Source organism: Apus apus, chromosome 1, assembly GCF_020740795.1.
Source record: "Apus apus isolate bApuApu2 chromosome 1, bApuApu2.pri.cur, whole genome shotgun sequence".
NCBI classification, from domain to species: Eukaryota; Metazoa; Chordata; class Aves; order Apodiformes; family Apodidae; genus Apus; species Apus apus.
In genome coordinates this window covers 70,935,903-71,065,062 of record NC_067282.1, presented here as the reverse complement: position 1 = coordinate 71,065,062, position 129,160 = coordinate 70,935,903, and the positions used below count along the sequence as shown (strand labels likewise).

The window sequence follows — 129,160 nt, the reverse complement described above, 5'->3', positions numbered from 1 at the left end:
GCTCACCTCACTGTCATGAACACAGGCTGCTTTCCCTGCAGGCTGAGGGAAGTTTCCAACTTCTGCATCAGACTGAGTTTTTGGCATTGACCTCAACATGTAAGATGAAACCACTCCAATAAAACATCTGAGGAATGTTTGGATCATGATGGCACCTAGAGGCCATGTGAAAATTCAAGTCCAAATTAAAATATTTTCCTCACACTTCAACAATTCCAGAGCCCCCTATACCAGCTAACCTGAGCAGAAAATACCAGTGATCATGTAAGTATAACCAGAGAAGGCATCTTTGCAGGCACAAGGTTCAGTTAGGCCTGGTTTTGATTTGGCTTTTTTTTTTTTTTTTTTAAATCAGGGCCCATTTGCAGGGGTGAAATGGAATGCTCCTATACTGTCAGGGAACCAGTGTCAAAAATAAAAATCTTTATCTTTGTAATTCTTGTCTCCCACTCACAGGAATCACAGCACTAGCAGAAATGCTAGTCACATACAGCACATCAATGTGCAAGCTCACTCTTCCAAATCTGGTGCAGTAATTTCAGAAAAATTCATTGCAATAAACAAATACATGGTTTAGGTTTGTATTTTATTAGGGAAAACAAAAATTAACTTTTTGAGAGCAGTGACGCAGGCTCCTAAAGTTATTAAAAATGTATCACACAACTTGCCTACTACTCGATGAGGACAAACTACATAGTCAGATAAACACCAGGAAGATACACCTAGCAGTTTCCACAATTTAAAAGGATCCTCTGTATGCAGCACAAAGGAGCATACTGGTTGAGTTTAGGACTCCCTCTATGTATCCAGCTGTGTTAGATATCAAGTTCCTGCAGTTTTGCACTTCCCATAATTTTTAAAGATGCAAGACAACGAGCGAGCAATTAAGATTTATTCTCATGAAGGAGAAATGCCAGCACACAATACATCTTCATTTATTTATATCTCCCATGAAAAGCACTGCAGTTCCAGGAACTTAAAATACACTGAATGGTCTCTCATATTTACCTTCTTGAATAAGCTTCTCTTTACGATCCTGTGGAAGGAAGAGAACATTGATCATTATCCTGTCAGAGAAGAAGGTTCAGTCAGTCCGGGTTAAGAGAAAAGCTGTTCTAGTATTTCAGCATAAGCTGTAGGAAGATAGCACCACAATCCATCTTAAGGGTCTTTTCCAACCAAAATTCTGTAAGCATAAACCTATGATTCTACAAGCACAAAATCTGGTAACAGCCGGTGTGTTCAAAAAAGAGCAACACATCTAAGACGTGCTCAGACTGTGCATCTTACCTACTCTCACAGGCCAGCATAGACCTGGGTAGGGCCAGCACAGTTCCTGTGATGCATTTTTCACCAAACTAGTTGCATCAGTTAATTTACACATTTAGTTTCTGCCTCCTCCTTCTGGCTGAATAATCCAGTTTAGAGATCTAATTATGGAGAAACTTCTTAATAACTTGCCTAAAGGTGCCTGTGTTCACTTTCAGCCCATTTGTATCTCGCCGTGCAGCCATGTACCTTTCTGACAGATAATGTTACAGTACACAGACACTGCAGACACTGCCCAGATTCCTTCTTGTCCCCACACTTCTGCTGGATAAAACCAGAAGCCTTGCTCAAGACCTAGCAAAAGTCCTCAGAGCAAAGAGGGTAACAGTTATTGTGCTTTATATACTACCAGAGAACAAAAGCAAAATCCCCAAACATCAGTAAGCGAACGGAAACAATGAAAACAAGTTTTCCTGGACGCTACATTAAAGACTTCAGCTTAAATACTCTCAGGCAAGTATGCTCAGATTTCACTTACACTGGTTTATTTTCAAGCACTCACATGGCTAAGCCACAGTTGGTGGCTAAGCCCAAGTGTGGTTTCATGTACCAAACCAGCATGACAAAACACTGCAGAGATGCTGAATTCTCAGAGGCATTTATATTAACATGCTCAGCACATTTTCTAATTATTTTTTTAAAATTCGTCTTAGTAAACAGAATTCCCTACAAATAGTAAGTAATGTTTGTGCTTCCTAGTTTATTACTTGATCTAAAAATGCCACTTTTGTGCAAGAGGGAAATAAGTGTTTTAAAATAGCCACAAATTCATTAGTAAAAAAAGCCACTGTCTGCCAGTCACCTATCATTTTCTTAAGTATGGGTACAGCTGTGTATTTCCAGAGTGCACTACCATTGCTCAGATTCTGACACCTTTCAGGAGTTTTAACACAAGCAGGACAAACCTTCCAAAATCTTAAAAATCCAGCTGAGATCAGGTGTTTTAATCAGTAGAAGTACTCCTCCCCCTTTGCTTGTGAGATCAGAGTAAAGGTCGAGCAGTTCAGAGATGTTACTAGGTTTGTCATCCACAAGCTCCCCATTTATTTATTTATTTTAGAAAGCACCACTACTGCATGTCAACAGCTGAAAGCCACAGTGTCTTATAATTAATTCACACTGTTGGTGCTACAGAGGTTCAAGATAGCAAGCTATCTTGACCATGGAATCCATGGCTGGCCATACCCAAGGGTGCAATACAGGGCTCTTGGCACAACAGGACTTTGCATTCAGCTATGAGGCTTTGAGATAGCAGCTTGGTGTCAAGTCTTCCTTCCTTCAGGACTTTAACGGTATTATTACTCATTCCCAGGGGCAAGAGGATCTCACCAAACAGACCTCCAGGCAGATCTACATTCTACAACGCGGGGTCCCCCCGACGCAGTGCTGCCAACCAACTCACCCTGTCAAACTTGAAGAGCGCAGCCCAGAAGAGGAGTGGGCCTATGGCAAAAGCAGCTCCTAGAAAGGACGTCTTGGGCGTCGGGCGGAAAGTAGGGTAAACGTTGTGCGTCCTAGCGTAGGCCCAGCGAACTAAGGCCGGATCTTCCTGGGTTGGAAAGAAAACCGCAGTGAGGAGACGGGGACCCCGCCGCGGAGCCGGGGGCCAAGAAATCCCCCGGCGAAGGGCGCCGAGGTCATGGGGCCGGCAGCGCCCTGCCCGCCCGGCCGCGGGCCCGGCCCCCGCCGCGGGGAGCCGGGAGGTGCGGGAGGCCCCGCAGAGCACCCCGAGCACCCCCCGCAGCGCAGCGCATCCCCCCGCGCCCCCTTATCCCCCACTCACGATGATGGCGGGCGGGTTGGGGTTGTTGAGCTGCAGCTGGTACTGCCGCTTGAGCCGGGCGCGGATGGCCAGGCGCTCGGCCTCAGCACGCCGCTTCTCCGGCGAGGTGTCGTAGGTGTCGGGGTCGAGCTCGGCCGGCAGCGAGACGTAGCGGTTGGGCCGGTAGGCCTGGGCGGCGGTGGGACCCGGGCCCGCCGCCATCTTCTGCCAGCCGCCAGCGCGCATGCGCGGGGGGGGGGGGGGGGGCCGGCTTCCCGCCACGGCGCCCCCCGGCGGCTGAGTCGGGGACGGGGGGGGGGGGGGGGGGCGGGGAGCGGTGCCGCGCTCGCGCCTCGCGCCTCCCGCGGCCGCGCGCGCGGTTTGAAACCCAACGGTCCGCAGCGTTGTGTCGGGGGGCGGGGAGGCAGGGCCGGGGGGGGTTGTGGCGGCTGCCGGCCGTTAAGGCGGTTAACGTCTGCGTGAGCGAAGTCGCCGCGGCAAACCCGGGGGCCGGTCTGCGTGCCAGCTCTCGGGAGAACGCGGAGGTGTCGGGGCTAGGGGAAGGGCGTTTTGGGTTCGTGAGGGACAAGCAGTGGGTATCTAAGCAAGTCTTTTAAAATCAAGATGCTTAGTAAAAAGACTTTTAGATCTGTTACGGGGGAAAGCCAGCCGGTCTGCGTACGGTGGCAGAGAAAAGCTGGAGTGAGAGATGATGTCTGAGGTGGGGGCTTCAGACACTAAGATGCTTGAGAAATCTGTTAGCAAGAGAGACTTCGCAGGGAAGATTAGGTCCTCAGCTCTTCCGACCCAAACCACTCCATGGTTCCGTTATTATTACGGCCTCGTTTACACGGGGGTAACTCCACGCACAGGCAGTGCTGGATGAGGGGTTGCAGTTTGCTCTGGAGCACACACACAGCGCTGTCGCTGACTTCATCTAAGAGGCTTTGGCATCACAGGAACCGAGCAGAAGCACTGCCTGTTGTCTTACAATTTCATTCTTTTGCCTAAGCATTTGGAAAGTGGTTGATCTCTTTTGGGTCTGACCAGCTAGCTAATTAGGGGTTGAGGCTTTGTGATTTGATCTCAGCAGGACAAAATATGAGTTGGATATTCCTGCAGTTCGTGTACCTTGAACACATCAGCACGGCGGGAAGCACTTTTCCCTCTCACAAGTACAAGCCTGCAGTCCCCTCAGAAACTCTTCCAGTGTTTCTCTGGGTTTTTCACCCTCGTTTTCTGCACAAACATGCAACTGCAAATCCAAGTGAAAACCTCAGCTGCTTCATCTGCAGTCAGCCCCCAAGGAAGTACCTCTCATAATGCCCGGTTGCTTTCCTTCCCAGGGCTCTCAGCTTGGGACGGCATCTCCTGTTGCATGGAACAGTTTGCTCCTTTTACATTCCCATTTCGTGACCATCAGATGTAGTGAGCTCTGTGACTCAACAGCTCCGGGATTGCCTCTCACCATACTAATACCAGCAGCACTGCCATGTGGCACTCGGGTGGTACTTTCATCTCTGAGGGTTCCCGAGCACTTGGCAGCCTGTGTTTCCTTGCCCATGCACAGACTGTTTCTTTAATAGCTTTTCCTTCCTGCTCTCTCTTATTTCTTAATAAATGACACATGCATCCTTGAAATGGAGAAATTCCCAGCAGGAGCCAGGGGGGCAGGTTGGATTAGCACACTGGGAAGGGTTAGCTGCTCAGTAGGAAATGGTTAGTGTTTTCCCCTTGCTGCATGACGGAGTGGAACAGAAAACTACTGATCCCGCACATCTCCCAAAGGACTTTGAAACAGCCAGATATTTTTGACCCAGTCTGCTGGCTCCTGAGGTCTGTTTTAAATGGTGTGGGACAGTTCCTGTGGGCAGGAGCAAAGATGGTCTTGTGGTGAAATCACTTGGCAAGGGCAGCATGTTCAGGTCCCGGCCCTGTTGCACTGTCTGATCTTCTCTGTGCAGGTCCGAGCTGTGCCTTCTCCCTCTCCTTGGAGCTCACAGCTGTGAGTGTGCATGCTTGGCATGCAAACAGTGCTAAAAATAAATCTACTGGGAGAAGAACAGAAGGTGAAAAGCTACATTTTCATTAACAACATAATGTACTGTTTTAGAAAATTGAGCAACCAGGTGCTAGTCTGAAAACACCTTTGCATTTCATCTCTAATCACTAACTCATCCTCCCTCCCAAAGGATCAAGTTCCCCACAGGGAGTCTTTTCTGAGAGATGTCACTTGTTTCATGGGGTAAGAAAATAACTAAATCCCATCCAGAGATGTGTAGTCTCTGACACTCAAGCCTGTGCATTGCCATTTGTTGCTTTTACTCATTCAGAGTTGATTTTGTGCATTTTCTTCATGTCACAGTAGCCATGTCTCAACTTTAAAACACCACCCTTCAGCAAAAGCCATAGGTACAAATAGTAAGTGTCTAAACTTTGCATAAAGCAATGCAGGACAAAGACAGAAATACTGCAGTCAAAGCACTTGACAGAAATCAGTGATTGGTTTTGGTTTTTGTTGTTTGTTTGTTGTTTTTTTTTCCCCTGCTGTCACGAACTGCTGTGGGCTGTGAGAAATACTGCAGTGACAAGCTGGACTCCTGTGCAGATCTCCTGCCTCATCCTCTCCTTCTGGGCCACCCTTGGCAGACTCTGACACAACCTGGCTGCTGACTGCAAATGACCTTTGATGCAAAATATTTTGTGAGAATGAATGAGATCCTTTTTGTTGCTGCTTTTGCCAACCTGATCATGAAGCTCGTTTGACTTTCCTTCTGATTGCTAGTGCTGACCTAAGACAAGCAGCAGGAATATAAAATAGGCCCTTGTGAGAGAGGGGCCACTCTCAATAGTGTGACACAGGCTTGAACTTGAATATAGTAATCAGAAAACTACATCCTTGTGGGCTCAAATGCCAAGACTTTAAAGGTAAGACCCTAAGTGTTTTTGTTCTTTTTAATCAGGACTGACGATAATTGGCTGTTTGAGGTTGGCAATATTGAACCAAATTGACAATTCTCATCTGAAAATGCCTTTGAAGTTTACATCGTCTGTTTTCTTTGTGCTCAATGGTAACTAAAATGGAGAGAATCAGTCAGGAAAATTAATACTTGTCCAGAACCCAGTGGTGGGTTGACCTTGACTGGTTGCCAGATGCTCACCCAGCCATTCTCTCACTCTCTTTCCTCTATAGGACTGGGGGAGAAAATGAGATGGAAAAGCTCATGGGTTGAAATAAATATAATTATTAAGAACAGCAAAAGCTGCACACTGAAGCAAAGCAAAGAAGAGGAATTAATCACTACTTTTCATGAGCAGGCAGATGTCCAGCCACATCCTGGGAAGTAGGGCCGCATTACATGAAGTGGTTGCTTGGGGAAACAAATTACATAACCAAGAATGTCCCCCAGTCCTCCCGCTTTCCCACAGCTTTTATTGCTGAGCATGATGTCAAATAGTATGGAATATTCTTTTGATAAGTCTGGGTCAGCTATCCCAGCTACGTCCCCTCCCAAACTCTTGACCATCTCCAGCCTACAGACCTTTTGATTTTGGTGATGGGGCATTGGAGAGAAGGCCTTGGTGCTGTGCACGTGCTGCTCAGCAATAGCCAAATCATAGCTTTTCTCTTTTGCAATGCTTTTTTAGCCACCAGTGAGAGGCACAGCACCATACAGGCTGCTTTTGAAAAACATTAACTGCAGAGACACCAAGCTTCTGGAGCCTGTCCAAAGAAGGGCAATGAAGCTAGTATAGAGTTTGGACAAAAAGTCTTATGAGAAGTGTTTGAGAGAACTGAGGTGGTGTAGTCTGGAGAAAAGGAGGCTGAGGGGAGACCTTATTGATCTCTACAACTACCTGAAAGGAGGTTGTGGCAAGGTGGGGTTGATCTCTTCTCCCTAGTAACAAGTGATAGAATAAGAGGAAATGGCCAGGGGAGGTTTAGACAGGATATTACGGAAAAAAATTCTTTACTGAAAAGGTTATCAAGCCCTGGAACAGGCTGCCCATGGAAGTGTTGGAGTGACTATCCCTGGAGATATTTAAAAGATGTGTAGATATGGTGCTCAGGGACACGGTTTAGTGCTGAACTTGGCAGTGTTAGGCTAACAGTTAGACTTGATCATCTTAAAGTTGTTTCCGAAACCAAATGTATATATGATTCTATTATTCTATCCCAGCCAGACCCAGTAAAAAGCAATCTTGAATACTGTCTCACATGGTTTGATTTCTGAGAGCATTCTCTTTCGAATCAGAAGTCAGAAGTCAGCCATGTTTCTATGCCAGTCTCTTTGTTTGAAGCTGCAAATAAATTCCAGCTTGAGTTTGAAGTAACCTTGAAGATACTGACCTTCAGCTTAGAGCTCTGTGATGTTGTCGGTGACTTCTCAGTCATGCTCTAAGCTATACACAGTCTGAATTTCTTTGACTGTAGACACAAAGTCACATATTTTCAGAGTGGCCAGGCTAAGTGGCTCTGTGCTTCAAGTAAATGGAAAGAAAACTAACCTAAATCATAGATCTGTCTACCTATCTATGAGGTGATTGTGCATGATGCTTTCAAAAGAGACAGGTTAAATGTGCTGTCATCTTGAAAAATAGTTGTGTCTGTCAAACCTGTGCTGAGCACTTGTGTTTCTCTGTTTCCATCAGTTGCCAGGTTGGGCCAACCTGTTGCTGGGCTCTGATTTGAATTCTCTCTGACCTTTTGCAAAGAAAGCAAGCTGGAAGCCAGGGCAGAAGCTGATGAGATCACTTATATCACAAGAAGGTTCCTGAACAGAGGTCACTTAGTTTCCATGCGTTACGGGCAAGAAAGGTCTTTTTGTTCGTGTTCCCGTTCCATACACGTGAATGAATACAGATGCTGTTGCTGGTGACCTTCTTTTGAGGGTATCAGGCATCCATCTGCATGGATAAATCTATGGTAAAAAGCATAGCAGACACAGAAGGGAAGCAATGTAAAAGATACTAGGACACAGCATGGTTTATCTAGGCTCAGGACAAGTGTGTCTAATTGCAGCACATGTCTATGCTAATAAATTGTCCAGATAAATGTAATTCATTCTTCGATAAGAACTGGAGTCCCCAGTATCTGTATCTTACAGTTGTTTAAAGGAAAACTGACACACAGAAGAAAGAGTTAACATGGTTAGGGGAATTATGAATAGTTCAATCGTTATTACAGCCAACAGGCCACCCATAAATGTGTATCAAATGTTGAGCTCAGCAGGAGTTAGTTACAAAACTAGGACACTTAATGAGTCATATAATGCCAGGAATAATGAGGGATGGCTTTAAACAAACCATTTCTGCCTCTCCTGGCCTTGTCTAGAGACGATGACAAGAAGCCTTCTGCTGTTTCAGCTTTTCCTGCTGAAATAAAAATGTTTTACTCATGCTGAATTATAGCTGTGGCTGAGCTGCTTACCAGGGAGCCAGTGCTGGCTGGGAGGCTCTGGTGCGAGAAGGAGAAGCTGGCAGTGAGCATCTCTGCTCCACTCCTTTGCAGGGCATCGATTATGGCATTTTTCAGCTCTCCTGCTTCCAGCTCCTTGCAGGAGAGGCTATTAATAGTAACAGAGCGGGAGAGAAGGAGGTCTTAGAATAAAGTATGTAGCAGTTAAAATACTGAAGTCTGAGAATAAAGTCCTGCTGTTGCCTAAGGTTTAGAAATGCTAAACCAACCAAAGGGTAATGTTATTTCTAGGTTTCGCCTTGCAGTAGCTGTCATTAGTAAGTTGTCCCCTCACTAGTGAATTGTCACAAGCACTGCCCCCTACCAGCCCCCTCTGGACCCTCCATCACCCACTGGTACAGGAGTGGCATTGAAACTTGGTCCCTTGGCCTTACGTCTTGCCTGAGCTCTCTCAAGTGTGTTGCATCTAACCTTGAACCTCCAAAAGTTCCCAGCTTGATCTCAGACCTTCCTTGTCACTTTGGCCTAGCCTGCACATCCCTGGACTAAGGCTGATCATGGTTATTGCCACTGGACCTGCTCTGATCACCTTGTTTGTCTCCCAGCTCACCTTCCCCCTGTGGGTATCCCAGTCTTGCCATCCTTGGTGCTCACTGTCACTCACAGAGCAGTGCTCAGCTTCATGATTGTAGGGAGTGTGTGTGGCACCAAGGGTGGACTCATAATGGCACCAGTAAAAATTCCAAAAGTGGTTGCAGTAAGACTCAGAGAGAGGAAACTCAAGTGTTGCAGGAAATATCTCACGTAGAGTAAGGGGAGGCATCTTTTCTGGCCTGCTGCTCCTAACACAGATCACTGCCAGCAGCTGACATCTCTTTTGTCCCAGTTCTCCTCAGGTGTTTTGCTCTGTCCACAAAAGATAGATATGCCTTGTTTAGTCTGAGTATCAGAAAAGTAGCAATGCCCACTGTGAACTCTGCCTGAATCTCACTGACACAATGGAGGAAGCTCCAGATGGTGAGTCCTCCTACTCTGAGACATGCCTGAGAGGCTATGAGCCAACGCCTGGAGATCCTATGTTTCCCTGAGGGCTGTGGAAAGAGTCTAGTTTAGCCCAGCTACTTCCCACTGCCAGGAGCACCCCATGTGTGTCAGAATGCCAAATGTTACACAGCTTCTATTGTACCTCGAGGATGTTTCTGTAAGTTCTGCCCAGACCCATGGGTGAAACCCTGAACTTGCTGACAGCAAAGGAGAGCCCTGCAAAAAATGGCTCTGGCCCACAATGCTGTCACATTCCCTGCAACACCTTACTTGAAGCTGCATGGGTTTAACTGGATTTCCTTTCACAAACAAAATCAGAGTGTGAGGAGAGGCAGTTCCATTGTACGGCTATGTAGAAAAAGGTACTCACTTTATTTTGCTTTATATATATTTTTTATAAGTCTGGAGCTTAAATTTTGAAGTAAGTCTTTAGAAACACACTGTGAAGAAGACCATCAGTATGAATAAAATATGTTAGGAGGAACATGTTGAATTTAGTGTGACTGTTTCACAATCTCTGTATCGCAGTGGGGAAGTACTTAGTTGTGGCAATGCAGAGTGGGCTGTTTTTTTCTCAAGTAAAAGATGGAATACAAATGAGGCTGTTGCTGCAGAATGCCAGCTAGTGGGAAAGATATACGGTGTCCAGCCTGGGTATTTCAATGTTTAAAAAAACATCATGGCAATACTAAAAGCTTAAACTTCTGACCTATAGAGGCGGAATTGCAGAAGCAGCGCTTTCCTTGGGCTCTTGTTATCATTGTGCAAATCAGGAACAATAACTAAACAAGAAGTATCCCTTAGCATTGCAGAACTCTGTATCCATCAGGTTTCTTCTGTCTTGTTGGGAAGACTGGGTAAGGCAGCTGCCAAGGTTAAAATTTGCCTCCTAAATGGATGTTTCCATGCTTCTCTAGATAACCTCTTAGCAGAGAGGTTTTCTTTTTGGGTAAGCCACTTCTGTTTACAGTGGCATGCCTTCCTTATCCAGCCAATGTAAGTGTGATTTGCAACTCCTCTAGGAAAGGTTTCTGCCCCTGATGTGACCCCTGCAGGGCCCTTTAGACAGTACCTTCCCCTCTCTCCTACATCTCCTCATTCCATCCCCTTAAATGCATCTGCTTCCCCCCTACTCACCTGCAGATGTTTTTCCTCTACCCGACCCTCTCCTCCCACACTCCCACCACTGCAGAGGGGCTCTGTATTCTTTGAGCATACTTGGACTTCCTCTGCTGCATTCACTTGCTGCTCAGTCTTCTCTCTGCTATCCACTATCTCACTCACTCTCTTCCAAGCGTCTTCACAAGAAGCTCCAGTCATGGTGGCAACCACTTGCAAAATGCTTAGCAAACAGTGATAGCCAACCTTGTGGGACTCTGCTCTCTGTTCCCTATTGACATCTATGTCAAGCAACCTACACACAACACATTTGGAGAAGAGTGTTCGTGTTCCTCCTACTTTGCTTTAATTTACTTTAGAGTCTTCTTGTGGCCTGAAGCTGAGGGAAGTGCAAGCAGCTATCATAGTATTTACTGATTCTCCTCAGCTCACGAGGGCTGATGGAACTCAGTTTCTGCAACTAGCCTTTTAGTTTACAGACCAGTGACATGGTGAAGGCTATGGGGAAGAACCCATCCATCTCTGTTCAAATGCCTTGCATGGTTAATTCTTCCTTTCTTCATGTGTCGTTGTACTGTCAGGAGCGAGTTTGTCTTTGCTCAGGCACAGGCATGGTATCTCCACCTTTTGTTGCTGTGTTGGTCTTGCTGCAAGCTGCTGCAGGGTGTACATGACATGGTCCACTGGTCACTGCAGTGACCAGAGCTGACCACAGCACACAGTCACAAACTGAATGAGGCCAAGGGAAATGGCAAAGCCAAGTGCTGTTATGTCTGTATCAGTCTTCCACAGCTGGCTTCCACATCTTCTGTTGGATCCATTAATATGGAGGTTGCATTTCTCCATTATTTCCCTGGGGACTGAACACACCCATCAGCACAAGGAACAAGGTTACTGACTCAATGCTTAACCTGCCTAATTCTTTTCAGCATAATTTACCCCACCAAAGAGTGAGAATGTCTGGGACATACCCACAGGAGAAGCTAATATGCCAAAATCCATTTGTCTCAAATCCAAATGAAAATTTGAAATATGATCACTCACTCTGCACAACAGTCACCAAAGTACTTTTTCTTTACAGTTGTATAACTCCTCCCCAACAAAGAGCAAGACCCCATTTCCCATCTCTTTGCTTTGCCTTGTGGGACTACATCAACTCCTTGAATGTTCCTTGTTTCACTTTCCTGTAGAAAGAGCTTGGACAAAGCAGAACTGAGCTCCTAATCATAAAAATCTGCATATGTTTTAAAATCTGTGAAACTATGAACCTGAAACCTTTGATTACCTTGTTTTCAGACAGTTTTTGCAGATGGGTCACAAAAGTGAGATCTGTTCCTGACAGCAATGCTGTCCTTTTGTCAGGCATGATGGAAACAGTCCTTTGGGCCTGCAAAGCTGTCTCAGAGCAGAGTTATCTCTGGCTGTGCCCTTCCACCTCTATTAGTACTCAAGCAAATACCTTCACTTGACAGCTGATGGATTTTTATTGTATTTTCTCACAGCACAACCTCTTCCAAATACCAACATCTCTGTCTTGTCAGAGTGGACCTGTATTACATCTGGCACCAGCTTTATCAAGCACTGAGTGAACCTGTCCAGCTACATCTAGATATGTGAAAAGATTTGGGACAAATTCTTCTGCCCTGCTGATCATGTAGCAGCAAACTTCTCATACAGACTTTATAGGTGCCTTGTGCATGACGCACAGGTACACAAAATGCAAGATGTGATACTCCCTGGGCCCTTTTGGAGGGAGAAGCTGTCACAGTGCATGATCTTGATCTTGCTCAGTACCAAACGTGTAGAAGTATTTCTTGGTCCTGGAGTCTATGCAGCCACAGCTTTGATCAGTAATGAGTTTCCCACAGAGGGTACTGGCCTTTGCCCATGGTCCTAAGAAGACCATGGGGCATGGCATGCAGTGCAGCGTCCCACAGTGGGATGACCCTAGCAGTTTAGGGCTGACAATGCTGTTAGCATTGGTTTGTCCTTGGCTGATACTTTGTTCTTGGGGGAGAGGAAAAGTCAGGGATTGGTTGAGATCTCCCATAGTAAGAACATCAGAGCATAGATATTTCAAGGTGACTTCTGGCAAATAATTAATTTCTTGCTTATGAGTTGCTTGTTGGTTGTGGTCTGTGGCAGTGATGATCAAGATGTGATGCAGAAAAGGTGAAAGCATAGTGAGTTAATGATGATGGTGATAAAAATACTAATAAAAATAGTCTGACAAAATTTACCGCAACAACCACTTTCACAGTTCTTCTGTTTTGATGCAACATTTCTTTTTTGTTTGGCAGAAGCAGAAGGACCGTCTCTCCCTCCTATTAAAAGAAATAAAATTCTTTGTTTATTTTTCATCTCCTTTTCTCTTTATACCAGTTGCTAAGTAAAACAGGAATAAACAAGAGGGGAAAGTGAGAGGGGTAGAGGAGAAAAACACAATTCAGGTTTTTTTATTCTGAATACGTTTTTTCATCAAACCCAGAAATACCATTGTGATAAAAATAAGAGAAAATTCCTTTCAGTTAAAGCTGTCAATTCTCCAGGCTTCCTTGAATCAATTCCTGCTGCACTGTGTCCCTGAGGATAATGAAGGTAGAGTAGCATGAGGCATCCAGAAAATGTTGGGTCCCAACAACATCCCCAGTTCAGTTTTTGAACAACAGAAAAGCAATGGCAAAAAACAAATCATTCGTAGCTGATGCTTCACTTAACAAAGTAACTAGGTTGCTCCTTCTTGCACTAATCATCAAAGCGTCCGGAGACTCTTCATAGGCTGGTCTGGTGGGTGTGCTGCAGCCTGATTATATTTGTTGGAGCATGCTGGAGTCCTGCTTCAGAGTCTTATTATTGATATGAAACTCCAGCTGCATTTCCCGAAAAGAAATCTGTGAGACTCTGTAGAAAGCAGGAGGTGAATAGCAGTGATGCAGCAAAACTGTTTTCTGGAAAAGGAGATCTTTCTGTAGGGGTTGACACTGCCCTGCAGAGACCAAAAAGAGAGTTAGAATGAACTCTGTTCTCCTGTAGGTGATACCAAACATCTTGTAGCAAAACTGTTGTTCTTTATTAAGCTCTAGAATAATTTTGGATTAGGTAGTCAACAATTATACATGGCTGAATGGGGAAGGGGGTTTGAGCAATGCAGTCTCAAACTAGTAAAATAGTGGAAGGGTTGAAAAAGGAAGAGATCTCTGGTGTAATTCAAAACTTAATATATGTTTGCAAGACATGTCTTGGCTGCAGCAGGAAAAGTAATAAGGATCAATAGTAATTCTGTCTAGTATGCTGTGTTTCAGCCCAAAGAAAAATTCCTAGAGGGAAAAAATGAAGGTTTTAATAGAAGCACTGGCCAGACTGCAGCTGTGATCAGTAATGCTTCTACACTTTCATTCTTAATCCTGTATACACCTTCATTCTTGATCCTGAGACACTTTCTGCAGGTGAAAATAGGTGCTGCCACAAAACCAATTACTTTGGTAGAAGAAGTACTTTACTTTAAAGAAGCTACAGTGCCATCACTCCCAGATGAGCTTCCTATTGCTTCTGTGTGCAGTGTTAATATAAGCATCTTGTATGGGGGTTGCAATAGAGTTCTTTCAGCCACTGTTTAACTCTCCCAAAGAAAACAATGTAGGGAAAAAAATGAAAAGAGCCTTACTAAGACAAAGCCTTCTCTCTACTGTAGGTGACACTGAATACATAAGATCTCAAGCTGAGCTGAGATAGAGCTCTGGCAATTCATCCAGAGGGGTCCTGGCCAGAGGACTCCGATGAGTGTCAGTGGCAAAGGGAGGCTGGTGTCACATGAGGAGTGCAGTGAAGCTGAAGACTCCTCCCCGGAAAGGACAAGCTGGTGCATTAGCCTACCAAAAAGGCATAAAGGAAGAAGGACAAAAGCAACCTCTCTCTCCTTGGTTTGGTAGCCAAGGCAAGGGAGGGCTGGAAAGATAAGAAAATACACTGCCAGTCCTCAGTCTTGGTGGTTTATTAAACGTCAAAACACCTTTGCCATCTGATGATGAGGTCAAAAGTCTTTCTTAGGGCTGCTTTGAAAGGCACATCCTCAACACACCATGCCACGAAAGGATGAGTAGGAGTTCTTTACCATTTCTTCAAGGCAGAAGAGTTCTCAATAGGGCAGAGCTGTGCAGCCTGGCTGCAGGCTGGGGAATGGCAAGAGGCGTGAGGGATTTACCATCAACCTGCACGATGGGCTTTGCCTGTGATATGTGGTCCAGCCCATGGCCCCCATTGCCATAATCAGTGGGACAATCAGGCTCAGAGATGTCTGTAGTTCTTATCCATTAAGGAGTCATTTATCCTTCACCACTACCAGCTGCAGCCTGGTAGGTTGTTTCTAGCAGCACGGAGTAAGAGGCCTGATTTTACTCTTCATCCTTGACTGACCTTGACAAATCTCTTCTACTGCCTCTACAGTGGTAATAATATTTTTAATCCATTTTTATTGGTGGTTTGGAATTATAAGTGAACCACATTGCATATGCTGGTACTTGTTAATGGAGATGGCAGGTCTGGTTTCCTGAGGAATCTAGCAGTATGTCTGGAGCATCATGGTTGCTACATAATCATCTTGAGGCTTGACCCTGCTGTCATAAGGGGGGCATAACCTAATGTCTAAGAGCTGAAGCAAAAATATATCCATGGGAAGCTCAGCAAAGGATCCCCTATGGTCACAGCAAAAGGACCATTAGAGCAGATGAGGCTACAATTCTGGGCAGAAAGATGATTTGGCATCTGAGTTATCTAGGTCCTTAGTGCACAAGGTCAGGAAGCAGTCCAGCTTTTTCTGAGATCCCAATTCAAAAGTTTTGCCCAGGGATGTTTCAGATTACTCACATTGTCTAATATTTGGAAATACAAATAGAGGCTTTTATAGCACTAGACATTTTCATCCAAGATCAGTGCAGTGGAACCACAGTGCTGCCAGAACAAAATTCTCTAGTACTATCTCTATTGTGCTGTTGGCAGAGAAGACTAAGAGTCAATTTGCAACTAGAGGATATAGGGCCTAGACTGGTTGGAGCATGTCCAGAGCAGGGCCATGAAGATGATCAGTGGGCTGGAGCACCTCTCCTATGAAGACAGGCTGAGAGAGTTGGGGCTGTTCATCTTGGAGAAGAGAAGGCTCTGGGGAGACCTTACTGCAGCATTTCCATGCTTAAAGGTGGCTTATAAGAAAGAAGGGGACAAACATTTTAGCAGGTAGTGAAAGAACAAGGAGTAATGATTTCAAACTGAAAGAGGGGAGATTTAGGTTAGATATTAGGAAGAAATTACTTAGTGTGAGAGTGGTGAGACACTGGAACAGGTTGCCAGAGGAAGTTAAGGCTGACCCCTTTCTGAAAGTGTTCAAGGCCAGGTTGGATGGGACTTGATGGATCTAGTGGGAGGTGTCCCTGCCCATGGCAGGATGGCTGGAACTAGACCATCTTTAAGGTCCCTTCCAACCCAAACCATTCTACGATTCTATGAATACTTTTTCACACAACACACTTGTCTATGATTCTATATAGGTTTAGAAGGGGACAGAGTGAATGTTTTTATTTGCCTCGTGTTGGGCAGGAGATACCAAAAGAAATAATGAGTAACATCACAGGGGTTTTACTGTGGTGATATGATGGGTTTCCACTGCTACTCTTTCTGATGGTGGAACTACAGCTCCCAGGCTAAAGATTGAAATGAAAGACTAGTAGTGGCTGTATTGCACTCTGGGCATCTGCCCTCATGTCCTCAGGGCCCTGCCTGGTTCTTTTGCAGCACATAATTTTAGTTCCCAAATTTTGTGCATCCTTTGGGAGGAACTCCACAAACTGGGGGGGGAAGGGCACCGCTCAGTCATGTTGTGCTCCTTTTTGCTGGTGGTAATTGCCTTTCCCTTTCTGAGTCTCCAGGGTTGGTTGCCTGGCAGCTCCACAGCCTTGGAGGCATTGTGTGCATGTAGAGAGACAACTTGTCAGGGAGAGAGGATGAAAATGGATGTTTGAGACACCCATAAAAGACCTGCCAATGCCTGATGGTGAACCTTCATGAAATGATGATTTCTATAAATTTCTGCTTAGATAAAGCAGATCCTTTCCATCACCATTCATTTTCTATTTTTATTAGCCTGATCATTTGCATGGGAATACAATCTTGGTTGCTTAGGAAAACTGTATGTCCTAGCGCCACTGCTTGCAGGCTCCTAAACTTTTCCAGCTCTGATACCAGGCACTTGGACATGGCAACATCTTAGAGTGCCTTTTTTATTTGTTTTTACCACTGAATTGCTAAATTCCAATTCATATCCATTGTATCTGTAAAAATTGAAAATAATGTTTACTATTTGTCTTCCTTATTATTGAATGACTGCTTTGGTAAGATCATGTTTCCCTGTTTTGCTTTTGTTCATATAGATGGAAAATATTTCATATTTGCATCTGAACAATTTTGTTCATCACGATCAAAATTAGTAGTAGCTAAGGATAAAGAAAATCTTTGTTCATCAAACTAAACCAAATAAGTTGATCTAATTCAGTTTCTGCTTCTTTCTATTTCTAATGTTTAAAAAGAAAGTTTTGTTACTCTAATCAGCAAGCCAAAAAACTGATGATGCCACTCTTGGACACCAGTCATGTGTCCTACCAGGAACAGTGAACAATTTGCCAGCGCCTCCCAACCTGAAATGCGTTTGCATAAATTCTTGGATGAACACACATCAGTGAGAAATACATCTGGGAAATTAGTCTCGAGTCCTCATACAGGATCAAAAAGCCCATGCTGGTTTGGAAATGCATTTGTCAGAGAAAAAGTCGCCAGTTTTGCTGCAAGCTAACATTTTTTTGCTTCCCAATGGCTGTTGGAAAGCCTCACTGTAAATTGAATAGGACTGAGCCTCAGGCTAGTGCAAATTACCATGCACACAGTATTTCTTCTTTGTTTTACTGTCAGCATTCCTGAATTCACCTTTCTCTGACTTCCCCAAGGCATTGGTAACATCCTGTATTGTAGCCTATATTTTATTTATGGTAAAAAATTGAGTGAGACAAAAATGGTTCAATCCGTGTTTGCTCTGTTTGGATTTCTGCTGTCACTTCAAAGCAGAGGATATGCTGGTTGTCACACTGTGCTGGCAGCAGCTGCTGAAGAAGAAATAACATAAAATGTTCAGTTTACTAAATGGTCTTTGCAGCAAAAGGTCACTGTCCTATTACTCCTTGCCCTCCATGTTGCAGCTCTGACATGGCCATGCTCACCCTGAAGGATGAATAAGCATCTGGTTCAGTACTCAACTTGCTTCCCACAGGTCAAGAGCTGCAGCAAGCCTCACCTACCTGTGCCCCGGTCTTAGCCTGACAGTGGGGTGTTTGGGGTGTTTGTCCTGGAGCATGAGGCAGAGGGTTATGACTTCCAGCAGAAAATAAGCTGCAAGGTGCCCAGTGTTGCCTTCTAATTACAAGCCCATATCCAAGAACTCTGGGTGAGAAAGCAGGGGATCTACTGGCTGGGATTTTCTTCATTCTTTATCCTGCTATAACAAATCTTTTCAGACATAGGGTGGCATCTCTCCTTTGCCTCAGAGAGGGACAGTTCCTGACATTGTAAACAGAGCAGTACAGGCCAGGAAGCATCACTGACTCCAAGTCAGGGCTCTGGTTGCTGCACAAACCTCCAGCATGGTGCAAATGGTGTAGAGCTGAAGCAGGAGATAAGCATGTTGGTGGATCTACTCCTAAATGGGGTCCACAAAGAATGGAGCCATATCTGATGCTCTCCCAAAACCAAATGAAGGGACAGCTGGCTGCCTTCCCTTTCAGATCGGCTAAAGTTCTCAGGTATGTTCTTCTTCTCAGACAGGGCTTTAGGTCCAGTCAAGAGGCTGAAAAGCAGATACAGAGGTGGGAGAAAAAGACATCAAAATTCTCTAGCAGGCAAACCCCTTGCCCTTGTCGGCTAATGTTTCCCCTGGCAGGGAAGGAAGCCGTGCCCTCTGGTGGCAGAACAGGGCAAAACCTTTCCACATCTCCGGTTCATGGGCACCAAGGCAGGATCTGCACACCCTGACCCTCGCCACAGTGTTTGGCCTCCGGTTAGGTTTGTACTGCCTTTGAAATGCAAGCATCTCCCGTGTTAGTTGGGCTGACTGCTGTAGTCAGGCTTTCCCTTGGCACAGCCAGAGCCTCGTCTCTCCTCGGATGTACCATCATCCAGCCAGGAGAGCAGATTTTGAAGGAGTCCTCTAGCAACTTGTTGAGAGCATATCCAGATGCCCAGCTCAACTATTGCAACTCCTAAGTGCACAGCCAGGGTTATCAGCATTTGCATGCTTCGATACCGGCTCTTTATCTCAGAGTTTTGTAACAAGCCCATCACAGGGCACAGTTAGGAGGCTTTTCATAGTTCATGATGAAAGATTAAGTCAATTCAGATTCTGAGGAAGGTGGAAAGCAAAAGAAGAGTTTTGCTGCTTGCAGGGAAAGCCCAGACCAAATGGATTTTGGTAACAACACCTGTTACTTCCTCATGGAGAGGGTGATTAGACATTGGAATGGACTTCCCAGGGAAGTGGTGGAGGCACCATCCCTGGATGTGTTCAAGGAAAGGCTGGATGTGGCACTTAGTGCCATGGTCTAGCTGATGTGGTGGTGTTGGGTCATAGGCTGGACTTGATGATCTTAAAAGTCTTTTCTAGCCTTGGTGATTCTGTGGTTCCGTGATCTGAAAGGTTTGCACATCCCCATGGTTGCTAAGGTATCTCATCAAGTGGAGCTGTTTGTGCTTGGATATTGTATTTCTGTGGTCAGTAGGATGTTCTGTTGTGGAGAGCCCAGGAAAACTTAGGTATGTGTGTATATAGCAATCTTTGAAATAATTAAAACAGCTAGTGTGAGAAGACTATATGGTCAGTCACACCTAAATAATTGCCAGCAAAGGCTGGTCCAATGGTCTGTTGGCTGAGAAATTATTCCTCTAGCTCCATGCATGGCAGGCTGCTCAGTTCATTAAATCCATTGGACCTGGGAAGATTAGCTTGAAATTATAAAATAATAGATTGAGATTTATTTTATAGGTGTCCCACAAACAGGAAGAGAGTGCACAATCATGAGCTTTTTCTTTCTTCCCAAAACATGTTAAGAGCCTAAAACTTTGGGTTGTTGTTTTATTTTTTTTTCTGCTTAATTTTTGTTTCCAAGTGGGAATGCAAAGCTTAATATTTCATTAACTTTGTAGAGGTTTTGCTGAAGCTTCATCAGAGAAATATGAATGTTGTCAGATCTGAACTGAAAGGCTAGAAGCTGTATCTATTCCCCTAATTGTTTGTCTTCCATTTGAGATAAACTTTTTTCACATAAAGCAAACAAAAATAATTTTAACAGATTAATAGCAATAGAAATAACTTCTATTTTTTAAAAATGAATTTTGTGCTTAATATCGTATTATCTATTGTCTATCTATTATTTGTGATAATAACGCTAATTTTTCTGTTGCCTGTAGAAAATTCAAGAAAACCAAAAGTGGGAAATTCATAATTCATCATGTAAACAACCAGAAGGACAAAAAAAACCAGTTGTTATTTGCAAGAGGGTTTTCAGGTTCTTCTTTTGCACAAGAAACAGAAACAATTCTTTCCATTTGGAAGCAATTTTTAAGGATTCTGAGTTATTAGAAAGGAGTACTGCCAATTTCCATTCTGCCCTTCAGGTTTGCATAGATATTTTTTCATGTTTTGGGATTGGTTTTTTTGCACATGCACTCAGTATATTAATCCATTCAATTATTTATATACTTCATGGTAGATTTAGAGCCAGCCTTTTCCACCCAAACACATATCTGGCCTACGTAGTTTCAACTTGCAAAGGCATTTTTTATAACTAGGTATTAAAACACTGTCTCAGTTCACTGGTCCCCATAGAATCAAAACATGTGGAAAGTCTGTGTGTCTTTGCAACTGATGGAGAAACAGGGTTTTGTAGAAGATGCTTCTTCTTTTTTTATGCAGTGGAGGAGGGCAGGCAGCAGCCTGCTGCTGGGAGGCTTTTTCTGTCTGAAACATGGCTGGTGTTTCTGGCCTTTTGGAATTTGTTTACTTGTAATATCTCCTTCAGCCACACAAAAAACACCCCTTATAGTGCCAGACCAGTGACTGGTGGGCAGTCTGTTGTATATAAGGTATTAGAAGGTGGCTTAGTAAACAATAGCAGTCCTCAAGGGAAGACTCCTGTATTTTCTGTAGTGTCCTATACTTAATTCATCCACATTACCTACAGCCAGATGGCAAGAAAAAAAATGCACAAGTCTTCATCTCGGACAGTTTTAAATCCATGTTATTTAAAAGAGATTTCAATGTTGTATCATCTTCTCACTCTTAAAGAACAACCTCAACTTTTGAAAGAAACTTCACATTCCTTTTTGGCCATTTTCACTTGCTTTAGCTGTGAAAAGATAAAGATTGAACTGGAAACATCAGGTTCAGTCCCTTGCCCTACTGTAAATTCCTTTTGTCATCCTTGGGAAATCATTTGCTCTTGCTGTGACTTCGTTGCTGATCTGTAATAGAGAAACAGCATATTACTGACCAGTCTCCCAGCATGTGGGGACTAAAACTATGTGGTTCAGTTACTATAGCAATAAGACCATGAATTCAGGTGTTTTTTCATATGCACAGTGCTAGACATCCAGAGCAGTCCTCAGTGGTTTGCACAGCCTCTGCTGCTGCCTTTTGCATCTCCCCAGACTCATCTCACCCCTCTTTTTTTGGCAGATGTGTGTGCAGTGCAGCCAGCTGTGTTTGGAGCATGTCATGTCCTGCAAGGTGGCCACGGTCTGGCCAAGCTCTTGCTTCCTGGTTGTGCAGGACAGGATGGGACAGAAGGAAGGAGATGGCAGGGAATGACTGGTCTGTGGGATAAAAAGAAGGGCTTGTTCAGTTATTGTGTTTTTTAGCAAAACGCTAAAATGAGAGAGAAGAGGAGATCAGAGGACAATAAGTTAATATAAAGAAATGTACTAAAGGTTTATTTTTAAAGCAAAGCCAGGCTGCCCCACAAACCCAGGTATTGATTTCCATGGCATCCTGTGCTGTGGTAGGGATGCCTCCAGGCTTCTGCAAGAGCGGTTGGCAGCAGAAAGTCCCCATTGGACTTGTGTATGAGCTTTGTATTAGCTACCAGGCAAACCCTAGGAGGGGAAGAGGACCCACCTTGGCTTTCTGTCACTTGCATCCTAAACATTTCCCTTCTTTGCCTTGTGCCGGCTCCAGCATAGGGACCTTGTGGGAGCCAGCTGGATTGTCTCTAAGAGTAAAGCAACTCATCTTCTAAGGCTCTCCTTGGCAATGTAACAGGATGGTGGTGAGAGATGTGCCTCCATTGCCCAGACCACTCAGCTGGAGGAAAGGTAAAAGATGTGGCTGTTCTGTTGGTGTGAGTCTCAGCAGTACCAGCGTGCTCCTACCTCACATCTGCCTCTGCACTGGAGGGGTGGGGTTAATGGAGATAAGAGATGAAGTGCATCAGCAGAGGTTGGTGAAGGAGTCTGCAAAAGGTCTACCTCTTCTGTGCCTCTGCATGAGCAGCTTGCCACCTCCCTGAGAGGAGAAGTGCTCCCCAGGATGACAGAAGCACTTCTTTTGTTTCAACAACCTGCACTGACTGGGAGGGATACAATTTGATAGGATAAGGATAGGATAAAAAAAGATAAAATTTGAAGGAAAAAGAAATGTTATTGGAGCTGTTCCTTACTTTAGATGTGCCAGCTTGCTTCTAGTCTTAAACAATCCCTTTGTTCACAAGACTGGGACGTTTCTCTTGGCCTGGAGGGAGCTGAAAAACTTCAATTTGCAGCTAGCACTTGGCATACGATTTTGCTATTACACAAGAAGAATAAATGAAATGAGCTTTGGGCTTCCAGGAGATCTCATGGCACCACACCCGGGAATATTTATTATGCCTTCCCTGTGCAAAGTGTTCCTGGTTGGCATGCACGCAGCCCTATGTTTTAGGTTTTAAGACAAGTTAGTTTTCTTTTAAATATGTTGCAAGAAAAATAAATCTGTTTGCTTTCAAGCACATGGTTTGCGCCTGGCTGATTGCACTGCCCAGCATTCAGTTAGGCCCCCTGCAGAAGTGCCCCAGGATTGGCCAGCTGTGTTACCGGAGGCTTCGCCTATACTAGTCAATCTAAATATCTGTATGGCTTAATAATTAGCATGCTCCTTGACCATGTTTTGCCCTGCGCCAACCAGCTCCACCCCAGAAAAGACCTGGACACTGTTTAATAAGAGCTTGTAACGCTCTTAATATATATATATAATATAATATAATATAATATATAATTAATATATAATATATAATATATAATATAATATAATATAATATAATATAATATAATATAATATATATAATTAATATATTAATAAATAATATATAGCGATAACTTATAACTATAACTTATAACTAACTATAAATGACTATAACTGATTAACCATGAGTCTGGTCTCAGTTTCTGTTCACATCAGAGATCCCATGACAGCTCTGGGATAAAGTCAAGGATTCAGTTTTAAGGCTCTGAAGAATGTAATGTATGAACATAGGCAGCACCTTTCCTGGTGTTTAACAGCATCTCTAGATCTATAGACATATCAACAGGCAAGAGTGGTTTGAACACAGCCACACTGTTTTAGTGGAGAACTCAGGTGGCTTGACGTGACTCATGCCATGCCCCTCAGCCCTTGAAGCTCTCATCCTGTTTTATTTAATAGCATAGATGCAACCAGGCATGGAGTGGGCCATTACTTGGCTAGAGCAGTGGTGAGGACAACAGCTCCCAGGCAGTCCTGCTGCTGCCAGAGGCACAACCTTCCCATGCACAGAGGGATGGTGACAGCCTTTGTCCACTGAAACAGGGGCAGTGCTGGGGCCAATGCAGGAAACTGCCTACCACGCAGCATTTCAGCAAGTCTGATTTCACATGCCTACAACAGGCATTACTGGCTGCTTCTCTCACATCCTGCCCATGGCAGGGTCCAGTGATCTGATCTCCACCTACACAATAGAAACTCAGATGCACATATCTTTGCCATGAGTTTCATGGTTGTAGCTACAACCACAATGTTCTCTCCCATGCCTCCAGCAGCTCCAGGCTGTCAGGATCAGATGTGGTGTCCTCCATAGGAGCGTGGCACTCTGCCCACCCATACCTCCAGATGGCTCCTCAATCAAGCTAAGCATCACCTTAAAATCTGGGTGTCCCAAGACAGCAATTATCTGCCTGTTATTTCAGCAAGCTTTTGAAGAGCTGCTTTGTTTTCATTTTACAAGGCTACCTGTGCCAATCTGCTCCTAGTATGAGCCTTCTGGGATTTCAGTGCAAAACCTGTATTCCTCTCCTTCTGGATGCCTTTAGAGGTTAAAAAATGTATCCGTTCTTAGTCATATTTTGCCTCATTTTTATTTTGTAGCTGGATATTGGCTTACCTTCCTTTTTGTTGAAATCTTTCTTACATTGAAAATGCTTGATTCTGCTAAATGCCCACACTTCTTCTGACACACCTCCTAAAGTCTTACTGTTTCTGTGACAGTGGCATCTATTGCAGATGAAGCCTTCAGATAAGTGACAAACACTCCTCTGTTACTCACTCAATGCATAGTAGATGAGCAAATTTCCCACACTCTCCTATTCCCTTTGTGGAGGCAAGGTCAGATGAAAGATAACATTTCTTTGGGGACAAACAGATGCTTCCCAGAAGATCAGGCTGGTGTAGCTAGGCTGTGCAGTTCTTGTATGGTACACAGCCTATGGCACAGTCTTGGAGCTCATGCTCTGAAAGACAAGGAAGGCATCTCTGCCTGACTCCTGGTGTAGACCCACTGTCAACACTTGTCCACACTCTTACACTCAGCCCTAAGTGAGAGATCCTTGCTGCCATCCCAGCCAGCGTCTGCAGTGCAGGGTCTGTACAGCAACAGTTCCCCTTTGCCCCCGTGGCTGCTAAAGCCCCAATGTCTTTTGTCAGTTCCTCTGGGGTGGATGTGGTGGGCTGCTGGCTGTCCTGCCTCCACTCTGGACAGCTTCATATACTGGCAGGAGATTTACACCCTTCTGCTCTACATGCATGGACGTCTAAGAAATGTATCTCTCAATGGGCCGGCTTGTTTTCCTAGTTAGGAGTAACTACCATTCCTGGAATTACTAGTAGGCAGATGTTGTATTCTCTAACATAAACCTAGACAAAATAGTTCATCACAGACTTGCTATGCCTTTGCCACAACCTACTGCAAGAACATTCCACCTCCTAGATTCTTTAAGTGTCTTTTCTAAGGATTCCTGTAGTTCCTCCAAGCTAGGAATGAGGACTGAATTTAAGCAAGTAGACCATGTAATCTCACAAAAAAGCCTTTGCTTATGAACTGTATTGGATGTACAACACGCTAGCCAGCCTTCACAACCCACATACTTCTCAGCTAGCTATTTGGCTTCCTTTGGCTAACAAATGAATGTACTGAAGCAGATGAGATTTACACTGGTAGGAATGAAAACATCTTGCCTGGGATTTTGAGATTACTAAAGTGACTGCATTTTCCTGTCAGTCTGCCAGAGAGTGATAGGTGGAGTGGAGAGAAGGCAAATTTCATACTGGGATGTCATTACACAAATCAACCATGCTCAGTTTATAAAAGCAAAGCAATAGAAAGGATTGGGGAGGGAGAGAAAAGGTAAGTCATCTCTTTGCTCTGTCTACAGACTTTTATTGATGTGGTATTCAAGAGAAGTGCTATTCTTCATCTTCCTTTGCAATGTCCTTTGCACAAAACCTTAAGGAAAAATTGCTTTGCCTCTGTCAATGTGGAAATGTTGAAACGAAAATGCTGCTACTTTTGGTTAGCTTAAGCTCTGGTGGCATTGGGCACTCCAGGTTTCTTGCCCCACATCTGTCCAGTCACACTGCATGTGCTGGCTGTCTGGGTCGGTGATTCCTATTGATACATAGCGGGAGACCTGCACAGATACCCATGATGAAGACATGTAGGTGATGAAGACATGTAGGTGATCATAGATTAACCTTTTGCTATCGTGGTCCTGCTATGGAAAAAACTTGTCAGTAGACAAACAGGAGGCCATGAGCTGGTGGCACAGGTATGTAGCCCTTGTCTGCTGGGTTAGGCTGGAAACTTTTCTCATGGCAGCCTTTGAATGCCAGCTCCATCTAGCTGTTTTGCTCCCTCCTGGGGCACAAGACTGTCAGCAGGATTGCTTTGGCCCATACAGGTCATGCTGTTTCCCCAAAGGAAGCACAGCTCTCCTGCCAAAAGAATTTTCTGGCCAGCATAATCACATTTACATGAAGGCTTTTGCCAGCTTTGCTATATTGGTCAGGGGCAGAGAGCAGGCTGAGGGTAAATGACACTCTCAGAGATAGAGTTTTGCCAGAAAAACTTTTAGTGTGGCTTAGTCTTAACAGCTGCCATTCTGATGCTGTATCTTTGGTTATTTTTAGTTTGCTTTTGCCATAGACAGACCTGTACCTTTCTCGTGTGTAACGTGAAATTTGCCAAGTTCAGAGAGCACATTTTAATTAACTCAGTGTTGCTCAAAAGAAAATGATATTGCCGCACTTTCATTTAATAATTCAAGTAATACTCACTGGGTGTTCACTCCTGACCTGCAAGCCCTCGTATTTAAAACAAGACAGGGAGTGGTGGGGGAAGAAAGGCATTTTTTTGGCAAGGAAACTGCTGCCCTCAGGCTATTAATTCATCTTAATCCTGAAAAGAAAATGAAATCACTTTGGGCAGGTGCCAAGCAATACAATAACTTTCCTCTGATTTTAGGGAGTTCTTCTTGAACAGCCCTTTCCTCATGAAGAAAGAGCAATACTCCTAGGGCTTTGTTCTGCTCTCACTTTACACTTATTTTATACATCTACCAAGGCAGTGTCCCAGCAGTTTCCCCTGATGAACAAGAGAAAAGCAGACCTCATTGGTGCAGTTATTTATTCTTTGTATTAAGGCTCAGGGCCTGTATTTACTGTTGCTGACACTGGACTTCATGCTTGCAGAGCCAGAGGGCACATTTTTTCTTCTAATTGTGCTTCTGAGCATAATTACCTCTAAAATACATCATTTGCTGGTCCTCTGATAGCGTTACTCAAAAAGAGGGATGTCTGAACCTCTCTCTGCAAGGCAGAAGATCTGTGATAGTCATCAGACTGCTAAAAAGAGCCAAATAGCATTCCCTTTTTCCTGCTTGGTCTCAGGAATGCCGTGTGTGGTCCTGCTTAGCTCCTCCTCTACTCCCCTGGGGGCTTCTGGCCACTCCTTATTCCCCTGCATGGACCTGCAACAAGAGAATGCAGGGTGAATCGGATAGTCTTCCTTATTCAGCTGGTTATTAAACCTAGGAAAATGTCTGCAGGGTGGGTGGCTGCCCAGTTGTGCAATGCTGGGGAGAGATGCAGGAGCAGGATGGCTCTGGTCACTGGCAACCCTCAGTTAAACATCCCCAAAGTATTATTGGGTAAAGTGTTGACTGCTTCCTTGACATGGGCAGAAATGTGGGCATCGTTTAACAGGAGAGTGGGAGGTGAGGGGAAGGATCAGAGGGGAGCAGAGCAGGGCATGGGAAATTTCTGGAAAGACAGCAAAAGAGATGGGCTGGAGCTGAACTTTTTGTTAGGTGGTGGGCACTAGTGAGGAACTCAAGGGGAATGGAACAGAGATGCAGAGGGGAATGTCTGCTACTGCCCTCAGACCCCATCCTGACTTGCTGACTCCCTTTCCTGGCTGCTCTTGCTTATCCCTGCATGGAGTGAACAAAGCTGGAACGGAGCAGAGCTTGGATGCTTCTGAAGATGGGAAAGCACAAACAGAGAGTGTCTGCAAGGTTGAGAGCAGAGTCCTGAGGGGAGCAGAGTGTGACCAGGGGTCAGTGGAGGGGAACAGTGCACATATGGAAGTTCTCTTACGGAAAATGTTTCCAAATGAGAAACATTCTAGAAGAAGATGTTTCCTTATGTAGAAACATATATATTGCTATATAAGGAAAACTCTGCTTTGACAGACAGGAATGGTGTGCTGAAGGAGATCTTAACAGGTTAAATCAGAAAATGGCACAAAGAAAATTAGTGATTAAGAGTCATTTAGCACTTGAACAGAGGGGGCTCAGACAGCACAGGCATCCAGAAGAACAAAGAGTGGTGTTGCCTCCTAAAACAGAGAGCCAAGGACAGCAGAGTGCCATAGGCATTGCTGAGAGAGGAGGGAGGACGCAGAGCACATGAGGGATGTCCAGCATTTGAAGCAAATCAGGCAAAAGAGGCACGTCAGCAGGACATCAGCATGATGCATTGCAGTGTGCAAAGCAACAAGCAGACCTGGCTCTCAGGAGTCCAGGTGAGAGCTTGTCATTTGAGCAGATGGAAAAGTACCTGTCCCTCCTCACTCATGTAGCTGCAGAGCACCTCTGAGGACAGCAATTCAGCAGCAGAGGCACTGCACTCTTCCTGACACAGCACAGAGCAGGAGAAAAAGTGGTGGGGCATCTCTGACTCTGGAAGTGGGGCTTAGGAGACATGCTGGTGACACTGGATCTGCTCATAGGCCACCCATCACCCTAGGGTGGTGTAAAGGAGAAGCACAGCCTGAGTCACCCCATGAACACCACCATGAGAGTGGCAGGATGCGGAGACCTGCATTTGGCACAGCAGAGAAATGCAGTGTTTCACACTGATCTACATCAGTGTCAAATGTCTCCAGTTCTATGCTAGAGAAATGTCAGCAAAGCTGGTCTTTGGACCAAAAGCCTTCAGTCGCTGAAATCTGATTTAAAAAAATCTTAAAGCCTGCCTCAGAGTAGAGAAAATTAAATGCTTTCTTGGTTTTTGAAGGCATGGGATGCAGTGACAAACACACTTCTCGTGAAGAGTTTGTCAGGGCCCTGAGCACACCCTCCCCCTTTTCAGGATTTTGCCTGGCAGCCCTGGACCAGCTGGCGGGTCAGAGCCGGTAAGGAAAAAGGAGTTGGAAGAGACTTTGTGGATAATCCCCTGCATAGGTCTGCTGAGACACTTTTGTGGGGACTTCCCTCTCCTTAGCCCAGGAACTGCTTTTAAGTCATGTCTCTCTCACACTTGGTCCCTGCCTGAGCTGCGCTGCAGCCGTGTCCACGCCAGGCTGGTACCCTGCTGGTAGGAGCCCTTTGCCCTGCCTTGGGTGCTTCGGTTCCCTGGCTGAACCCTAGGCTTGCCTCACCCGTTTGGGCACTGCTGCTCCCTGCTGTTCTTTTATTGCGGTTGCCAGGCAGGGGCGGGACCACTGGTCCAGCAGTGAATAGGCAGGAACTGAGGATGACCTCCCAGGCTCCCTCACCAGCACAACCCCTCCCTGCAAGAGAGCAGTGGGTGCCTAAAATTATGAACCCAGTGGCACACACACGGTGGCATCCACCACCAGCAAGACTTGGGAAGGACCAAGGAGCAGAGGCTGCACTGCAGCTAAAAGACAATTGAGTGAATGGAGGAAGAACTGGAAGGATTTTTCACAATAATCACAGGGAAAGAGAGAAACATCACTAGAATTTGTAGCTGCATAGACTATTGAGACACAAAGAAAGCTGGAAGAAAAAAAGTTGTTTTTTACACACCCAAGATGAGATCACCTATCTGCTCTCTATAGCAAATACGCTCCATGTACTAAGTGCTTAATCTGGACTCCAGCAGTCCAGGCTGGGCCAAGAAATCAGGATATTAATGACTTTAAGAAGACAGAATTTCAAGTGGCTGCTTCTTAAAAAACTGCCTATCCTGGAGATATGCCCCAAAAGATTAATGAAATAGCACAAAGCCGGTGAAGAGCTGGATTTACTCTTGATGACAATCTTATGCATGATGGGCCCAGAGGAAAACATGACCAAAAAACCTAATAACATTAGCTACAAGCAGTTGAGAGTGCAGCCTGAAATTGAGTCACAGCAAAATGCAAATCCACATGGAGGAACTAAATTATTTTGTCCACGCTGCAGAAAGTGGAGGCAACAGATTTGATTCAAAATAAAGAAAGCAGCTAATGAACAGCAACTTCCCTCTAGAAGTCAGCAACCACACAAGGAATATTGATGTACCTATCGAGATTTATACCATTAGCAGCATAAATGCACAGCTTACAAATGCGAAGAGTATAAATGAGGAAGACTAAGAAGGGTAGTGGTGAGGAAACCTTGAATAATGACTCCAAAGCAGTTGCTTTGAAATCAGGCTAAATCAGCAAAAGCAAGGAAAACATCACTTCAGGCAGTTAAAGTAGGAGCTCTGGTAGCATATGCAGCCAATGCTGCAAAACTAAATTCCTAGAAAAGCAGTTGGCTGCCATTGTTTGTATATCAGAGTTTTCTCTGGCACATACTGGACCACAGTTTAACAGTGCAAGCTATTCATAGTGCCCTAAGAGATGTTCTTCACAAGCCTCATGCTCCTGTACCACTGAGTCATTAGCGCATCATTCTAAAACTAGAAAGCTTCAAATTGAAAGGGAAAAAATAATCAGGGGAAGAAAAGTTATTCTAGAATGCCTTCTGTCTTTAAATTTCTTACAGAATAGGAGAAAAAGGGGAAGAAGAGTTTGTGGAAGGGTTACACAGTGATAAACCAACACTTAACAGTGTCTACAAATAAGTTATCAGAAATAGCAAGAGAAGCAGAGTGTGGGATGTGCTGGGTTTTAAAAAGAAGCAAAGAAAGCAGAGTGACCTGCACAAGAATAACAAGCTCCCTTAGCTACCAGACACTTTTGTAATGAGAAAAACATTCATCTGCAGGGAAAAGACTGAAGCTGAAAGGTAAGGAGAAGCAGTGATTCCTGTCAAAATGGATACAGAGAAAAGACGGGTAAAAGGCATTTTGCTATAGTGCTTTATAGACAAAAAGTAACAGAAAACATAATTTTTGGACATGGTGTGAAAGCATGGGTAGAAGGAAATATAGGACATTGTTGCTCAAACAGAAACAGTACTGCAGGGGTGAATCATGGTTAGTGTTCTTGGCAGCAACTGGCAACTAATGCCCTCAGTAGAAGAGATACCATAGGCTGCTTATTGTGAATTACTGCTAGAAGGTAGGTTTTGTTTAGCTATTCCATTAGCAAATTTTACAGCACTGTGTCAAATCCCATGAAAGCAGTGTTCACTCAGTGTACAAAGATGCCTCCAGTTCTTCAAACAAGGCCAGTGGGGTGATATGGTTCCAGATAAGTCCCTGGGATGTCAAGTGCTGTCTGTGTGATTAATGTATTGTGTTTGGGTGCTATGAAGAGCTGGGATGGAGCTACCAACAGAGACATGCACAGAGTTGTTGCACCATTAATACTTGTTATCACCTACAACTTCTGAGCTGGCCTTAGAAATGTTGCCACCAGCAGAGAGACCATTTACACCACAAGGGATGTGCTCACTATATGACACAGCAGACTTTAAATGCAATGGCAAGGCCTTGCTCTTCTGTCCACTGCCTCTGCCAGCTGTGCCTTATTTGAATCAAATGGCAGCATATGTCATGTTCTGAGCTTCTTTCTGTTTGTAGATGGGTTGTAAGAATGGGGAGGTGAGTTTTAAAACTCTTAAGAGAGACTTAGGAAATTATTCTGGGATCCTGTTTCTTCTTGAGCATGCACATGTTTGTGTGTGGAGATGAACTGAGCCACTGGGCAAATGTCTTAATTCAATGCTGATCACTGTTTACTAAGGTCAATTACAGTTGAGACAATGCAAGTCTTTTCATGTTTGATATGATACCAAAAGTGTGGTTTCAGACCAAAAAATGGAAAATGTGGCCTAGCTAGAACCAAAGACTAGGAGACGAGCTCTTCTGTTTCTTTGAAAGCTGAACATGAAGCTCCCAAATTTCCCACACCTCCACAAAGGGACAAACAAGTGCTGAAACGAGAAAAGTTCTTCATCTGCAACAGGAGCCAGAAGTAAGAGTTTTTTCTTCCCACTGAACACCAAATGGTATTTTGTATTGATTCTGACTGTGATCTAATTTTCAGCCTATCTCTCTCTCTCCCTCTCTCTCTATCTCTTCCTATCTATCTATCTATCTATCTATCTATCTATCTATCTATCTATCTATCTATCTATCTATATCTCTCTCTCACTCTCTCTCTCTCGCTCTTTCTCTCTCTTGAGAGAAATGCAAACACTTTGCAAAGGGAGGAAGATGGCCAGCAGGACTGTTTGATTCTAGATCTCCAACCTGAGCATACGGGAAAAGAGAGCTTATTTTAAAGGCAGGCTAACCTCCAACACATCCAATAAGCATTTGCAAAAGACACGTGGGTTCTGGCCTATCCCGCAGTGCCAGGCTCACCAAAAACATCACTGTCTCAAGGGGCTTTTGTTGATTTCAAAGGTCTGTAATTTGAGTATTTTAGGACCTTGAGGAATGTGAGCTGTTTAGAGAGATTAAGGGATACCTTTGTGAAACTTATGTTGCTTTCAGTCCCACTGCACTGTCTTTGAATGGTTTAGCCAACAGATATCTACCGGCTGAGCTCCCAGACAGTGGGGTTACTTAACTGGGAAGGCTCAGATATAGTAGTTCTAGGGGACTGAATTGGTGGTCCACATCCCCAGAATCATAGAATGGTTAGGATTTGAAGGGGTCTTTAAAGGTCATCTAGTCCAACCCACTTGCTGTGAGGAGGGACATCTTTAACAAGATCAGGTTGCTCAAAGCACCATCCAACCTGACATGGAATGTTTCCAGGGATGTGGCTTCTACCACCTCTCTGTTTCATCACCCTTGTAAAAAATGTCTTCCTTACATCTAGTCTAAATCTACCTTCTTTTACTTTAAAACCATCAGTCCTTTTCATATTGCTACAGACTCTACTAAAAAATCTGTTCCCATCTTTCTTACAAGCCTCCTTTAAGTATTGAAAGGCAGCAATAATTGAGCCTTCTCTTCTCCAGGCTGAACAACCCCAACTCCCTCAGCCTGTCTTCATAGGAGAGGTGCTGCAGCCTTCAGATCGTTTTTGTGGCCCTCCTCTGGACCAGTGTCACACAAGGGGAATGAGTCTGGGAATATGCACTTACCACCCCAGGTTATACACCATGAAGTGCCTCTGTTCGTCTCCCTTCAGGCAAGCTTTGTTGTGAGACCCAGTGACCAAGTTCGCTCACAGCAGGGTAGTTCAGCACTGGCCCAGGACACAGCACGAAGTAGAAGCAGAATGAATGAAAGCTCTGTATTTACTTTCTGCAAATCAAGGTGCTTTAATCAAGTACAAGCTGAAAGCTGAAGACAGCGGGAGCTGAGTAAAGTTTTGTGGCTTTGAGTTATGGGTCAGCCAACTGTAGTCATATGCCAGTGCCACACTCTGGCCAAACCTCAGCTATGAAACTCTGGCTGTTTAAGCAAATCTCAGTTCTGTTGTTTGAGAGGTCCAACAGTTGCATGTATTCAGTCAGAGAACAATGTGGGTGGGAGGAGACCTCTGAAGGTCTCTAATCTAATCCCCCACTCCCAGCTGGGCTAATTATAAAGATAGATAAGGTTGCTTGGGTCCAGATGAGTCCTAAAATCTCCAAGGGAGGACATTTTCCGGGCTCTCTAGGAACCTACTCCAGTGTTGAACCACCTTGCCCTGCCAAAAAAATTTCCTTGGGATTTTTTTTTGTTAGGTATACTTGGAATTTCCTTTGCTGCAACTCATACCCATCGCCTCTCAGCCTTTCAGCCTGGACCTCTATGAAGACCCTGACTGCCTCATTACCCTCCCATTCTGCCTCATTATCTCCCCCCAAACCTTATCTTACCCAGAATGAACAAACCCAGGCCCCTCAGCTTCTCCCTGTACATTGTGTTTCAGGTCCCTGATCTTCTTGGTGGATCCCATTTAGTATATCAATATCAGTCATGCCCTGGGAAGACTAAAACTGGAAACAGTGCCCTAGATGCAGCCTCATTAATGTTGAATGAAGGGAAAGAATCCCTTCCTTTAGGTTGCTCTTTTGCTTCTGCAGTCCAGTGTGCATTTGGCCTACATGGCTGCTGAGGTGCACTTCTGAGTCTTGTTCATCTAGTAGTCTTCTGGGAGCTTAAGGACTTATTCTGCAAAGCTGTTTTCTAGACAGTCAGCAGCCAGCCTGCACTGGGAATGGGAGCTTTGCAGGTAGTGCAAAACTGTACATTTGTCTTTGCTGAACTTCACAAGGTTTCTGCCAGCCCAGGTCTGCAGCTTATTTAGGTCCTTCTGAATGTCAGCGCTGCCCTCCAGCTCTGCCCTCTGCTTCTCAGAGTTTGCTATCATCTGTGAACTCCCTAAGGTGTTCTCTGCCTCCTTTTCCTCCTCTAGATGAGGATGTTAAATGGTATAAGTCCCAGAATTCATCCCTTGAGGAATGTTAATTGTAACTGGCTTCCTATAAGACTTTGAAATGCTGACCTCTACACTTGGATCTCACCTGTCCAGCCTGTTTTTCACCTCTTTTGTAGTCCACCCATCCAGTCCCCACCTCCCTGTGCTGGCTGCAAGGATACTATGGACCAATGTTCTAGTAACCTAACACTTCCTTTAAGTAGGGGAGAAACACACATGCACCTGGACAGCAGCCGTCCAAGAGATTTCCTGTATCACATTTGGCCACATCTTCTCTGCTGGCAATAGATCAGCTGGACCAAAGCTCTCTGGAAAGTGGTAGAGTGGGACACGGGGCCCGTACTTGCACATGGCAGTAAAACTGTCAGGGAGCTGTGGCAAGCGGCCAGAACCACAAGCTGTGTTATGCCAGTCACAGATGGGAAATGGAAATTTGTGACATTTTGTACTCCAACCCAAATCTGAACAGATTTTCATGAGACCACATTTAAAAAAAAAGGTTGTCTTTCTCTGTCTTATGTACCCTGCCAAATGTCATAGTCTTGCTGCAACACTACAAGTCTGGAAAGAAAAAGAGAAAGTCAGAAAAGGATGGGGGAGGAGCTTCTTTCTTTTATCTTAAAGAATGTACCAGACTGCCAAGATTTAGGAGTGTGAACTCTTCTGTAAAATCAAGGCAATCAAGATCCACAGTTTTCAGCCAAGGTCCACTAGTTATTTCTACCAGTTAGCCACAGCAACTAGTTAGCTGTCGCACCAGAAGACTGGTATTTGTGCTGATAAATCCAAACGGTTTCCTGAGGGGTCTGGCATGGTCAGCTGAGAATGTGAAAGGAAAAAAATTAAGCAGAAGTCTCCTCTCTCTAATCTAAAGTCCTTCCTTCAGCTGCCTGGATTTCTATTCCTTTGTGGAATGGTTGGAAAAACAAGTCTGCACTGTTAAAACTATTCTTTTCCCAAGCCCCTTTTCAGAAAGTAAGGATGCTATTTCTGTAAGAACTTAAAAGGAAATATATGTCTGAGACAGAGAGCAAGAATGGAAAATCTCAGTGCAAACAAACGGTGATGTTTGGCAGCTGGAAGCTGCTGTAAAAGAGGGGTTGTCTTGTTGGCTCTACCAACAGTCAGATTTCTAAGGAAAGAAAAAAATGTGCCTGTTGGAATGTTTTTTTCTTTTACGGAATATGCTCCAAAAGGCTGTTATGGTGGAGAACTAGCAGTTATTTCTCAGATGGAGTCCAGTATGTTCCCCCAAAGTACCTGTCCCCTCCTTCTCTTCTTTTCCTTTGTTCCAGTCTGGGCCAAAAATTTTAGCCACAACTTTTTTTCTTCCGCCTGCTGTACTCCTCCTTCCCCTTCTAGTCTACTTCTTTCTGCCTTTATTTTACTGTGATCAGCCTTGCCAGCAGTATGGGATGGGAAACAAATGGCTTTAGTTTGTGTTTTATGCACTCTACAGGGATGTGAAATGATGAGAAGCTTTGGTGCAAACTCATCTGTCCATCAGGAAGGTCATTTGATGTTAAGTACTGTCATTAGGAACACAAGACTGCAGCCACCAGGTTTCACAGCCTTTCTCATTTCCCATCAGGAAATGACTCAAGAATGTACATTTCTTCACAGATAATCTATTGCTTTTCCCAAGGATACAATGCTGGCTGTCTTGAGAGGGCATTGTTTTGTTACGTTTCCACACATAAATGAGGTCATCAGCCATGAGAAAGTAAAATGGAGCTGTGTCTGAAGAGAAAGGGAATGTCCATATCTCCATGTCATCACATTGATTGAAGTCCATTGAGATGAGCTGCACACTTCTGCACCGTGGGTGGTTGTATGGTTACCAGTTCTGTTCTTCATAGGTTGGGTGAAGGTAGCAGCAAGAGCCTCTTCATAGGGTAGACAAGTTTACCTGTTGGACTCAGAGCTGAAGGCAAAGAGCCTGCTATTCCTGTGCCCTGATGATGCTTTTGCCAGTTGGTCAAGCAGCTTGGAGAAGGAAGGGCATTTACCTGCAATGCAGAATTGAGTGGTGAGGATGAGATGGGAAAAAAAGAGTTGTACTGGGACAAGCCCACTGGGGCTGAAATAGGGAGAAGGCAGTGACAGTGGGTGGGAAATGGTGGCCAGGGGTATGTTGACAGAAATAGTAGGATCTGGATGACTGGAGGAAATCAGACTGGGAGAGGCGAGATAACAGAAGCAGCTGAGGTGAAGAGACTCTGGAGAGCCTGAGGAAAGAGACTAGCAAGGGAGGGCGACTGGATAAGAAGCCAGAGGAGGGAGACTGGAAGTGGGAGATGGATGTTTGGGAGAATGCTGGGGAGAAGAGGAGGGAGACTGAGCCTCAAAGCTGGAGGTAGGCTGGTGCTTTGTGGGCTGAGTGGAGAAAGTGAGCAGATTCTGAGGAGTGGAGGCAGTGGCTGGAGAGAAACCAGGACAGGGATGAGAAACCATTCCTGGATACATGAAGGACTTGAGCAAGGTAGGAATGAAGGAATCAGATCTGAGAAGACAAGCCTGGATCACTCTGGCACCATGAATGGCTGAGCAGCAACCACTCATCTGCTGCCCATGTGCCAGGTGCAATGTGCTGCCAGCACACAGGCAGCGTCCTCTCCTCCTGCTGGTCTGTTTGCAGAGGCCATCACTCCCTGTTGGTAAAGGCTCCAGCGCCACTGTTGTTTTTGGTGAGTATCCATCTGATACCATGGCATGGGTGTTTGTTGTTGCTGTTAGTTTTGAGGGGGGTTGTATTGTTTTGGAAGATGGGACAGATGAGAGTCTTGCCAAGTTGAAATGCTTTTAACTGTCAGGACATGGAAGGTTATTTCAGATTGTCCCCTTGCATTGCAGTGAAACTCCAAGTGACCCCTTCACATCAGTTGCTCTTCAGGAGTTCCATACCTGGTCTCTGCCCTTCCATATGCTGTCACCTCAGCTAGGACATGCCCACTCCCCATTTCCCTTTCTCTTCCCTCCCCTTTTTTGTGGGTTGATATGTGGGAAGACGACAGAGTCATCTTCTTCCCTGAACAGTAGGTACATGAGGAAACATCTGTGCATACTTACTGTGGGGTCTAACCACAGGCTGCTCCCCGGCCAACACATACCTGCAGTGATTGCAGTGTGCCCTCTGCTGTCTTGCTAGCCACGTAGTCCAATGTTCCTCAGGTTTACAGAAGCTGAGCCTCTGCCCAGAAGCAAATCTTTGACCTCCCCTGCCCTGGTATCACCTTAGCAATGTGCTGTCAGAGGTGTCCTTCCAAAATGAGGGAGGCTGTTTCTAGCTTGGAGCTGCCACGGAAGGTGCTCTGCAAACAGCTTTACAAGGGCTGTACCTCCAGGCTATGCCTTACAGAGCTCAGGGGGTCTCAGTGTTGCTCCTCTGCATGTGCACTGTGCAACCTCAAAAGACAGCAAGACTCCAGCCCTGAAATTTTGTAGACAGAAAGACGTAAAAATGTAAACAAATACATTTTTTTAAAAAATAAATGGATCCCATGCAGGTGGGTCAAGTGTGATCTAGTGCTGTTAACTACCCTCTGCCTTCACTAGATATCACCCTGTAACTGAAGCACAGATAATTATTTTTTTCTTTCCTTTCCATGGCTTTTACCATCTGTCCTGTCTTCGCAGTCTCTGATGCTTCCCTCCAGATCTGAATTCTCCCAGTTTATCTGCCTCAGTTCTGTCATGTTGCATTTTTTCACACATCATTCTTTTGTTTTTTTCTCTTTTTTCCCTATTCTCTGTTCTTTCTTCTTGGTTGCAAAAGCTGGTATCTCTCCTTAAACACGTATGAACTGACAAATGATCTATTGCCTCCTTACCAGACTCTCTCATCTGTTTGAAACAGATCTCACTTGGGCAGCGTTTCCTGGCAGCCAAGGAAAAATTGCCATTGCTTTGGGGAAAATGTCTGATCTTTGCTCTGACTGGACAATAGAAGAAAGTTGTTCTTAATTTTGTTTGCCTTACCATTGCACTATTATGTTTGCAAGAAAGGAAGAACCAAGATACAACCCCCGCAGGGGAGAGTGAATCAGCTAGGTGAAGCAGTACACCATTAGTCTTACCTAAATTTGCCAGGTTTTCCTACTGTTGCTGTACCTGTGCTAAAAAAAACCCAGAGAAACAACAAAACCAACCAACCAAACAAAAAAGTCTTTAACCAACCTTATGCCTGATCAGACCAGATAAACAGGAGCAGGAGGTGGCTCTGTGCAGTCAAATGCCTATTTACCCACAATTAATAAAAGAAATTCAAGTGGAGACATTTGTAGAAAAGAGTTCATGTAGTTAGTTATGTATTTCCAGTCAGCATTTGTGGTTATTTGTAGGTTTGTAGCGAGTTGCCCCTACTCATGTCTGAATACAAAACTATATAATGATCGTAACTCCTAATTTGGAGCTATAACCTAAATTCAAGGTAATTCCTGCTCTTGGGTATACTGACATGTCAGTCTCTGGCAGTGACTTGGGTTGTCTGCAGCCAAGATCCATCCAGGTCCAGGAGGTTTCTCAGATCATTGACAGCCCCATTTAATTTCACTGTTCTCCTACAAGTGCAGACCCCTCCTCCCCTCCAGCATGGCGGGAGCTGCAGCATCCTCCAAGGTCCTGTGCTGTGCCGAGTATGCTGGGGTCCCTACAGGCACCAGCAAGGGCCAAGTCAAGCTGAACTGAGGGCCAGAACTATGACATGAGTTGGACTTGGTGTTGCAGCTGTTGCATTTGCAGGTCATTATGCTTTCCACCCTTGGAAACCACTGGAGTAGGCAATTACAGAGACAGCAAAGAGGATTTCAACTTGGAGTCTTTCATCATACTATAAAGGAGGATTTGTATGAAAATGAGCAGGTGAGAAGCTAGTCTTATATTAGGTGTAAGTCCATCTGCTGGCAAGGCCAAAATCAGAATGGCCCATAGAAGAATCATGATTTTGAATCACCCAAATAAAGGTGGATCACCTTCTTTAGCAACAAAAATAATTGAAGCAAAAGACTTGTTGGAACCTAGTGCCAAAAGCTGAAGTCTGAAGCCTTGGGTCATAGGAGATTGAGCAGATACAGTGTGCAAAAGCTTTCATATATGTACTTGCTCTGTACAGTTTCTTAACCCTGCATTGACTGTTCCTATTTATTGTCATAATTAAAATTTTAAGATTATTTAAAAGCAAACTGAAATCTTTTTAAGTTGTGTAAAGTTGTGTGCACTTATGTTCCTGTGAGTAGCAGGGTGTTTGACTCGTTAATACTTATGAGTCCCTTCCAACTCAAGATACTCTGATTCTATGAGATGTTGAGGGAGCCCATGCCTGGGGTCATAAGAAAGGCACACCAGGTAAGCAGTGAAGGCTTCACTGGAACACTGATGTGGCACTGGAACAGGTGCCCAGGGAGGGGATGGAGTCCCCATCTGCAGAGATTTTCAAGACATGGCTAGACAGAGGCGTGGTCAACCAAATCATAGAAACATAGAATCATAGATTGGCTAGGGTTGGGAGGGACCTTAAAGATCATCTAGTTCCAACCCCCCTGCATGGGCAGGGACACCTTTCACTAGACCAGGTTTCTCAAAGCTCCATCCAACCTGGCCTTGAACACTTCCAGGGATGGGGCAGCCACAACTTCCCTGGGCAACCTGTGCCGGTGTCTCACCACTCTCACACTTAATAATTTCTTCCTAATATCTAATCTAAATCTCCTCTCTTTGCGCTTAAAACCATTACCTCTCATCCTATCACTACACACCCTGGTAAAAAGTCTCTCCCCAGCTTTCCTGCAGGCCCCCTTCAGGTGCTACAAGGCTGCTATTAGGTCTCCTCGGAGCCTTCTCTGCTCCAGGCTGAACGGCCCCAGCTCTCTCAGCCTTTATTCGTAGGAGAGGTGCTCCAGCCCTCTGATCATCATGGCCCTCCTCTGGACTTGCTCCAATAGCTCCAAGTCCTTCCTGTGTTGAGGGCTCCAGAACTGGACATAGCACTCCAGGTAGGGTCTCTTAAGGGTGGGGTAGAGGGGAGAATCACCTCCCTTGACCTGCTGGCCATTCTGCTTTTGATGCAGCCCAGGACACTATTGGCTTTCCGGGCTGCAAGCACACACTGCCAGCTCATGTTGAGCTTTTCATCAACCAACACCTCCAGGTTCTTCTCCTCAAGGCTGTTCTCAGTCCATTCTCTGCCCAATCTGTATTTGTGCTTGGGGTTGCTCCAATCCAGGTGCAGGACCTTGCACTTGGCCTTGTTGAACTCCATGAGGTTGGCATGGGCCCACCTCTCAAGCCTGTCAAAGTGCCTCTGGATGGCATGTGTGCTGGCAACAGTCCTGCTTCAGGGAGGAGGCTGAACTACACAGCCATTTCTGTGATTCTGAAGCACTGCCCAAATTCCCAGAGAGTCCCAGTCTGGCAGAGATCACATCTCCTTCACTTAGATGGTCCATTCAGCCCTGCAAACAACTGCCAAAGAAGCAGTTGCTGCCCATTTTTTGCCATCTAACCAGGTGCTTGGAGCATTTATCTGGAGTTGGTGAAATGAGCTGCTAAGCTTAGAGCAGTGAAAAGGGAGACACCAGGGATTTTCCAAAACTTCTGCTGAAATCATGGGGCTTGCAAGTGAGAATAAGTCAGACTCATCAAGCCAGTTGAAATGAGTTGTGGTCCAGAAGGTAGGGGTCATGAGCTCTGATCCTGGAAAACAAGCCTCCCTATGCCTTTTGCTTCCCTGAGCAGCCTGACAAAATGCAAAATATAGCATTAGGAACAGCATACCTCTGCCCAGACCTTCCTTGTCCCAGGGCAGCCCTTGCTCATGGAGCAACAGATTACCACTCCTTCCTCGCTAGGGTGCTGACAGAGGAGTCCTGCCAAATCTTCCAGTAGCAATATAAGATGTGGTTGTAAGTATCTGTTTTACATCTCTACTGTAGCTTTATTTCAGTTCCTAGAGCTGAGTTGGCTGGAAGAGGCCCTAAAAATATGCTGTAGGGAACCTAATTTTATTTCTGGATGGTTCTCCTCTAGTGGCTCCTTAATTTTCTTGCGAACATGAAATAAGGCATTGCAGACTTTCCTTCTCAAGGCAGATGAGATCATGATGGGAGAAACTTCAGCAGAACACTCCAAGGGCCAGAATGGCAGTTCTGTCAGGATGTGGAAAGGGGCTTTGTGGGTTCTTCAGGTGGGGTCTCCCAGCTCGGTGACCTCCTCTACAGCTAAGCTTGACAGGATGTGGAGTCTACAAAACAAAGCCTGATGCCATTCCAGTAGCTGGTTTCTGTTTGCAGGAAGGGAGCTGCTGCTTGGGTCTGTGCTGTAAGTAGGTGGTCCGGCTCCATGCGTGTGGTTTTCCCTAGCAGAGGATGATCCTTTGAGAAGAGGAAAGAAGCATCCAAAAAAGAAAGCCTCCCTTGGGTTTTCCTTCCTTTCCAGCAACCCACTTTGGTAGTTTTCTAACGCAGGGGCAATTTGACCCTCAGACGGGGGTCTCCCAAAATATGAGAAGGTCTCAAGGATGCAACACAAAGGCCCTCTGCTGTACACTGCAGAGTTAATAATCAGTCACAGTTGTCTACCACTGGTCTCTATAGCCAATTCCACACAGTGTGATCACACCTCATCACAGTTAATTTACTAAGCTGTTTAAAAGGCTGCACAGTACAGTGACCCTCCTCCCACTGCTAGCATCTTTTTCAGCTGCTCCCGTGCTGAGGATGCTTCAGGCTGGGTGGTCCCAGCAACACCCTGCAGCATTTTTCAGTCTTGTCAGCAGCCTGGAATAGGGTCTTTTCTTCTGAGCTCTTGGCTTTGTTTCCCAGCCTAAGTTACAGGAGTCCTGTGGAAAATGATTTGGAGGACAAGAGGCAGCTCTGATAATGGGAAACGTCTGCGAGGGATTGGAACATTGGCTTGTAATCCCTGGACAAAACTGCCTCATTCAGAAAAAGGGGGGGAAAAAGCATGCAGAACAAAGATCTTATTTCACTTCATGAAGCAAACACGTGATGTTTTCTCTGGAATGCCTCACTGACAAACAGGCCCAAATTTTCCAGGGACCATGGCTTTTATTTAGGCTCAGACAAGGCCATAAACGGCTGAAAAGTATGTAAATTCACAGCTTATGTTAATTTGTCATTTCCAAGCTCAACACTAACTCAGAGCCAGGCCATTGCCAGGTTTGCATTTCCTAGGGAATGGAATGGTGGGAGAGGCCTCTAACACCCCCACCCCAGAGTTTCTGGCCACATCTTGTGTACACCATGTACAGCTTTGCCTGGGGACGGAGTTACAAAGTGTGGCTCCATCCAGACCTGCCTGCATCATCTGTCTGTCAAGCTTCTTCCACCAAATTGGGATAGGTACCCACAGAAGCCAGAACAGCCAGAACAGAGTTTGTCTGGAGCAGATAACCTTTTACCTTGCTAAAGGGAGATAAATGCAAGCTTGTGAAAGATACTGGAGGTCTGGGTTCAGTGGGGAGATTTTATACAGCATTTTGGGCTCTACGAGAGCTATTGCTAAATGACTGCACCTCTTGCTGTGGGAACTCATGGACATAGACATTTAAATGGAGTCAAAGGTTCAGATCCAGTGAACAGATGCAGTTTCTAAAAGTGGGAGTGCTCTAGTGTTAAAATCAATGATCTTGTGAGTGTCGGTTGTCCAGCTGGGATTTGAGAAGGAGATGCCACACTTCCACCACCAATCTGTCCCCTCCCTCAGACTCCAGTGCTGGGCAGGCCCCTCTGAATCTGTGCTGTTCAGATGTAACCTGCCTGTCTCCCTTTCCAAGCCCTCTGATTGTGCTTTCATCCCTTCCCTTTGCTCATGGCTTGCCTTGCTAATCTCTTCCAGCCTGTAGTTCTGCCAGAAAGGTGTCTCTCAGCTCATTCACCTTGCCATCTGACATAGTTCAGTGATCTCTGCAGCACTGTACTGGCCCAGAGTAGTGAGTACAGTATCTGAGCTCACCAGCCCCGCTCTTCCTGATTCCATTCTCCTGGGACAATTCATTCAGTCTGCAATCACAGCTTCTTATCCACTTTGCCTCCTGTCACTAACATTTCCAGTCCACAAGCTTTCTCTCACACAGGTTGAAAATAGTGACCTTTTCCCTTGGATTGGCTTTGTTTACCGCTATTTATTCTCACATGGAAAAGGTCTGGCATAAATCCTGACCCACTGGAGCAGATTGGCTGCAGCAATTAAAGGCCAGCCTGTTCAAATATGGGTATCTAAGGTCAGACACTTTCTCCATACTTAGAACTTAATGCAACAGCCTGATTTGCAGGTGCTCAGCAACTGCACTTGCCAGCCTCTGTGGTGCTTAGCATCTCCTAGGGAATGATAGCTCTGGTTTAAGACAGGCATTGCACCTCTGTAGGGAGGAAAACTGAAATCCCTGGGTTTCCACTGCCTAGCCCAGGGCTGGGAGGGGAATATATGATTTCATAGCATTGCTAAAGAATGACAAGAGCTAGTCTCTAGAGTGAGCAGTATTTACTAACACATTGCACATTTGCTAGCTTGACAGCAACATTTCTCTTTTTATGAGTCCATGAGCTAATGTTTGTGTCCTAGATCAGCTGTCCTAACTTACATTGCCATCTCCCAAAGTTTCTCATATAGACCACCTTCTAATCATCCCAAATTTGTGTACAGAACCATCGCAAGAGTCTGTAGTTAAGTAAGGCTGTGTGAACCTCTCCTTCTGGTCTCACAGACCCCTAGTGACTCACAGAGCTGCTGTTCCACACCCAGCCCCCACTGACCCAGGCACAACTCACACAACTCAAGCACATTTTTGAGCAGCAAAATTCCTGAATGCCTTCTAGGATGCATCCTGCGCTCTGCCGAGGGCTGGGACAAATAGCTAAGTGTGTTTTGGGCATGTTCTATGCTAGTGGGTTGCCCATCTTTGGAGGATGAGAAATAGCTAGCAAAATTATTCAGAATGTGGGTAGAACAACTCAGGAGCTTCTGTCCTCTGAACCACATGCCTGACCTGCACAGTCCATAAGAGGTTTTTGTGTATATATATATATAGGAGTAGGTAGCTATGGGACATGAGTTTGAGATGCACTCCAACCGTCCTGTAACAGTGTTGAGAGCCAGGATCTGCTGTGGCAATTGTTTGAATGGATCGGTTGCATCTTGAGGGGCACTCAGCTTCCATTATCACACAGCTGTGGACAGATTATGCAGGTTAGGAGACATCCCCAGGCAGAGCTGTTCTGCAGAGGGTCACCTCAGAGGTCTCCTAGGTCCCATCTGTCACAGATGGACTGCATGGTGCAGAGGCGCACAGAAGCCTCAACATGAAATTCTCCCACATCTCATCAGACTCATTAGTTCTGTGTCCATGCCTTCCCTTCCCAAAAAAAGGGTCTGGCTCCACATACCCCAGCATCTCCCGTAATACTCATATTAATACACGTGCAACCCAGCCCTTTTGCCTCAGCTGTGGAAGGTCTGATAGACTTTTCTCACCAGCTTTCTTCGTTTGAAGAAGCTGATTTCCCTGACCAATCTGCACCCACCAGCTGGCACTTTTTCAACATGTCTCGAAGCATCCTCCTCCAGGGGCTCCTCCACAGCACCTCTTCTGCCCAGTGGTGGAACAACTCTTCAGCTTTGGCTGCAAGCAGTGTTTGGCAGCGGGTTCAAATGCTGCAGGGAGGAGAGAAGAGCACATCTAAGAGAGCCTGAGAAGGGGGCTAATCAACATATCCCCTCGAAACGCCCTCTGCCTCTTCTGGCGCTTGGCTCTCTGACTTGGTAGTCAAGAGCTCTGGGTCCCGAAGACAAGCCACAAGTGATGACCTTCGGTTGGTGAAGAAGAGAGTGGCTGCTGGTTTACAGCAGGATGGCAGGTGTTAGAAACCCTCTGGGAAATGTTGCTGGATATTTTGTACAAACACTAAGCTTGCCCCTGCGTGACAGCAGCAATTGAGAGGTGAGACAAGTGAGTGGCATGTGGAACACTTGTGTTTTGTTGAGATATAATTGATAGATTATAATGGCCTGTGCCTGAGCTCAAGACATCCTGGGTTGATTTCCTGCTACATTCATGAGCACAAACCCCCTACTGTTTCAGCTAATGGAGAAAGTGCTCCTAATTGTGTGAATCGGGATTTGCCCGTGGCGGGTAACCGCTCGCTCCGCAGCAATAGCGTGTTGGGGATGTGGTGCCTGGGTTCATCGCATGGAACGTGGCAGAGACAAGTACATCTTTGTAGCTCAATGATGCAGAAAGACAAAGTAGCTGAAATTTCATCCTGCCACAGAACATTTCTGGGTTTGACCCTATGCTCTGCCAGAGGCGACCTGAACAACTTCTCAGTGCATGTGTCTGCAAAATGAGGGGGATAATGGGGAAGGGAGAGGAAAGCAGTGATGTTTGTTTCCTCACTTCTGGAGAATAACGCCATATTTCACAGTCTAGGTTGTGAAGTGCATGTGGCATTAGCAGATGTGGAGACAAATTAGGACTCTGCCTTGAAGTGTATCTCCATGGCAGTATGTACATCTGTGCTGGTTTGCAACATAGCATTACACACTGGGAAACACATCTTATTCTTTACAAATCATACAGGCCTATTCATCTGCCTGTACGATGGGCAACTCACCTTATCTTGATGCCTGTCCCAAGGCTTATTTTCCAGACTCCTGCAATTGCCCATTCATTGCATTATCAGAACTCTGAGGGGCTTTCTGGGGCCAGACTCAAATCCATCAGGTTGTGGCAGTAGCACATAGGCTAGAACCCCACAAAATCACTGTGCGTACAGATGTCTTGCTAGTGACTGCCTCATCTGGATGGAGTAAGTTGCTAACTTGTCCAAGCAGAAAAGCCACCTCTCCTCTGCACCAGGGTAGATGTGCTGGGCAGTCTTTATGAGCTAATTTCTGACTAACCAGCATCTACACAGTGGTGAAGACACATCTGGCAGCTCTTATTCCACATGAGGGTGGCCTTGTAGGTGCCAGTAAGGGACACAGGACTGCCTGGGAACCCTGTTTCCTTCATGGCAGCTATTGCTCCAGGTGCATGAGCCATGTTCATTGTGTGTACAGACCATACTCCCAGAGCACTGCTAATGGATTTCTCAGCACTGAGTTGTTTGGTCAGGGGTCAGTAGCATCCCATGGGCCTCTTTAAGGGGATGGTACCAATCTGATCTGGCTGGGTAGGACTTGTGAAATTGCTTTTGGTTTGAAGGCTGTAGCAAACTTAAAAGACTGAACAAGGTCATTGGATAATTCAGGTAAGAAGGGAACTCAGGAAGTCTCTAGCCTGTCGTCCTGCTCCAAACAGGGTCTCTTCTCCAGGCTGAACAAGCCCTGTGCCCTCAGCAACTTTATAAAGGGCATGTGCAGTGGCAGTCAAAAGCAGCAGCATTTCACTTACCCGGGCTGCATCACGGCCTGGCAGCAACTGGAGTGAATTGGCACAAGGAGCAAGCTGAGACAGAAGCATGTTATGCTTTTCAGGATAGAGGGACTGTTTCCACACTGAGGTTTTGAGACAGATTTTCCTTTCATGCACCATGACTTGGATCTGAGTGTAGTTAGTCTACACGGCACTGTGAACGTCATGTTACCCTTGGCCATGCTGTGGCAAATGCAAAGTGGATATGGGTACAAAGGCTGGACATGGGTTCAGTTCTGTGCCCACTCCTGCTAAGCAAGGAGTACTGGTTTATCGCACCTGGGTGCTGGGACTGGATGAAGCCTATGAGGAAATGATGCCTTGGGAGCTTGTCTTAGTTTAGAAAACCTCACCTTGAGTAAGGGATACCAAGGGTAAAGTTTAAGGGCCAGGTTGTTAAAGGTATTTAGGCATTTTACTGCTCTAGCTAATAGAATATCCAAAAGCCCGTCAAATACATTAACCATTAGAGAATGCATTTTATGCAAACCACATAGCCTGCTAGTGCTAGACTTGTGTGCCCTTTGGTTAGCAATGTCCCCAGTAAAATCTTACAAATAAACACATCTGCTATGGGGTAAAAGGGGGAAGATACAGCAGGTCTGAAACAGAGCTTTAAACAACCATGGTTAGTACAAATGCTGCAGCTAAAATAGGAGCACAATGGATAAAATTACAAGAGCAAGGAAATGAAGCAAAAAGCAAAGCTAGAAGAATAGGGGGAAAAAAAATTAGCTGTATTTAATGAAGTGCAGGCTGGAAGGTGACCAAACTACAAGAGTGGGGTATGGACATGAGAAGTAACTGTGCTGTGAAAAAAAGGAGATTTAATTTATCTGTGTGTCATGTGTGTATCTTCACATCACACTTAACCACATTTACCTCTTACTTGAGTCTGAATTTTGGTTAGAACACTATCTCCCTGAGTTACTTTCCCTGAACCAGAGGAACCATAGACCTGAGTTAGTTCACCTGGCTGCATACATACTTTAGAGACCCATCCTAGCTCAACTGAAGAGTTTGGGTGGTGTGCTGCAGCTAGGAAGCTGGGATAATAAGAGTCATCCAGCAGCTTCTCAAAGTTCAGGGTAAGAAGTTGCCTTCTTTCTTACACACCACTCACCTACCACTGCACATTTGAGGGTGCACTGCTCCTACCAACCCACTACTCCCCACTCACAAGCTGAGACCAAGGTCCTGGTAAGGCTCCTTGGGACACAGCATGCTCTGAGTGATGTGAAGCAAGCACCACCACATCAGGGGGACACCTGGAGAAGGTTGCTGCAGGCCTGAGTTCTCACCCAAGCTGGTGAGGTGTCTCTGTGATCCACATGTTACAGCCCTGGGGACTCTCACACCAACCTCGTGGTCATCCCAGCATTCATTCAGGTCTGATGCCTGCACCTTTACAAGCATAAACCTGCTCTAGACTTCCCCATCACATCTCACAGTCCTGGCCTGTTTCTGCTTGGAAAAGCTCAGGTGTTCCATGGCCCTTCCTCAGGCACTGGTGCAAAGCTGCAGTCTAGCCTACACTGCTCACATTGTTCAAGATGACACAGGTGCCTCTGGTCCCATGTGAGCTGAGCCTTCTCAGCTACAACCTGATTCATCTGCTATTAAAAATAATACCCTGCTTCCTAATTCCACCAAACAATGCTGCTGCAAATTCCTTACTCTTCAGCAGGGTAGGCTACTGCTCCATCACAAAGGCCACTTGCCAAAATACTTGGTTTCTTGGAATTGTCACCTAAAATGCAGCGCAGGCAGGGCTGTCACTGACTTCAGTACAGCTTTGCAAGCACACCCCCATTCCTTAGGGTTGGTGTCTCATATTGCACAGGGGAAAATCAGGAGACATGAAATATGTGGGTGGTGGATGGGAGTGAGGTAATGTGGAGAAGGTGATATCATGGTATAGCCACAAGGGCTGTGTGAGGGCTTAAGAAGCAATTTACTGGCATGTGTTTAGCCTAGTTTCTCTAGGAAATGAGGCTTACAGCATCTGTGGGTGTATATGTGTGCATATGCTGTAATAAGGGAGAGGCTGCGGCTTCAGAAGAACCCTCATGAGACACCGGAGAGTCCAGGGGAGGGATGTTGACAGTGCCCCAGAAGTTTCAGTTGAAGCCTGAACTTTATTAAACACTGGAGAATGTATCCACCCATGAGATGCATGCTTGCATGAGTCCAGGCTTCATTTGCTCAGCTTCTGAAGCAACATCTTGTTATTGAATTTTGGTTGTGTGGCCGCCTGGGCATATGTGTGTGTGTATCTCAAAATTTGTGATCCTGTATGTATAACAAAATGTTTTAGAAGTCATGGTGACTGGAAAGCAAGCATCAGCAGAAATGAAATATTGATGTATGTAATAGAACATCATCTTCCCTGTAGAGCAATGATTCCCAGTTTCTTTGGCCCACCAGAGCATTGCAGCCTTCAAAATTTCAGGCAAGCATCATTCACCCTCGCAATAAAGCTTTTAGCTGAAAGTGTTTTTATGATACTACTTTGGTTGTGTAGCCACCAATGATGAATTACCATATCTATTATGGCCGCAGCTTGAAACCACAACTGTAAATGCATTTGCTTTCCCCTTATTCTAGTGCTTCTGATTTAAGCTCCCTGTTATGGGTCCATCACAAAAGAGTGAAGATTGGCAGCAGATTAATTTCTTATACACTTAGGTTAGTGCACACTGCTCCTTTGCAGTCTGCAGTTTTAAATTGTTAAAGGTTGGAGTAAAATGAACAGCTTGTCAGGTATCATCTCTCTGGTTATAAAATGTGTGCCTTGGTACACAGCATTAAGGCTCTGGTGTCTGTGCTGAGATGGTTTTGTGCTACAGAAGAGATAACACACCTCTTCTGTGCCTCGATAAGTTTCCTGACACAACAGACCTCCACACTCCCACGAGCATCTCCAGCTCTATCACCATCATCATCTCTCCAGCAAAGAGCTAAGAACTGTTCCCCCTTGGTCTACCAGAGATACTCAGGTCTCGTCTGTACACAAAAGTTTCATCACATTTAAGGGGGCAGCTGTACAAATGGCTCTCTCCCCTCATGGGTGCCTTTCCTCCTGTGGTAACTCTCTCTGATAGTAGCGTGAGAGATGCTTTTTGGTTTTCACCTCATTTCCACATCATAAAAACTAACCTGAGGAAGTGCTTTCATGTAACTGAATGCCAATGCAGAAGTCCTCTGATTACACAGAAAGAACCTCAGGCTCATGGTGACCTATCTAATCCAGCGCAGTGGCTAATCACACTTGCATGAGGTGACTGCCCATGGAATCAGGGAGGGTGCATGAGAGCGGAGAGACCCCTGGCTGTGCTCTGAGCCCAAGAGTGGTGTGAATCACCTTTACCCTCCGGAAATAGAGATTCTCCTTGTGTAGCACTGCTTGCACAGAGTCAGGTGTCAAGAGGCCGGAAATTGATTAAACTTCTAAAACATATTTATCATTTACCACTAAGTTTTTTTCTTACCTTGGCACTCAGATCAGGGTGACTCAGGGTGAGCCTGATCTTACAATGCTTACAATGCAAAGTAGAGGCTGGCTGAGTTCAGCCGTAACTCCATCTGTGCTGTGTCATCAGGCAACACAATCAATGAATATGAAGCCAAAAGGTACGTTGTGAAAGGTGAGGGTTTTTTTTTTTAAAGAAAAAAAAAAAAGACAATGAAAGCCACATCACTCAGCATCAGCAGTGAAATAATGAGACATCTCTTCAGGATAGATCTATAGTCTAGTACCACTGACAAGACAGAACCAGAACTCGGTAGGGAGAATACTTTAAATGCAAAATAAGTAACTCATCCTAAAACCAAAGCAGTGAGGAAGCAGAGCCTGAGGAAGCTCTGAAAAATGGCACAGCTGCTGTGAACAGACCAGATGCGGACTAATCCAGGATAACTCTTTCCCAGAGCTTGCTCCCTCCAGCAGGCTGCTGGAATAACCTTTGATCTTGGGGAACGACGAAGGGACACACGCCAGCACCTTCCACGGCTCCTGCTTGCACGGAAGGCACAGAATAAAGCAGGGCAAGGAGATGGATGGTTTATAGACATGCCTGCTTACGGAGCGAGTGAGGGTTTCAAAGCGTCATTTTTGGCTACAACCAACCTCAAAACTCGAGGAGAAGCCCGTGACAGCCCTGCCAGGGCTGCCCCCGCTCTTCCTGGCCGCCCACCCGGCGGGGCTCGGGGGGCCCCCCCGCACCCAGCTCTGGCGAGGCCGGGCGCGGTGGGGCAGAACCCCCCCCGTGCCCGCCCGCCGGGCCGAGCCCGTCCCCGGGACGCCCCTCAGCGTCTTTCCGAGGCCGCCGAAGCCCCCAGCAGGGCACCCAGGGGCCCCAGGGCAGGAGAGCCGGGGGCAGCGCCGAGACGCGGCCGGGGTCCGGGCGGGGCCGCCCCTCTCGGCGGGCCGGGGAGGAGCCGGCCCCGGGGCGGGAGGCGGCGGCGGGGGTCGGGCCGGGGGTGGAGCCGCGGGCTGGCGGGTCGGGGTGAGGGGGAGCCCTCCCCTCCCCTCCTTCCCTTCCCGATCGAGCCGGAGCCGGGGAAGGCGCCTCCGCAACTCCTGCCGCCCCGCCGGTGCCGCCAGCCGCCCGCAGGATGGTGAGCGGGGCCGCCCGGCGGGAAGTTCCGCGGCGCCGACCCCGGCTCCGCTCGGCCCGGCCCGGCCCGCGCTCACCGACCCCCTTCCCACACCCTTTCCCCGCTCCCTCTCTTGCAGATCTGGAAAACTCTCCCGCTGCTCTGCGCCCTGCTGGCCGCCGCCCGCCTGCGGGCCGAGGTAGGCGCGGGGCCCCGCTGGCGGGGCGGGGCGGGGCGGGGGGCTGGCGAGCGGGCTCCGCTTCGGGCGTCTTCCCAGCGCCTCTCCCTGCCGGGGCGAGGAGGGGGAGCCGCCGGGGCCGGGGAAAGTAGCGGCCGGGGCGGGAGGGAAGTTGCGGGGCCCGTCGCCGGACCCCGCGGTGGGCGCGATGGGGCCGCGTCCCCGCCCGGGCCGGGCCCCCCCAGCCTGCCCGGGCCGGGATCCCCTGGGCAGACCCTGCCTCTCCCTCCCGCCCTTTCTTTCTCTCTTTCTCTCTCTCAGTCTCTTTCTCCCCCCTCCCTCTCTCTCCTCTCTCCGTCTCTTTTTTCTTCCCTTCTTTTACTGCAATGACATTGAAAGCCCCCGGCTTGCAACCCCCCCCAGCTCTGTTGACAGAAAACAAAACGATGCCTGAAATTCCCGGTCGCGGCGGCCTCCGAAAAAAATAAAGAAAGAAAGAAAAAAAAAAAGAAAGAAAAAAAAAAGTGAAGTCAGAAACCAAATATTTGATAATTACTGCAGGGGAAATGTGGAAGTGATTTGAGGAGAATGAACTCAAGCTGGGCTGGGGAGGGCGGCCGAGCCCGCTTTCGGAGGGAAGCGGTCCCGCTCGGGGGCCGCTCGTCCTCCCCGCCTGCATTTTTTCTCCCCACATATTTCTCCCAGATGGCAGGCCCCACCCTAGAGCATCGCTTTTTCTCTCCGACACACACAGAAAAATAAAAAGCATAAACACATCTGATTTCCTACGAACAGCTCCCTCTCTTTCTGCCTCCCGCCCAGCCGGGTGCTGTGCCCCCCGGGTTACGGGGCAGAGAGGGTTTTGGGGTGAAGCCCATCACTGTTGCTCTTGTCCCCGTCAGCAAAGCTCTCCAGCAAACTCCCTGCAACTGGCAGCTGCTCGCTGAAGGGACGAGCAGTGCGAACTCCGGGTGAGGAGCAGAGGTGAGGCAGGGTGGTTGCCAGACCGCACTGTCAGGCGATGGCTCTAGTCGTGGCTGTCGTGAAAGCTGAGGGGGGAGTGGGACTAAAGCTGTAGTGCGAGCTAGTGCTTCACAGCTGCCTGTACACGATCATACTGTCATACAGTTCCTTCCCGAGGCGTGACATACTCGTGTAGTCAGCATTTCCATGCATCCTTTCCAATACTGTCCTGAAAAAGCCAGATTGGTTTTACTAGTTTTCTTAGGAACCCTCAATAAACCTGAACCAATTCTGGTCGATGTACAGTGAAACCTCAGTAGGAAGGAAGTGCACAGCAGTGCATCGGTGAGATGAACGATAGTAACAGCTAAATAGTGATGGCAGTGATCTGAGTAAAGCCTCTTGGAGTCAGTAGCCAGGAGAAACATAGCCAAGATATATTTGGCCTTGATTACTGATTTTCACTGGTGCTGCTGACATTATGTTGATGTAGTCAAAGTGCTAAATCCTGTTTTTTGCCTAATGCACTTTAATTTGGAGTACCTGGATGGCTTCCCAAGTGTAAGTATTGTCATGTCTCTGTGCCTCATCTGTAAACTGGAAGTACAATATACAGCCATCACATTCAGAACTGGGCTGTTCATGCTTGAGTGGATAAATGAATGATTTGACTGTTTCCAGGGGCAGTGATTCAGGTGTGAAACCAGTGAATGTTTTGGTTTGAGTCCAGTCTAAGTTCAGCAAAACTTGGAGAGTGGTGAGTGAGTTTTGGGTCTGGTTTCAGAGAAAGCTGGCACATTGGGCAATTTTTGTCTTGGGGTTCAGTTTGATTCCTTGATGCTGGTAGCTGCTGAGTGGTGAACATCACACACAGGTAGTATCCCACTTTCGGGGATATCTAGACCTCATTTTATGGAGAGTGGGCTGTGCTGGCAGGTGAGCTGCTTGCATTTCAGAGATGGCTTTGATGGTTACCCCCTTCTGAATGTTTCTTAGTGCCACTCTCCTGCATCACTGGCATTTAGTGAGATTAGTATGGCATTTTCCTGTGTGGTTTTCCTTCCAGATTTTGGAAGTGATAACCTCTGTATTTCTTCTGTTTCTGCTGCAGTTTGCGCTTTGTGCCTTTCAATGTGTTCGGAGTATTAACACCAAGCCTTAAGCTTCTAATCCTTTTGTCAGCAAAACTGTGTCTGAACTGTGCTGGGGTTTTTGTACAACACTCATTTCTACAACATTGTTAGGTGCATAATTAGAGTCTTTAAAGAAAGAAATAAATCACTTCAGTAAATGTTCCTGGCACGATTTTGTGCAGACTGGAAAATCTGCGACGTGCCAAAACTTGGGAGCTTTTCTTGGCCCAGTTCAGTAATAGTCACAAGAGCAATAGACGGTGAACTGTACTGCTCAGATGGAAGCCAGCCACCAGCTTCAGACAGCCCTTTTTATATCTCTTCCTGGGTCAGAGCCTCAACTGGGTGACCGTTTGCCAGTATTAAGAGGGATGCTACAGAGGTGATGTTGCTTATGTTCTCAGCTGGGGCTTTCCGAAGCAGAGGGGGTGATTTTTGGGAATCATCCATTGCAGGAGAGGACAAGGGAGAGGCTCGAAATGTCTGACAAATGTATTAAAAGCTAATTAGTTGTTCATATCCTGCTGGAGTAAGTTACCTAGTTACCACTGGAGAGGAGAGCAGTCCCTTGTTTGACTGTGTCCATGAGGTCTGAAGGGTGGTGTGTGGGACCATTTCCACTGGTAGTACCGCTGTAATATCACTGTATGTCCTACCAAAAGACTTATTTCAAAATAAGAGTGAGGGTTTTCCTTTTTTCATTTTGTCTTAAATCTTATTCAGAATCATCAAGAAGTTGTTTTTTCCATTAATTTTTGATGTTAGGCCTGGCCAGCCCTCTGCACCTTGCCAGTTTTTTTGGTCATTCAGATTAATCTCTGGGACCTGTAGCCGTCCTCCTCAACTCTCCTTAACCCATTTCTGGCCAAATCAGCCAGCCTTTGGAAAGAGTTATGTCAACAGCTTAATCTGACTCCTCTCGTTTTGTCTAAAAAGGGCTAGAGGAGGAGGGCTAGAGGCTCTCCTCTTGCAAGATCTACTGACAGATCTTAGGGGGCTGTAACCCCTGAGCAATACAGTGATGACAAGTATCTGGAGGCAGATACATCACCTTTCTTATTAGCACAGCGTTAGTGGTGTCTACATCTGTTGTAACCCTACGATTATTCTTTTTTGCCCCACTGCCTTTTCCCTCAGTCTAATTTTTCCATGTGAAAAGCCAAAAAAGGATGTTACAGGGGATAGAAAAGACAAAGGTTTCAGCTAAGTTCTGTTTGCTTAACTTGCCTGAGCACTTCCTCTCAATCTGACCTGACTGGTTTTGCATTTAGGGAGGGCAACACTCAACCCCTTCCAAGACCAGTGCCTCTTTTGCCAGCAGAGTGCTCGTGTGTCCCAGGGGAGATGCAACTAGGAGTTCAGCTGCTCTTCAGCCTGGTGTGCTTCCTGCCTTTGGGCTGTTCATAGTCTGGCCAGCATCATCAGCTTGCTTTGGTTAAAGTTTTCCCACTTTTTTACAATGGTGAAAACTAAGAACTGCTATGTTAACAAATGAAACTGAATTCATTAAAGTTGGCATCCTGATGTGATTGCATAGCTGCATTTGGTTGTATTTTCTCCTGGAGCCATCATTTTAAGAGGGGTCCATTTGCCTTTGAAATTTAGTGATAGGCACTTTGTGGATAGTTCATTCCTCTTCTCACTGGTATTTTGTCTGTGGCAGTGGAAATAAAAGACACCATGGTGCCAATCACATAGGTAATTCAGGCTGTTTTTAATACAGACTGGCTTTGTGCAATAAAACCAAGCAGTCACATGTAACCCCGCTAATGTAATAAAACTAGCATCCCAAGGTCTAGTCTAGCAGGCGCGTCTTCAGTGGAAGGAAAAAACGCATCCATTTTTCTCCTTAAGCTGGTTTTGGAGTGATAGGCATCTTCCTCCTTGAAATCCTGCCCTTGAGTGTCAGATTAGGCTTTGCTGGAGTTGTGCCTCAAGGCAATAAGCTTGTTTTAAGTGAGAAGGCAGGGAAAAACATAGTCTCTCTTGGGTGCACAGCAAAGGTTCATCTGGGCAAAGCCTGGTTCTGAAGGTGCGTGCTGTGCCGCCAGGCAGCTGCTCTGGTGTGGATGGTCCCAGGGACAGAGTCTGGGAGATGAACCAAGCAATTCTGTCGGAGGCATCTCATGTTATGCTAAAGTTGCTGGCCAAATGCGCCATGTATGAGTGTTTAAACAACCTCCCCAGCTGTTTTGGGGGCATCGTAACCTCCGAGCAGCAGTGGGCATGGCACAAGCTCTGGAGCAGAAGCCATGTCGCATAGCACATAGGAGTGCCTGGCACCCTGATGCTGCCTCTCAGATGGAGCTGTTGTCAGGTCCAAGCTGCCTTGTGCAAGTTCACCGTAGGTGAGTGAGTGACTTTATCTGCCAGAGTGCAAATTCCTTGCCGGTAATTAACAGGGGGCTGCTGATGGGGGCTGCCTGGGAGGCAGCTCTGCTCCCAGCACAGGAGGAAAGGACTGCCTGAGAGTCTCCTGTTGCATTTTCCAGCTGCTGTTATTGGTACAGCTGCTTACCCATCAGGAGGCACCGGGGCACCTTTGATCTTTCATGTGTGGTGTTACATGAGCTGGGGAATGTTTCTCTTTGTGGAGAAGAGAGTTTGTCACAAATCTCAACCAGATGTGTCTTTCCGGGCTGTGTTTTTGTCACATATCCTGTGAGCTAGATGAGATTGGTTCCCAGAAATGCCTTATTTAGGTGAGTAGGATCTCTCTTTGCAGGGTGGTCGGCTTCTGATGTACTAAAATATCTAAGGTAATATGTGAATAACCAGCATTTCTTCACAGAAATTTATCCCTTGCGGCATTGTCTTAGTGAGTGAGAGAAAAGAGCAGATGGCTCCGTGAAGTGTGCTTCCTTCCAGAGCTGTGTCAGGGTGGCAGGCACAGGGTTATATACATCTTGAATTTCCCAGAGGTTGTAGATTTTGTCACAGCTAGTGGTGTACTGAGTTAGATCTGAGCTGGTTAGAGCCAGGGGCATTTGCTCCTTACTATGGGGATCTGATTGCAATTCCTAGGCGTTGTGACAGTGAATAAATAGATGGCAGATAAGCAGGCCTGGAGGCTCCAGTGCTATATTAAAGTACAGATAACTGTAGCACGAGCAGCAACTCCATGAGCATTTTTTTACTACTTGCTCTCAAGTGTGCTCCATTTCTGCTCTTGGCTGAAGACACCAGCCGGCAGTAATCAGTGACTGTATCCCCTCTTTGCCGTGCAAACTAGCTACCCAGAAGTGAAGGTCATATAAGTTCCTGTGAAATTTTCCTACCTGCTCTGTGTCTTAGCTTTCTCACTTATTACACTGTACCTCTCAGTTTTGATGTTGGCCAGGTGGTTGCTTGGGGCATTGGATTAGATGTAGGCTCCCTATGAGAGATGATGAAGAAAAGCAAGCTCATGCTCTAGTCTGTATGTGTGGAATTTCTTGAAACACCCACACCTTGTTTGGAGAGCATCGAAGGGTCCATAACTGGGAAGCAGTTCAGCAGCTCTTCTTGGATCAACCTGTTTGGAAAGAGCAAGGGGTTTGGAGTGGATGATCAGGGAGGCATTTTGTATCTCATTAGTTCAGTTTTAGGTGGATCGCACATTTCCACTGACAGCTAAGCAAATAATTTGGTACAAGAGACTACACACTGCTTGAAGACTGAAATGTTTTTTTTGTCACACTGGGGAGACAGTGTCAATTCTCCTGTGCTTCTGAGGAAAGTACCCAATGCACTGGCAAAACCAGGAGGTTGAGAGGAAAACTTGTTAGAACCCTCCTCGTTGATCTCTGTATGAGCATTGCTCTCTGTACAGTGCTTGCTTTGGCTGAACCCTGTCAACTGCGGTTCCAGTGATGGACCTCTAGCCATTTCCTATAAATACTGTAACACAAGGTAATGGATCCCTTCATAACCAGCTTTTCTTGTTCCTTCTCCTTTATCCTTCCTTCATGTCATTCTGCAGCTCTGTTACACAGCACTAAAGCTGTAAGTGTATGAATTTGGGTTTTTTGTTGTGGTTGTTTTTTTTCCTCTTTATCATATCTCTGTAGAGGGCCTTGCAATGTGAAGAGCAACAAACCAGCTTGAGGGAGTAAGAGAGAGAAGCAGATAAAAACACCAAGTCAGAGCAGCTGGGTTTCAGTGGTAGGAGGGGAGAGGATTTGCACATCTTATGCTCCAAACCTGGGTAGTGCTGAGCTTGGAAGAGCAGAAGGATTGGTAGGATGGCTATTTGTCACCCACTGCTGGTTGTCCCTAGCCAGTACATGTTCCTCCTGATCCTGTCCCTGCTACTAGCTCAGTCCTGGTATACTATCAAGAGGCTACAGGAATTTGGATGCTGGAGGAGCTTTCCATGTTCAATTAAGTTTGCCCACAATGAAGGTTTTGAAGAAATACTGTTAGCTTCAAAGATGACCTATAGACAGAAACAACATATTTGTTTCTCTGTGAGAAGACCTGGGGAGGCAGTGGAAGGACTGGGTTAAGACTCAAGCCTGAAACAATCTTCTCAAATCTCCAAGTCAGGGGAAAGGAGAATAGGGCATTAAAATCTTGGATAAGAGGGAAGCAAGAGTGGAGTGACAGGGCTGGGCTGGCAAAGGTACCTATGGAGAGATGTACTGGTGAACCCTGTCCCAAAACAGGAGCTTGTGGGCTGGGGGGTGCCTCCTGGCCATCAGAAACACTGCCCTTGGCCACTCTTTCCTTGTCACCCTGCTGCCAGGTTGAGGCATTTCCGGGCTTGAGCATCAGAGGGGCAGAACAAGGAGTTTATCCATCCATGAGAACAGACAGAAGAGGGAGCATTCAGCAGATGCTGGCCAGTGGCCCGGTTGGCCTCCAGCACCATGCTGGCCAGGGATGGTTTTGATGGTGGAGTTTTCCCAAGGATAAGAACAGTGCCTGGAAGGGCCCCCCCTCTGCGTTAGAGTGGCCCCTTCTACTTCAGTGCTTGTAACTGTAGCCTGGAGCCAAGAACTTTCCTTCTGCATGACGTAACTCTTTGCATATGTACTCCTCACTGCTCTGGGACTTTCTTTCCTCTCCTGCATTTTGGCCACTTTTTTGTGTTTGTGTTTGAGGAGGGTTAAGTATGAGAGATTGGAATTGTTGTCTTGTTTCCTATATGTAGGAAAAAGCCGTTTCCTCAGGGAATTTTTGCTATGTCTGGATCGTTTTGTTGTCTGGGTGAGTAAAATTCTTCAGGGATAACTGAAAAGGTTATGACCCAGCTTTGGCCTGCAGCTCACACATTCAAACCCGGGGCTCTGGAAGATGTAGGTGGCAGGGGACCAAGCATTCCCGTCGGAGGCATCGCCACCAACTTGGCAGAAACACTGTGGTATTCCTGTCAGAGGACAGCGTGTTTGCTCCCTGTGATGCAAGCTCTGGGGTATTCCAGCCCCAAGACGATGAATGCCACATGAGTAGTATTGGCCTAATCTACTTCAGGCTGCACTTCCCTTCTCCAGTTGCCCTGCAGGCAGACAGCAGAGGATGCAGCAGAGGCTCTGTTTCTCATGGAGCTCCATTTCTCATGTCCCCAGGACTGGATCCCAAACCTGTTGGTAGAGGATGATGTGTAAGAGTAAGGAGGACTAGGGTAAGGAGGGAGTACTTCTTAATTTATTTATTTTTTTAACTGCCTCATTTATACCCAGCCTGCAGTTAAGGGGAGAGCCTTAGTGCCTGGGCTTACTCATGCGCTGAGGTTTGCCCTTCCTGTGACCAGGGCTGGGCAGGTGGCCTGTGCTGTCACTGGCAAGGAGCATTCCCACGTTTGACCTGCTGCAGGATCAGGGCAGCAGTGTGGCTGATGACACACGTCGGTGGCTGCTCGCAGAGCCTCCTTGATCGCATCAGCTGCTGAGCTCTAGGGATGGAGCAGTGTGACCAGCCCTGCCTAGCTGAAAGGAGCACTTTCAGGAGGGTCAAAGACATGTCCTCAGGCCTTTGTTTAGTGAGAAGTGAATGTGGGAAGAAGTGCACGTGTTTGCACAATGATTCTCTGCAGCCCATGTGTTTCAGCAAGATTTTCAGAGGGACTAGTAACAAATGTGATAATGCTTTTCAAGATAATTCAAAGGATCCCTCTTTAGAAAAACAGACTGTTTCTTCAGCAAGGTTTTGCTGTGTGCCCTAGGATTAGTAGCTGCTTCTACAAACCATAGCCATTAGTGTCTTGTCAAATCCGGTTTTACACATCCCTGATAAGTGATGCCCCCTTCCTGTTCTGTGAAAAATGATCCCATGCTCTGGAGTATCTCAAAGTCGGTAAGTTTATCTTCATGGTCCTCTTCTGTGAACAAGACCACCATTAATCTTTTTATTCTGTCCCAATGGTCCTAATTACACCCTCGTGTTCAATGATAATCAGTGCCTCCCCCATGTGGTTATCTCCACCTTGTACACATAGCAGGTTAATGGGGCCCCCCAGCAGCATGCCTAACCCACCTCTTTTAATCTCCGTGTAGCTTCCTTCCTCCTGTCAAAGCAGAACATATTTCCCAGACTGCTTAAAAAAAACGAGCTTTCTGTAATCTTACTCTCTGTTTGTTGGTACCTCTGAACCTCCTTCAAGTAACTTTTAAGTCCAGCAGCCAGTTTCAGCCAAGTTTAGTGAAGTATATTCATTTCCTATAAGATACTATGTTCCTCCAAGTTTTGTAAAAATAGACAGTGTGGTACAGTAGTTACTGCCCTACCTGAGGGAAAAGCTCCAGCACAAGATCAGTTTTTACTACAGACCAGAGAAGTGTTTTATGAGTATTCCCCTTTGATCGTAGTTCATCCCTTCATAGCCAGTGAATGTGATCAGCCTCGAGACATGAATCTGTGGGTAGCAGCTTGTAGAACAACTTGTTGCTCACCTTCTCACTTTATGGTTTGTCCTTCCCACCTCGGTGCTCAGAGCTGTGCACTGTGCCCCTGGAAGCTGTTGTGGAGAAAACTGAGCCAAAGCATGGTTAGTCATGGGACACAGCACATGGTTTGTTACACCTTACCTGCATGTACAGAGCCACCTTAGTCTTCCCTGTTGCAGAGTAACTTGCCAGTAACTCCTGCAACCTGGATCTGGGATGGAGGAGTGAAGGAAAATGCAGCAACATTTGCAATCAATGCAGATTATTTGGGATTTCAGATCCTCCTGGCTGAGTGTTGAACCTCACTGGGGTATATGAATAGCCTGAAGCCACCTGGTGCCAGTGCACAGCCTGGGCCACTCCTAACTTTGTGCACGTGAAAACCAGAAGAGGCAGGAGAACAGCTGGGCATTAATACCTCCTCACAAATCACTTCCAAGCGCTTCTGCAGTGCAGCAGCACACATCCGGATGCTGGAGTGAGTTAGGTCGTCCTGGCTGCAGATGCAAGGTCAACAGTAAGTTGGCATTAAAGAGACACAGCAACTTCGGAGCCTGTAGGCGTAAAGAAAATGTAAATAAACAGACTCTTCTCTCCAGACCTATTCTGGCTCTTAGCATCACACCATGGTTTGTATGTAGTCTTTGGGCAGGGCACCCTGTTTCTCTGAGCTGCAGTGTTTACATCTGTAAAATAATAATGATGGTGCTGTGCCTCTCAGAGGGGTTTATGAAGCTAAAAGCATACCTGTTGAGAAAAGTTTGAAAGTTCTTATGTAGAAGGTGCAGCAGGCACTGCAGAGGGTCATTATCAACAGCAGTAACAATAGTAAGGAAAACAGATAAAATGTGGACCAGAATTGCTGTGTGATACGGCAGTTTCTTGCCAGGCAGTAAAGATGTGCAAAAAGGGCATGTAGGGGCCATGTTTAAGATGTGATCTGATGGCCCACAAATGGGAAGGAGGAGATCATTGAATGTTTTTATGGAGCTTAGAGAGAGAGAGAGGAAGATTGTAAGGTGGGTGAGCTGAGGTGTCTCACAGGGGGATTGCATTTCTGGAGTATTTGCTCTGAGAGGGGAGCAGCAGACATCTGTCTGTATCTCAGAGGAGACAAACGAGATGTGCTGTGTGGAGAGCACATGATGTTATGGTAATGTAGATCTCCCTGCGAGCTCTATGTTGTAGTAAAATAGAAAATCTTACACAGGGCATAGTTGCTTGCTTTCCCAGACAGGTCTACCAAAGGTTGATAAGGCAGAGAAAAGATGGGTTGGTGATTTCCATTGGTTGTCACGGTAACTAATGGAAATTACTTTTTCTGGGTCTGTCTATCATATATGAAGATGTTTGTTAAAACAACTAGGAAACATTCTCTCCTCTCTTGAACATTTAACTGCTGACTTCTGGTCTTCAAAAGTACATTGTTACCAGAATTTTTCTGGAGAGGTTATACTGAGTTTTTGAGTGCTATAAAGTATGTATTGGAGTAGGCAGCTGCTGGGCAGTTCTTTGTGCTGAGCCGCTTACCACCCCAAGCCTATATGAATGTTTTCTCACCGATATGGCTAAAAGTAGGTGCCCAAGATCACAGGTAGCCTGCTTCCCATGCAAATTATTAGCTACTCTGAAAAAGCTGAAGGCCAGATTTTCAGCCATTGAGTTGTCAGGCTTACTGACATAGTGACAGTGAAGTGCTTGGAGAATTTCAGATTAGAGGTGTGGGTGAAACACAGTTATTACTGTTTCATGTAAACATCATCATGTTTTGTCACTAAAAATACAGCTGTCTGCCAACTCCACTGACACTAAAAGGGAACATTTTCCCTATAGATTAGTGGATGGTGAGGGCAGAAGGAGCTATTGCACTTCTGCCCTGTTGCATAGTACAGCCCATAAATGCAGCTTGCTTTATTGATTCCATTTGCTCTGAACTCTTTAAGTGTGTCTTGAAAAACATCTAGTCTTGATTGAGTAATTACCACCAATGGAAAATACCACTGCTTTTGGTATGTTGCTGCAGTGGTTAATTACCCCCATGCTGTTGCACCTAATTTCTGGCTTGCATTTGTCTAGTTCTGGTCTCTGGATGCTGAATCTTGTGTTTAATGCTCTGGATGCTGAATCTTGTGTTTAATCTGCTAAACAGAAGAGGCCTTTCGTAGCCCGCGTCTGTTCCCCACCTTGTAGCTGTGGTCTGTGACAAGGACTGTTCCCAGTCTTGTCTTAGGTAAACCAAACAATAAGAGCTCCTCAAGCTGTCCCCTGCTAAGGTATGTCTCCTAATCCCATGCTCAGGACTAGGTCTCCATGCTTTGCATCCCCTTTCCCAGTCTTTTAGCACTCTCTCACTAGGGCACCTCCATGTGTTGTTACTGGGAATACGTACAGCCTTGGGCAATATAAGTTGTAAAAAGAAGACAGCCAAAAAAACAGTAGGGGGCCCTAATTTAGTATTTGGGAGTTCATATACATTAACACACACACCATCAGGAAGCGTGACTGGTGAGGTTTCCATAATAGGAGTCTCCCTCCAGTTTGCAGATGTGCTCCTGTTGTTTCCAGCTAAAGGCGTGGTTTTCAGTTTCCTGTAATACATACTTGAGTTAAAGCTCAATGTTTAGAGGCTTCTCGGCCTGCTTGACCCCACAGGAGAGATTTGACTGGGCTGGGGGGGTGTGTGCTCAGCACAGCTCATGCCCTGTAGTAGGCAAAGGGCCATATCGAGGCAACTGTGTCCAGCTGGAGCCTGTCCCCTAGGAGGCAGCTTCACTTGAGCCCTGCTAGAACTTAACCAGTGCCCTGAGCACTGTGCCCCTGCCATTGCAGGGCCCTTTGCACTAAACTCGTGGGCCAGTTAGAGTGCACAGGCTCCCGGGGCAGGGAGGGCTGCTCACACAGTCTGTTAATGCAGCAGCGAGGATGTGTGATCTCTTGCACGCCTGTGCTGAAAGTATCTGAACTGAGCAGTGATGGTTTGCAGAGCGGTGCCCCAAGAGCTGTTGAAGGTTGCACTACTGACATTGATGAGCATGTCTCTGTGCACTTTGAAGTCCCATGTGAGTGCCAGCACATACTACTGTTGCTCTGGTTTCCAATTCTTATGGCCAAGATTCTCTCTGATAGCAGATACTGAGTCTATCTCTAGGTGTGACCTGGTTTGTTTCACACACATGTCAGTCCTGGGACTGAGAGGGGCACAAAGAGCATGCAGGCTGCCCTTCTAAGCAACTCGAGCCATCACCCCTGAGTCTGACCCTTGCTGGATTAAGCTAGAGAGATGCAGGCAGAACCAAAGTTCATTTTCACTCCACCCTTCTCACATCCATTTCTAACCAAATAACAATACAGGGATTTCTTCCAAGAGCAAATCTTGCTTGCTTGTTGTCCCAGGGGCATGGACTCTCCTCTGAGGTGGCTTTGTACAGAGCTTGGCACAGACTAGGCTGGATCTTAATTTGGACCTTGGGAAGCTTCTGTACTAAAATGCATAATAAAGATTATGGGGTTACTATAATACCCCTTTTTTGTTTCTGTTTCGATTTTCAACTTTGTCTTTAAATATGGATATCTGGGGGTTTTACCTCCTCTTAGAGAAAGCAGAATGCTCTCTGCATTTCTCGTTCTCTGACCCTTTCGAGTTCACTCTTTGGGAAGACTGAGTGAGCTAGGATGAAGGTTTATGCTTTCATAGCTTTAAGGCATCTTCCTCCAAGGCAGCTGTAACTGGGTAGCAAAGGCATTCAAATAAAGAAAGCTCGTGCACTTTTTCTGTGGACAAGGTAGTTGGAAGTCCTTTTTTTTTGGTCACTGATGAGAGGTGAGAGGAGGTGCTTTCCTCTCCTGAGGCTATGTTTTTACCCTATGTTCTGCCACAAGCTCAAAACCGATTTTTTAATAAAGGTCTGGCAAGAAGCAACAAAGCCCTGCGTTCCTTGGGGCTGTGATTTTTAAACCTGTAGCCAAACTTCCTTGCAGTGTACATCCAAAGGAGTGGTTTTGCTAGCTGCTCTGCCGGTCAGCTGCCATGGAGAAAGGTGAGCGTGTCCTCTCATGCTTTCTTTTTGTGCTCCCTCTTCTTCCTCCCTTGCCCCTGTGCAGCTGAAAATTTAACTCTGCCCCCCAAAAAACTCCAGTTGATGAAAAGAAGGGGGAGCACAGCTTTCCATGGAGATGGGCTCCAGAAGGCACTAGGTGATATACTCAAGGACACAGGGTACCATGACTGAAGGATGGATACTTTGGCATCCCTCAGCTCAATTCTGTGTGAGGAGGGCTTTGTGTCCTTGCTCATACTTATGTAGTAGACAGACAAAGCAGTGTCATGGACCAAATGCAGTTGTTGGCAGAGGAGTGGGAATGGGCTTACTGACAGGACTTGCAAGGCCTGGTTTTGCTTCCCATAGGCTTCCGATGTGGTACAGGATAAGTTGCTGAAACCTAGGGCACTGAAAACAGATAATATATCTAAGGTTCACAGAGAACATTTAGTCTCCAAAATAGTGATAGGGCTCTGGGCCCAAGTATTTCAATGGGAGTGTTCTAGTGGAACCCAAGTGTTCTCCTGATCCCACATCAGTGCTTGAGATTCCTAAAGGAGAGGTTTCCACCCCGTGACTGCATTCAGGTGATAATGCAATGCAGCTCATTCCTACCGTCTGTGCATGCAGCTGTCTAAACTTTCAAACCTTGGGCTGCTCATTTAGCCAGGAAGCATTCACAAAGTAGGTACCAAGAGTCACAAATTTGTGCCTTTCGGCCTGTGTCCCATCCAGCAGCATCATGTGTTGCTAAGAGGTTATTGGAAGCATTAGGATATCTTGGGGAGGAGTGCCCTTATTTGCATCATTATTTTTTATAGGATTTAGCTGTTAAAAGCCAGGCACACCATGTACTGCTGGCTGCTGTCCCAGTGTCATTGTAGTCTGATTTCTCTGCAGTTGCATGGTTTCTGACAGGCAAGGGGGAAATTAGAATGTCTTGGCTCAGATGAAGGTATGGAGCTCAGGTAAGATGGAGAAACATAGTGTAGTCCATGTGTGGAGTGTGCAGAAGGAAAGCCTGTGTCTCATGGACTGTTGTTTAGTGTGTTTGATGAGCTATGAGAAGGGGAAGAAATTACATGATTTTATGGGATATAAAATGAATTATAACTGTTGGGACTCAGCTGTGTTTCTGTACAGGTTTCACAGAGTAAAGGGTACCAAGCACAAGAGCAAGTAATACTTGCATGAGTAAGGGTTTTGTGGTTCACACAGTAAGTAATAATCAGTGTCAAGGCCCCACAAGTGACAGTCTCTTACACATCAGCACAGATGTGGTAGATGCTTATGTTCACTGTAAGATACTTACTCTGTCTTTGGTCAGGTCTATTTCTTTCTGAGGTAGCACACAGAAGTGACTCAGGGTAAGTGCTAGAGCACTTTACAATGCAAAGAGTAGCATACAGTCTGCAGCTGGGTTTTCTAGGCTGTGGTGAAGATGTTAGATGTTGTAATTCCAGTAAATCTTTCATGCAGGCTAAGATTATTTACCTTATCTTGCTTTTGCCAAAGGCTAAAGTAGCACATGCATACCATTGCTTCAGCTTGGTGAGATAACTTTCTAGAGCTGCTATCTTAAGTGTGCTTCTGACCTGAAGTCTCTACACCTTCACAGGGTCTGGGCATTTGACAGGGAAGGACTGGGGTAGGCTTTCCAAGTTATATCCTAGGAGAGCTGTTTGACCTGCAACAAGGAGCTTTTGGGGCTTCTTTGGGTAGTGAAGTGTTTTGGTTTTGCTCCTGGTTTATTGTTTTTTTTTAAAATTTATTTCAAACCAAGCTAACCCAAATTATTTGGGACATGAAAAGTAAGGTTTGATTTCTTTGAAAAACAAACTAAGAGGTTTTACTCAAAACCTGAAGCCTAGTGTTCTTTTCATTGCACAATACTAGACTTTGAATAATTGCAAAACCTTAAGGTGGCCTGGAGCACCCTACATCTGTTTATTGTGGCTCAGTATATTGTTATGTTATCACATGCTACTTATAAAATCATGTGGGATGAAACAGATTGTACTATATTTATTTCCTACAGCCTGCACTTCTGTACAGGTAGCATCTAGTATAGCTTAGTTCCCCAAGGCCAGTGTGACATCCAGTACGTGAGAATAATGTCTACACATACACAATGATATATATTTAAGCAATTTGTTCTGAGAATTCAAAAAGCTACCTCTGATTTCCTGGTGTGCTTGAGTCAAAGCCAGCTCTAGGAAAACATTTTAATAAATGCTTTGGGTGTGTGAATTTCCTGGGTTTTCTTAAATCTTTGTTGAAAAAGAAAACCTATTGTTCCTTCTGAGTTTCCTATCTTAATTTCTTTCAACACATGCCATTTTGCCACTGAAATATCTCCTCTGCATAGGAGGAGAGGGTCTGGTTACATTAGGGATTGTAAAAATAGACTGCCTATTCATTCAGGTGATGTTGTTCCTGGATCCAAGCCCTGGAGAGGGGAGGGTGGTGTCAGAAGTGCAGGCTTTAGGGTCAGGAGAACTCTCAGCTTTGTTATACCTGGTTCTAGCTGGAGGTAGTGGAAGATGTTCCTACTCATACACTAGGCTCTAGGCTAGTGGGGACATGAGTGGTGGTGATAACTTCTGCAGACCTGGCTTGATATTTTGGGCCCACAGCTCCCTTCCCTCAGGCTAGCAGTAAATAGCCAAACCAGCCTTTCCAACTCGAAAGGATGCAGAAGAGAAGCACTACAGCAATTGCTGTAAACATCTTTCATAAGTTTTTTAGCTGCCTTCATTTGCCCATTTTCTTTGAAGTTTATTCTAAGCCTTTCACAGCAAGGGAGACATTTTGTTCTTGTCTGCTCTTCACCTCCTTGGATATACAGCCACAAGTCTGCAATCTCACTGAAAACCAGTGATCATCAGCAGTTCAGTCTAATACACTGTAGTGACTGAGGCACAAGCATGTATTTCTTTCTGCTGACTTTATTAGAGGAGCAATAAATTCTGGCTGGCCGACGAGGTGGACAGCCAATGCTGGCAGACAGCTGTGCAAGTTAATGTCTTAAACTGCTGTGATTGTATTTGCCAGAGGCTGCCTTCTGAAACCCTTAGTCTGCCTCAGTTTTACATCTGCCAGAGTTCATTTTTTCCCCTCTAAAAGTAATGGCAAAAATCTGCTTGTCTTCTCTGGGTGCTGCAGGAGAACCTATCATCCCACAGGAATATCTTCTCTCACCTCCCCAGTGCAGTCCCAGCTGTAAAAGTCCCACTTAACTTTGCACATGGACTTTGTTAATGGTACAGCAGAAGCTGGGGCTGTCCTATGCTTAATTGAAACAGCAGAGGTAGCATGACCTTCTTTTCAGTTACTTGCCACATTCATTAAATGGGAAGTTTTCTCTGTTGAATATCAAAATTGTTTATACTGCATTAAGCAAGGGAAACTTGCCAAATACTTTATGCATGTCCAAACTCAATGTGCTCCCCGTCTTTGATTTGATTTTGACATAAAGCATGTAAACCACTAAGTTTCAGCCTGACACAGATGTCTCTGTGACGTCTCTACAGTTCCACAAGCAAGGGGATTTGTAGAGAAACATTAACCCAGCCATTTCTGTGTCATTTCTAGCACAGGTAGAGCATGGTCAGACAGGATCCTCTCAGGCAGTGTCAGGCTGATGGTATGGGCTGAGTTTCCACCAAGGCTGAAGGCTTTTGTTTCCCTTCCGTATCACTAGACATTTCTAGCATCTGTGAACATCAGGCTTTTCAGAGGAACATTCTGCCCTGGCAGGTTGACTTTTCTCTTCAAGGGAAGATGTTAGAGGAAGGTGTACAGGGGTGGGTATGAAAGGTAAATAGAACACCAGACTTCTGTAGCACAGTTTGCAGGATTCTGGGAAGCCAACCTCGGATGATCTGCAGGGTCACCTCCAATTCAAAGAGGAGTGGCAGATGGGAACCCCAGTGGTTGAAAGCATTAGTAGGGTTGTGTTTGTAACTTGCATCACAGATACTCCCTCTGATCAGTGAAGTGTAACAAAAATTCCTGATATCTGAGTTCTTGCTGTTATATGGGAAAACAGATACCTACAAAAAATGTAACCATTAAATGAACAAGCAAAAAAATCCCATGGAAATAACCTGTCCTCAAGCCAACGGAGCTGGCTTTGGTAACTGGAGGTCTGTTGTCTGTGTCGAGATCTTGGCTTCTGCTGTCGCTATAAACTTTCAGGTTTCTGGGACATTTCCCAAGGTCTGGCACAATAACCTTCACTGCTCAGGGAGAAATGGCTGCTGTGCAGGCACTGTTCACTTCTGTGTGAGCCACTGCCTTGCCATTTACCTTGCTCCACCACCCTTGTCTTGCCTCGGATGCCCTACATCCTGTGTTCCCAAACTCCAGAGAATAAATCTGCTGAGCTGCAGCTCTAGCTGACATCAGAAATTCATTCCTATTGGGAGATACATGCTGCTTGGGTGGCTGCTGTTTGGGTGATTGAGGGAAATGGCACTTGGAGGCAGTGCCTTCCAGTGGCAAGGCTGGGCTGCCCAGAAGGACCCTGGCCCTTCTGGGAGTGAGTACCATAGGGGAAGACTGGTTTGTGTAGAGGAGGAAAGGAGCTGCGACTGTTGGTGCTGAGCTCTGGCTGCAGTTGTTTTGTGTTCCTCTGTGCTGCTTGCCTCTGTGGTGCAGAGCATTTGTAATTATATTTTGCTGTCTGCTGCCTCATCTGTCTCAGCCCATTAGAGCATTTGTTGGTTAATTACTTAAGCTGCCATAAAACCTCTGTTAAGGCATGCTGTTACTACATCTCTGCAGACAAAAAGAAGCAAATGAAGCCATCACCTCAGGTGATCTTCATGCTCTGTCTGGAGATGTGGCAACAGCTGTTGACTCCATACCACTAAGGGTTCAAGGCTATGCTTCTCTTTTGAGACAAAACAAAGAAAAGCACAGTGGAAGGTCAGAGATGAGGTGTGAGCCACCCATGTGCTTGGATCTAGGATCTATAGCGCTTGCTTACTGAGTGACTGAAAGGGATAGTGGTTTCATCAGTGAAGCAGCAGTAGCTCAGCCACCTTCACAAGTAAAGTGTTGGTAGTACCTGTGCATTCAGACTGGTGCTGGTACTCATGCAGGCTCTGAGCTGGGTCCCACCACATGGCTGGCTTGATGAGGGAAACATAAAACACACGCTGGGACCTGCTACTACAGGATCCACATCCCACATCAGGCTCTAGCTCCAGGAGATGATCATGTCCTACCTTCCCTGCCCTCTTTTCTCTGGTCTCAGTCTTGTCCTGAGCCTGCCTCTTCTATGCAAAACATCTGCTGATTCAGTTCTCCACCCTTGTACTATTTGTCCTAAATTACTCATTTCTTCTGGCATCAGCCCTGCTGGCTGTAATGACTGATGATCTGCAAGGGAGATCTAGTCCCCTGTGTTTCATTTTATCACTCCATGCTGTACCCCAAGCAGCAGCTGCCTGTGAAATCCTGCAATCCCAAAAGAGAGATTGTTCGGTCATCCTGTTCCTCTAGTGTTTGGACAACATGATCAGGATCTGTGAGCCATAAGGGGAAGGGTTTTTCTTAGCAAGGAGAGTCATCAGACATTAGAAGGATCACTGCCTGCGTGCAAACTGGTGATTTCAACAAAGATACTCACCGCTTTTGGGAGATGTGGATGGCTCCCCACAAGCAAGAGGCACCAGGGTGACTCCCACCAAATTCAGCCTCTTGCAGTGGCACTGGGGACTGTTCTGAGCACAACAACTTTAGCAATTACTTGAATATGGACTAAACAACTTACCTAATCTTATTCTCAGAAACCACTGACCTTTTTCTGTTGACAGTTTAAAAAGGAAAAGTCAGTCTAAGGCAAACAGCTGGTGTAGAAAACTTCAACCTGAGCAGTTCAGTGCTGGCAAAGTTCTCAGCAAAAGAAAAGATGATTCAGTAAAGGGAAGTGTCAGGCTGCTTTTAAGTGTTTGGTTGCTACCTGTTCCACCCATAACGTGGGGCGACACCTTCACTTCTATGAGTTAGATGGCTCAACTGCTCCATTCCTCTGAGGAACTTCAGTGGTCAGGCTGTGAAGTACAAACCCACGTGAAGTTGGAGGTGGATTGGAGCTGCTGTTTCAGATACACAGCTCAGTGTACCTTGGTCTTTTCCAGCCATGAGCATGTCTTGCAGATACTAAATGCATGGAAAATTATGCCTTTGTCTTGGCCATTGTTAAATTTTCCATTGTGATTCTTGACTCCTCACAGGTTGTGGCTGAGATTCAGCCATGGCTTTGGTAATGTCTGTGTTTGCTGACTGTGAGGCCAAGTGAGACAGAATGGCCCACATCTATGCTATTAAATTGTCTTATATCCTAATGAGGGTGGCTGTGTGTGGATGGTCTGTGCTAACCCCTGAAGGATGTCTCAGATCTTGCAGACCACAACTGTTGCCCTGCTCATGCTTTGGCAGCACAGGCATTGGAGCTTAGTGGACTGGTATTTTCCTGCAAATGCCTGGCCCCCCTGATTATCCCAGAGTGAGTGCAGCCTCTGAGCCTCAGCACTCTGTGCCCATCCCAGAACCACCCAGTTCCCTTGATTTTTTCCTTTCTCCATGATGATCAGGAGGGGGTTGCTCTCAGTCAGCCATTAGTGGCTTCTCCTGCTGCTTGGGGGTATATTCCTATCAATGACTGAACTTCAGGCAGTTTTGCTGGGATTAGCCTAGACGAGGAGGATTACTGAAATTCCTGTGATACCTGTTGTAAAGTCACTCCGTTTAGTACTCTAAACTCTTTCTCTTTACTCTTGGATTAGTAGTCTTAACTATTGCTAATGAATTTGTTAGAAACACCACTATGGAGATGATCTCACGCTGATGAATTGACAGTTTTGATGCATGCCAGGGGAGAGTCTTCAGATGGTTATGATTTCTACTTACGGGTTACACAACTGCAAGTAGTCCAGAGGCAAAAGCTTGTGTAATTCAGTTATCTGGCATATGGGTTGTGTCCCCGCTACAAAACGTGTGCTGTATTTCTGAGCAATGGAGATCTATGCAGTAAAACACATCTCCCATGAAAACTGCTCTTGTCCTCCTATCTCTCCACGTAAAATTCCCTCACCAGTAGCTTCAAGGACAATGCTGCATTGCTGAGATGTTTAATACTGTGGAATTTGTCTTGGGTAATAACATAATTGGTTTTTTTTCATAACAAAGCCATTATACTGTCAGAAGCTTAACTTTCCGTTGCATTAGCTGACAGCCAGCAGAGATTGCTGGGAAAAGAAAGTGCTTAGCTTAAGCTAAATTTTTTACTAGCAAGAAAAATTGAATTAAAGCAAAATGAATTTATAATGAAATGGATTTATTTCTGGGCTTTCCTATAGTGCTGTTGTTTGCTTTCTTTGAGGGCATTTAGGGCTGATTAGTAGCCCTGGAGACAGAAGTCCAGTATTTACCCAGAGCAGCCAAGAGTAGAGAAACAATAATGCAGCTCTCCTTCCCTTTCACTCTACTCCAGCCTTTGCATTCCTGTTGCATTCTCAAAATGATCCCCAAGTTTTTCCTGAAGGGATCATTCTTCATTGGAGTGAGGACAACTAAGTCCGTGTGGTCTACTGCCTCTGTTGGAGATGCCAGCAGAGGATTTGCTGGAGACCTCCAGCTCCTCAAGGGCAGGTCCCCGTGGTGGGGAGGAGCATGGGATGCCTTCCCAGACTGCGGGAGTTGAAGGGCTGACTGAATGGGTACGTGTCTGAATCTGTCTGGGCTTAACCAGCTTCTGGGAAGGAGGGTCACAAGGGCCATTTGAGGAGCAAGGAGGAGATGAACGTGTCGTCCCATTGAAGATATGTTGCAAAAGGCAGCACAAAAAGAATTGTTTCTTTCCATGGGAGTTAAAGCTTGGGGAACAAATGGGAGAGCTGGATGTGAGCTGGTCTGTGGCAGCATCCCTGCCCTCTGCCTCTTGCCTCTCTCCCAGGAATTGTTCCTGAGCCCTCCACATGCTCCATCTGTGGGGTCATAAGCACTTAGGTATGTGAAGAGATCCCAAGCCTCCACGGCAATTGTTGCCTGTGTCATGGCATTTCTAATTGCAGGATATGTAGCCCTGGTTTATTGGAGAGGGTTCACAATGTGGGGAAATGTGCCTTTTGTCTTCCAGCTGCCCGTTGAGATAACAGCATGGCTAATAGTGGATACCAGCTCCAATAGAGTAGGAGGCTTCATTCTGGAAGGGGCTGCTCCCACTCTGAAACACAGCTAAAGCTGCCTCATGTTAGGAGCTCTTGTTCTGTTCCTTCTGAAGCTAACACAATCAAGAGCAAATCTCTTCTGCTTTCTGTCTCCATCCCTAATGCATGTCACATCTTGTTGTATGAAGGATTCTTTTTCCCTGGAAGGAACAGGAATTTGGCGGTCATTACTTCTTCTCCTGATCATAATCTTGGCAAAGCTTGCACTGTAACAAAAATATTAAATTTAGTTTTGAAACTTTTATTTGCCCTTTTCTGGCTGTAAAATTGTGTTAAACTTAATATCTTCACCCTTGATTTTGTCTGTCCCCCAGGTTTTCACTGCAGTGGAAGATTTTGGATCCCGTGCTTCTTTAAAAGTGTCATTGATAACAATCAAAAAAGAGATTACTTTTATATAAGAACATCATTTATTAAGACAGACATCTCTTATTGCTATCTATTTCTCTCCCTTAAGATGGGCAGGATAACAGAATGTAGTTCCAGGGAGGGAAATGTGCTGTTTTAAGTGAAATCATAGTCACAGTCACAGAGTGGTTGGGGTTGGAAGGAATCTCTGAAGATTATCTAGTCCAACCCCTCTGCCAGAGCAGGATCACCTAGAGTACATCACACAGGAACCTGTCCAGATGGGTTTTGAGTATCTCCAGAGATGGAGACTCCACAGCCTCCCTGGGCAGCCTATGCCATGGCTCTGTCACCCTTGCTGTAAAGAAGCTTTTCCTCATCTTTAAATGGAACTCCCTGTGTTCCAACTTGTACCCATTGTCCCTCATTCTGACACTGGGAACTACTGAGAAGAGCCTGTCTCCATCTTCCTTGCACCCACCCTTAAGATACTTATGTACATTGATAAGGTCTTCCTTCAGCCTTCTTATCTCCAGGCTAAAAAGTCCCGGTTCTTTCAGCCTTTCCTCATAAGGGAGATGCTCCAATCCCACAATCATCTTTGTTGCCTTCCTCTGGACTCTCTCCAGTAGCTCCCTGTCTCTCTTGAACTGTGGACCCCAGAACTGGATGCAGTGTTCCAGATGTGGCCTCACCAGGGCAGAGTAGAGGGGGAGAATTACTTCCCTTGACCTACAGGCCACATTCTTCTTTATGCAACCTAGGATTCCATTGGCCTTCCTAGCAGCAAGGGCACACTGCTGGCTCATGGATTATTTACTGTCTATCAGGACTCTGAGATCCTTCTTCTCCAAACTGCTTTCCAGCAGATCCACCCCTAACCTGTATTGGTGCTTGAGGTTCTTTCTTCCCAGGTCCACAACCCTACACTTGCTGTTGTTGAACCTTGTGAGGTTCTTCTCTGCCCAACTCCCCAGCCTGTCCAGGTCACACTGAACAGCAGCACAGGCCTCTGGAGTGTCAGCCACCCCTCCCAGTTTTGCATAATCAGCAAACTTGCTGAGGATACACTGTCCCCTCGTCCAGGTCATTGATGAACACATTGGACAAGACCGGACTGAGTATGGATCCCTGAGGAACACCATTGGTTACTGTCCTCCAACTCTACCCTGATCCTTTGATCACCATCTGTCACTGTTACAGCAGTGAAAATCAATCAAGGAGTAGGGAATGCCATCTTCAGTTTGACAATACAGAGCAATGAGAGCTGCTGGCAGCTGGAGGAACTTCAGCACTAACGAACAGAAGGTCTGGCACTCTAGAAAGAAATTAAACATTCAGTGGACAGAAGGAAAGGTGTAGCAGAGAGACATCTCAGAGCACAGTTTATTAATTACCAGGAGCATCTTTGCTGAAAACTGTATGCCCTAATGATGATGTAAAGGGAATGCACCAAATTTCTCCTCTGGAATGGTGCTTTTTCTGTTCCTGCTTGGGGTTCTCTTGTCCAGGGCAAAATTGAGGTTGGGAAAAATAGCACAAGGGGGACCCATGGCTTAGCAGCTCTGGGATGAGTGGACAGAGCCGTGCCAGCTGCAACTCCTACAGAGTTGTGTTGGTGATCAGGCAGATGGCACAAAGACACCTTTTCTTGCACTGTGATTTCTGTGAGATGGTGTGGAAGAAGGCCATTTGACTGTTGGCGTGGTGTGAAATAATAATTATAATTGTCTCAAGGTGCCATGGGGAAAAGGATCCATCTAAAGAGGATAACCAAAAAAGAGCCATTTATTTGTTCACTTTACTGACTATAATCTGTCCTGTGAGCATATGGCAGTGGTGTGGTTTGTACACTCAAAGAAAAAGTGCATGTGATTAATTCAGCCCACCTCTGAGTAATGACAGTGAAAGGTAGTACTTGCCTCAAACCATATGATACACACAAACTGTGAGGACTTTGCTTTTCAGCAGATGCACAACAGGAACAGGCCAACCCCAGCAACAAGGGCTCTCTTGCAGAAAGAAACAGGCATAATGGCAGCTAAGGGAATCCACAGTTTTCTAAGCAGTCCCTGCTCCAAGCCTGTTGGCATGCCTCTGGTTTGCTGGCACAGAGCAATGAGGGCAGTAAGATCCCCCCAAGACAGGGATTTTCACCTTTTATTTCAATAAGGCTGAGATTTTTTCCCTTTGGATCCAGCTGGTTTGGTGGTTTCTCTTCCACGCTCTCAGTGGTTTGTTGGTTTTGGTTTTTTCTAATGGGACAGCATTTATAATTCCTTGTCTTGGTGTATGAGGGAGTGAGGACTGCAGCTGTCAGCCAGGCTCTGAGCTTATCTCTGCCAGCAGCCTGTGCTGCAGGACGGTGTGATTATTGAGAGCCACTTTTGGATTTCCTGAGCTGTGCTAGCTTCAGCCTGCCAGAGGGATGGGATGGGTTTGGAGGAGCACAGAAGGCCCTTTTTCTCGTTGGTTGCGAGGGCTAAGGCTGAGCTCCTAAACTGGAGCCAGAATTTAAGTGGGAACCACTGGTGGGGACAGTATTTTGGATTGAAATCATGCCAGACCACTGACAAACTCTTCCTTCAGCACTGTGATGGGGCCAAGCTGCACACCAAGACCACAAGCAAGCTTTCCTCCAGTGTTTGGGGGCAGAGTCTGGTTTGACTTGTGCCAGAGCTAGGCAAACCAGATGGGGTGGATATAGATGTCTGCATTGCAGGCCTCTAAGCTCCTGCTGGCCACTCCAGTGTTGCACAAATTCTGGAGTTTCTGCCCAAGACCTCAAATGCTCTTTGAGTTTCCTTCATACAGCGTATGTTGCCCAGAGGTGGGCAGTGGCGCTTCATGTGCTCGGTCTGTGATGTCCTCTGGGAGCTGTGGGAACAAATGAGATGAGAAACACGTGCTGTTATTAATCAGGTTTGTGTGCTAATAGCATCATGCCCTCAACGTCTTGCACTGTGTCTCCTTAAGGCCATCATAGCCCTTAGGCATAGCAGAGGAGCTGCCTTGTTTTCTGCTGGGCTAGCTGGGGGCCCTGAGGGCGTTGCTGCTGGCCCCAAAGCAGAGGGGCTTGTGCCAGGAGCTTGCAGCATACCTGGCAAGCATGGGTTTGCCAGCCGGCAGGGTGACAGCCTTCTCCAGGCTGGGAGGCACCACCTCCTCCTCCCCGGCAATGTGCCCGCAGCTGCTTCGAGGAAAGCCTTCGAGCCAGGAATGTGTAAGGGTGCCGGAATCTGTGCGTGCTCACGGCCTTTCGTCTCCGAACTGCAGCCTGGCCAGGCCACAGGGCAGAAAGCAAAACATCCTGGGAAGAGCTCAAGAAGTATTAGAGAATGGTTTGTGCTTTTGGAGGTGATACAAGCAGTGATCCCTCTTCTAGGAACACGGGCTGCGGGAGGCGTAGAGAAGCCTCAGGGTCACTAGCAGGGCTCAGAGCCCTCTCCCTCTAGCCCAGCGCAGTACTGAAGCTCATATCAAGCCCCTAATGCCTTGTTGCTGCCCTAGAGCAGTGAGAAAAGAGACAGGCAAGCACTTGAGGCATCGTCATTACATGTGGCTGGCACTGGTAGGCACGTGACAGCAAGGCTATTGAAATCGCCCATGAACAAACAAGAGCTGGGAAGGGTACCCAGGCACCTGCTCCCAAGCCACAGGCATTGCCATATTGTCTCTGTATGAGTCCTAGGCACTTTCTGCTTCTCAAGGAGAGCCTGAGTATCTCTCTTTACCCCTCTGTAGTGCAGACATCAGCCTCCCATTTGAGCTTCTGCACTCAAACCTCCTGACACCCATTAGCTTGTAAGCTGGGTTTGGCTGTTGCCAGCAAGGGAAATTATATTGTCCTTTGCTGAGAACTGTACATCTCAGTAGGGAGGTGGGCACAGGTTCCTCAGGGTCTGAGGGAGAGGAACCAGTGGGACAGAACTGAGCATTTGATTAGAGCAGGGATGGAGAAGGGTGTTTGCAGCCCTGGTACAATTCAGACTGGGAGCTGCCTCGTTAAGTCAGTGCTGTTTGCTTTGCTGGAGTGACTCAGAGGAGAGGATGCTTTCCCTGAAGCAACATCTCTCTGGGTTATCATAACCACCAAATGTAGCTGTTTCTTTATTTTTGTTTGTTTGGTTTTTAAAGTCAAGGCAGGGGAGTCAGCATCAACAGTCTTCCCAGCTAGACAGGAAAAAATTCCATGATTGCAGAGAGAGGGAGAGAGAGATGTCTGCAACAGTTCTTAGTTACTTCCAGACATGGTTTCAAAGAGCCAGATGGAAGGAGATGAAAGAAGGAGAAGAATAGGTTGCTTTAGACACCAAATAACCATGTTTTAGGAATAAAGCCATGGCAATAATTCTTTTTTTTTTTTTTTCAATTCCCTAGCTGACTCAGAGTCAAGCAAAAAATTCAATTTCAGTTCAGCTGAAATTCATTTTTTATTCTCAACAGAAAAAAAGCCCTGACCAAACAAAAAGTTGCTAAGCTTATCAAAACATGTTTTCATTTTGCTCTCGTTAAAGTTTACATACAACTCTTTGTGAAGTATATGTCAACATTAAAAAAGGGAAAATGGTTCACTTTATCTTGGAAATAGTTTTGGAATCAAAGCTGTTCCCTGAACTAGGCACAAATTTCAACATAGTTTTGCTTAACCTCAAATTGCATTTTCCAGTGAATTAGTGCTCTCTCTGAAAAATGTTACCCAGACTTATTTAGGAATTACAGGAAATCAATAATAACTTCTCTTATTTCTTAATCACAGAATTGCCTTTGGGGGCAGTTGGTGAGTGTGTGCTGCCAGCCATGCAGAGGTCATGAGGGGTCAAGGGGAGCTCTGCTGTGGGGGAAGTGAGGGTGACTGAGACTGCTTCCTTGAGACTACATGTGTGGGTGTGGGGTGTGCCACTTCTGATGGGCACAGCAGAGGTTATTCACTGCTCAGTTATGTTTGCCCTTCATGTTATATACCGCTCTGCTGCTGTGAAGGGGAATGTAGTTGTAACAGGTATATCATGAGAGCAACAGATTGCAAGGTTAGAGGTATGGAAGTGTCGTGGAAATACCGTCTTCCTCACCCGTAGCCCACACAGTGTAGCTGGTCTTCCGTGTCCCTTCTGTGTATGCTGGGTTAATTCAGGAATGAGATAGCAGACCCACGAGGACACACTGGTGTAAGCACAAGCAGCTTACCTAAGAAAGAGCCTTGGTGTTTGGCTAAGCATCTTGAGCAAGGGTGGGTTCAGCGTGAGCTGCAGGGAGCAGTGCAGGGGCAAAGGGGTTGTGGGTGGCTGTGGTGCAGATAGTCCAGTGCAGTACCCCTCCTTGGGGCATCCACGGAAAGGCTGGAAGCCCTTGGATGTTGTAAGTTTTCTTCTTTCCTCCCAGCTGTGGCAGTTACCATACTGACTGGGTTTTATAGCCTATTTGATAGCTATGCTACCCATTTTCTCATGGCCTTCTCGCCTTATGAGAGCTTCCTTTTCGTGGCCTCAGTAGAGAGGTCAGCCATTAAATGCAAGTCAGAGAGACTTACAATGCTTTGCCTGTCTCAGAGGGAAGACTCTTGAGGATAGGTGTGAAATGGTGTTGGCTCTGTACAGAGATGCTTTCAGGTGCTGGTCCCTGGGCTGGAGGCTTTTTTGGAGATAATAAGGGCAGCAGGAACTGAAAATAAGTAGCTGATCATAACTCAGGGGTCACAGTTCCCCTTGTGCTGGGTCCCAGGTGGCCCAACACTGCTACTCTGTGGTCCTGGTGTGGGGCTGTGGGGTGACAGCCCATGCAGTTTAATGGGATTTGCTTGTAGCTGATGTTAGGTTTCTGAGAGCAGAGGAAAACAGATGCACATGTCTCCCTGTGGTTTGTGTGCTTGTGCAGCTCTTCCTGTGTTCCTCTCACAGCAAGGATTTTCACTTAGTTTCTACAGCAGTGTTTTTCCTCTCCTTTTTCCAATACAAATGAGTAGACACAGTCAGTCTTCTGCCAGTTGTAAGGTCTTCAGCAGTAAAAGCTGAGGTTACAGGAATGTAGAGAGCTTTCTTTGCATCTGACCATCTCCTGAAATCCTAGTTTGCATTTTGAAGGTTGTAATGTGAGGAAGCTTTGGCAGACTTGCCTTCAGCTCCCTCTGGCTTCAGGAACTCAGTTTAACCTTTGATGGAGCTATGCTTTTATGGCATGTGTAGCACTGATAAGCAGACTCTAGGTTAGTTCCTCAGGCTTCCCAAACTTTTCCACTCTTGCAGGTTTTTTTTAAGCCAGCTTCTGTTTTCAGATTTTCCCATTAGTCTGATAACCATTCCTGACTGCATAGTTTCAGGAAGGGGATACTCTGTCAGGACCACAGGCCAAGAAAAGTTGTCTAGACAAAATTAATAATTTCATTGCTGTTGCTGCTGTGTAAAGGAGATCTCATGACTTTTACTGTGGTAAAGAGGCTTCAAAGGAGAGGAGTTACTATGGCAAGGAGCACCCTTCCCTGAGGATTCACTATTACAGAGCCATCTCCAGTAGAGCCACTGGATGGAGCAGCCCCAAAGCTGCTCTACCTTAACAAGGAGCTGAGCAGACCCTTGACCAGGGCTAGAAGATGAGAAGTGCAAAACTGGCTTATGCCTAATTCTTTTCTCACTCTCCTTCCCACACTGAGCTTGTCTCAATGCTTCTTCCAATCACACAGCAATTTTTCTTGCTTTTTTGCAATGTGTTGTGGTAGAAGGCGCGTAAAGAAGGACCAAGGCGTAGAGCTGGAAAGAAAGGGATCATCAAATGTGTTGCATTAGTGATGGGAACAAAAATACTAAAGTCTCTTGTGCAAGAAGCCAGAGGCTGCTGGTAAACCTCAGCATTTCCTGCAATCCACGTTCCTTTTGAGTATCCAGTTACTGGAAGAGAAGATGCCATAGGGTTGTAAATCCTAACTTGCCTCCAACTGCTCAGCTCACTCTTCCCTTTGCTCTATTGAAGCCAGGTGGTGGCTGAGAAATGTACCAGACTTGGATCCCTTTCAGAAATAAATCATTCCAACCAGCTGGGAAAAGAGGCAACAAAGTTTACTGGCAGGACCAGTAAAATCTGCAGGGCTTCTGAATGTGGGAAATGAGGGGGATGAAGGTCAGAAAAAGTGGGACCTACCATGATAGAGAGAGAGCTGTGGGTCACTCCAGATTTAGGGGCGGAAAGGGAATATTTGATGACTTATATGGCATGAACAGCACCAGAGGGGATAGCAGTGGGGAACCGATAAGTGAGTGCACTTCTCATGGGACAGATGATCTCAGAGCTCTGGTGCTGGGCTGGCTTTGTGGTGCTTGGAGGAGGGGGGTGATGGAGTCTGTGTTTAATGGCTAGGAGGAGTGTGCTCCACAGCTCTGCTCAGGTCTAGAGGCTAGGACAGTATGATTCACCTCCGCCTGCCTGCCCCAGGGAGGACCTCCTCCTCGTCCTTGTGCTTCACACCCTCTTGTCGACAAGGGCTTCCTCTGACTGCTTCTAAGGTGCTGTGACTTTTCTCATGTGCTACTCACGGAAGAGCCCCTCCCGTTGAAATGTGGGAATCAATGCTGGTTGTGTTTTTATCCTTATGTTTTAAACAAAACAGGATAGAGAATTACATTTCCCAGCAGCCCTGCCACAGCAAAAGGGAGCTTGTCCCAGGACACTCAAGGTCTGGAAAGTATGGTCATACACCAAGAGGGAGCATGAGTTGTGTTAGATTGTGAAGTGGTTCCGGCCCCAGACCAGGGAGTAAGAGGAGCTGAGCTGCTGCGTTCTGATAGTTCTTAAGTAAATCCCCTCCCTTGGGCCTTTGTCAATCTGTCACGTGAGGAGGATGATACCAATTTCATCCCACAGCTCCTGTGGGACTAGCTTCATTTAGGTCATTTCATGTAAACTGAGATCCTTCCCTGTGTGTGAGGGTTATTTTCTTAGCCAAATACAAAGTGATTAACTGGATTCCTTCCCCTGAGAACCGCGCTGCAGCAGCAGCACCTCCTCTCCTGTGCGACTGACTGCCCTGCTTGCAGCTGAAAGCCTCTCCAGCTGGCTTGGCATGCACAAATCAGTCTCTGATCTCCTGCCTCCATGCCTTGCTGCGAGCCAGCGCTAGCAAGAAAGTTCCTGGTGGCTGCAGAGGAGCTGGCAGTTTCACTGCATGATGCAGCAGGAGGGAATCCAGCCCCTTCTTCCAGAAGCACTGCAGAGGGATGGGTGGAGGGAACAGTGCTAAGAGACAGTACAGTTCTGGGCCATTACGTTTTTGAGGCTGTGAGTGCAAGGAAGGTTTTAGGATGAGCAGCAGAGCGAGGCCGCAGCAGGGAGAGTTCTGCCAGGCACAAGCTCCCTTCCTTCTAGCAGCCGTTTTCCAGACTTGTTTATGGTAGAGATTTCCTCTTCCCCAGACTCTCATGTCATTGTTCCCCTTCTGGGGCCTCACTGGTCATTGCCTTGTGGTGGAAAATATGAAGTTGTGGGGGCCGGAGCACAAGGCATTCCATCTAGCTTAGAAGGGAAAACAGAGTCCTCGTGCAGCAGAGTCCCCAGGAGAGGTGTGCCTGGCTCCCTGACTGTTAGCAGCATCGTGCTGCAAGATAAATCAGCTCTTTGGCGGGCACTTTCCTCCTCTTGAATAGGTTGTGGGGAGAAAAGCCTCCTTCCTCCCAGTTCCTCCTTCCCTTTCCTTGCAGGCATCAGCTGCTACCTGCTGGCTGTGGGGCATGAGAAAGCCATGGCTGGTGTGTTGGGGCTGCAGTCCCTGTCTGGGGACCAGGCCATATACCCACTGGGGTCAGTGGAGACACAGAGCTCTGTATCCACCCTGACAATCTCTGCATGGCAGTACTGCCCAGGCAGTCTTTTTTTCAGCAGTAGTAGCATCAGGCATCTTTATTTCTGTCTCCCGGATAGGGCCATGGGCAGATTCCCACAAGCAGGCTTCCATGAGCAGTGTTGTTTTTCCATGGCTGCTGCAGAGGTCACCCACTCAGTTTGCCCCCTTTATCACAGGGATCAGTTAGAGTCTCAGCTGCTCTCCAGCTCAGTGCTCTGATATGATGGACATGGTTGGTTCATGGATCAGAGACTTGCAGCCAGCAAGGCAGGGAGGGTTGCACACAAATGGGTGAGGTACAGGTTTTGTAGGGAGGGAACCCATTCTGAGCTCTGGGAGTTGCGGGTCCTTTCTTCTCTTGCCTGCTTGTCTCTGCATCCAGATTTTCTGGGAACACGCCCTGCTTCCCAGCATGGGCAGAGATGTATTCTCTGGCTTGTTTCCCATTAGCGAAACTCAACTGCCATTAAATACTCATCTATTAAGCATTCAAAAGCCTGAAAGGAGTTGCATTTTATTGTGTGATGTGTTTATTGAGCCAGTCCTGAATGTCAGCTGAGACTAGGAAGAGATACAGGGAAAGATTCGGAGGGGGATAGTGGTGACTGGGGTCTGAGTGTGTGGATTGAATGTGCTCCTCCATGGCAGGCATCCTGCAGGGAGTGCAGCAGCTCCTGGTACTGTGTCCGTATGGCTGTTCACAGCCCTGGATTGCAGCTGCCTGAAATACTTCAGCAGTAGAAGCTCCAAGGGACAGATGAAAATAGAAGTGAGGTGGGGTCTGTGTGCTTCAATACAAGGAAAACACTGGGGAAGAAACACAAGGGCCAACGTGGGGGAGACTTAAGGGGGGCTGGAGTGAGGACTAGCCCCCAGGGCTGCAAGCAGCAGTGACATTGAGTCTGCTGAGATGAGAGGCTGAGCCAGAGGGGTGTTTTGTAGGGTTCTGCGAAGGAATTACAGCCGGGTTCCCTAAGGAAGCAGAACTATGTCAGCAGGCTGCCTGTTCTTGCCTGCCTGTCTCTGGCCTCCAGTGAGTCTTGAATCTATCGGCCTGTTTCCGCCACAGCTGATAAAGCGGTGGAGGCCTCCGAGATAATGGGATCCAGCTGCTTTTGTGACTCTGGGTGACTGGCTTAATGAGAGGGGCCTGCAAAGACCCCCCCTGAGGAAAGAGTCCGTACGCTGCCCTGTAACTAGCTGACAGACAGCCCGTGCAGAGAGAGCTATTGGAAACTGGACTTCTAATTACTTCTGTTGCTTGCAGGATGGCTTCAGGATTTGTGGGAGGAGAAATCCTGAAATTGTAACAGCACCAGACTGCTTTGCATCCAGTGCAGACCTCATGCTGACACCCTTCAAATAGGATATTGTTAGTGTTGGGAACATTATCAAATGTGTCTGGTCATAGTCCCCTGGTGAATCAAGCAGTGGTCCAGACTGTGCCTGACAAGCATCTCTTCCTTTGTAACTAACTAGCTTGGGGACAGCTTATTTTTGAGCCTTCTGAATTGCCCATTGACACCTTTCCTGATCTGAGTGGAAGGACATGGACCATGGAGGGAGGGGGAGCTCCTAGTGGGGCGGGGAGGGGTACTTCCAGAGGCTGAAACTTTGGGACCGGTTAACACCAGACCTGAGGGAGGGTGCAGCTGAGAACCCCTCACCAGTGTGTTCAGCAACCTCTGATTGTAGGCTTCCTTCCATAGTAGAGGATACAGGTCACTCCACAGCCCTGCTGTATTATCATTATAGTGATGGTATCCTGGGAGGTAGGTTATATTGGAGAGCTGAACTGGGCATCAGATGTGGTTCAAGCCCCACATGCAGAGCTTATTATATATTTTTGACAGCTGAAAATCAAACCATCCAAGTCAGACCTAAAAGTAATTTGTGTGGGGATTCTTCCAGAGTCTGCACACACCCTGAGGCAATAGTCCTAAGGAAGAGAAATTGCAGGGTTCATCTTACCATCTATTTATGGCAAACCCTACTTCGGCTTGTTTCACACTAATCTGCTCATTTATGCTGCTGCCAAGTTTCTGCCCTGTCACACCAGTGAGTTAGAGGATCCAGAGAGCTGCCACAGGAATTAGGTCAGGTTTGTGGGGAGGGAGGAGCACTTTGCTTGTTAGTTACAAGCGAGAACAACGGGACAAATGTGTTGCCAGAGCTGGCAGCACAAATGGCTGGAGGTGACAGGCTGCCTGCCCAGGCCATGCCCTCTAGTGAACGTGGGATCTACTCTCCATGGACCTCTGCAGGAGGGCATGCTGCTGAAAGCTGTTTTGTCCAGAGGTTCACTTGGGTAATGGGGTGAAATGCACTAGCCAAATGCTTTCTTAGTGCCATCACTGAACAGGAGTTGCTTGTTTTTTTCTGACCTCCTTGAGCTGCTCTGCTGCCGAGCCCTCTCTCTTTTTGGGTATTGCAGCACAAGGCAGAGTTTCTCTCTCTTCCAGCCCCACAACAGGGGAGAAGGGAGGTCTGGGAGTCAGGAGACCTGGGTTCTCATCTTAGCTTTCTGCGTTGTTGACCTGGTGCTCTGTCTCCAAATCTTTCTTTGTTGAGAAAAAAAGCATTGCCAAGAAAACAGCTCAATGAAGTGCAAGGTTTCATGGCTGGATATTGAGTTGGTTCAGAAATTGTGCAGGCAGCACTGTTTACAGGTGTCACCTTGGCACATTCAGACACCCTTTATATTCCTGCTCCCACGTTAGTCATGGCAGGGAACAGGAAAAAGGGATCTGGACAGGAAGACGTAAGGAGGACTGGCTGAAAATACATAGCTGCAAAGCTCATTTCTCTCTGTGTGGAGGGAGTCTGTTGTGTATTGTACTGGTTGTATCTGAAAACTTTCTTCCAGCTTTTGTTGTTGCCTTCCCTGAGACATGAGAATCTGTGCAAGTTCGGTAACCACAGATATCATTTTGGTGCCCTTTAGTTTTGCCTGTATGCTTCTTGGGTTTGTATAATACATGGGCTTGCTTCCCAGAGGAGCTTTCATTGCTACAGCACTAGAGCACTTTGGTTTCCTTGCACTTCAGGCAGGGCAAAATGCAAAGCCTTGATTTTACAGCAAACAGTGTGGAGCAAGTAATTTTATGAATTTCTACAAACTGATGCCAAAGAAGCAGAGAGGCCTGCAGTCACTGTTGATAGCAGAAAAGCTTTTTACTCTAGTGCAGCATGAGCTGCTGAGAAAAATACTTTTGAGATATCCAAGAGGAGATTTTATGAGGAAGGATGTACAGAAAGCAAAAGGCAGTCCGAGAGGTTGTTTTCAGGCAAGTTAAGGGCAGTCTCCTTGTTGTTTTCCAAAGCATGTGTAATAGCAGGAGTCCCTGCTGCTCCCTTCAGGCAGTGGGGCACCATGGACGTGCAGCTGTTTGTACAGCTCTTCTCTGCAGGTGGAAGCATATTTTTCCTTACAGAGGTGTTTTGTTCCTGAGCTGTAAATGGTTTCAGCTTTCACAGGTCCCTATTTTCACCAAATGACACCAGGCAGTTGTGACTCAGCATGGCCAGGGGAGGGAGCAGCCAAGGGAGAGCTGCAATGAGCATGTCCCTTGCAAAGCCAAGGAGCCATGATGCCTCTTTTCCTTCATGCATGTGGTCACTCGTATATCTTGCTGAAGACGCGGCTGGACTCTTAGACGTACAGATGTGTGTTTGTGGGCTCAAGGGCATGCAGATGGTCAGAGACAGTTGTGGGTGAAGGCCCACTTCACTGTGTTTTGGTGCAGTCTCACTGACATGGAGCAGGCACAGCTGCTGGCAGGATGTCGGGTCCCTGTGGAGACCCAGGCTGCACTGCATGTGTCAGCACACGGAGCCACGCTCGGTCCCGGACATCCAGGCACAGGCAGAGTCTTGGAAATGCTCTGGACATCAGGGCTTACTCTGTGTTGGGGTCTGACTCTTCAGTGCCGGTTGCTGCTAGAGATGAGAACCAGCCTTTCCTGCTGCCTAATTTTAGCTCTCTACCTTGAGGCCCTGGATTGCCAGTTACCATGGTGATCCCTCACTGCTGGTGCTGCCGCAGGCTTTTTCCTGTGTGGGTGCCCTGGAAATGTCTCTTTTTCCTCTTTTCCAGGAAGCAAGAGCTGAGGAAGAAGCAGTGCATATATCTCACTGCACTGTCAGTTGAACTCTTCTGCTTGATGCTTGCCCATTCACATGCAAGAACCCTTCGTCCCTGAGGTTACACTTCCCAAGCCCCCAAAAGGGGGGTCATGGTAGACAGGAGGATGACCATGAGTCAGCAGTGTGCCCTTGTGGCTAAGAAGGCCAGTGGCATCCTGGGGTGTATTAGAAAGGGTGTGGTTAGTAGGTCAAGAGAGGTTCTCCTCCCCCTCTATTCTGCATTGGTGAGGCCACATCTGGAATATTGTGTCCAGTTCTGGGCCCCTCAGTTCAAGAAGGACAGGGAAGTGCTTGAAAGAGTCCAGCGCAGAGCCACAAGGATGATTAAGGGAGTGGAACATCTCCCTTATGAGGAAAGGCTGAGGGAGCTGGGTCTCTTTAGTTTGGAGAAAAGGAGACTGAGGGGGGACCTCATCAATGTTTACAAATATGTAAAGGGTGAGTGTCAAGACGATGGAGTTAAGCTTTTTTCAGTGAAGACCAGTGATAGGACAAGGAGTAATGGATACAAGTTGGAGCATAGGAGGTTTAAGAGGAATATCAGGAAAAATTTTTTTACTGTAAGAGTGACAGAGCACTGGAACAGGCTGCCCAGAGAGGTTGTGGAGTCTCCTTCGCTGGAGACATTCAAAACCCGCCTGGATGCCTTCCTGTGTGATGTACTCTAGGTGACCCTGCTCTGGCAGGGGGGTTGGACTAGATGATCTTTCGAGGTCCCTTCCAACCCCTAGGATTCTATGATTCTATGATTCTATGAAAAGTGGCACACGTCCTGTCCCCATTAAACAGCTGGGGCTATGGTGCTGATGCTTCCCAGCTGCCCTGGGTTTCTGGCCCTTGAACCCACGGCAGAGAGCTTTCCCCATGTTCTCTATCCAAAAAGATGTCTGAGGAGGTTGTGCCCCTCAAGAGTGCTCCTGTGCCGTGGTGAATGCTCTAGAGTCCATGCAGTCCTGCTCTGGCTTCATGCTTACTGTTTTTACACCTTCTCACTTGCTCTCTGAGCAGCAGAGGAGTAATTAAAAGCATTGACCAAAGTGGGAGAGCTTGGGCATCTCACCCGAGGCAGAAGAGACGAACTGCCTTGTCACGACTTGTGGTGTAAATGCCACCACGCAGCAATTAGTGACGACTCTCTGCCCTTTCCCTTCCGCCTGCCGGAGCGCACTGTGCGCAGGGATGAGTGACACTTCCCAAGCCCACAGTGACGGAAAAGGCAGTGGCAGCTCACAGGGAGGGAGCAGTGTGAAAACTGCAATTCCAACCCCCAAATCCTGAAATTAATTTAAGGGCAACGACACTGAAACACTGTGGAGTCTTTTGTGTGTGTGACCTTGCATTTAAAGTTTTGCAGTTCGTGTTTTCAAGCTTTTACGTGGTAGGTGCAAGGACGAGCTGTTTGCTGTTGAAGTGGCAGCTGCCATCCCCGCTTACTCACATGACTCCAGCAGATGGAGCTTTAGAAAGAGCAAACATGACAAGGTGCAAAGTAAGATCAGAGTATCTGCCACAAGAAACTAGTTTGTCTGGTAACATCTGGGGGTCGCAAGAGCATCAGGAGTGAAGATTATAAAGGCTCATTCACAGACCCCTGCTGTACTGGTCCGTTCATCCAGCGCTGTCTCCGTAACACTCCCAGTTATGCGCAGGAGACTCGGGCATTTGCCAGGAAGGCAGCTGGGAGCCACTAGAGAGAGCTCCCACTCTCTGTTATGCCATGAACCACCTTAGAGCTGTATGGCCATAGCAAGCAGTAGTGGTGGCAGCTGCTCACTTGATCTGTGTGCGGGCTGGTGGAGGAAAGTGGCTCTTGCAGGAGGTGAGGGCAGGATCTCCAGCAGCAGCTGTTGGCACCTGGCAGAGGAGAGCAACTCAAGCTGCCAAGCAGGTGTGCTGAGTCAGCTTGCAGGTGCAGGGTGGGGTGGATGTAGGGTAGGAGACATGATGTCTGGTGAAGGAAGGAGGTGGCGGTCTTCGGGATTTTGGGACAGGGGGGCTTTAACAAGTAGGAGGGGCACTATGGTTTGTAGGTTGTAGATGGAGTAAGTATGTTTTTTGGGGTGAGCATTGCAAGGATGGGGGACACAGGCAGCTGAGGCAGATGAAGTAGAAGCTGAGAGCTGCTTTCACTAAATACAGGGCAAGTGGGTAGCTCCTGCCATGGCTGCTGCTGGGAGGGACAATGAGCAACCTGGGTCTGAGAAACACTGTGCCAGAGTGGGAGGGCAAACCCCTGGTTTGCTATGTCCCCTGTGCTGGGACATAGCAACCAGCTCTGACCCACTGCCAGCCTAGGGCAGCTTAAAACACTAAAGAAGCAACTACCAAACTGTCTTGCTTTGATTAATAAAAAAAAAATCAGATTAACATGGCTCTCTAGCCCAGTAGGAGGCACATTGTCCTCAGAGGCTGTTTTGGCAGTGTGACCCTGCCAGCATCACCACCCTGGGTTCCAGTGGGAGAACTGCGGGACAGCTTCTGGGCTCTGGTGGTACATGGCAAGAGCTGTGGCCAGGATGGCTGTGTCACAGGCCTGGTTTCCAGCAAGCTGTTGAGAGGAGAGGGATCTTGCAACCCGACCTTGGTCCTTGCAGACACCTGCTGAGGCCAGCTGCAGTTGTAGTAGTGCTATAAATCTCAGGCTAGGAGGCAATAGCCAGGTTTGGCATCAGTGGGCACGGCTGGGAGCTTGCTGCTAGCAGTCCTGCCTGGCCATGGGTAAGGAGAGGCAGAGTACTGCCATCTATTGCCAGGCACCTGGATTACAGACCTTGGTAGGTAGAAGCTCAAAGCCATATCAGCTTTTTATTTCTGGTCTTTGGGTGTGAAGGGAAGGGCATGTTGTTGAAACCCTTTAAATGGATCAGTGCTTAGGTGTCTGCGGTGGATTATAGGTATGTGAGTGCCCCAGTCAGACTCTAGCCTGGGAGAATTTGATTTTTTTCTTTGTGCTTTTTGCAAAACAAATTATTCTTCCTTTCCTGCCCTAAGTTATGTGAGGTTGCTTTGTGCAGGGAAGCAATTGTGTTGCTCCATTCCATCCCAGAAGCACCGAGATCATTTATCCCTCCACCAGAAGGCAACTAAGGAGAAGTGGATGCAGCAGAAGGGGCAAGACTGTCTTTCATAGCTCAGAAAAGATATGTGAAAGGAGGGTGAAGGGGCAGAGGGAGGACAACAGACTGTCTTCATGGAATGAGCAGGCCTGGGACGTGGTGTATATTTCTGAGCTAATACTGGTGTGTATGGTTACTGTATTTTTATTTTACAGGATAAGCAGCGAGATAGGAACACTTGCAGAGAAAAGGGAAGGTCTTTGTCACCATGCAAACCTGGAGACAATCCTGCAGTGCTTTGAAAAGACCTTCTTGGGCTTGATGACGACAGCAGACCAGCAGAAAAAATATTCTGAAGACCAGGGCAGGGTTATTAAAAAAATGGTCTGGCTGCCATTGTGAGCTATTCCGTGAAGACAACAACTCGCTGTAAAATTGGTTTAAAAGCAAAACAACAACAAAAAAAGAAAATTAGGATAAAGAAGTAACAGGAGAAAAAATGTGCTCAGCATTTGTCATTAAATGTATCAATAATGCTTGCTCCTCAGGCACATTCTGTTTCTTTTTCTTCACCTATTTCCAGAAGTGTATGGTGGAGATACAAAGAGACCACAAAAAGTAGAGGTTAAGAATAATACTCAGATGAGAAGGTAAAAAAAATATTTGTATATTAGAGGAGAGTCACAGCAGATGTGATAGACCTATCCCACAGATTATTTTACATTCCTTAGTCTTCTGACTCTGATACAAAACTGATGAGGAAGCCAGTTGGCTTAATGTACAGGCGGAAAGTGTTAGATGAAGTGAGGGTCACAAAAGAAATTAGTGACAAAGCAGGGAATTAAATCAGGGTCTCTGAAGTCTAAAGCCCTGGAACTGTCTTGCCTTTTAAAAGTCTAAGAGAAAAAAGACACTAAACTGATACAAGTAAATGGTGATTTTATTGAAAAATATGATAAACCTGTGGAAGTCTTCCCTGCTTAGATGTCATCAGTTTGGTAGTGCAGTGGGACTCACAAAGAGAAGGATTTAGCGGTTATGTGAATGACATGAATACTTGTGATGACTTTGGCTAGGAGAAAACAGTGAAGTATGCTACAAGGCATAAGTCAACTGCTGGCTGTCAGGGACCAGGAAGACATTTTCTCTGTGAGAAGGCTACTGTATAATTACCTATGACAGTGTTTCTCACTTTGAAGTGTTTAATCTTGACCAGTGGAAGCAAGATAATGGATAATGGATCACGTAGTTATGTAAAGGTTTTTTTGTGACAGGGCTCTCATCTCCTTTGAGGACAGGGTGACCCGCTTGGTGAATGAGGGAAAGGCTGTGGATGTGGTATACTTTTACTTCAGTAAAGCCTTTGATACTGTCCCTACAGCATTCTCGTGGAAAACTGGCTGCCCTAGGGCCTGGACGGGTGTACGCTCTGCTGGATCAAACACTGGCTGGATGGCTGGTTAAATCCAGTTGGCAGCTGCTCGTAAGTGGTATTCTGCAGGGCTCAGTGCTGGGGTCACTCTTGTTTAGTATCTTTATTAATGACTCTGACAAGGAGATTGAGAGCACCCTCAGTAAGTCTGCAGACAACACTAAGTTAGGTGGGAGTGTTGATCTACTCGAGGGTAGGAAGGGTCTTCAGAGGGACCTGGACAGGCTGGATCAATGGACTGACGCCAGTCATAGGGGCTTCAAAAGACCAAGTGCCAAGTCCTGCACTTGGGTCACAACAAACCCAGGCAATGCTACAGGCTTGGGGAAGAGTGACTGGAAAGCTGCTCGACAGAAAGAGACCTGGAGGTGTTGATCAGCAGCCAGCTGAATGAGCCAGCTGTGTGCCCAGGTGGCCAAGAAAGCCAACAGCATCCTGGCCTGCATCAGGAACAGTGTGACCAGCAGGTCTAGAGAGGTGATTGTCCCCCGTACTCTGCACTGGTGAGGCTGCACCTTGAGGACTGCGTTCAGTTGGGTGCCACAGTATAAGAAGGACATGGAGGTGCTGGAGCAGGTACAGAGAAGGGCTACAAAGCGGGTGAAGCGTCTTGAGGATAAGTTATGACGAGGAGTGGCTCAGGGAGCTGGGGCTGTTTAGTCTGGAGAAAAGGAGGCTGAGGGGAAACCTTATTGCTCTTTACAGATACCTGAAAGGAGATTGTTGAGAGGCAAGTGCCAATCTCTTCTCACAAGTAACAAGTGATAGGGCAAGAAGAAATGGCTTGGAAGTTCTACCAGGGGAGGTTTAGCCTGGATATTGGAGAAAATTCTCTTCACAGATGGGGTTGTCAAGCACTGGAACAAGCTGCCCAGGGAAGTGGTAGAGTCACCACCCCTGGACGTGTTTAAAAGTTGTGTAGATATGGTGCTTAGGGACATGATTTAGCAGTGGACTTGGTAGAGTTTGGTTGATGGTTGGACTTGAGAATCTTGAAAGTCTTTTTGCAACCTAAACGATTCTATGGTTATCTGGTGTCAGATGGCAATTTCTTCCACCTGTTTGGTATCACACCTTTCTCCAGGGTTATGTTCACCTTCTTAAACGTCTCAAGCAAACACATTTCTGCTCAATACCTCCATGGAAAAATATTTGAAGGCAGCAGTCCTTTTCATGAGCTAATTCTTCCTGCCATTTTTGCTAGATTTTGTCTTGCTCGTGTTTGCTCCAGTGCTCCAGTTCTCCTAGGTGATTTTCCAGAAATTACCTCAAGGAAGCCCTCATTTGCTGGGGCTGTAGCCCTAGCTCCCATGTCTGCTCCTGCTTATTGTCTGAGCTGTCCCATCTCTTGTGGTCATGTATCTCTTGTTCTGTAATCTGTGCCTTCCCACCTCGGTGCTCTTAGTTAAGTGTTTTATTTTTTAAAGCTGTGTTGCTGCTTTTCCACGTAACTTGATGTACTTTGTGTCTCTAACTTTGTATCTTGCAGGAAGAGCCGAGGAGCAAATCCAAGATCTGTGCTAATGTTTTCTGTGGAGCTGGGCGGGAGTGTACAGTGACTGAGAAGGGAGAGCCGACCTGCCTCTGCATTGAGGTAGGGGGAAAGCACAGCTTCTGCATCTGGGACAGGTGCCACCACCACCCCCTGGCTGGGTTTCTGTTGCTGGAAGGTTCCCATGGTGGAATGAGGCTACAGCCCTTTAGGAGCAGCTGCAAATTCACAGTGGCTCTTCAAACAGCAGGGCTTTTCACAGTGTGGTGCCAGGGAGGAAGCCTGTAGAGTTGACATTGTCTGGGGCTTGCAGCTGTTCTCCTCACACAACTGCCTAGGGTCTGTACACGCACAGGAGACTTGGCTGGAGGCGTTTTGTTGGGAAAACCCAGTAGCCCATATTGATATGCAGCTGGCTTTGGAGGGCGCTCCAGGGAGTGGTCTGCAAGCTCCAAGCCAGCCTGCCTTCACTGGCATCTTGTTTGAGGTTACAAGCACCCTACTAAAAATTAGCTTTTGTAAAATGGAAATAATTGTGGTAGAGAGCTGTGGGGATGAATAGCTTCATCCAGCAGGGAGTCAGAATTTATTAGAAGAGCCTTTCCCAGCTGTAGAGACACAGTGTCCCCCTACTCTGCTCTGCTCTGTGCTTTCAAACCATTCCTGCCTGGCTCCTGGGAATGGGCATATGGCTCTTTGTTCCCACTTCCCTCAGAGTCTACAGCTTCCCACACAGCCAGCCCAAACACTGGAGAGTGAAATGCCCCGTTAGCAGGAAAAGAGTCTCAATCTGTGTAGGCTTGAGCAGACTGAAAGGGACATGAGAAAGAAGCCCACAGCCTGAACAGTTGCACTGGCAAACTGTCCCTCTGCTGTAGGCTGTGCTGTTTGCTCATGGCTGATGGCTTATTCTACATTTGGTTGCAGAAAGGTGGAGCAGAGTCTACAAAGAGATGTAACAGCTGAGTAAGCAGAGGTGCACAGAAAAGGTTCATAGAAACACCTCTGGGTCTGGGCAGGCATGTCTGTGGCATGCAGAGCAGCAGTTGTGGGATTACACTCAGTGTTCATACTGGGCACTGGTTTCTCTGCTGGGCTCGGCTTTCAGGAAGACTCCTGTTGTGGTGGTGGTGATGGAAGCTGGGAGAAAGCGAAGCCTTTGAACCCACACCCACAGACTTCTCTGTGCAGGTTTTTCTGGGGTGGTGGTGTGTGCGTTCAGCCTGTTCCAAACTTTTTGAGCCAAGGAAGCTGTGCCAAGAGCTTGTGTTGAGCCAGCCTGATGCTGGAACTGGCCTGCTTCTCTTTAGCTTTCCCAAAGAGGCAGGTAAAATGCTGTCTTCTTTGGCTCTCTCACAGAAATGCAAACCTCACAAGAGGCCTGTGTGCGGTAGCAACGGCAAGACATACCTGAACCACTGTGAGCTGCACCGTGATGCCTGCCTCACTGGCTCCAAGATCCAGGTGGATTATGATGGCCACTGTAAAGGTAATCCTGTGTCAGGGAGCAATGAGAGCTGTCTGTTTTCTGAGGGAGGGAAAGCCTGGACCCAAGCATGCTAACAAGGCAAGGCAGAGGTCTCGCTGTCCAGGACCCTATACTACAGCTGCAGAGCAGAGCAAACAGGGCAAGCCTGGAAACAGTAGCCAGGTTCAACCAAGAGTCCAGATCACCAGGCAAGTTTGTGGTGATGAAGCAGGCCTGAAGTCAAGCCTTGAAATCAGGTCAGAATCGCTTCTGGTGGTGGTAATCAAGATTGGGCACAGGCCAGTAATTGCCAGACAAGTGCATAGTGATGCAGTCTGTAACAGGTTTGATGTCATGGTGGGAGGACAGTCACCAGGTCAGGGCCTAGATCAACAGGGTCTATGGCAGGTACGAGAATGGTTGCAACAGAGCTGGAGGCAGGCATACCTACAGCATAATCCCAGGCAAGCACCAGGGGCAGAGACATTAGCTGAAGTGAAGCTCCTGGGCTCATGGCTAGAGTGGGAGTGGAGGCCCTAGGTAAGATTGGAAGGGCCATTAGGGCCCTCATTAATGCACTTGGGATCCTGACACCTTGGCTGTGGTGGGCTCTTGGAGTGGCTGTCTCCCTGGGTTGCTGGGAAAAGGGCACTCAGGAGAGCAGGACAACTTCTTTTCCCTCCCTGTCTCTCTTGGAGTTCATGAATTCAACCAAGCAGGTGTCTCAGTCTACCTGCCAGGGAAAAGTCAGACCCTCAGGATAACCCTCCAAAAGCCCATACTACCATCCATGTTCATGAGGGACCTCAATAACTTTAGGAGCAAGGATTTTGCCTCAGTGTTGCCACTGGACACCATGGAGAAGAGTCTAGCTCAGACTTCTTCATTCCCTCTTATCAGATTTATAAACCTTGATGAGAATGCCCCTGAGCCTTCTCTTCTTTATATTCAACAGTCTTCAGTCTCCCCTCAGTGTGACAGATGTTCCAATCCCTTGATCATATATATATGGCCCTCATGTTTCCAAAGACTCCTAGGTTCCTTTGCTCTTGCCCAAGTGGCACTCAGGGTGGGAAGAGGTTTGTGTTGCTTCATGTTGCATCAGAAATATCTTCTTCTGTCTTTCCATCAACAGAGAAAAAGTCTGAGAATCCAGCTGCAAGCCCAGGTAAGAAGCCATCTCCTTTCTGGCTAGGGTCTCCGTATGAATTTGGGAAAAGAGATGGGAAGGAAGGTCTACTGGGGGAGTCCCACAGCTCTGTAAGAGTCATATCTCTGTATGACTAGCAGAGTCTGGGTTGATAAACCATCTGAAACATGATTGCCCAGCTCTTTACTCCTGCACTGCCTTGTATACTTAAGACTGTGGATTTTGGGACCATGGCCTGTGCTTCATCAAGGGACCCTTTTCCCATCCATGACCTTTAAGTACTGGAGCGAGCTATATAATCATAAACTTCAACTTCCTTGGACAGGCAAGAGCAAATCCTTGGACAAGCTTAAGGGAAAGTACCACATGAGGGTGTCACTACGACCTTAAAGCAGTTTTAAGGAAGTTCAAAATTAAAGATGCAGAATCTTAACAGGTTTTCTTCCTTTTCATCTGTCTGGTTGTGATTGTAGTCACTGGATTCAGAAGGAGATCCTTAGTGCGTGTAAGTGACATGAACGCACACTGATTCCCCTTCTGGCTCCATTGATCTCTGGGTGGGTGTGAGAACTCACTGAAGTCAAAAGATCTAGGCTTTCAGTTTTGCATCTAAAGGCACAGTTTGGTACTAGGACACAAAGTGATATCCATCTAGAGAAACCTGTGACTCTGGAGAGCACTGTGAACAAGCCCAGCTTGACCTCCTCTTCTTTCCTGTCAGAGTGGACCAGTCAGGGCTTTGAAGAAACAAAATCTCCTGAGATAGTAGGACCTAAAATTCAAGTCTTGGGGACAGCATGGTGGAGAAGCTTGCTCAATCTAGTCTTCACCCTTGCAGAGTGTAGAGGGTTTGGTACTTGAGGGTTGACGGCTGAATGCCTGTTCTGCACGACCTCAGGAAGCCTGGGGATATAGTCAGCTTCCTCCCTCAGCCTGGGGACTTACCACACCAAGATGAGTCAGCCATGGGTTGTTCTTCCACAAGCTTCCCGGGGACGGGAAGGCACAACAGCATTGGCAGAAGTGTCGTTTTCTGGCCTTGCCACATGGTGTCACCCACAGCCCATTTGCCGTTCAGCAGGTGGCACCTCTGCTTTGATCTGGTGGTGGCACATCTCCAGGGACCAAGGACAGAGGGTTCTGCAAACTGCCATCAGAGCTGCTTATTTCCAGTTGTCTCTCTGTGATCTCCTTGCCAAATTAATTTCTCTCATCCTTGCTTTTCTTCTGCTACACCTTCTTCCATTACAGTTGTCTGCTACCAGTCAGACAGGGATGAGCTTCGTCGCCGTGTCATCCAGTGGCTGGAAGCTGAGATTATCCCAGATGGATGGTTTTCCAAGGGGAGTAACTATAGTGAAGTCCTGGACAAGTATTTCAAGGCAAGTAGAGCAGAGCCTGCCTCAGAGTCCAAAGAACATTTCTTGCCCTGTCACTGCAAAGCAGCTGCCATGCTGCGCGGCTCCAGTGTGTGATCAGCCTGTCAAGCTGAGGGCCAGAGAGGTCTGGTATGTCCTACAGTGTGGTGTGTTAGGGGCTGCCTGCAGCAGCTCCTGGCAGAGCCACTGACATGGCTTCATGGCAGCCTAGACCATCCCTGGGGATCTGACCTCCTCTGGAGAAGAGGAGGGCAGGCCAAGTGTGCCTGTGACAGGGGAGAGAAGAACTGATTTCAGGGGACAGAAGGTCCCCTGGAGAAAAGGAGAAAGTGGAGAAAAGGTGGGTAGAATGCTGGAAATGCAGGTAGAAGGAGCAGGAAGCCAGGGCAGGGGCTGCTGATCCTTTGTTCCAGACAGTCGCAATGCCATGTTAAGATGGGAATAGGGGACATTTAGGGGCTTCGAGGTGAATATTTGCTTGCAAGGAGTATGGCTTAGTTGTGGCTGAGAGCTGGCAGGTCCCTAGTGCTCTGCAGAGAGAGAGAAACCTCCCACGAGTCTCCAACCCTGCTATAATCCCATTCATTTTCTCTCCTCCCTGTTAGTCTGTCCCTCAGCCCTTCCCCACCCCCTTTTGTAGCCATCAGATCACATGCTTCTTCCATACTCCTGCCACATGCACTGTTTCATCCCTCCCCCTCATACCCGGCTCCTGATAAAGACTTCAAAGCATTCAGCATGGAGCTGGAGGAGCAGGTGGGGATGGGGGAGAGTGTTCAAATCATAAGCTGTTGACAGCGAGAGATTAATGGTGCCTGACAGGAGTTAGCGCTGCAAGCAAATTCACCATGGCAATGGCACCCCCTGGTGAGACAAGAGGAGCTGGTCCCCTCGCTCCAGAGAGCATCTTTGCCTTTGTAGACATTAATGCTGCTCCCTCTGTGGAAACCTGCTTGTGACCCACTTCCTCAGGCAGCCCTGCTGGCACCTGCCAGCACCCGAAAATTTCAGCATCCCTTGGAGGGGGGCTGTGCAGTGCTCTCCAGCCCCTCTCCTCCAGCAACATTCTGTCCCCAGCTGCCTTTGCAGGTAGCTTCCCAGGCCATGGGCTTTGCTGAAACCCATAAGCCAGCCACAGGCTTACTCCATGGCTTCCCCACAGCCTGGTCACCCCCAGCAGCCACACTCCTCTTGGGGTGCTGGTGAAATCCTGTGGCTGCAGCTCAGAGGCAGGCACCCTCATGTCTTCTGTGTTGTCCTTGATTTTCTGGAGCACCAATCCCAGGCAAAAGTGGGCAAGAGTTTCCATGACAAAGCCTTTTCTCAGACCAAAGGGGCAATTTCCTCCTCTGTCAAGTGGTAGTACACCACATCAAAAACCCTTAAAGCTTTGAAATACTTTTAAAGCAGAATTCAGAGCTTGGAGCAACCTGGGACAAATACAAGCAAAGCAAACTAAATGGGTTCAAACATGCACAAATTTGTTCCACCAAGGAGGCTTCTCTGTCACTAGAGGAATTCTGCAATGCCCAGCCCTGAGGCTCCATGTGCCAGTGCAGTGAATGGCCTGATTCCTGCCCCTGAAAGTAATGGAGACAAAGATGATATGAAGCTTTTCCCTTTTCTCCTTGATAGGCAGGTTTGTAGATGTGGCTTTAAGCCATTTCCCTCCTGGAAGCCTGGACTTGTTTGGATCGCTGAGGTGTGGGTTGTACATTAGGCAGGCCTTGACCTTGGAGGACCTTATTTCAAGAGGACTGAGGTCACTAGTGGGAAGCTGCTTAGTTCTAAAGGGTCTCTGAGGGAACACATAATTGCATACCACAGCACTAAAAGGCAATGAAACTAGCTTAACCAAGTCTCAGTCATTAAACAAACTGCAGCCACTCTCATGAGAAATAGCGGGACAAGAGGCTTCAAAGTCTAGTAGAAGTTGAAACGTGTTAGTAGAGCAGTTATACAAAGGCTGCAGCATGCAGAGTAGTTCTCCTAGCCCTACAGGTTCCTCCTGAACCAGGTAGAGGTAACAACAGGCAGTGTCTCCTCCAGCATTCCTGGAAGCACTGCACGAGGAGACACAGTGACCTACCCCAGGTCACACCGCAGAAATCAGCCAGCAGCAGCACCCTGTGTGCAGAATTCATTTTCCCGTCCCTGCAATGCAGCTGTCTCTGAGGGGGCCCAGCAGTTCCTGCTGAGTGCCCAGCCCTGTGATATGACATCTCCAAACAGAAAAGCAAAATGCAATTACTTCTTTGGCAGCACACCCAGGATTTCGGGGCTAAAAATCCTGCTCTTCAGTGCTAGGAGTCCTGTCAGGACCTTAAGAAGTTTGTGGAGAGGTGTTGTGCTGTTGCATTAAATTGTTCCTTCTTTGGGATCAGCAGAAAATTGCTTCCTGTGATTTTCCCTTTTGTCACTGTCACAGTCCAGGCACAGCTTTGGTTTTACACATATTGGAAAACTGACACCTCCCTGAATGCAACTGGTCTGCTTTAAGGCAGGCGGTATATAAGAAAGCTAAGAGCTGGCTGGAACAAAGAGGAGAAGAGGGGTTACAGCCATAAATCAAACAGCAGGAGGCAAATGAGAGGCAATGTAGCTTATTGGTGAGAAAAAAAGCTAGGATCGTGTCTCCCAGTTCTGATGCTAGAATGGATATTTTGTTATTTTTCTCTGAGCCTCTGTTCTTTGTGCAAAACAGGGATGGTGCAACCTGTTTCACTGAGGCTTCAAAAATCCAAGTACATACAGAAGAGGGAGAAGGAAAGGATACCTTGAACTGATACATGAGAACCTCTCACACCTTCCCATCTTTCCCTACAGAGCTTTGATGATGGCGATTCTCGCTTGGACTCCACTGAATTCCTGAAGTTTGTGGAGCAGAATGAGACTGCTGTCAACATCACCACCTACATGGACCAGGAGACCAACAAGCTGCTCAGGTAGGCAGTGGACAGGCTGCCAGAAGGAGGGTCAAGGGCCCAGGTGTGGTAGAAGAGGCCTGAAAATCCACTCGTATTTAGGGCTTGCAATAACAAAGATAACTGTGTATGAAGTGGCTTCTCACTTAATTAGGTATGAACCCCACCAAAAGGAGCAGTCCCACCCCTACCCTTCAGGTAAGGACTGAATTCTAACCCTCTTTTGCCTTAAATCTAGTAGATGTGCAGCCAGAAGGTGAGTCAGGTGTCAGAAAATTTTTTGGTTTTTTATATTTCCGAATAAGTTAGCTTCCCAGTGGGCCTCACTCACCTTTTGCCTGGTAGCTAGATCCAGTGCAAGGAAGAAGGCAGCCTGCAGTTAGAGCTGGTGCAAGCATCTTATAAAAATGCAGTCTGAGAGGTTTCCATTTTTCTGTGGCTATGCCACTGTTTGTGAGACAATGAGGAGAACAGGCTGCTTATGGTCAGGCCGTGCTCGCATCTGTACTTGTGTGGCTGCATGTAGATGTCAGCAGGGTCCGATTCCTGCTGTTCTGAGTATCCCATCACTTCCCAGCCCTTCACCAGCCAAGGGAGTCTTTTGTGTCTGTTTTTCTTCTGTCTAAATGTAGTGAGGTTTCCTTAGAGAAGCCACTTCTGCCAGGCCTTCTTAGCTATTACTGGGTTTACTCATCTGTACTCTGAAGCCAGGAGAGCAGGGACCTGCCTGGTACATCCCTGTGCAGAACATGCCTCTCTGTTTCCTTTCAGGGGACTCTGTGTAGATGCCCTCATCGAGCTCTCAGATGAAAATGCTGACTGGAAGCTCAGCTTCAATGAGTTTCTCAAGTGCCTCAGCCCATCCTTCAACCCACCAGAGAAAAGTAGGAACTCATTACTTATATTGGGAAACCAGAGGGGTCCTGGGAAGGGAGGAAAGAAGACAGATCAGCTTTTGAGCCAGACATTGAGTACTGTAATCCCAGAAACAATGTGGATATATCCCAGCCTCCTATCCGACAGCAATCCTTGTCCCTGCATTGTCTAAAGTACCACTTTTTCTGTCCCAGAGCTCTCACAGCTCACAGAAAAAAGTATGGATTTTAGAAGCAAGGGCATAGGTCAAATGGATATGGTATGCTTGGAAGGTCAAGGCATGTATTTTAACAGTGTGGAGATAAATCATGTGAAGAGTTCAAGTCTGAATAACTGACCAAAGTCCTGCTATGCTCTGCCTTTCACACAGAGAGCCCCCCTGATGAACATCTCAAAGTTCACTATCCTTCCAAATCCTGCTTAGTGCTACAGTTCACGTGGAAGCAGCTTAGTGTTCTGCTGACCAGGCATGCCTAGCCATTTGTCTAATTGTCTCCTCAGGGGGTCCTGGTCCAAAGGTGCCAGATTTACATCCCAGTGTGGTGGCACTGAGGAGCAGACACAGGCTATGCTTCTTAAGGAATATTAAGTTGAGCTCTCTGTTGCCTATTTCAGTGGGAAGCCAGGGATGCTGCACCTTCCCCAGCAAACATGATCGCCTGGTTTTCACTTAACACCATACAGGCCCTTGAGTTCTTTGGAGGCTTCAACTCAAACATATATATAATAGAGCTGTGAGGAAATGTGAGCTGAAATGACAAACCTTTTTTATTTTTGTTTTCTTTCTTTTTTTTTTTTTCTTTCTTTTTTTTTTGTTTTTGTTTTTCTTTCTCAGGGCAGCAGCAAATGCACAAATCATTTCTCCAGCTTCTCCCCACCTGGAACAGGAATTGTTTCAGAGTAACCAAAACTTTCACTTTGAGGGTCCTATTCTATTTATAACCAATTAGGAAATTCAAACAAATCTAACATTGAGATTTCATTTGGAATTGAGAAATGTGTTATTTTGAGGAAGCAAAATGAGGTGTTTGACTTGCTTAAATTATTTTTTGGCTGATTTCACAAGCGGAATTCAGCATGAATGTTTTAGTCATTAGAAGAGTTTTGGTGGTTAGGGGAAGGAAGGCCTCCTGTAAAACTGTGCACCTCTTCTCCCTCAGTGCATCTCCAAAGTGTGCTGGCTTTAGCCTGCTTGCTATCTCACAACCACTGCTCTCATTTTATGCCTCTCTAGAGTGTGCCCTGGAAGATGAAACCTATGAGGATGGAGCAGAGACCCAGGTGGAGTGCAACCGCTGCGTCTGTGCCTGTGGGAACTGGGTGTGCACTGCAATGACATGCGAGGGTCTGTATGCTCTCCAAATGATTATTGTATTTGGTTTTCTACAAAAGGAGGTGGCGGGGGGGTATGGGGGGGCGGTGCTTTCTGTCTTTCCGAGGACACCAGCTATTCTTCTCTCCACAGCTCTGTCTCAGCTTCTCTGTCTGGGTGGCTTCACCCTCCTGTGCTCTACGTTGACCAAACCCAAGCTGGTTTTATTTTGGAGGTCAGAAAGTGTGTTACTGGGTTGGGGGCAATGCTGCTGGGGTTTATACTTTGGATTTGGTGTCATGAAAATTCAGCAGCAAATCTTCCAGACCAGAGCTACTCTGCATCCAGCTGGCTTGGGGCATGAACAGACCAAATAAATCACTGTCTGCAACCATCTGCATGGGTGTGAGCAAGTCAGGTTTCCTGCCTGTGTGGTGGTATCCTCACTGTATCTGTGTTTATGGTATCTGTAAAGCAGGAGCTAGGGTCTCACCTTGTCGCATAGAGGAGATGGGGAACTTTGTCTAGAAATGTCAAGAAAGTACTTCAGCTTCTTGCCTTACAACCTGTAGACACAAGAGAAAGTAATGGTGGAGATGAAGGGAGGTGGTGTTCATAGTAAGGCAGGGTTGTTGGTCTGCCTGTTCGCCCCCTGGAAAGTCCTTTTTAAATCTCCACAGCTATGTTAGAATTGGGGGAAGTCATGGTAGGGTTGTGAAAAAAACCTCTCTGGTTTGCCTTCACACAGATGGTCCAGGGTCAGCAGAAAGAGCTGCATTTTTCTGGCTTTCTTCCCTAGAAACCAGGCCTTTCTGTGAGTTTAGTTTTCAGGGCTGCGCTGGAGCTGTCAGCAGTTCGTTAGTTCAGACCTATAGCCAATAGCTCAGGCAGATGAAGCAGTGAGTGGAACAGCAACACTTATGTACAGTTTCTTTCACGTTTATCTGGCCTTCTGTGGCAGAGGCTTCAGGATCACCTCAGCCCAGATTTGGTTGTGGCAGCAGGAGCTCACCTCAGAACAGGTAACGGTAATACTAATAGAGCCATCAGAGGGGCTGTGGGTAGGTCTCAGAGGCTAAGCAACCAAATACAAGACTCATTTTGCTGCCTCCCCAGAAACAACCTTCAAAGTTGCTATGCAACATGTGGTCTTGCTGTCTACTTTGTTCCCTGCATCCATGGCTAGAGCATACAATGGCACAATAATTTATTGACTTTTTGCCCATATCAGAGGACCTAGAGGCTATTGTCAGAGGGATAACGAAAGGTGCTTCTTTTAAATCATGCAGCCTGTTCCTTATGGTTTTATTACTTATCACATGGGAAGGAGAGACAGGGACAGACTGGATATCCAGGTTCTGAAGTACCAGGCAGCCACAAGATCCACTTTTTTTTCTAAGAAGCCAGTCCATACCTTCCTCCAGGCAGCCACAAGATTCATTTTTTTTCTAAGAAGCCAGTCCATACCTTCCTCCAGCAAAGCTTTCCTAAGTTTGAGGTATGCTGTGGCTGACCTAACTCTTTTTGTTCTCTGTGGTTCAGCCTCTGAAATTTGCATCCTGCATTTGCAGTGATGCTGAACTCCATTTCTGTTTGCAGGGAAGAATGAGAAGGTGCCTGCTCAGAGACAGCGACCTGATCAAGACTTGACTGAGGAGGAGCTGGCTAGATACGTTCAGGAACTGCAGAAGCATCAGGTTAGCGTGTAGCTGGGAAGGTCTGCATGCACCAAGTCTCTCCTTGCTAGAGGGGATCCCTCCGGTTCTATCAGTTGGTGACTTCTGGTAGAAGGGGGAGCACAGTAAAGGGGCATCCCTGTTGCCTTATGGGGACAAACACAGGTGTGGGGCTTTAAGGTATAAGGCAGTGCTGGCATTGCTTGTGGATGGACCAAAGGCTTCAGGGCACTGCCAGCTCCTGTGTTAGTGCAGAGCTTCACTTCTGTGCTCTCTTTTTCTAGGAGACAGCTGAGAAGACCAAGAGAATGAGCACCAAGGAAATGTAAGGGGCCTCCACACCGGAGGAGCCCAAGAGGACGGGCCCAACCTGCCACCCTGTCCTCCCATGCTGATCTCAGTATGCACAAGTGTCTACTACAGTTGCCCAGTCACAGATATTTACATTGTATAGCAATGGGTTATTTGTTTTGTAATACACAGAGAATGGGGCCAGGAAAGGGGAGCAGAGCCCACCTGTTCAGGGAGCTTCATTGCTGGGGCCTTGGAAGGCTGGGAGGGACTTCCAGCAGCTTCTGGGACCCTTTCCCAGAGCAGAGTGCTGCTTTCTCCAAGAGCTAACAGGGATTTATTGTTCCTCTGGATCTGGGGAAAGGATGGAGGTCAGTGCTGGATAGAAGAAGGGGTCTTCAAGTCAACACAATTGTCAGCACCGGCCTTGGCTGCGGAAACAGAGGCCCGGCAGTTTTGTGGCTGAGCACGTGTGCTGCAGGGCGTCGTTAGCCGACGACCTTGCCTTGCTTACCCTCCCCTTCAGCTCGAGCTCCTCAAAGCTGGGCAGCATCTTGTGACACCTGGAAGTCTTGGTGCCATGCTGCTGGCATGAGTCCAGCACATTCCTCCTTGCTTTCCACCAGACTGTCCCCAGCAGCTCCTCCAGTACATTGTGGGCTCCAACACAACATGGTTCCTTTTGACCTCATCTCATTCTTACTCTCCCTGCCCCCTCCTTAGAGGTGCTATCATATTTTTTTCTTATCACATTCACAAGCTGACTCCCCCTTTTGTTTTGTTTTGGGTTTTTGGTTTTTTTATTACTTTATTTCCTATGGTAGTAATTCAGCTTTTGTATGTTTGGTAGCTCTAGATCTTTCAGGAAAACCCAGACTGTGGGTTTTTGTTGTTGACCATGCTGTAACACGTGTGCACAGCTTGTACCACACTGCACTCAGCCACCACAAAACACCACCAACAACTTGTGAGCCCTGCACTACAGGGTATTTATTTCTCAGCTGGGGATAGCAATGTCCCTCATGGGAAGAAGAGACAGGGCTGGATGCAAGTAGTGTCACCAGGCACAGATTGACACTGCAGCTCCCCAGCTCTTGCTCCCTTAGCTAGCATTAACCATGTGCTCAAAGTCTGTGCTCATGCTGCTCTACATTGCCCAGAGGGAAGTGCCAAGTAGTCTAGAGACAGAGGGACCAGGCAATCCCATTAGTAGGGTATTTTAAAATGCTTAACTTCGTTGAAGTCTGGGCTGTTAGCCATCATCTTGGGCTTTCCATCTCCCACTGGGATGAGGCAGCAGCATTATTCTCTGATTCCAGGTCTGTGTTTGGAGTCAGGGCTGGAAGTCTCATTACTAATGCATTTCACAGTGTCTCTGATCAGACCATCTTTGACTACCCTCACATCCTTTCATGGGTTATTTTTTTCCGACTTGTTTCTCAGAGCATTAGTTGTAGATATAAATGAAATGCTGTTTTGGTGACAATCACTTCTGTAGCCTGAAGCCCAGCTGACTTTCTCCTGCAGTTGTCATACACACCTGAACATCCTTTTTCCACATTCCCTTCATGCCCCAGCTGTGCATCCCACGCAGCTGCACATACCCTGAGCCAAGATGACTGCTTGAGACTTCCATCTTCATGTTGATGAGCAACTTCAGCAGTTGATGCCAGGTGTCTTGAAGTCCCTAGTGCTTACTCAAGTGAAACTCCACTTCCATCTGCAAAGGCATGTTCTGGTTGAGTGAAGATCAGCAGGACTTTTGTCCCAACCTTCCCCTTTTTGCACAGTGCTTTTCTTGGAGGGGAAGAAGGAGCTGGTACCTAACAAGTGTAGGCAAAGAAAAAAGCTTTGTCCCTCCTGTGGTCTTGCACATGAGCCAGATTTGTTGAAGGCTGGCTGGTCTTTCAGCTGTTTTCCTGATGTGAACCCAGAGGATGTCCACTGGCTTTGGCACAGTGCCACATTTCTAGTGAGACTCATGCTCTGCCCTGCCACGCTCAAGAGGTTTTGGCCTAATAAGGCAGCTGGTTCTTTTCCCATGAGGGTCCGGATTTGGGAATCTGTCTCCTGTGAAGAGGAGGGGAATGAGTCCACAGGAACTGAGGGAGGGTAGTGTGGACAACACTGGGACAGAGTAATTGTGTTCTGGTGGCACTGGATGAAGTGGTTGGTGGAATTAAGAGCACCCATTAGACATGCCCTCACTTCTCCCCAAAAGTGTGAGTAAAACAGCTTCACGTGCTAGATCTAGAGTCACAGGAACATTGTTAATACATGTTTTGCTTTATTCTGACCCTGCTCTGAAAAGTAGTTTGTGCCTTCCAGCTCACTTCCTGCCAGCTTGGATCATTAAAGTGCCTTAGAGAAAAAATGACAGCTTGCCTTAAAGGCTTTCCCTAGATGGGTATGACATTGTCCAGTCAGGAAAATCTCCACCTGGGAGTAGCAGAGCATGTGCAGGAAGGGGAGATGAATCCATGGCTGAAGGGCTACTGTAGGCTGTATTATGTGATACAGTCTCTAGTCCCTTTCCTGGCTCCTGTGGACATGCTGCGTGGCTGCTGGGGACAGCTGGAGAGGTGGGTGCTGGCAGTAGAGGCTCACAGAGCTTGTACTGAAGGCAGAGGGATGGGCTCCTACCTCAGGCAAGGCCAGCTGAGCTCTCTGACAAGCCATACAACGCATCCTGGGATAGCCTGGTCGCAGCAGGGTGGGAGATGGTGACCAGGGCTCCACTGAAACAGCAGTGGCCTGTGGAGCCTTTTCCTCCTTGTGCCCTCAAAAGGAAAATGCAGCTGTGGAGGGCAATGCCAGTTCTAAGGGCTACAGTACCCAAAGGAGACCCAAGCCTCTCACCTCCCCACGCTGAGGGAAGGAGTGGTGCCCTGCAGCAAGCTGGTCAGTCACTGTCTTCTGCAGGGTCACTTGGCTGCTGGGGAGGGAGGTGCTGAATTCCAGCTGTTGCCCTCTGGGACAATTGCTGTACAGATTGCAAGAGGCAGGGAAGGCATGTATTTTTTTTTTCCAAAAAGCCAAATTTAAGCAACAAACAAAAAAGTCCCACTCCTCCCTCTATATTCCCTCCTGTTCGTGTGTGAAGTTTATCAGTATTCTGTAGGTTTCCTTAGTGCACTTATTTTACTTGATTTTGTAATTTTTTTTTTGAAGCAGGGGGGTTTGGATATTACTGCCAAATAAATGAAACAAAATTTTAAAAATAACACATTTTGTTTTATTTCTCACAAGCTGCATTCCTTGCTTTCGACTTTAAAAAAATCAGCTTTTTTCCCCTCTGTACACAGATCTCGGTGTGTTTGACAAATGTGAGACATGACAGTCTGTTTTTTTTAGCTGGGGACACTGAGTTACAGCAAAGAGGTGGGAAGCTGCAATCCCATGGCAAGCCAGTGGCTCCTGCCTCCCAGCCACGTGCTCTTAATGGTGAGATTGCTCCACAGTCCTTTCCTGTTTGCTCCCTCAGCACACATTCCCACCTGTGCCACTGGGAAGGAAGGACCTAGCAGCTCTCCAGATGTGATGTGGTGCTGAGGTGAATGTGCATTAGGGTCACACTGCTGATAGAAAGGCAGACCATTGTAGGATGGGAAGAATACAGAAGGACACAGGCAGTGAAGTACAGGGCAACTGCTCTGTCCTGTGTGGTACTGAGGGAGCCTGAGCTGGAGTACCTTCGGGTTTGGGCAGTGCCATTGATGGAATAGATGGATTAGGTGGAAAGAACCCAAGGCCAGTAAAAGTAACAACTAAAGGCCTTGAAAATGTGACTTAGAAGGACAAGGCAGAAACCTTAGGCGCAGTTATGAAGGAAAGCTTCAAATGTTTGTGTTCAGGTGGGGACTCTTGCCAAGAAGAACATACCCATCTTGCTGAGGTGGATGGGACACTAGCTTCACTTGCGGCAGTCAAGGCAGATCTGGATGAGACATCGGGGAATGTTCTTGAATGTCAAGGTTAGCAAAGAAGTGGAAGGCCCTTCCTGGATATTTCATAGACTTCATCCCTGGGAGGATTTTAAGAACAGATGGGAGTAATGGCTATCAAGAATAGACCAAATATATTTGGTCCTACCCTAAGATGGGAGAACAGGCTGGTGACCCTCCTGAGGTCACTTCTGGTTCTGATGCAACCTTATGAAGACAGGGCTGAATGGCTCACATCATCTTTGCTGAACTGAATGTTGAAATGGTCTTTCATGGTGTCCTACAACAAAGAGGATCATGTTTTACCATTGATCTCCCCTGTGACTGATTGACTTGGCAGCTTCTGCTGCGGTGAGCTCTTCAGTACAAACAGAAGGTTGGGTCCCTTTGTTTCATTCCTCATGCTCATTCCAAAGCTGTTTGAAAAAAAAAAAATAACTGCTTCTTGCATGTTACTTTTCACACCCAATGGCTTTTTCAGCATGTAGCCAGGGCTGCATGAGCAGTCTCTGCTGTAGCATTTCCTACCCATTATTCACTACCCCACTGTAAAGCGGGCCTGCTTTATTACTTTTATTGCTACTGCTAGAATTTCTCAGGATTTTAAGGACTGAAAGGAAGTGTCAGCCACGAATTTAGCTAGATGGCACTATAAATACTTTGCCTTGTGCATCATACATACTTGTGTGGAAGAGAGGAAGAGCAGGGAGGCTGTTGCCCACCTCTAGCAGGGGCCTGGCAAAAACTCTGACCTGCCTGTTCATAGAGTTAAGCACATCTGAATACTAATGAGTTGCTGCACTGTGTAGCTACATGCACTTAATCACAATTCTCCACCACTGTTCAGCTTCAAACTGAGAAATAGGTTAAGTGGTTGTTCAAGGCTCTGAACTGCATTTGTAAGGTATTTCTTTAATTCTGAATTTGGGAGCAAACCAATCTATCGTAAGATTCAGTTCTGGAAATAAATGAACAAGTTCACAGGAAAGCCCAGGCTTAAAGCAGTGCAGGAGATGAGCACAATTCAGATGACCTTACACTTGCGCTCACATAAAACCACCCACAAACTATCATAATTCAGCTGAAAGCACAATCTTTATGGAGTGGGCAAAATTATATTGAAAAGAAACAACTCTACTAGAGCAGTGTCTGCTCTTACACAGCTGTCTCCTGGTTCACATCAGGGATTGCATCTGTGAACCCATACAGACTTACAAAACAAATGGAACCAGCCCAGTGTAAGATGAGTTGTTCATTCCCACCCACTACAACACACCCTTTCTTGAAGGCCAGGCACAGCCCTGACAACTCCCTACTCTTGAGAACAGGAGCTGCCACTTCAAAATACTTGTGGTAAAATCCAGAGTTCATAGAAGCACCAACGGATGAACAAGTGGACCATGGGTTTCATCCACAGTATTCTGGACACCTTCAAATTCAGCATCATTACTGCTTCACACATTGGTTTTAAAAGTCTTGGCTGGTACAAGCCAACCTTGCTTTGTTTGCATTTCTTCCATGCTAAGCGACTTTTGTCTATATGAAGTATTTTAAGAGAGATTGCTGCTCCCTTCTTTTTGATTCCTCTGCATCACAAGGAAGCAAGTCCTTTTGCTTAGGCCTGGACTTTGTCAGGGCAAAAGTTCCCTTGGGCTGTGAATCTTCTTATTGTCATCACACACTGCTGCTGGCTTTTTCCAGTGGGTGATTACTGATTACACCGCTGTTAACCTGTGTCCAAAGGGCGACGGATCGACAACACGAATCTTGAGTTGCCTGTTCATGTCTGGTACAACCAGGGTCAGCGCTGCATCAATATGTAACCAGCATCAGGCCTCTTTACCCGAGGGACTTAGGCCAGTGCCCTAGCTCAAGATTAAAGGTGTCTTTTCGCATCTGGCCAGGCAGATACACCGTGGCCCTTCTAGGGAGGCCGCTCTGCTCTGGCGCCCCAGCAGGAGCAGATCTGCAGGGAGCAAAGCAGGCAGCCCCTGCACCCATCCCCAGCTGCTGGCAAGGCCGGGGATGCCAGGGGCCAGGCCCCGCCACCAGCAGCCGCCCCTCGGGGCACGGCTGGGACAGAATGCCTGTCCTTCGGGGCCTGAGGCGGGCCGAAAGGGCAGGAGGAAGGGCTGGGGTTTTTTTAACTCTTTTTTCCGTCAGAGGGGCTCAGGGCTTTTAAGCATCGCCCGACTCCGCTCAGCCCGCTGCGAAAGCCTCGGGAGGGCGCAGGTGCCATCCCCAGGCCCCCGCCGTCCCGCAGCGCTCCCCCAGCAGCCCGGCTGCCCGGGACGGGCTGTAACGGCGCCTGGGGGGCGAGTAACGGTCCCGCACCTGCACCAACGCTGCCCGCCGCCCCGCAGCCGCCGCCTCCCGCAGCTGCTGCCCCCGCAGCCGCCTCCCACAACCGCCGCCCCCGCAGCCACCGCCTCCCCGCAGCCGCCTCCCGCAGCTGCTGCCCCCGCAGCCGCCGCCCCCACAGCCACCGCCTCCCGCAGCTGCTGCCCCGCAGCCGCCTCCCCGCAGCGGCCACCCCCGCTGCGCCGCCCCCGCACCTCCCTCGCATGCTCGTTCCGGGGCCTCGCCCGGGCTCGCCCTCTCCCCAGCGCCAGCCCCCCGGGTGCCCCGCAACCTGCATACCTGCATGCTGGCCCCGCCGCCGCCGCCGCCGCCGCGGGGGTGGTTCGAGGGGCGGCGCACCCGGGATCGAGCATGTGGCCTTGAGGCTGCGGGGTCTGGCGGGGCTATTCAGGTTCCGGGGCGGCGCGGGGCGGGGCGGGGCGCGGCGGGAGCCCCCGGGGTGAGGGCGGCGCGGGGCGCGGCGGTCGGGGCGAGCGGGATGGCGGCGGCGGGCGGCGGCGCGGCCCCGGAGCCGTCGTGGCCGGGCTCGGCGGCGGCGGCGGAGGGCTCGGAGGAGGCGGCGGCGGCGGCCGAGGCGGAGCTGGCGGCGGAGCTGGCGGCGCGGCGCAGCGCGGAGGCGCGGCGGCTGGTGCTGTCGCCGCGGCGACTGTCGGGCCCGCTGCCCGCCGGGCTGTCGCAGTGGTTCCCGGCGCTGGAGGTGCTGGACGTGAGCGGAACGGGGCTGGCGGAGCTGGGCGCGGAGCTGCTGGCCCTGCCGCGCCTCCACACGCTCCTGGCCAAGAACAACCGGCTGGGCGGGCCCGGCTCGCTGCCCAAAGGGCTGGGGCAGGCCCCGCTCGGCCGCTCCCTCCGCGTCCTCAACCTCAGCGGGAACCGCTTCGCCGAGGTGCCGCCCGACCTGCTGGGGCTCCGGGGGCTGCAGAGCCTCAGCCTCGGCGGCAACCGCCTGCACGGCATCCCGCCCGACATCCAGGAGCTCCGCAGGTGAGGGCAGGGCCCCGGGCGGGACGGGCCTCGCTTTCCCCGGGGCTGGGGGCGAGGAGGGCCCCGGCGGCTGCCAGGCAAACCCGACCTGACTTTCTGGCTGCCGACAGGGGTTTGTTGTTGCCAGCAGCGCGCCTCGTGCCTGGGTCCCGCTTGGGGAGTGAGCCTTGTCCGGCCTCCGATGCCTTGAAAGCACCGCTGCTGCTAAGGTGCCTGTTCCCCTTTGTCAGGTTGGGTTAGGGGCGCGCAGAGCAGAGAGCAGGGCCCTCTGCGCTCGCCGAACGGGCGTCTCCTTCGGGATTTCCCAGCCCTCCTGGCCTGGGGGCCAGGGAGACTGGCCTGGTGACAGTGTGGCTGGTGTGAGTGTTGACGTGCAAAAAGGTGCTCCGTGGCTTTGCTTGAAGGTGGGTCTGGAAGGGAGAGCAGAACAAGCCCTCCGCTCTCATGCGGCTCACAGCTGCAGAGTGGGCTGCTTAGGAAAATGAAAGGTCTGGTTGTGGCCTAGGGGAACAATTGGGCCTTTCTGCTGATACAGCTCTGGTCTTACCAGAGTGCTTACTGGCATGGATGAGTTTTTGTTGTATTTCTCTCCACCCATCCGGCTCATGTAGGTCTGACGGATCAGCTGATGGATCTTCTGAAGTGTGAGAGCTGTAGGCTGTGCTTGAGTACAGTGGTACATCTGGCTGTGGATCAGACCACTGCAGGCCAATGGCATAGAAATCTATGGCTGAATCACAGCACTTAGGAACATTGGTGGAGCAGGAATAATACTTGGGTAGGACTGGGTATTGACTCCCCACATTGACCTGGAGTAGGTTCGTGAAGCCTGCCATCGTCCTGGGCACTCCGGGGGCTGTGTTCTGACTCAGGTGTTTCAGATGGGCACCTTGATGTGTTCTGCTGGTTTCTCAAGCCTCAGACTATTCCCACTGTGGCTCTGTGCTAAGCCTTTGGGTCTGAACTTTCCTCATTCCAGCTCTTTGCCAAGGGTCGGGCCAGAGGCAGCCTCTCATATGCAAATTCCTGACATCTTGACCCTAAATTGCTGGATCTGCCCCAGTGGCTCAGCAGAGCTGCATCCAGTGGAAGCACAGGATGTTGTATGTGGGGTACTGTCTCTCGTGGTCTTAGGTTGAAGGTACCAGAACTGCTTGAGTGCTGGTGGGAAGTGGTTTTGTCTGCTGCAATAAAATACACTTGAGTATTAATGCCCAGGTGGAACAGCGTGCACCTGTTGAGGATCTGTAGCAGTGCTGCATTAAGCTAAGTTTGAGAGATATTATGTGGCATTTGGAGTCCTAGAGAATATCCATGCCCTTCTCAGCAGAGATGGGCTGCATTCTGGGTTAGGCCTGTCATGAGGAGGAGGAACCTCAGTGTTCTCTCTGTTCAGGAGCAGTTGATTCAGGGATAACAAAGGAAATGAGAATGGAGGCACTAACTTCCTGGGAGAGGAGGCCAATGGAGGAGGGCTGTTGTGCATGGGAGATGATCCACTTAGCTTCCACAGTGTGCCTTGCAGCATCCGGGATGTGGTTGGGATCTGATCTTTGCGCCCACCTCTGAGGCAGAGCCTCCCTGCTGCTGCTTACTTACTCTCATCTGTGGTTGTGTTTTCTGTCTCTCTCCTGTTTTTCCCCAAGAAAACAAACTTCAGCTCCGCTTTTTGTTGTGCTGCTGACCCTGGGAAGGTACCAGGCTGCACAGCATTGCCCGTGGTGCCCCAATGGGCTGTGTGCTGTGCTCCATGCTGCACCGCTGTCTTAACTGCTGCTGCATGGTTACTCTGCCTTGTTCCTCTGGCCTGCTCTGAAGCAGGGCTCCTGTTTGTCCTGCCCTACAGCTTTTCTTGGGCTGGTCGTGCTTGAACCCCAGCATTGCAATTCTGAGAGGGCAAATGCGGACAAGGCTACTTTACTGTCTGTTTATCGTTACAAAGCGATGTGTCAGGTATAGAAACTGAACTACACCCACCTTGTGTTTGCTGCCCCCATAATCACTGCTAACTCATTGACCTGTTAACATGTCGCCATAATATAATTGAACTTTAGCTCAAGGTAGCGAATTTGTTCTCCGCAAGGAGCGTCACCTTCTTTACCACCATGCCAGCAGTGACCCTTCTGCATCTAGGACTGCTGAAGTTACAAAAGGGAGCTGCACGCTTGCTTGCCAGAGCTGGGAGAAAACAATACTTCAAAATCTAACATTCCTCCAGAAGGAATCCTGAATCTACTCCTTGGGACCCAGATTACCTGTGACCTGATACCTTTGCCAAAAAAGACACTAAATATGTGTCCTGGAGAGAAGCTGCTGCCAGACCCTCCTCCCACCTGCCAACAAGAGAGGTGTCTATGATGTGAGCATTCATGGTGTTGAAGTGGGTAAAACAAGCCTGAGTGAGAACAAAGCAGAGCCAGTGTTTGTGGCAGGGCAACATGGAGACATCTATTCATTTCTGAGCACTGGACTGGGAGGTGGGACCTGGTGTAGGTGTTGGGGCTTCTGGTAGTCTCACAGCTGAAGCTGCAAGTGTCCGTCATGCTGTCGATGGCAAGCCAAGACTCTGAGGTTTTTTCCATGTGCAACTTCCCACAAAAGAAATTTTTCTAATTTCTCGTGGTCTCTGTGACCACAGAGGAATGCAGGCAGCACTTTGACCAGACACGTTCCTCTTACTGGTACTAGAGTTCCTGAGGCCAGCAGTTTTCTTCTTCCCGTGACCCTGGCAGCTTCCCATTTGCTCCAGTCACTGATCACAGAGCTGAGCAGAATTGTGGAATAGAAGAAATACTTCTTATGTTTCCAGGGAATGTCTGAGCTCTGATTTTTTTTATTTTTGTTTATTAAATTCATTCCTAGCTAAGCATCACACCTTTCCTCTGCACCCCATTCTGTTTCCTGTTGCAGGTTTTGAAGGATTAGCATGTCACTTTTAGTGAAGGCCAGGAATACAGCAGGTAAGGAATCTAGATGGTGAAGGTGGAAGAACAGAAAGCTGATGGGTTTGGTCTGCTGAAAGAGGAAGGACACGCCACCAACTACAAATGCCAAGGCCCTGGAATGAGAGATGTGTGCCATGTGTTGTTATTCTCATGAAGAAAAATCCACAACTTTGCAGCAAGTTGAGGTCAGGCATTTTGTGCTAAAGCTTTCCCCTATCGTGTTGCTAGTGATTTGGCAAGTTAATGACCAGTGGTAAGAACCACAGCCAGCCCTACTGCTGTCTTGTCTTATTCCTCCCCGCTTTGGCTGTCTGCCCTGTCCAGAAATATTTGTGTGCAGTGCAAGATCCTGCACAGAAAATGGGTGCCTGTCACCTGATTATCAGTTACTTCCTATGCTGTTGCAGAAGGACCATGTATAGATGGGCCGATGCTTGAAGCTTCCTGCACATGGCTTCAAAAGTGGATGATCATGCTTGCTGTGGTTATAGCAGCAGAGTGATGCTGATTCTAGCATGCCAGCACCAAGGATGAATAGTCTTTTCTTCAGGTTTGCCATTAGAAAAACGTAGTGCTCTTTCCCTCCTCCTTGCACCATAAGTGTCTATGGTGACCTGCAACAGCCTCTTTTGTTTCTGAGAAAGGTAAGTGTGAGCACTGCTAAGGGCTTTTTTAAATCGTGTTGAGGCTGTGCCAAGTCCTTCTGTAAGCCCACCACCCCCACTTACTGCCAGCTAGCAGTGTCAGTACAGTGAAAGACCTGAATTGTAGCATTGGCTGTTGCTGTGAACAGCCCTCTTTGCATTGCTTCCCTGTTTGTTGACAGATAAAAGACAAGCGTAGCATAGGTAGACATAAATGTCATCTTTTCTGCAGTTCTCCCTCCAACAATGACCATTTTCACTGTTTCACACACACTCAGTGTGTTTTCAGTGTGAGGTGTCCTGGTCAGACACTTTCAGACTCAATTCACAGCCCTCAGCAGCTCCTGAACTGTGATCTGTGTAAGACACCCCACCATTGTGTTGATTGTTTATATACTTGCTCTGTTGATCCAGCTGGGGATGTCCTAAGGGACATCATGTACTATAGCTGGTGAGCTAGAAATGCAGTCATCTCCTTGTGACTGGTTTGGACGAAATTTGTTTGCAAGTCTGGTAAAATACAACTCTGATCTTCCCTGTCCAGCTATGGCATTTGGTTTAAGAGTGTGTGGATTGCTCTCATCAGTGTGCACACTTGGGGAAGTGTCTTGCAAGTGTCCTGTAAGGGGGAGAATTCTCAAGAGCATCAAGATACGCAGCTGATAACCTTGAATCTCTTGATGTGGATTTTGAGTTTGGTCTAACTCTTCTTGTTAATATTCTTGTGCTCAGTAGACAACCAGGAGCAGGCAGAAAGAGCCTGGAAAAGATGCAGGCTCTTTCTAGGCGTCTGCCATGCATGCTCCTCTCTTGCTTGGATTCCTCTAGTAAAGCCCAGTTTTGTGCAAAGGCTGGGATCAAAGGCCTCAGATGCCTAACTGGATTCATCTGAGTTTTGTGTAAAGACTTAGACGCAATGGAAACCAGAGTATTTGCTTTTATTCGTGGGTAGTATTAAGCATGTTAGACAAGCATATACTTAAGAACGGCTGTTACAGTGTGGGAAAAACAGCAAGTGTAGCTTTGATAAAGAGACTGCATTAAGAAATCTGTTTGCTGCCTCCCTTTTTCTTCCCCTCTTCAAACGTTTTGCAAATAGTTTTCAGACAACTGTTTGATCTTAAATTTGCCTGTCAGCAAAGGCTATGCAGTTCTCTCAGGAATTAGCAAATCGTAGAACAGGGCTAACAGGAGTGTATTGTGGGCTGCTTTTAAATTCCTCCCTTCCATGAGCCTCAGAACTGCCCTAGAAATTTCTTGCTAAAAGTCTATCTTAAAAAGACCTGGAGCTATTTCAGACTCCATTGTTTCTTTTTAGATTACCTATTTAGATGCATCTGTTTGATGTCAGCTGTTATATTTTATCTGAAGAAGCATCTGTGGGGAAACAGGGTGGATTGAAAATTTTAGTATCTTCTGTGCCAGAAGACATTCACTCCTTGAAACATGACCATGAAAGTGTCATGGTAACTGACATGGTATCAAAATATCTCTAATGTTCAGGATGGGCTCGTCTTATTTACTAAGTGTTTTGGGGCTTTTTTTGATTTGTTTTCTATGATATAGTGACCTGGAAACCTCAAAGACATACTCAAGCAAGAATGTACAGTCTCTTGGCAGGTTAAACTTGGCTGCCACGACCTGAATTGAATCATAGTTGTTTGAGCATTTCCCCACTCCCTTTCTATATGTAAAAGGATTTTCACTGCCACCCTGCAGCCTGCTGGTGGGAGATCCCCAGCTAGAGAGAAGTGACATGCAACAGGCCCTACTGCTACTGAGCAGCAATTAGTACTGGTGGTGCTGAGCAAGGGGGCTGCTGGATATGAGGCTGAAAGGGACTCTGGCCTTTTATTAGTGTATTTGTAAACATTGCTAAAAGGCAGGAGAGAAAGTGTCAGCCCCCATTAGTTACTATGTCAAATGGGTTATGTTTTTTTCAGTTTTCATTGAGGTGAATTTTGTTACTGTTTGTTCCTCTCTTGAAACTCATGCACCCAGAGCCCGTATGGCAGGTTGGAGGTAGATCATGTATTCTAGCTTCACAAATAGGAACTGAGATTGTTTGTTTGAGGCTGGTTGCCCTCTGGCTTTTCGAAGTTTCTGGACTGACTTTTGAAAGTACATAAAAATTCCAGTTCTCCCTCTGTGTACACAGCGATGCATGAGACCTTAGCTGGCTGGTCCAAATGACTACACAGATTAATGATTGTCAGAAAAAACTGTGTTGGTGTGAAAGGTTAGTTAGAAGTATTCGCCAAGCTCAGTCCTGTCTCTGCTTTGGTCCTTCGGTGAAAAGCTGTGGGAAGAGTTGTGGATTGCTTTGTTAGAGGAGCTGTTTTGTGAGGAGGGCAGAGCTCAGCAGTGCTCTTGCCTGTTTTATTGAGCAGCAAACTGTCTCTCAAGTAGGACAGCTCAAAGGCCAGCATTGCCTTGGCCTTCAGTTACAGGCTTAGTATGGCACGAAAATTAGGCCAGGCGCAGATGAGCAAGAAGCAAACCCAGTGGTGTGGTCAGTGCTCACTACAAAAGGGTTGTGTCTCTAGGAAATCGTTGCCTGTGTCATGATTAGTTTTGCTCAAACAATTCTTGATGTTTTAATTTGATGCAGAAATGGCTGTTATTAATTCTTCCGTCTCAGCCAAGAGTAGACTAGATCTTTCTTTCTAGCAAATTGTATTTGGGGTATGGGAGTTAGGGATTTCTTTTGCCTACTGAGCAATGTTTCAGTGGAAGCTGTAATAATTTCTTTGCTGACTTAAAGTAAGTTTATTTATAATTTCAAAATCTCCTCCTTGTGTTTTTTTTAATGAATTTATCATCTGATTAATATCTTAAGAAGATATTGGAGATTCTGAATTTGCTGTGCTAGACTGGACCCAGGTGAGTTCTTAGTCTACTGACTTCTAAATGGTGATAGACTAAAAATAGAACAATTTTTAAAAATCCTTTGTTGCCAGTGAAGGAGTTAACTTACTTGTTTATTTTTAAAACATTTTTTACTATACATTTTGCTCCACTCTTCCCCTTCCCTGGTAGCATGAATTTTTATGCAATGTAGCTTTATGGGCATTATTTTCTTTGAACACAGAGGATGAAGAGTTAATTATTCACTTTTCCTAGGAAGCAGAGACTTGTACACATCTAAACCTTGTTTAAACATTGAAGTCCTCGTTGCTACAATTCCCTTGCCCAACAGTTTTCTCTGTGTGCACCAGCAGTGGCATGGAGTTAAAATATGCCTAGGAATTGTATGGTCAGCAGTTAAGTCCCTAATGAGAGCCAAGCAGCCTAAATCCACCTTGGGAAGGAAACAATGGAGGTTGGAGGTGGAATTTTGTTTAAAACTCTGGGCTTTGTCAGGGGATCAAAATTTAATTAAAAAAATATCTCCCCTTGATGTGGTCTCTGCACAGCAACCTTCCTCCTACCCCCACTCCTCACCTACAGGTTATCTGTGTAGAAGAGAGGCTACTTGTGAGCAGTAGGGTTTTGGTGGTGGTTTATTTTTTTTCCTTTGTACTTCCTTGTGTGTGCAGAATAACATCCAAATGTGCTGTCCCACTTGATGTCTCAGTTGAAGCAAGTAGAGTTACTTCCTTTCATACAGTCAAATCAGTTTAAGGCTAAATTTTGTGCCCCCTTTGTCCAGTTTCAGTTATTTAGCTTGTCTCTTACGTGCTCCAAAAAGGTCGGTGAATCCAGGGGAAGTTAAGCTCTGTGAGCATCTTCTGGTGTGTTGCAGAGGTCTCTTCTGTTCTTCTCTGTTGGGCAGGTGGACCTTTGTGCTGTGTTAGTAGTCTCTGTAGCTCAAAGCAGTGCTGTCATTGGATCTTTGGTGTTCAAGTGTCTTGCAAGAACTGAATAAAATAGTCCCTCTACTGTTTTTCTGCTCCATCCCAGGGGAAGCCTCAGGAAGGAGCTTCTCTGGCGTTTCACACATGCTGTGGCACAGTTGCAGGGTTCAGACCTTCTCTGGGTTGACCACTGTGTCCCTTGGGTGGTTTGGGTGTGTGTGTTTCTTTGCCAGTTGTATCTGTAAACTTTCTTGGTTGCTACGGTAAGATGGAGATGTCTCCTATTCCAAGGAGATGATAAACTGTTCTTAAAGAAAGGCTGATGGAGCCTGGAGGACTTCTCTTTTCCCTGACCTGCAGGAATGCTTGGTGGAATAGAAGGGGCCAATGTACACTGTAGTTAGGCAGCTAACCTGAGTGTCTACTAGAGATCTTGAACCAGCACCTACAGATGGGACCGTGGGATCCACCTGTTTCAGGCATGGGAAAAGGTGCTGTCTGAACTGTGATTAACAAGGGTGTCTCTTCCCAGCCAGAAGTACCCAAACCGAACCTGCCTTTGCTCCTCTTCCAGAAAACATCTGAAAGCAGGGAGGAAAACTATTTGACTTTGTGAAATGGGGACTTGAAGCAATTACGTTAGAGCAGCGCTTTGCCAGTTTTTCTTCCTAGAAGGGCAGAGTTGCACAACAAATAGTGTGCGTCTATTAGTGTGCCTAGTGTTAGAAGGCATCTGGTGCCTCTGATTGTTTCTGTCTCCCATCTGCTGAGTTTTCACAGGATGTCCAGTGATTCTTTATTTATTTTTTAAATTATTTTTTAATTTTTAATATATACATTTTTTTTTAGGTTCAGGCTGCAGTTAAGCCCTGCTAATGCTCTTGGCAGCTTTGGGCTCCCTGACTTGGGGGGGGGGGGGGGGGGGGGGGGGGGGGCGGTGAGTTGAGTGAGCGGCCATGGGGCTGGTTCTTTGTTGTCTTGTTGGGCCCAAACCACGACATTAATGGCGAGCCAGGCAGGATTGTGGGTGCGTGGCCCATCTGGGTCGCCGATAATGTTGTGGTTCTTTATCTCTTTCTCCTGGCCTCCCCACCCCTGCATACACACATACACATGAGAAAGACAAAGCTCCTGGTATTGAGACAAAGGACAAGGAGGGTTCTTCACCAATTAAGGTCCTGGGCAAAACAGACTCAACCTGGGGAAAAATAATAATTTGGTTTAACACTAATCAATCACACACAGGACACAGACAACACACAGAGCACGGCTTGCATATGTTACCCCACCCCTCCCTTCCTCCCGAGCCCAAATCACTTTGTTCCCGGTTTCTCTCCCTCCTTCCCCCCAGCGGCACAGGGGGACAGGGGATGTGGTTTAGAGTCAGTTCACAGGCTGGTGGTTCTTGCTGCTCCTTCCTCCTCAGGAAGAAGGATTCCTTACAGTCCTTCCCTGCTTCCCCATGGGGTCCCTCCCATGGGAGAGAGCCCTCCATGAACCTCTCCTTCATGAGTCCTTCCCACGAGGTCCAGAGCTGCTCCAGCCTGGGCTTCCCACAGAGCCACGGGCTCCTTCAGGAACAAACTCCCCTGGCCCCAAGGTCTTCCAAAGCTGCGCAATCAGAGTCCACAGGCAGCAAATCCTCTGGCCACAAAATCCAAGTCCAGTGGCCAAGTTCACCACTCCTGGCACCTTCAGGGAATGTTCCACCACGTTCCTCCATGAGTGCAGGGGGACAGCTGCCATCTCGCATGGGTTGCAGGGAAACTTCTGCTTGGGCACCTTCTTCCCCTTCTTCCTCACCAACCACCAGCGCAGCTCTGCCTCTTCTCTGCTCAGGTGTTGATTCTTTCCAATGTTAATCGCAGAGGTGCATCTGTTGTCCCTCTAATGTCTCCTTGGCTGGGTTTGGAGCAGGGGGAACTTCGCAGCTTCTTACTGGAGCCATTCCTGTGGCCCCTCCCCTGCTACCAAAAAACCCACCAAACCAGAACACTACCTACAGATGTAATGGTGACTGCAGGAGGCTGGAGGTAAATCTCAACATTATTTGTTGTGAAACAGCAGCTCTGTTGTAATTTTGGTGTGCAACTCACCTTTTTTTTTTTCTTTCCTCTCAGCAAATTATCTCATACGTGGTTGTCTGTAAGTTTTAAGAAATGCAGGAGATGAGAAGACGTAGTGTTAAATGAAACTGGAGATGACCTTATTGAAATAATGCAGTTTTCTCCTTTCTTTTCCAGTTTAGAGTTTCTGTACCTTGGAGGGAATTTCATTACTTCAATTCCACCTGAATTAGCAAACCTGCCTTCTCTAAGCTATCTAGTTCTGTGTGACAACAAGATCCAGAGCATTCCACCTCAGCTGGCACAGTGAGTATTTACTGTCCTCAGCCACCAGTTGTAATTAACTCTTTGAACTTCTGCATGTGAGGATAAAAGCAGCTGGGAGGACCTATTTGTCTATCAGTTTGTTAGTGTGACTAGACTTGAACAACAAGATCCTTAATGTGATGCACTGCAGGCAGACCATGAATATATCATACAGAAGTTTCAATCAAAGTGTTATGGAAAAAATATGTCACCAAAATCAATTGGATGGGAGCATGGAGTTTCCTGGGTTGGAATTTGCTGGTGCAGAGGGATTATTCTTGATGTGCAACATTTAGTGACTCAAGTTGTCTTGGAGCTCTTACTGGTTTGAGAGCACCCCTGGGCACTGTGCTGGAGCGTTGCTTTGTGCTTTCTGAGAGAGAAGAACACCTCCTCCAAAAAGCCAAGGAACTGCTTGCCACCTGTGCTGCTGCTAGCCTGACCTCACCTTGTTTATGGTTTTGAGATTTAGTGTTATCACAGTGCAAGGTGATGCAGCCGCAAGCAATGAAAACATGGGGCTTTCCAGGGTTGGCTGCCTACCAGCAGTCATCTTTAATGCATGAGTGAAAGCAGGTGACTTAGTACTGCATGGAACCCTTCTTGATGCGTGCACTGGGTACAAGGAAAGACTCTCTCCCTCAAAAGCGCCTGGTTTGTGTGCTTTTGTTCTGTACCTGCCTTTTTGTGGGGGCATGCGGGGGGAACACTGAGAGAGACAGCAGCATGTTTAGGACTATGTTTTTTTAACAGGCATTCCAGAGCTGGGCCAGGTTTTCCCAGGGTATTGTGTGTGCTGGAGTAACAAGAGCTCTTTTAGCATGAATTTGTGCTTTAAAAGGACAAAAAAGCTGAAGGAAAATGAGTTGGTGGGAAAGGGGAGAGTAATCAGGTCTGCGTAATGCAGTTGTGGAATGATTTTGCTTGCACATCTTGACTGATTTTCCATTTCCATTCTCAGGCTACATTCCCTGCGTTCCCTTAGCCTGCACAACAACCTGCTGACTTATCTTCCCCGAGAGATCCTTAACCTGGTTCACCTGGAAGAGCTGAGCTTGCGTGGGAACCCACTGGTGGTTCGGTTTGTCCGTGACCTGACCTACAATCCCCCGAGCCTTCAGGAACTGGCAGGACGCACAATTAAAACTCGCAGTGTTCCCTTCGCTCCCAGTGATCTCCCAGAGAATCTTGTCCGGTATCTGAGCTTGGCCAGCAACTGCCCCAACCCTAAATGCGGGGGTAAGTTCACCTTCACCGCTCTACTTCCTGCTTTTACCTGAGGGGATTCATTCCTCTCTGACATGCCATGACTTCAGTAGCTTAGGCAGGTTAGATATGGGTTGTTGCATCCAAATTGTAGCTGTCTTTTGTTTTTCCAGGTCTCCTGCAAACTTGTCTTTAAGGAACTTTGTTCACTTCAGAACAAGTTGTAGTGCTAGTTTATTGTATTTACTTAAGAATGTCAACGTTTCTGTCGGAGTCTCTGCAGCTTATTCCAGCACTCCGCTGTGCTTTTATGTTCTGAAGTTCCTGATCCATCTGCCCTGAAATAGCGCAGACTAAGTAGTGGACAGAACTTTTGCCAGCCCTCCTGCTGAACAGCAAGCTTCATATCTGGATGGATAAGAGGAGAGAGGCTGTGGTGCTCAATAACAACTTGGGTACCTCTTCCTTTGGACTACTAATGTGTAGTTCCTGGAAGGAGAGGACTGGAATGCTTTGCCTTAATTTGGCTTAATGCTTAATCTTTATCCAGAGTAAATGATATGCAGACAGCCTTTAGAAGATTAAGGGAAAATAATCGTTAATTAGTATCTACCCTGCAGTCATAATGCAGGCTGTTATCTTATCTCCTTACAGGACAATATCAAAGCATGCTCTGTAAGCGAAGACAGAAGGGCTGGAACTTATGCTGGAAGGGAAAGAAATGTTTCCATTTTTAGAGTTTTGCACGGCTTGGATAACACTAGATTGGTTTTGCTCTTTTCCACTTGTCCTTATGAACTAGCACATTACTGTAGTGTTGCTCTAGCACCGCAGAGGAAAAGCCTACTCCAGACCAGCTAGGACTTAAAACACCACTGGAAACTTCTGAAAATGTCAGTGTCTAAAATCACTTACTGTATTAGGAAGAGAACCTAATTGTGTGTTGCAGCAACACTGTTGCCATGGAAAGTAGCATCCAAACTCAGCATGGTGACTTCACTGAAGCAGAAGGAAAGTAAGAGCTATGAAGTTCTATTTGTGAACACATTTTTGCTAGCTGGTAGAAGAGGTTTTACAAGTTTGAAAATAGAGTGGATGAATTAATTTGACATTTAAGAAGTTTGCAAATTCCCAGCCTGGGATATCTCCCTAAATTTACAAATTCTTTGGAAGTAGCTGTCCTGTGTCTTTTTATGTAGATTATGCTGTCTGAATCACCCTATCAAATACAGGTTCACAGGGTTTTGTTTTTTAATAAGAAATCTGAAGTTTCCATAGGCATCCTGATCCCTCCTCTTCCTCCAGTATCCCTTGCCCTTCTATGACCAGCACTGTGTCAACTAAATCCTAATTTGAGGCATTTGCAGCAGATGCAAGAACCTCGCAGAGCTTACAGATTTCTCCGCACGGGGTCTCATATGTTGTTGCCGTCCCCTCTGCCCTTACAGGTGTCTACTTTGACAGCTGCGTCAGACAAATCAAGTTTGTTGACTTCTGTGGGAAGTACCGCATCCCGCTGATGCACTACTTGTGCTCCCCAGAGTGCTCCTCTCCCTGCAGCTCTGCCTCCCAGAGCTCCACTTCCCAGAGCGAGTCTGACTCCGAGGATGAAGCCAGCGTTGCTGCGCGCAGGATGGCGAAAGTCCTCCTGGGTTAACTGGGAACAAGAGGGGAAGACTGGAAGGAGTATGTGTTTGAAGAGCAGCAATGGAACAACGAAGCATGAGACTCTGGCCTGAAGGGCTCATGAGAAACTGTCCTGAAGTCCATGTAAGGGGCAGAACATCGTAGCAAGCCTAGACTTGCTTGGTGCAGTGCTACTTAGGAGAACTAGCTCAGTAGCATACTGCCTGTAGGGTGCCTGGGGTTGTTAGAAACCTCTGCTGTCCTGGAGACAGCCCCCCTCCCTCATCCAGGCTGGGGAGGGGGATTTGTTCTCACTGGCGGATTGAGAAGGGTTTTAATGTATGACACTTCACTGGGCTTCAGTCATCCTGCAGAGTAAAGGAGACTGTCCAGATCTTCTAACACTGTGGTAAATCAGAAACAGGCTAATGATGCCATGTGAGTATGTATGGACCCCAATATTTTATATAGCATTTTGATTCTTTGCTGTCTCCTTTGATTTTAGGAGTAGATTTTTCCAAACTCTGGTTGCTCTTCCTTTACCTAGAGGCATAGGGTGTCTGTGCTGTTACAGATGTTACAGCCATCTTAGAACTGAGCCACCTTTTCTCTCCCTTGTTGTATCAAGCTGCTTTTATTATTTCCTTCTAACTGTTGTCTTCCCCCTGTGTCTTCCCATTACACCTGGAGTGTTGCTGTCTTTATGGTGCCTTCAGAAAACAGGCAAGTTGTCCTGTTGAGTCTTGATATTACTTCAGCCTTGTGGCCATACATGCCTGTGCGAGGACCAGATGTGATGCCCTGCATCATGTTTTTGAGTCTTAGCTTATTGGAGCAAATCTGCTTTTATATCTGTGAGTTGCAGGAAAAGTCTTGATTGACATTTCTTCTTTCTAAACAACTGTGTCCCCCTGCTGCAGCCACTTCTGTGCTTTTTTACTCTGAGGTCACCTGCTTAAAGTAGGCAGCAGCTTACTGATTAGAAGTACTGAGAGAACTGCCATGGAGAAGGTTGGGTTGTTTTTTTCCTTATTCCTAATATGAGACTAAAAGCTGGTAGGGAGGCCAAGGCACATTGCCTGAGCATCTTGAACGAGGTGGTTTTGGAACCTCTTCCTTATTTATTTGTTTGCATTTGGTCTTGTTATATCATCTTTGGCAGTCTGTTGGATTGTTAACACATTCAGTTATCTTAAACCACGTTTAAAACAAAGTTGCAGAAAATAGCTCAGAATTTTAAAGCATCAAGAAATAGCTTATAAAAATTAATACTATGAATTGACAGGGATCTATAAATCTACTTTATGGGGCTGTTGTGTGTTTTGCTCATTGAGAGCCTCTCCTTTATTAATAATTTAATGGCAGACAGTCCTTTAGCTTCAGTTTCAGTTAGAGCAGATCCGGCTGTGCCTTTGGATGCATGAGCAGAGCAAATACATTGTGTTAAGAAGCTAAACAAACAGGAAAAAAAATTCTTAACTCATTTGAGTCCTAAGGGAGAGCTTGAAAACCTGTGTCCCTCTCGTGCATTCAGAAGACACGTGTACCTGTTTGAGTATCTTATGGCAGCTCTGTGTTAATGGTCGTCTTTAATTATATTTGACACTTTATCTATTAAAGCACTTTGATAATTCTAATCTTTAACTAGCTTTAGTGATTTTTTTATTTTTATTATTAGACTAAATTTTTCCTTGAATGTGACCTGAAGAACAAGGTCTGTGAAACTTTGTACGTTCCAGTCTGTGTCAGTGTGCAGGTTAAAGTTCTTGCGTTGCATTTCCTGGACAGCACTGTTCACTTCCCTGGTTTCCTTTGGAGAGAACTGGAATTAGAAAGAAATTACCTGGTTGTAAAATAGCACTTTGTCAGTTATTAATCATTTCAACTTAGCTTCCCACATGCACAGATCCACAACGAACTAAATTGCACATGCTCTGTGCCTTTCCAAGTAATTTTTTCAAAATATGTTTTGACATACAGACATTATAAGGTATATGTGCAAAGCAACTGGATGTCACTTTAGCAAATTCTGTGAGATTTGCTTGGGAAGGAGAGCCCAGAGATTTTGAGAGAAACCAACTGCAGGCTGTTCATTAAATTTGGATCAGCGAGTGCCTTGTGTTTTGTTCTTCGTCTCCTCTTTCAGATGCTTCTTCCTGTCCCAAGTGAACATTGTTGTGCCAGTGCTAAAGGGCAGAAAACTGCTTGCAGAGCCATGGTTTTAAACTGGCTGCTAGTGTAACAGTGATTTGAGGGATTTAGGGCTTGGCTCTTCTGCCAGTGAAAGTGAACCACGCAAGCTGAGATCTCAAGATCTTTTGAGCTCAGGGCCATAAGGTATCACCTTCCTTTCTTCTCTTCAGCAGCAGCTGTCTTGAAGTCATGCATTTTTTCACCTCACAAAATTAGACTTCTCCGCAGCTCCTGCTCACACAGTAGCACCTCTATGTGACAGGCTCAGACCAGTGGTGGCTGATTCTAATTTAGCTTCATTCTTAACTGCGTTTTCTTTCCTAATGGAACAGGCATCCTGTTTCTGCCCCAATTCTAATAGGGCTAATAGGTGAATCTTTTTTCACAGCTTCTTCACTGTAGCCAGGCCAAAACTTGACAGCTTATGCAGTTGCTATTTCTATGCATTTTTAGACTTCATAAAATGTCTCTTAAAAGTGTATATATATTCCCGAATAAAGCTACCAAGTTTTCTTTTTGCTGCTGGGATTTAAAGTGCAATTCAAGTAAGTAAGAATTTAAAACAATCAAGGACTTGTAAGAAAAACAAGTGGTTGGTTGGGGTTTTTTTTCCCCTTGGAAGTGAGTTTTAGAAGACTAGGGATGGAAGTTTGTACTGTAGTGCCTAACATACTGAGCCCCCAGGAGTCAGTTTTTTTAGCAATTGTTATTCCCTAGACTGGAAAAGATAATGAGAGAAAAAAAATAAACAAATAGGTAAGACACAACTTGAAAATACACTGATGAATGGAAGGGACTGGTTCCCTACCTTCTCAGAGGCCCTGAGAAGCAGACTGTTTTTGCCAGCATTATAGCTCTTTTTGTCAGTTTTAAATAGTGGATTATAGTTCCTACAGATGCTTCTCTGAGTGAAGTCATCAGTCAGTGTTTTGGTATCAATCCCCTTGTTGCTACCGCAGCCCAGCATGTCCGACTCTTGAAGCTGTTCTTAAGCTGAGCCACAAGTGCGTGAAGCAAAGTTGCTCCTTCCCTCTTCCCCACAGGGTCTGGGGCCCTGCCTGCATTCATCCTCTGCCCCACCATCTTTCTGCCAAGGGGAGCTGCTGGTGCCTTTCTGAATGCAGGTACTTGATGTGAACAGTGGGGTCATGTTAAAAAGAAGCAAAATATCAATGTGACTGGAAGCAACTTACACAGTTGCCAGTTCTCCTCTGTTTCTCTTTCTTTAAGAAGAGGTGAGACTTGAGGAAGTGAGTAATGAATATTTAAACATACTCTGAAGTGGCCAGATGCAGGGTTTTTTTATGGGCTTCTGTCCTGGTCATTTTAAGTCTTTGAAATCTTGCATTGAATTATAATGGGAGTCAGGGGGGGGAGGGGGAAGGGAAGGGAGAACCAGCTCCCTTTTGTTCCTTACTCTTGTTGGCAATAATGAATGGAAGGAATTTAATCCAATGAAAGTAATGAAACTTAATCCCTGCAATGTGTCTTTGTTATGCAGTTCCAAGAAGTATTTTAATGCATCTTATTCACACCATGCCCTCCCTCCCCAACTGAAGATACTTCAAATAGACTCCTTCAGAATGCACACTAATACAGCAGTAACTCTGTCTTGGAAACCTTTCTATTGATTATTTAATTTGCCTGCCTGACTAGAGGATTGATCTCTTAACTGACCTGAACATTAAATGTGGAAAGGGTTCCCATCCAGCCCTCTTGTTGAATTTTCATCATGAGCATTTGTTTTATGAAATCTTAAAGTGCCTTATGTTTTTAAAAGTGTATTTTGCTAGAAATATATGAATGTAGAATATCTCTAACAGTATTTCATTATGAGCTGTAAAACAAATTGCAAACACTAAACAAAAAAATGTTATTTCTACAGTTGTCTGTCCATTATTTACTGGTGTCTTGATTCTGGTGTTGCTGCAGGCAGAGCCCTTGCAGAACTGGAAACACTTTAAAATGGGGCTGCACGTGATTGGGGAACAGATGAGATTTGACCTGTGCTGTGTAAAACCAAGAGAAGGTGAGACTTGCAAAGGGACTACTAAAACTCTTGCCTTTTGGGGCCCACTTGTGATAGACTAGTGTGTGTTACAGGCCAGAGTCTGTTTTACTTCTGGTGTAGTGAAATTTGCTTCACAGTTTAAAGGTAGAAGTAGCTCCTGGGCAAGATAAATATGCAAACGAGCAGCAGGCAGTGTCATGGTGGAGTTTTCCAGCAAAATGAAACAACAGTTCTAAATTTCCGTCTTAGTACGCTAATCCTGAAACCTGTAAATGACTTTTTGAACATTAATTTTCTGATCATGTTAACTGGCAAATGTGTTCCCGTTTCTTGTGTAATCCCATGTTTTCTCCAACATTCTGAAGAGTTTTTGTGATCTGTTGCCAAAATGTTTCAGATCCTGCCGTGCAATTACCAGTTGTCAGTGCAGAAATGTGGTGTGTTGGAAAATGGGACAGTGGGAAACAAGAATTACTTTATATTAACTTCAGCAGGAACTGTTTCAGAGATGGTTTGATTTCATATGTAATGAAAAACATCTCAAATTATGCAGCAGCCCCATTTCAAATAACACAAAGTATCAAGGAATGCAGTGACCTTGTCTATAATAAGCAGGCTGAGAATATACTTGCCTCTTTTTGTTAACTAATTTAAATATACCCTTTTTTGTGCCTTCTCAATACTTCTTTTATATTTAGAAACAAAATCACAGAAGTGCTGGTTCAAAGGAAACTCCAGTGGTCTCTAGCCCAACCTCTTCATTTAAGGAGGGCTATTGCCAGCACTTGTTCAGGTCAGTGTGGGTTTGTCTAGCTGAGTCTTAGAAATCTCCAAGGATTAAGAGTTCACAGTCTCTCTGCCTCTAGTGCTATAATAATCTCCTAGTGCAGAAGTCTCTTCAAATGTCCAACATCTTCCTGACATTCACTGCCTGTCTTCTCATCTCAAGGAGCAAATCTTGGCCCTCAAACTTTGCTTTCTACTCTTAGCACAAATGCAGTTAGAAGAGTGTAAATGAAACATGAGTTGTTTAGATGCCTAAAGCAGATGCTCAGAGTGTCAGTGGTATTTTAAGCTCCTGCAGAATTGTACAGATCTAAAAGGAAGCATTATGTCCATGCTTTGAAAGTGCTCTTCATAAAGTAGAGGTATGGTTTCCTACTCAAATGAGCTGCCTTAGATGATCAAGACAGCTAGAGCTGAATGTATGTGCCTTTTCCTCTGCACCAAGGTTGTGAGTTGCAGTTGCCAGCCATTTAACTGGAAGTAAGTTAGTGCTGGTGCTGCACTGAAGAAGGCCAGGGCCATTTGCACCCTTAGTTCCAGTCTTAAGATGACATGTCCAAGTGTCTCTTCCCTTTCCAATAGCCACTGCTCTATGCTGACTCATCAGGAGAGAGTTGAGAGTGTATGTTCTTAAGCAGGTTGCTGCAGTCTGCTCTCACCACTAACTGGTCTTCCGTGGTGAGGTGAGGATTCAGCTCATCTGGAGTCGGTTCAAGGACTGCTCACCCAGGGAACACCCAGGACCCTTCTCTTTGTCCGAGCCTGGAACTTCCTGATGGCAGTTCAAAGCTTGCTTTCAAACCTGCAAAGGATTAACATATCCAGGCTGAGAGACGGGGGGTTGTACAGCCTGGAGAAGAGAAGGCTCCAGGGAGACCTTATAGTGGCCTTCCAGTACCTGAAGGGGCTACAGGAAAGCTGGGGAGGGGCTTTTTACAAGGGCTTGTAGCAAGAGGACAAGGGGTAATGGATTAAAACTGGAAGAGGGGAGATTTAGCTTAGATGTGAGAAAGAAATTCTTCACTGTGGGGATGGTGAGACACTGAAATAGGTTGCCCAGGGAAGTTGTGGCTGCGCTCTCCCTGGAAGTGTTCAAGGCCAGGTTGGATGGGGCTTCGAGCACCCTGGTGTATAGTGGGAGGTGTCCCTGCCCGTGACAGGGTCATTGGATCTAGATGATCTTTAAGGTCCCTTCCAACCCAAACCATTCTACAATTCTATGTCTTCAGAGTGTTGTGCAAACACCCTGTCTGTAACCCCTTCTTGACTCTGTGGAAAAAGCAGGACCTGAAGTTAGTACTGACTAACAAGTCAGTATCTTAAATATTACACTTGTGTCAGTGTGTCAAAGCCCCACAAGGCAGGCTGCCGTTTACACATCTCCGAAGATCATTGCTGGTGTGTTGGCAAATAAATG

At 46.8% G+C, this 129,160-nt stretch overlaps 3 protein-coding genes and 1 pseudogene across 3 annotated transcripts; 3 read left to right on the top strand and 1 right to left on the bottom strand.

Moving 5' to 3' along the window:
* Positions 1-878: 878 nt before the first annotated feature.
* NDUFB4 (NADH:ubiquinone oxidoreductase subunit B4) lies at positions 879-3,334 on the bottom strand. The gene is made up of 3 exons (XM_051611922.1): positions 3,113-3,334; positions 2,732-2,878; positions 879-1,036 (listed from the first exon to the last, which is right to left on the bottom strand). Exons 1-3 carry the CDS (start codon positions 3,311-3,313, stop codon positions 977-979), a joined length of 408 nt encoding a protein of 135 aa, XP_051467882.1. The 5' UTR covers positions 3,314-3,334; the 3' UTR covers positions 879-976.
* Positions 3,335-38,638: 35,304 nt separating this feature from the next.
* On the top strand, positions 38,639-39,080 carry LOC127381506 (dnaJ homolog subfamily C member 15-like; annotated as a pseudogene).
* Positions 39,081-51,004: 11,924 nt separating this feature from the next.
* FSTL1 (follistatin like 1) lies at positions 51,005-106,098 on the top strand. Its single transcript, XM_051611873.1, has 11 exons — positions 51,005-51,098; positions 51,217-51,276; positions 91,796-91,900; positions 93,158-93,287; positions 94,402-94,434; positions 95,668-95,798; positions 98,622-98,740; positions 99,491-99,603; positions 100,830-100,940; positions 102,507-102,604; positions 102,868-106,098. The coding sequence occupies exons 1-11, from the start codon at positions 51,096-51,098 to the stop codon at positions 102,910-102,912; spliced, it is 948 nt and encodes a 315-aa protein (XP_051467833.1). The 5' UTR covers positions 51,005-51,095; the 3' UTR covers positions 102,913-106,098.
* A 3,516-nt stretch (positions 106,099-109,614) lies between these two features.
* Positions 109,615-126,830, top strand: LRRC58 (leucine rich repeat containing 58). Its single transcript, XM_051611863.1, has 4 exons — positions 109,615-110,163; positions 119,793-119,921; positions 120,883-121,160; positions 122,576-126,830. Exons 1-4 carry the CDS (start codon positions 109,658-109,660, stop codon positions 122,782-122,784), a joined length of 1,122 nt encoding a protein of 373 aa, XP_051467823.1. The 5' UTR covers positions 109,615-109,657; the 3' UTR covers positions 122,785-126,830.
* The last annotated feature ends 2,330 nt before the right edge of the window (positions 126,831-129,160 follow it).

Bases quoted from the DNA above. Each gene is read 5' to 3' on its own strand.
- LRRC58 (XM_051611863.1), top strand. From the start codon at position 109,658: ATGGCGGCGGCGGGCGGCGGCGCGGCCCCGGAGCCGTCGTGGCCGGGC. The intron at 119,922-120,882 runs GTGAGTATTTAC...TTCCATTCTCAG, and splicing joins ATTCCACCTCAGCTGGCACA to GCTACATTCCCTGCGTTCCC. The intron at 121,161-122,575 runs GTAAGTTCACCT...CTGCCCTTACAG, and splicing joins CCCCAACCCTAAATGCGGGG to GTGTCTACTTTGACAGCTGC.
- FSTL1 (XM_051611873.1), top strand. The intron at 93,288-94,401 runs GTAATCCTGTGT...TTCCATCAACAG, and splicing joins TTATGATGGCCACTGTAAAG to AGAAAAAGTCTGAGAATCCA. The intron at 102,605-102,867 runs GTTAGCGTGTAG...CTCTTTTTCTAG, and splicing joins AGGAACTGCAGAAGCATCAG to GAGACAGCTGAGAAGACCAA.
- NDUFB4 (XM_051611922.1), bottom strand. From the start codon at position 3,313: ATGGCGGCGGGCCCGGGTCCCACCGCCGCCCAGGCCTACCGGCCCAAC. The intron at 2,879-3,112 runs GTGAGTGGGGGA...TTTCCAACCCAG, and splicing joins CCAACCCGCCCGCCATCATC to GAAGATCCGGCCTTAGTTCG. The intron at 1,037-2,731 runs GTGAGTTGGTTG...TTCCTTCCACAG, and splicing joins CGCTCTTCAAGTTTGACAGG to GATCGTAAAGAGAAGCTTAT.